A 144,179-nucleotide genomic window follows, 5' to 3' on the forward strand; every position below is an offset into this window, starting at 1 on the left:
CAATTATAAGAATATCAAACTGCTAAGTCACACTATAAAAGATTGAGAGGGTGATAGAAATAAGGACGAGAAGGGAGGTGTCCATTTTTACGGATTCATGCCGATACGATCTGCCAATCATCTTTTAAGGAATTGGTGAAGCAGTATAGGTATAGGAAAAGAGACTTACACATGGTATTCTCTGACCTAGAAAAGGCATATGACAAAGTCCCAAGAGAGATTTTATGGAGATGCTCGAAGTCTAGAGGTGTACCTGTGTAATACATTAGAGTAATTATGGGCATGTACGATAAATATAAGATCCGAGTGAGAACAGTAGGAGGAGACTCGGGACACTTCTTAGTCGAGATAGGATTGCACCTAGGATTAACTCTTAGCTCATTTTTATTTACTATGTTTATATATGAATTGACACAACATATTAAAGTGGAGGTACCATAGTGTATATTATTTACAGATGATATAATTGATTGACAAGACACGTGGCAGAGTTAACGACAAGCTGGAGGTTTGGAGACAGACCCTAAAATCGAAGGACTTCATATTGAGCACGACTAAAATGAAGTATATGGAGTGAAAGTTTAAAGACACACATGAGGTAGGTAAGAAAATAAGGATTTATACACAAGACATCCCCAAGAGAGAAAACTTCAAGTATTTTGGGTCTATAATTCAAAAAAACGAGGAGATCGACGATGATATCACATATCATATTGGAGTTGAATGGATGAAATGAAGGCTCACATCTGTTATCCTGTGTGATAAGAATGTGTTATCAAGACGTAAAGGTAAGTTCTATAGAGTAGTTGTTAGACCAACTATGTTGTATGGGACAAAATATTGGCCAATTAAGAACTTACACGTTCAAAAGATGAACATAGCAAAACTAAGGATATTTAGATAGATGTGTGGCATTTTGTTTGCCCGTAAAATGGTACAATTAAATTTATACGTGGTTTATAGATAAATGAATTAATTTGATCCAAAAATAATAAATAAATTAGACAGAAATAGAAGACTTAGCCTTAGAATTGAAATAGACAGCAATTATCTTAGTTCCGGGCGCAGAGCTACCGGGAGCGATAAGTACAATACAAATAAGCAACGAAGTAAAATGTTATTGTGCTTTTGATAGAATATAGTGTATGCTTGTCAGAAAATTCGTGTCTTTTACAATGATAGTAGAGCTCACTATTTATAGTTGTACCTAGGGAACAAGGTCCTAGGATTAAGCTCCTCTTTAATGACAATTATAAGGGCTATTGAAGGATGTGTAACGGCAGGAAGTAAATGCCATATTCTTTATAACGGATCATGTACTTAATGCTATAGAATATTCTTTATTGAATGCTACCGGATGGCGACATTAATTTGTTCGTAATGAGCATCATTCTCTCTGGTGACAAGCGAGATCATTGCCTTCGGATTTAGCTATCTTCTGCCTTCAGTTCCACGTTCCGCTTTCTCATGCGATCATTAAATATGAACATATTTTACCCTATACAAATAGTCCCCCTGCTTTCCGATGGCATAACTTTGTATGGCCGGAAAGTTGGTAGAAATACCTTTTTTTGGCGGGAAACTCTTTGACTCCCCTCCCCCCCTCCCCCGAAAAGTTTCTGACGGTTGATTAGACGCACATCTTTTCGCATTTAATGCCCCGAACACGCGTCATCCCATGATTTAGCATCGCTTTTGCCAGTTATTGAGGTAATTATAGACACGATTTTAGTCGCCTATACCTTTACTTATACGCATCAAACCTCTTTATTTATACTTTATAATTCTCTACATTTTCTCAAACTCTCTTTACTCAACTCGTACTTTGTCTTCAACCTTTCTTTAACCTTCTTCTTCAAAAAAACCTTTTCTCTTTTCTGATAAAAAATGGTCTCTTCTTCTAGAAACTCTAGTTCTTCAAAGAACAAAGGTAAAGCTGATGATGTTGCTCCTCCTACGGTGAGCTCCATCATCCCAAAGAGTCTTGCAACCACCAAAGACTTTGAAGAGAAATACCCTTCCGCTCATCCTCGTACGTGGGCCGTTAGCATATATCCTTCTTCCATTAGTCCTTCAAGTATTCTTGCTATGAAGGAAGACTGCCACTGTGAAGATTCAGAAATTATCGCTCCAAATCTGGCGGAGCACGTAACCTTACCCGGGAAGGTTTTTACGTATTTCTACATGTATCCCTTCACCTTGGGACCGTTCTCTTTGAGTGGAGAACTTGACTCTGTCATCGTGGAGTTCTACATCTGCTACCAGGTGTGCTTGGCACAAGGAAGTCCATCTGTGTGGAGGACATTCGCTTGTCTTTGGAACCTGTGCTAGGAGACGGAGAAGAGCTAACCCTAGCTCGATTAATGAGCCTCTATTCCCCCAAGATCTTTCGCGGGGGAACGATAAATTTTAGCAAGTGCGGCCACCATTCTCTACTATCCATTATAATTGATGATAATGATCGTGGGTGAATGAAATGGTTCATTTCAATTGCCACCAGGGACATCATTCCGGCTACGGTTTCACCTTTTTCAGAATTATAGAACTGCACTCGTAAGTTCACCATTTATCTTTTCTTCCATTAAAGATCATTCCATATCGTTATTAACCCTTCTTCTTTTGCTTATTTCAGCGACTCGATGGATACCATGTAGTGTTGAAGGCCTGAACCAATGGGTCTAGAAAATTTTGGACGTTACTACGCTCGAGACCCGTACGTTGAAATAATCATCCCTTAAATATGGGTGGAAGGCCAAAAATCATGGTAAGCCAAACTCATTTTGTTTTTACCTTTTTGAATAAGGAAGTTGTTTAACTTTTCTCTCCTGTTGGATTCAGGTCGACCCCAGGGCTCAGTTGTCTTCCCCGAGGAAGACATTTTGGCTAATCCAGCTGATGCGGCGAGGCTGCTGCAGGAGACTTTTACACAGAAAAGTATCTCTGGGCTTGCTTCTGGTATGAGTGCTTCTTCTCGGAGTCCCCGGCCGGGGAACAAGCAACCAAAAAGAAGACTTTCCTCCTTGACCAGGGAAAAAACTAAAAAGGCAAAGAGCGTCAGTCCCGAGTCGTCTCCGGAAGTTGTGATGATGAGCCCCTCACCCGGGTCGGCTATAGACACGTAGTGATTGACGATGATGGGGAAGCCATCGAGGAGAGGGCTTCTCTACATAGAAGACAACAAGGAGAGGGCTTCTCTACATAGTTACACCAACCGAGGATGATGCCTCAGTACTAATGGGGGAGTATGAGATGGTAGAAAATACTAACTCTCGCTTCCGGATCTCAGTCATTGTGCATGGTACAATGAGGTTGAGTACAGGGTCCCTGCCATTTTTAGTTGGTGAGCAACCAACAACCAGCGTTGTGCTTGTCGTAGTCACTTCTCATCCTTCAATGCCATCAGCTTTGTCTCCTTATTCACCAACTCTTCCTTCGCCACCAGCAACTGTCACATCATCTCCACCGGCCCGAATTGCCCAAGAAGAGGATGTCCCTCTCCCCAATCCCCTGTTCATGGGAACTTTAGGCAAAATTATGCTACCCCCTTAGAAGATCCGCAAAGGAGGAGGAGCGTTACTCTCTCGATCTCTACCGGGTGCAATCTTCTTTCCGGGTCGGTGGAGTTTGTAAACTATCTGAAGCCTTTGGCTTCAGAGAAAGATAGGGAAAAGATATAAGCTCTCTCGGTAGAGTGTTTGTTGAACAATTCTATGCACAATGCAGCAACGGTATATTCTTCGTTTCCTTCGTTGTCTATTCTATCTTTGATATATTAGGATTTTGAATTTGGCATTTTTTATTTTGCAGGCCAACTTCCTTGCTTCTGAGGGCCTCCAAAGGTTGATTCGAGATAAAAGAGGAACTTACCTCCGAGTGAGTTCAACTTTAGGCCGAGCGAGACCAAATTGTTGCTCGTCTCTCAGAGCTGGAAGCTAAAGCTGTTGAGGCCATTATGTTGGAGGCTCGGTTGCAGCAAAGCGAGCAAGAAATGGAGACCCTTAGCCAAGAAGTCGCCCCGTTGAGGGCTCAATTTGAAGAAGCTAGGGCAAAATGTGTTGAAATCTGTAATGCCATTCTTATTGCATCTGATCGTGAGGCTGCCTCCGCTGAAAGATTGAACAATTTGGAGGCAGCCTTAAACTCCAAAACTGAAGAGCTTGCTGCCGCCAGGGTGAGATATGCCTAATTGGAGGAGAAGCATAAAAAGACCATTGAGCTAATAGACTTTTTAGCTCTACTATCCGTGATCTCGACGTCAGCCTCCGGTCCGCTAGATCGGCGCGGGAAAGCCATTCTGTCGAGGTTGACCAACTTAAAGAAGAACTCAAGCGTCGAGTGGCTTCCCTCGTTGTTAAAAAAATATATGCTATGTACAACATGAGGAGAAAAACCTTGGAAAAGGCTAAAGCGGGTGTCGTTAACTTTGATGCCGAAATTGCTAAGGCCCGTGAGCTAAAGTTGGCTGATAAAAATATTCTTCCGGCCAGACCTGATGCTACCGATTCTTCTGGTTCCGGTTTTGAGTTCTCGGGAACTGAAGAGGAACCAGAAGGAGATGATGCTGAAGGAAAAAATGACTAAGGCCAGGATATCGAACCGATGGCAGATCTATCCACTTCTCCAGTGGATGTGGATGCTTCTCTTCCTATGGGTTCCGGAGATACAGAAGTTAGCCCATGATTTCCTTTTCCAAACTTTTGTATTGGAGCAGTTTGGCACATTCATTGTAAATAAAAAACACTTTTTTGTTCAAGTATCATATAAGTTTAACTTTCGGAGTACTTTCATTTAAACATTTGCGCAAGTTTGCTCTTTGCGTCTTTTTCGTTTAAGTGTTTGCGCAAGTTTTATTGTTTACGTCTGATCATGCAAGGCTTCAGGTGTATTCTCCCCCTAAAGCATTTGGATTCTGAGCATAAGATCTTCCGAAATCAACCCTTTAACATAAGGGATTTCATAAGAGAGGGCCATCTTATATTTACGGTACTCTTGAAGAGGATGTCTCGTATTCATTACGGCACTAGCATTTGAAGTACTTGTTTAACTTTCAAATGATAAAATCAATTCATCGTTCAGACAAGAAACAAGATAGAAATAAAAGGACTTTACTTTATTCCTTCTATTTTCAAAAGTACATAAGCATTCATTGTGCTAAAAAGAAATTGACATTTCTTGTGGCTAACTTGTACAACTTATTTCTATGGGGTTGGCCGTGTAGTTCCCGGTCCTGATGATACAATTATGTTTCCGAGTTTCGTATTCCGGTCGAAGAGATAGTCATTGTTACTATATCTTCATATCACTCCCCCCCCCAGTGGTCGAATGCGAAGAATGCGAATTAGAATACTAGAGTTTCACACCTTCGAGGATTCCACTAGTGAATTACTAGATAATCTTCAGTTCGGTAACAAACTTCACTTCTCCTTAGGAATTAATGCTACCGAGGCAAAGATTAACTAACAATCCCTCAGTGGCTTGCACTTGTGAACGGTCGGGTAATCTCTGTTCGCCAGCAAACTCAACTTCCTAGTAGGAACTTTACTTTCGAGCAAATCAAACTGCTTCGTAATGGTTCTTCGCTTGTCTGCCTTGTCACTTGAAGCTTTTATTGCTGTTGCTGAAACTTCCTTCATAGTATACTTTACGTTGCTTCCTCATTAAAAACCTTGCTAGAAAAAACCAATTGGGAAAAAAACTAGATGAAGGAAAAAAGAGTGCAACACATACTTTCAGTACATGTGATGTTCCAGTTGCTTGGAAACTTTTCTACATCTTGATTTTCTAACTCGTATGACCCTTTCCCGGTGACAGCTGAAACCCGCTAGGGGCCTTCCTATGTTGGACCTAGCTTTCCCTCATTGAGTTCCCGGGTGTTCTGAGTTATATTTCTTAAAACCAAGTCTCCTACTTTTAAATAGCGTAGGTTGGCCCTTCGATTATAATATCTCTATATTAGCTGCTTTTGAGATGCCATCCTTATATGCGCCAAGTCCATGCGTTCGTCGAGAAGCTCCAAATTGACTAACATTACTTCACTATTTGCTTTTTCGTTTGGCCGGAAATACCTCATGGTAGGTTCGCCTACTTTTACCGGGATCAGGGCCTCTGCCCCATACACAAGAGAAAAAGGAGTTTTCCCTGTGCTTGATTTGGTTGTTGTTTGGTACGCCCATAGTACACCTGGAAGCTGTTCGAGCCATTTTCCTTTAGCTGCTTCCAATCTCTTTTTGAGATTCTATATGATCACTTTGTTCGTTGATTCTGCTTGCCCGTTTGTGCTCAGATAATAAGGTGATGATATGGTCCTCTTGATTTAAAAGTCTTCGGGGAATTTTGTGATTTTTGCGCCTATAAATTGTGGCCCATTGTCGCATGTTATTTCTTTTGGTATCCCAAATCTGAAAATTATGTTCTCCCGCAAGAAATCTACTACTTCATATTCGCCGATCTTCTGATAAGGACATGCTTCAACTCACTTAGAAAAATAGTCAGTTAAAATCAAAAGAAATCTCACCTTAACGGGAGCCGGTGGCAATGGTCCGATGATATCCATTCCCCACTTTATGAACGACCATGGTGACAGAACTGAGTGTTGTGGCTCTGCCGGTTGATGTACCATCAATGCATAGCATTGACATTTATCGCATTTTTGAACATTAGCTTTAATGTCTTGCTGCATCCAAGGCTAATAGTATCCTGTCCTTATTAATTTTAGTACTAAGGAATCTGCTCCCGAGTGATTTTCACAGATCCCCTCATGGACTTCTCGCATAATAGAGGCTCCCAAACATCGGGCCAACGGGCCTTGGAATGATTTTCTGTATAATTGACCTCCTTTGAAACTATATCGTACGGCCTTAGTTCATAGCGCCTAAGATGCCTTAGGATCCTCGGCAGTTTTCTGCGTTCGAGATAATCAATAATTTCGTTTCTCTAGTCCTAGACCAAGTTAGTCGCGTTTGCTTCGTAATAGCTATCCGCATCCAGTACCGAGTGCATAAGCTGTACAACCTTACCGGAGTCTGTTCCTTTTATTTTCATGGAAGAGCCGAGGTTAGCTAATGCATCTGCTTCTGCATTTTCTTCCCTCGGGATATGCGTGATTTACCATTCCTGGAACCAAGCGAGCAGAGCCTGAGCCTTCATTACGTATTGTTGCATGCATTCCTCCTTGGCTTCGAAGATCCTGTTGACCTGATTTACCACCAACTGGGAGTCACATTTGATTTCTATGACCTTAGAGTCCAGTACCCTGGCAAATTCAATCCCTGCAATCAAAGATTTATACTCCGCCTCATTGTTAGTCAGCGGGACCGCTCTTATGGCCTGCCTTAGGGTTTCCCCCGAAGTCATGATTAGTACTATGCCGAGCCCGGACCCTTTTACGTTGGAAGCTCCATCCGTGAATAGGGTCCACACTCCTAATGTCGATTCTAACAATATCACAGCTTCTTTGGTTGCCAAAAGTAACAGTCCCTGACTAAAATCGGCTACAAAGTAGGCCAAAACTTGTGACTTAATCGCAGTCCTAGGTTTATATTCTATATCAAATTCACTCATTTCAATGGCCCACTTAGCCAACCTATCCAAACGTTCGAGTTTATAAAGGATATTCCGTAGGGGAAAAGTTGTCACCACACCTATCATATGACATTGGAAATAACGCCTAAGTTTTTGAGCGGCGACTACGAGAGCTAAGGCCAATTTTTTCAGATGTGGGTAGTGAATTTCTGCTCCCGTTAAAATTTTACTAACATAATAGAGAGGAGATTGTGTACATTCGTCCTCACGGACTAAAATAACATTTACTGCTACCTCCGAGACTGCTAAGTAGACCAATAGTTTTTTGCCTTATTCCAATTTCGATAGTAACGGAGGACTTGACAAATACCTTTTATAATCCCTCAAATCCTGTAGATATTCTGCGGTCCATTCGAATTTGTTCTTCTTTTTGAGCAGCGAGAAGAAATGATGGCATTTCTCTGAAAACCAGGAAATGGATCTACTTAAAGCGGCCAATCTCCTTGTTAGCCTTTGAACTTCTGTTACGCTTGATAGATGGTCTGGGATGTCTTTGATGGCCTTGATTTTATCAGGGTTAACCTTGATCCCCCTTTGTGACACAGGAACCTACCGGAGCTGACCCCAAACGCGTACTTCTCGAGGTTAAGCTTCATGTCGTGCTCCCTTAAGATGTCAAAAGTTTCTTGCAAGTGCTTGAGTTGATCACCTGCGTTCAAAGACTTAACAAGCATATCGTCTATGTAAACTTCCATGGTTTTCCCTATTTGCTTTTCAAACAACTTGTTCGGCAATGGGAATGAATCTTTTGGGCACGCCTTATTTAAGTCCTTATAGTCTACGCACATGCGAAATTTATTATTTTTCTTTGGAACTAATACTATGTTAGCTATTCAGTTGGGATACTTTACCTCTCGGATTGAACCAATATCAACCAGGCGAGTTACCTCTTCTTTGACGAATTTATTTCTGGCCTCGTCAATAGGATGTTTTTTTGTCTTACTGGAGGAATACTAGGATCCAAACTTAGCTTTTTTACAGCCACTTCCAACGGGATACCTATCATATCTGCACACGACCACGCAAAATAGTTGACATTAAATTTAAGAAATTCAATAAATCCAGACCTGAGTTCGGGGTGCAATTCTGTCCCCGAGTGGAATTTTCGATCCAAGAATTTCTCGAACAATGCGACTTGCTCAAGTTCTTATGCTTTGGACTTTGTTGCATCCGTCTCTTCTGGTACCTGGAAATACCTTGGAACCTGATAGGATTCCGACGCCCATTCCCCCTGGTTGGCTTCGCTTGGCTCGGGAACAGGTGCCAGCTCCTGTAATTGCTATGTCGCATGCTCCTTCCCTTTACTACTGGAGACTGAGATTGCATTCATCTCCCTTGCTGCCGGTTGGTCACCTCTTATTTGTTTAGCTCCCTCGGGAGTTGGAAATTTTAGCAATTGATGATTTGTTGACGGCACAACCATCATTTCATGCAGCCATGGTCTCCCGAGGATGATATTGTAACCCATGTTGCCATCCACTACCTCAAAAAGGGTCATCTTCGTCATCCCCTCAGCATTCGTTGGTAGCAAGATTTCTCCCCAGGTTGTCACACTTGCTAGATTGAACCCGGCAAGGAGTTTTATGGCCGGAATGATACTTCCGGTGAGCTTGGCTTGCTCCAACACTCTCCATTGGATGATACTGGCCGAACTTCTTGGATCTACCAAAACACGTTTAATCTTAAAATCTAAGACATTTAGAGAAATTACCAGGGCGTCGTTATGCGGTAGCAGCAGTCCATCAGCGTCTTCCTCCGCAAAACTAATATCGTCTTCAGCAACTTTCCAGAGTCTTTTGTTGTGGGTCACTGATACCTTTGTCTTTATTGCCGCCGAAAATGTAACCCCGTTAATCTCGTTCCGGCAGAAGATCATGTTGATCGTCAAGCGTGGGGGGGTCATCTCCTACTTTTGAAGGCTCTACATTATCACGATTATGACCATAGTTTTTTTTTAGCCTGGTTGCTTAAAACTTCCCTGAGATGGCCATTTTTCAACAATGTCGCCACCGCTTCGCGCAGATGCCGGCAGTCTGCAGTCCGGTGATCGTTTGTCCCTTGGTATTCACACCACAAATTAGGATCCCTTTGGCCGTGGTCAGATCTCAATGGCTTCGGGAACTGTGCTTCTTTAATGTTTCTCATAGCCGATACTAGCTTCACTACGATGACATTGAAGTTGTATTTGGAAAGTCTGAGGAATGAAGAATATGACATTTTCTTATTCTACAACGACTTGTTGTTTCGGCCGCGATCGGTTCTCCTATCGTTATCAAATCTATTCGCCGACCGGAAACCTCTGCCACATCCTTCGGCCCGTTCATAGGGCAAAAACCGACTCCTTGAAGACCGTCAATCCGTATCAAAGTCGTCTTTAGATTTCTCTTTATTCTTCTCCGATACCGACCTTTAACCAATGCCGGGAAACCAAGTTGATTATCTTCAATCTTTATTTTTGACTCGTATCGATTGGGAACATCCGCCCAAGTTGTTGCCTGGAACTCGAGCAAACTTTCTTTCAATTTTCGAGAAGTGTCAGAACTTCTCGAATTCAAACCTTTGGTGAATGCTTCGGTCGCCCATTCATCCGGAACGACTGGTAGCAACATCCTTTCCTTTTGGAACGTAGTTACAAACTCCCGCAGCAACTCAAACTCTCCTTATGCAATTCTGAATATATCGGCCTTTCGGGCTTGTACTTTTCTGGGCCCAACATGGGTCTTGATGAAAGAATCCGCGGGCATCTCAAATGAGTCTATGGAATGTTCGGGCAAAAGCGAATACCACGTTAGGGCTCCCTTCATAAGAGTCTCCCCGAATTTCTTCAGCAAAACCGACTCAATCTCGTGGGGAGCTAAATCGTTTCCCTTTACCGTCATTGTATAGGTGGTGATATGCTCCTGAGAATCCGAAGTCCCATCATACTTCGGCACATCTGGCATATTAAACCGCTTCGGGATTAGTTCTGGTGTCGCTCTTGGTTTATACGGCAATTGTGTGTACTTCTTTGAGTCCAGTCCTTTCAGCACCGGTGGTGCACCCGGAATTTGATCCATGCAGGCATTTACTTCCCTCATAAATCGCATGAGATCGATTTTAAAGAGATCACTCTCATTTTTGTGACTGGATCTATTCCCCCCAGCACCATCGGAGCCAACCTTGCCCATCGGGGTATTGTTGTCGACCCTCTGCGTCGTTTGGTTTGCGGGAGCACCGGGAAGAACTGGGCCTCGCCTATTTGCGTTGTTGGAAGCGCCCGACAATGCCTGCTTCAGTTCCATCATGACCTTATCATGTCGTGTGAGATGGCCTATAATGGCCTTCTGTTGCTCTTGCAAGACTCTGACCCCTTCGATGACGTATTCTTCTTCAGCATCATCAGGAGTTGCCTCCTGAGCATATCGCGGATATCGGTCGTCATGGACCGCTGTGGCCTCGTTCCCCTCGTTGCGGGTATCACTGATTGAATCTTCGTGTTGAGGTTGATTTTCTTGGGCCTCAACGTTGTGAGTGTTGTTGACACCATTATCTATTTTTAATGATCTAACAACAAAGAATCAAACAAGTTAGTAACATATGCAGGGATCAATTCAATTACACGACTGTTTATGTCCCACGGTGGGCGCCAAACTATTTGTCCGTGAAATGGTACAGTTGAATTTATACGTGATTTATAGACAAGTGAATTAATTTGATCCAAAATTAATAGATGGATTAGACAGAAATATAAGACTTAGCCTTAGAATTGAAATAGACGGCAGATATCTTGGTTCCGGGCGTAGAGCTACCGAAAGAGATAAGAACAATACAAATAAGCAAGAAAGTAAAATGTTATTAAGCTTTTGATAGAATATAGTGTATGCTTGTCAGAAAATTTGTGTCTTTTATAATGATAGTAGAGCTCACTATTTATAGTTGTACCTAGGGAACAAAGTCCTAGGATTAAGCTCCTCTTTAATGACAATTATGAGGGTCATTGAAGGATGTATAACGACATGCGGTGAATGCCATATTTTCTGTAACTGATCATGCACTTAATGTTGTAGAGCTACCGGACGACGGCATTAATTTTGTCATTATGTGTATCATTTTTTTCGGTGACAAGCGAGATCATTGCTTTCGGGTTTAGCTATCTTCTGCCTTCGGTTCCACGTGTCACTTTCTCATGCGATCATTAAATATGAACATATTTTACCTCATACACATATTAGGAGACAAAAAATTAGGAATGAAGATATACGGGGCAACATGTGAGTGGCCTCAATGGTGGACAAGATGCGAGGCTGAGATATTTCGGGCATGTGAAGTGGAGGAGCATAGATTCCCTAGTGAAGAGGTGTGAGAGGTTGACAATGATAGGTCTAAAGAGAGGTAGAGGTAGACCAAGGAAGAACTGGAGAGATGTGATTAGACAAAACATGACATATCTTCAACTCACTGAGGACATGAACCTAGTTAGGAGAATATGGAGGTCGAGGATTATGGTTGAAGGTTAGTAGTAAGTCGACGATTAGAATAGAAGGTTAATAAATAGTCGAGCGATTTCTCTATTTTCTATGGGAATGTGTGGTTCTAGGTTAAAACATCTTATTTGCTCCCTCTTCTCCTTATCAATATTATTATTATTATTATTATTATTATTATTATTATTATTATTATTATTATTATTATTATTATTATTATTATTATTATTATCTTATTCTTTGATTTTTAGTACTACATATTATTTTCTTTGGTTTGATTATCTTACAGTTTTATTATTATAGTTACTTTTCTGTCTACAATATTTTGATCATTGTTTTTTTGCTTTTGTATTGACAAGCCTATTTTGAATTTTTTTTTGAGTCGATGATCTATTGAAAATATCTTTCTATCCCATAAAAGTATAGGTAACATTGGTGTATACCCTACTCTTTCTAAATTTCACTTGTGAGATCACATTGAATATATTATTATTGTTGTATTAATTAAAGTTGTTGCCTCGTTCTTCTCCTTTTAACTCTTGAAGAGAACGAGGTATTTTTTTTTTAATCAGAAAAGAAGATAAAAGACGGTATAAAATTTTGTTATGGGTAATAATGGTGTTGCGTTTCCGATAGCAAAAACAAGGCTATTTCGGTTAGAAAAAAGAATATCCAAAATTTCCGGTATATATAGTGTTATTATAATATTTTATTATATTGACCCACAAGATATGCATAATCCTCACCATGCAATGTTTCTAGGTGTCGTCTCCTTCTCCTCATATCATCTTCCTTAAAGAATGTATTTTGCCAATTTTACTGTTTTAATCATCTAGGTAAGGTCTACTGTTCTAAGACTTCAAGAAAATGAGTGTATCATTATGAAGAAGTGAATTCAAATTATCGGACAATTCTAAACCTTAATTAGGTTTTTACAACACTACTAGAAATTCGCTAAAAACCGACCAAATATTTTCGATCAACGTTGGTCGGTCAAAAAAAAAAGATCAAAAACTGTCCAGCTTGGAAGAAAACTAGTGGAAAAAACAAATTTATATTTTTTTAAACTAAATACCGACCAACGTTGATCGGTAAATTGGTCAACGAATTGACCCAGCTGGTCAGACAAGAAAATTTTGGATTACCGACCAACGTTGGTCGGTAATCTGGACCCAATTTTTTAAATTTTAATAATTATTTTATTATTTAAAATATTTTATAATATTTAAGAATTTATATTTAAAATTACCGACCAACGTTGGTCGGTTAATGCAGGGGAAGCATTTACCGACCAACTTTGGTCGGTAATTATTATTTTCTGCAAAATAACCGACCAAAGTTGGTCGGTTATTACGTCAACATTGGTCAAACTTTTGAATTACTTTTATATTTACTATCTAAATAATATAAATGTTATTCGTTAACACTTTTGTAATACAAATAATGAATATACTAACATACACTATATATAACATGCTATATATATATATAGTTAAAGTATTACAATGAAGTGTATGTGTGTGTGTATGTGTATATATAGAGAGAGAGGTATAGCCATATATATATAAGAACACGAAGCGCTAGGACCACAGGGTCGGGTACTTTTAGGGATAGACTTGTGAAGATCCTAATTAGTATATATAATTTATCATCAAATATATCTATTTGTAAATTGATTCATCGACTTATAACTTACTTAGATGCATCGATGAATATTAAAAATAAAACGTTTGACCTATATCGACTAATAGTAAAAACAAAACGTCTCAACCTATATCGATTAATCTATGTCATGCATTATTAGTGATGAATGAATGAAAAATAGAAGAATTAATACTAAACATCTTTGACATATATATATATATATGGATCACAAATTAAATAAACGAAAGAAGTTATTAGTATTAAGTAAACGAGTTAAATTAATAGGTCAAACATGGTCAAACTTTAACAAGCTATATATACACACACTAACATATACTATAACAAGCTATATATATAGTTAAAGTATTACAGTGAAGTATGTTTGTGTGTGTATGTGTGTGTGTGTGTGTGTATATATATATGTGTATAGAGGTATAGCCGTATATATATAAGAACACGAAGCGCTAGGACCACAGGGTCGGGTTCTTTTAGGGATAGACTTGTGAAGATCCTAATTAGTATATATACTTTATCATCAAATATATCTATTTGTAAATTGATTCATCGACTTATAACTTACTTAGATGCATCGATGAATATTTATCGATGATTCATCAAAACGTCTCGACCTATATATCGATTAATGTATGTCATGCATTATTAGTGATGAACGAATGAAAAAAGAAGTTATTAGCATCAATTACAATATAGTGTATGTGTGTGTGTGAGAGAGAAATTACTCACATACTTAATTATAACTTAGAAAATTTACTTAGATAGATGTTATTATAATTTATTAAAAGTAAATAGTTAATATAATTATTTATAAAGATTATGCTTATAGTTTATAATTATTTATAATAATTATACAGTTAAATAAAATAAATGCTTATAGTTTATAATATTTTTTTTTATAGTTTATAATATTTTAAGAAAAAAAACACAAAAAAAAGAATTTAATTTTTTTTTAAAAAAACCGACAAACGGTCAACACTTAATTTACCGACCAAAATTACTGACAAACTTTGGTTGGTAATTCTGAAATCAGAATTGAAATAACGGGGGAACCCCCATTTCTCTTTTACCTTCCCCTCTCCTTCTCGATTTCCCTCACTCAATACCTTCCCCTCTCCTTCTCTATTTTCCTCACATAAATCCCATTCCCCACCCTGCGTTGCCACCGCCCAGCCCCCGCCATCGCCGCGCCATCGCTGTCGCCGCTGCCACTGTCACTGTCGCCCCTCTCCTTCTCCACCTCCTAAAAAATCTAGGTTTGAATTACAACTCATTTATTTATTATTTTTAGGTTTTGTTAATTATTTATGAATTAGTTTCAATTGATTAGTGTTTCAATTATTTAAACATTGCATTTTATTGAGGATTAGGGTTTAGGTCTTATTTTAATTAGTTTTATTAACTAATTAGTTTTATTAATTAGTCAATTAGTTATGAATTAGTTTTAATTGATGAGTGTTTCAATTTTGAGTTTGTATTGTCTTGAATAGTTTAGTTAGAATTGAATTATTAACTTTGTATTGTCTTGAATAGTTTAGTTAGAATCTAGGGTTTAGGATTTGTTCTTGTGAATCAAACTTTTAGGGTATGGGTTGAATTTCTTGTCACGGCCCCAAATTCCCTCCGTAGGATATCGTGATGGCACCTAGCCTCTAAGACTAGGTAAGCCTATTAATGCGGAATAATAATAAATATCTGAAATAAATAAACTACAATTCAAACAATTTCAACTCCCAAAACCCGGTAGAAATAAGTCACAAGCTTCTAAGAATTTATTCTCTATGTCTCTATATATCAGAGTTTAAAGCAAATAAGGAAGACAACATAGTAAGATAGAAGGGGACTCCGGAGTCTGCAGACGCTGGCAGATATACCTCGAAGTCTCCTCGTATAGCTAGTTTACTGATGCGTGGTCTGATAAGATGTACCTGGATCTGCACAAAAAGATGTGCAGAAGCGTAGTATGAGTACACCACAGCGGTACCCAGTAAGTGCCAAGCCTAACCTCGGTAGAGTAGTGACGAGGTCAGGTCAGGCCCTACTGGAGAATAAATAATGGCATGGTAAAATGTTTAAACAATATTATAAGATAAAATGACAATAAAAATGAATCAAGTAGTATATCACATTTAATTACATCAAATAATGGAAAATAAATACCTCGTAGAAACAAAACAGAATTCTTTTCAACTTTAAGAAAATCATAACAATAATCAAAGGCAACTACGATCATAAATCAATATCAACAAGGGCACTCCCGAGATACCGCCTTGTAGTCCCAAATCATAAACAAATTCACAATATCTCATTTCCTTATCTCACAGCGGGAGCCTTCACAATTTATTTTAAAGAAAATATTTTTTTCGAAATAGCATCTCGCATTTTAGCCATCCTTATCACACCGCATGACTTTTAGTAGTTTTCCCTACTAGCCACGCGTATCAAGCTACCCTTATCTCACTGCATGCGTTTCAATACCCAGACCTGAGTTGCTTGCAAATTTCCTTCAAGATTTTCAAGACTTCCAATTCCAAAATTGGTTTTGGACTTTCAAGATCATACCCTATGCTAGTTGGACATTTTGTCCGAAGCAGTTAGGACTTTATTTCTTTTTCAAAGATTTCTAAGATTTTCATGATTGGTTTTGGACTTTCAACATCATATCCTAAGGTAGTTAGACATTTTGTCCAAAGTAGTTAGGACTTTTTTTCCAAAGTAGTTAGGATTTTCTTTCTGTATTTTTTTGGTAGAATTAAGTGACTCCCTCTCTATATAAAGGGGTTTATTCTTTATTTTTAGGAAGATCATGATAGACAATATCAACAAAAATTGTGAGATTTGTTTTGTACTCTTGTGTATGGCTACTCTTGGATTTATTCTTCAACCATCAAGAATCAACTTAAGGCTTGCTTCTGTTTACAAGAGTCCTCTTCTGTTGAAATATACTTTATACTGAACCATGTTGGAAAGTTATGACTTGTTTCCTCCAAGCATGCATAATTACCCTTATAGGATCGTAAGGGTAGATGCCTCGCAGCCCCATTAGTACTAAGTGAGTGGTTCCTTTGGACCTGATGATGAACTCACTACTAGGAAAGCATTCAAATATCTAATGCACTTGCTCCTCTGTCAGGTTACTAAAGAAACGCGCCCAACTTACAGCATTTCCAGGCTTTGCAAACCTGTATGGGAAAAATGTCATCTTCTTTGAATGATGACTGGATATGTAGTCGTTCAGTGGCCTTCGTAGAGGCTCCTGGCGATAATCACCCCTCTGAAAGTGTTCCAGCGGCCAAACTTGAGCAAAAGATTACTACCGTCGAAGTGCTAGAATCCATTCTTGCATTGATCCAGAGCATGGTACACCTCAGCTAAAATCATTGGGATGATAGAGTACTTCCTCCCCTCGATACCCTCCATTAAGTTCCCGTTGACCATGGCTAAGCGAGTATGAATTATTCCCCCTTGCAGTGGAAAGATCAACAAACCCATGAAATAAACTATGAAAACATAAACACCATGGTGCACCTATCCCAAAGAGGTAATGGCTAGCTCCTAATGATGAATGCAATATGATTTGCTATGCCCATAACGCTCATAGAGAAATTCAAAAGGGATGTACGATTTCTTCAGACAGACCAGTTTATCATTCTTGTAAAAATCCAACATTTTCAGAAAATCGCGTGGAGTGCAATTTTCTGGAACCAATTGTCCTGGACTATCCCATGGTAACTTGGAGAAACCCCCTATTTCTTCCAGGAGAGGAGTCATTTTTATATTTCTAAATTAGAAAATGACTCTCTTCTCACCCCAGAACATGGTAGCAGCCTCGATCAGTTCCCTGTTTAGTTGAATGTTCCACAAAGATGGCAGGTTAGCCAATACCCTCCTCACATGATTGTTGTCACACGGTGCAAGGTTATTCCACCAGGCTTCATTTTTTGCAAACAAATAAAAGTTAGCGCTTTCCCCTACAGATTCGACTGTTTATGCAATAATTATCAGCATGCTGACATGTTTTCTCCAAGTAATGCACATAATATAATGGTGTCCTTTGAGATTATGGAAATCCCGTTTGACTTTGGAGTATGATATGGGAGCATGCTTTATACAAAAATAGTAACACATTGCCAAATATTTACATGATGAAAGTTCGTAAAAACAGTAAACAATATAAACTGGAGAAAAAAGAAAAATGGAAAGACGGAAGAGAAAAGTAATTTTAACTTATGAAAACATGCGAGAACATAATTAAATGAAGCAAATAGGGAGATAGGGACGGGAAAGACATGATGTACCAGTCTTAAATAAGATAAAAGCAACAAAGGGAATTATGTTTATGTCATAGCAAATAAATGGAAATAAGGGGAGAGGATATGTCATAGCAATTTAAACAAATAAGGGAAAGGATGTACATGTCATCAAATTAGCCACATAAGTCAACTTCGTTATTGTACTAGCCTAAGTATAAATCCTTAGCGGAGTCGTCATGCTGTCATGCCCCTTTTTCTCTCGAAAGAGGGTTTCGACATGTAACAACTCTTTTAAATGGGGGTACTAAAGGAGAAGAGTCGCCACCAAATGATTTTGGGTACGTTAGGACACCTATTCGCAAATAACTATGTTTAACTAGTCTACGTCACCAAAGATAGTGTAAGGGATCAAATTACCTCAAAGAGAAGGTATTAGGCACTCTTCGAGGTCCACAAATGTGGGTCCCAGCAGAAGTTTAAACTATGTGGGATTTTCGAATTACAATAGTCCTATGTGATCATATAAGTGAGGGTAAGACAAGGAATTTAAAGGTTCTATTATGAACACATGCAAAGAAAATCAGGCAATAATTAGACTATATAGATAATCAGTACAAGTTTTTAGAGGTTGCAAGATACAACTTAATTATTCTATATTTGACAACTATGTGTGAACAATAAACATATAAAGAAGGGGGTCCCAAGTTTTTAGCCTAAAGGATCACCCAGAGCAACATCAGTAATACTTCGCAACTCCCTTGAGGTAGGGGTTGCTCATATTATTCAGCGGGCATAGACTATCATCTCCTGCTATCTGATTACTAAGTTAAAGTTGTTTACTTAAAGGTGCTTTAATTCAATTCTAGGTCGTGTCCTACGCGTGCATTACTCGTCCCACGCCTATGGTCCAGGAGTCTTTGGACCTACTATCTGGGTGGTTCTAAACTCTACTTAGGATGCTAAAAAATGATAAAGTGGCGTATATTCAGAACATATTGGACTTCACATAAAGAACATGAAGGGCTCAAGTTATCCTCCACACATAAACAGCAAATGCACGTGGGCAGATTAGGCAGTAGATAATTTCAGGATTAAAAAGCATTATAGCCGTTAGGTCGTATAGGCATGGTTTCTAGTTGATTATGGTTTCCAGCATTGTGCTTGTAGCATTGTAGTTTAAGGCTAACAGATTTGCAGATTAAAAGTATTACTTACATATAGGCATGCCATCTATATTATTCGTGCAGCGAGGCAATAAGACTGTTCGAAAGCCCAAGATTAACGACGTTGATTTATAGTCATGCTTTCTAAGACGAGTAACAATATCTTATAGGCATGATTTCTAACGGTTGGCAATTGAAATTGATTTTATGATACTTTATCCCTATAGGCATGTCATCTAAGTGTATTAATACAGTGAAGAAACAAAGTAATTGCTTAGATGATTAAGGTTATAGAGTCATGATATCTAGATGAGCAGTGTGCTAAAAGCAATAGAAGCGATTGATTGTTTAATTAGTTGAAGCCCTATAAACATGGTATCTAGATGAGAGTTAGTAAAAACATATGTTGTTGTATCCTATAGGCATGATATCTAACACATAGCATTAGAGAAAATTGAGCAGATAACCAGTGATGTTTGAATCCTACAGGCATACTATCTAATACCGTATAGAAGTGCAGCATGTGAGCAAGTGAGGCACTTAGATTCGTATGGGCATGTTTTCTAACAGTGTACAAGAATAGGACATGTTGAGCAAGATATCAAATAAAACACTTAGACCCTATAGGCATGTTTTCTACCCTTTTATGCAAGAATAGAGTACACTCATTTCCCAAGTTTTACTAACTCCCCAATTGTATATTTACAAATTATTACAGGCCCAAAATAAAGAATACATGGTCAAATATTACAACTAAAACCAATACAGGCCCAATAAATAGAGTGGGCCCAAGGGAGAATAACCCAGCAACGTCGAGGCCTTCAATAAGCTCATTTTTCGCACAAATTGCAAACTCAGATCTAGGTTCACCCTAAAACATCAATGTGTATCAGTTGCATGACTCAAACTTAGACACGGACCCATACCAGGCTTGAAGGGGGGACTAACTTACCCAACAATGCGAAACTTAACCACACGAGTAACAAACTATACATAGGATTAATTAAACAACTTTTGAATTCTACCCACTAAATTCTCAAAGCCATAACTAACATCAGTTCTCTCTAAAGCATATTGACAAGTACATAGGGCATACAAAAGTCAGGTTCATGCTTGCATTTTTCAGAAGCTAAGGTGACACGATTGGCCATCATAGGATAACAAACTACTTCAAGTAAAGTTTCAAAGCAAAGCATAGTCCAGAATTAGCATAAAGAACTTCAGACATGAGAGTTCAATAGAATCATAGACATGAAACCAATAAAGTACAGTCCTCACATGAAGATGTCTAGAATGAGAACCTATTTAAAATGGGATAACCAAACAGGTTGGCGGACACGGTCTACAAACAAACATTAATTGAGAATGAAGAAACTCCAACATGCAAAATACCAGTCATAGTACAAAACCTTAAACAATACCAGAACTCATAGAAGGCAAGGATACCTCAAGAACTGGATTATCAGACCACACATGGGTGAAAAGGCTCGATATTACATTTTTTACCTTGTAAGCCATAGGTGGGACTAAACAACATAGCATTAAACTAGGTATGGAACTCACATTAAAGTTACAATTAGCAGGGTAACACATTTTGGCTAACATAGTTGAGAACTGACTTTAGTAGAGTATTAAGTTACACAGGAATTATCCAGCAGGAACTAGAACACATGAATTAGTCTATCACATGAATGCAGAATAAAGTAGGGATATCAGCTCAGGACGAGCAACAGGTACAAACATTCAAACACATAAAAATACACTAGGCTAGACATGCTTGAGGTTGTGAGAATCATTCAAGCTGAGCACATATTATATGCATACATCGAAGGTAAAAATTAGGCAAGTTCAGAGCCATGAAATAGTAGGGTAATTTAGTAGCATATTGGTTCAGAAAGTTTTAAGTGGCACAAATGTACAGATCATGAATATAAACGAAAGAGGATGAAATTTCTAGGTCCAAAGACACATACCAGTTATAGATGAACAAACAAACAAGTAAAAAGAAGCAGTCCCAATAATATTCCAATCATCAATAGCAAAGAACAGCAAAACCCCAAAATCCCAGTGCATCAGAGTTCCCAAGGGTTTCAAGTGAACCCCAAGTAGTGCTCACACCGAGAAAGGGCAAAAATCGAATTCCGATAGCCTTGGCTTTCAGCCAGCCAAGGTCTCAAAATAATGAGCAGTAGGATTGAGAGTGAGAGAGCAATAGTAGTAGTTTTACGTGGTAATCATTGCAGTAGTCGTTAGGACTTAAAGGGGAAGTGGGGAATGGGGATTATATAGTAGTTAGATCAAACGAGTAAACAAGGAAGGAAAATTAAGCAAACATAAATAAGGAAAGAAGAAAAATACACATGAAATCAGTAAAGTAACCGGAAAGGAAAGAAATCAAACTCCAAACCCTAATTAGGGTTCGGTGCTTAAGATCGGCCAACTGGTATAACGAATCAAGCCTTTCTTCATATATATGGATAAAATATTATCCAAATCTCCAAGATTAAAGTCGATTGAAGTCTGATATAGAGATGGTACTTTCCAGAATTGGGCAAGTACCTATGTAATACCATAAACGTGTGACAAGTAGCGGAGAAACATAGATGTGGTAAGAAAATAATGAAGGAATCCCATTATCAATGGAATTAGGAGAGGGATTTAAGGGGGAGGCGTCTAGGGTTCTTCAGAAGAGAGAAGATGGGGGTTTAGACGATTTGGGGGCTGTTGTCTCTGAAGAATGGGTGTTAGGGTTTGGACCGAGGGTAATTAAAATGGGGGAATAGCATTGGGTCGCTGATCATTTGAGCATTTAAGATCAACGGCCAGGATTAGAGGAGAAGCGGGGTGGGTCGTAGAACGGGTATCGACCGGGTTATAATTAAAGGGGTCGTTTGGTTTTGGGCTAGGGGGTTGGGCCAAGGTTTTTTGAGGTATGGGTTGGTATTTGGGTCCGAAAATTTGCTTAGGATAGATCTATGAAATTAAATATGCAAAAATTGTTTAAAATAATTTATAAAAATAATTAATAAATAGTAAAAATATTATTCATGCAGTAAAATACTGGGAAATAATAGCTTACTATTATGAATTTATAAAACATATATGTTGGTGTGACAGGCACAATGCGTGAGGTGCCCAATTATCCTCGTAATGGAGGAAGAAAAAGTCAAGGATACGACCAAGGTAAGAAAGGTCATACAGTTAGCCTCGAGAGTCAAGATTGTTGATTTCATGTATATGGTGCAATGTTGTATAATATATATGTTGTTTAGGATTGATTTCTAGTATTCTCTGACTGGTGGATATGCCTAGTTACAGGGGAGACTCTATCGAAATTTTTGAAATATTTTGGAGTTAGTCAAATTTGGGGGCTTGAGTTTCTGCCCTGTGTGCGCGGCCAGATGTGTGGCCACTTGCCCGGGTGCGCGGACGCGCATGTAGGAGCCTATTAAATAACCCCAAGGCCGGGTAGAGAGAGGGGTTAAGTCATGTTTGAGCTAAAACCTGATATTTTGAGAGTGAGAGAGTGCCCTAGAGTGGGAGAGTGATCTTCAATAAATTGTCCATCGATTCTTGCTCAAAGATCTTAACTCAAGAGGTAAGATTCAAACCCCTAGTCTTCAATTTCGAGTTTGGGATAAAAGATGGAAGATTGGAGTACGATTCTTGGGTGTAAGAGTATTATTTATATATGCTTGTACCAATAAGATTTGTGGGAAGATTAATGAGGTCAAATAAGTAAAGATTAGGTTGTGGAATGAAAGAAATCTTGTAGAAGAACCTTGTCACCAAATTTGCACACTTAGTGTTTGATAAAATGCTCAAATGAGCTGGAACCATGAATATCTTCTTAATTTGTGTTCAATTTTGTTATGTTTCAAAACAGATTGGGATTGCTAGAATTTCCGAAACGTTGTAGTAATTTAAGAAAAGCTCAAGGCGAGGTATGTTGGCTAAACTTCTTTCTTAGAATTGAATTTCATAATGTTGTTGTAAGTACCGAGTTATTCTTTATAAATCAACTATTCCGAATATGCTTTGTGTTGAAAGGTATATGTTCAAAATGTGTTCTGGATGCTCTTATCATAAGATGTTATCCTTCGGGAATGTGTTCAAAGCATGAGTTGGGTAAAAAATGTTATGACTCCAAGTAGTGTTTCAAGTGAAGGCTATTATGCCAAATTGTATAAGAAGTCTCAAAGTGCATAAGACTCTTAATTGCTCATATATGTACTAAAAGTCGTGATTAGGGATTCCTTGTTGTCGGTAATCTATATAGATTCTTGAAAGTGAAAGTAGTGAGTTGGGGATATAAAGTGTGAAGTAGTGAGTTGGGGATATAAAGTGTGAAGTAGATAGTTGGGGATATAAAGTGTGAACACCTGCCAAGAATGAAAGTTATATTTGTTGCCAATAGCACCAACGGAATGAAATGGTATGTGAAATATTATGAAATAAGCCTTGATTCAACTATTCCAAATTGAATCCAAAAATAGAATTACCCAAAAGCTTATGTATTCAAGTCATGTACAAATGTGGTTGTTCTAACTAATAATATGTTTGGCAGGTATTTCCAATGTGTTTTAAGCCTTTACATATTTATGAGTTGAAATTGTCTATCGCACTTTTGGGGAAAGATACTTCAAGAATATTCTCTATGTTGATGTTTATAATGATGAGCCTTGAAAGTAATGAAATGAAAGTATAGAATATGAGATACGGCCATCGTGCCATGAATGAAGAATAATATGTATGGAAAAAGGGATCCAATGAAATAATGATGTTGTAAATAGTTGAAAGTACTAATGAAGTGATTGTATGAATATGAAATGTGGTCGTTTACCTGAATGAAATTTATGAGGTGTTGTATGTCCCAATGGTTTTAACTATAGTTGTATGCTTCTGAAATAATGTATGTAAATGACTTCGATGTCAAGTCATCAAGAATCATGAACTTAGATAATGACCTCAAGATGTCAAGTGAGTGAATAACGAGATGAAAGGGAGATGTCCTATGCTAAATGATGATGAACCTTAAGAAAAGAAATTGGGCTCATGTGCCATTGAAATTGACTTATTGATTCACCATGTATGTGCTAATGTAATGAGCTATGATTCTCCATGATGAGCATGATCATTAAGTGTTCCAATAATCCGGGAACTTACGACCTTAATGTAATGTTAATCATATCGCTTTGAGTTTATAAATGTTTATGTGCATACTGATGTGTTATGAACCCTATGGACGGGCTATGAAATGTATAGGTATATAATATAATATGAATCAACATTGTGAACGGTCTATGAAACGCACATGTGTATTGTATGGTATATGTGAATCATGTGAACGGTCTATGAAACACACAGGTGTATTGTATGGTATATGTGAATCCTGTGAACAGTCTATGAAACGCATAGGTGTATTGTATAAGTAAACATTGTGAACGATCTATGAAATGCACAGGTGTATTGTGTAAGGCCACGTTAAATTTTTTTTAATGATTTAAGATTTTAAATTGCGCCAGCGGTATTTGAGGATAATGTATTCCAGTATTAAAGGATACCTATGTGATAGTACCACATCATTTTGAAATACAAATATATGTTTAAGTGTGTTGGGACATAATAAGGAGTTTTGTGAATGGTAAGAATTTGTGTGGAACAAGTTGGATATATTAAGTAGAAAGGATGTATCAATTAGCACAAGACCCAACTTCAAACGAATATAAATACCTCAAAATAAAGACATAGGTTGTGATATACCTATCCATTTAAATCCCTCTGAGTCTAGTTTCTATCTCTTCAAACCGTTCGTCATTTGGACATTCCTACAAGAAGTTATGGCCAAACTACCAAAGGCTGGTCGAGGAGTGAACTGTGGATGCGAAAGAAGGGCTGGCAGTGAAGTGCTGCCATAGCATCCGGGGCAGCATCCGAAACCCAGATTTCGTGTTTCATTTTACCCACTTCATTTGGATGAATTTTGGAGCTCTTATCCACTCTCTCAAGACCACCAACTCCCCTCTTCTTCAAGGTAAGCAATTCTTATTATTTTGGTGTGAAATTTCATCATTTCTACACTAGTATTGATGAAATCTACACATAAAATACTTATATCTTCAAGAACTCAAAGGAGAGTTTTGCAAGATTTCTTCCAAGAGGTAATCCTACACCTTTAGACTTACATGCATGGATATATTATTGGATCATGAGTATCAATTAAGTATTAGAACTTATGGTATGATGATTGGAAGCCATAAGTTCCCAATTTAAATACATAACCATTGTAGAGATTGAAAGGTGACTATTAGATGGGATTTTGTTTGTTGGGTGTGGATGGACGGTCATGTATGTGATGTTGGAAGTTATGAATTATTTAAGAATGATGGTGGGATAAATTGTTGGTAAATGGTAGTAGTTGGATGAACTAATTCTACGGTTAAGAGATGTAGAGATTCATGCCTACTAGGAGTTTGATAAAGTGCCTAAATGGCCTAAACTATGGAATTTATTACTAATGTTATTCCCATTGAATGTTGTTATTATAGATTGAAGTTTCTTAGTGTAGTGGATCACTGTATTATCATTGAGGGGCGAATTTCAGGTATGTTGGCTAAACTACTCTCTTAGAATTGAATTCCATGGTGTTCCCGTAAGTTTCAAGTATGGTTGTCTCAAGTTCCTTATTCTACATTCCGAGATGTTCCCAATAATTTTGATTGTCCCGAAAAAGCATAGTGTCGAGAATTATGTATTCAAAACGTGTTACGAACGTTCATATCACATTATGTTATCCTTTGGGAATGTGTTCAAGAATGATATGTGTATTAAAATGCTATGTCTTTGAGTCATGTTTCAAATGAAGGCTATGATGCCAAATTGTGTGAGAAAATCTCAATATGCTTAAGACTCTTAATTGCTCATATGTGTACCTAAAGTCTTGATAGGAAATGTCTTATTATTGATAATCTATAAAGATGGTTGAAAGTGAAATAAGTGAATTGGTGATATAAAGTGTGGCCAACGTGCCAAAAGTGAAAGTTATACTTGTGGCCAATGGTTCCAATGAAATAAGATGATGTGAGAAAGATTATCAAATAAGCTTTGATTCAACTGTTCCAAAATTGACTTCGAAAATAGAATTGCCTAAATGCTTATGAACTCAAGTCATGCCCATATGTGGCTATTTTAACAAATGCTATGCTTTGTGAGTATTTTCAATGTGTTTTACGTTCTTACATATTCATGAGTGGAAATTGTGTATTGCCCTTTTTGGGAAAAAATATTTCAAGAATAAATGGTGTGTCACATGTTGATGATTTTAACTTACACATCAATTGCCAATTAGTTTACTCCATTTCTCGGAAAGAAATCTATTGTGCTTAAATTTTTTATTTCTAATGAACTTAAAGTTGTGATTTTCGGAATATTATTATATATTGATATTTATGATGATGACACATACAAGGAAAGAAATGAAAGTGTGGAATATCAAATACGGCCACCGTGCCTTGTATAAAGCATCTTGTGAATGGCCAAAAGAGCCAAGGGAATATTATTGTTGTTATTGGTTGAAAATACTAGTGGAGATTCATACAATGTGAAAGATTGTGAGGTAAATACATTTATACATGTGTTACATTTGTGTGCAAAAACAATAATAATATTTTTGGGAGTATCGATAGTCACCAAGGAAGGGTAGGTTAAAATAACCTAACCTCGAAACTACACGTACCGGTGTAGGAATGGATTGTAATTATTCCCCTTATTTGGGATGATATTGATGTGATAAAATTATTTCCCTTAATTGTGTTGAGATGATTGATAGAAAAGGACGGTGTCGATCCACACGACATTGTAGTGAGATGGCTTTGTTGATCGGATCGTGATCGGACACCATGCCGCACAAATGGTGGTGATTGTGCTGAAAATTGTAATTGAAATTGAGACTGTGGTTGATGTCTCTAATGAGATGGCCTAACCGATCGGGTCGCGGTTGGACTCCGTGCTAAAAGTACAGTGGTATTGGTATTGAGAGTGATTGTGGTTGATGTCTCTAATGAGATGGCCTAGCTGATCGGGTCGTGATCGGACTCCGTGCTAAAAGTACGGTGGTATTGGTATTGTGAATATTGATATTGTGAATATTGATATTGTGACCATTGGTATTGTGAACATTGGTATTGTGAATATTTGTATTGTGAACAGTAGTATATCGATGCTAAAGATCTCCCAACCAAAAATAATATTATCATCATATTTTGGTTATCACTTCACAATATTATCTTCATATTTTGGGAATTATTATATTTTAACTTGGCATTTGAATATCATTTGTTGTTCATTGTTGTTTTCATGTTTTTCCCTTTCTTATATTGACATTCTATTTTGAAAGAGGACAATTAGTTTTACATACTATTACTATTCTATATGTACTAACGTCCATTTTGCTGGGGCGCTGCATCTTTAATGGATGCAGGTGGTTCATCAACGGGTAACTTTGGTCCTCGTTAGCAATCACTCTCTATTCAGCAGATTTTGGTGAGCCCTACTCTATTTCGGGCCTGATGTCATTTGAGTTGTACATTGTGTTTTAAGGTATAGCCAGGGCCTTTTTGCCGGCATTTCCATATTACTCTTCTGTTGTACTTAGAGGATCCGTAGACAGGTTGTTGGTGGTGTTTGATGTGTAGAATTAAACTAGAAATGTTGGTACTTGGTAAACATGTTTTTCATTATATTTATAAAGATATAATATTTTGGAAATTATAAATGGAGCTGCTAATGAAAATGAAATGAGAGTTGTTAATGAAATATTTTCAAGAAAGATTACGCAGAATATAGATATGAGAACGGACTAAAGAGTAGTTAATAGTTGATTCAGGAAAACCCTAGTTATGGCTAGACAAGAGGTTACAGATAAATCAGCAGATTGTGCAAGATAAACGTAGTGAACCCAACATAGGGAATTCAGTCTCGCAGATATGACGTTGTGATTCTTGAGAAATATTGAGATAGGAGTTGTAGTAGTTAAAGGTACCGTATAAGTGTTATGTAAATAAAAGAAAGTGTCACTGGGGTGATAGTTAAAATTTCAGTTAAGAACCGACCCTAAGAGCACATGGGCGTGAAGGTAAGTAACTGAGGATAATTATAGGTGAGTGAGAACATCAAAAATTTCTTTGGCTACACGATGTAATAAACTTGAAGCTTTACAGGAGTTAGAGGATCCGAGAAAATAAGGGAGAAGGCTTCAACCTAAGCATAGTAACTTGAAGAAGAAATAATCTTGTAACAACAGTCTCACTACAATATTCTATACACTCCATAAGAAAGTGGCACCTATCGTGACTAATGAACGGGAAGTCAAAAGTGATATTTGAGATCATATGAGTTACAGGAGATTCCAGTATATGTGAGAAATAAGATATGCCTCATACTCATTAAACAAGTGGGAGAACGGTCGGGAAAAGTAATTGCTTACATTAAAGGCAACTGAGAAGGCACGAAAGGAATTCTATGGTGCTAGCAAGTTAAAGGAAGGTTGCGAGTAGTATAAATAGATAGGTGTAAGTCACAAGGTAAAGTATCATAGAGTGACAAGGTTTTAGGTAGATAGGAGTAAGGATATGAAAATGTGAGTGAGAAGGTGACGCAAATATGTAAGTCCTCGGGATTAAACCCATCAAAACAATGGAGTTGATGGTTTCCATAAGTAACAGAAAGCTTGGTACAGCCTGAATAAACTCAGAGGAGTTTAAGCCTAGGAACAATTAGAAGATATAAGATGTTGCCCTAAAACTAAAATTTACTAAAAGTCTTGTCACGCCCCAAAACTGAGGAGCGCGGCCGGCGCTCAACCGAGTGAACCCGACCGAGCAAGCCTGTTAGATTTCATTCTACCCAAACTCATTCACAAATGGAGATAATACATATTTTCATTAATTAGACAAAATGGTGATCACATCTACAATACCAATTCATTTTCAAGAGCTTCATCGTTTTTAAAGTCTTAATGGACAAGTAATACAACCACAACATAACATATTTTGTCTTCCCCAGCACCAATACACAACCCACACTATGTCTATGAAGCCTCTATAGATAAAGAAGAGTACAATGATAATGCCGGCAACAAGGCCCCGGCTATACCTCAGCCATAATACATAAAGAACAAAAGATACATAACCCCGGGATGAAGTGGGGCTCGCCAAGTCAGCTGGGAAGAAGGTGTACTGCTATCACTAATCAATGTCTCCTGCTATGGAATCACCTGCATCCATTTAAAGATGCAGCGCCCCCGCCAAAAGGGATGTTAGTACCGTCGAATAGTACTAGTATGAAAACTAAACACCAATTTAAGAATTTAGAAATACAAGATAATTATGATGAACCAGTGCGACAATAGAATAATATAGATAACCGTCTCAACGATAGAAAGCTTATTAAAAGCTATCAACAACATTTATAGGATTTAAGATGAGATCCTCTATAACCATCTTCACACAAAGCGGCCCAGCCGCCTTACCCGATGTATGAAGGTGGAGGTGTACGTACAATACCACAACTCTAATCTAGTGGCCCTGCCGCCTCACCTCAATGTATGCGAGTGGATATATAACCATAGTACCAAGAACCTACACAAAGCGGCTATGCCGCCTCACCCCACATAGGGTCTCCACTCCCTAGTCGTTTTTCCAACATAGGGTCTTCACTCCCTAGTTGATGTTTTTAGACATAGGGTCTCCACTCCCTAGTCGCTTTTCCAACATAGGGTCTCCACTCCCTAATTGATGATTTTTAGACATAGGGTCTCCACTCCCTAGTCATTTTTCCAACATAGGGTCTTAACTCCCTAGTTGATGATTTTTAGGCATAGGGTCTCCACTCCCTAGTAACTTTTCCAACATAGGGTCTACATAGGGTCTTAACTCCCTAGTTGATGATTTTTAGGCATAGGGTCTCCACTCCCTAGTAACTTTTCCAACATAGGGTCTCCACTCCCTAGTTGATGATTTTTGGACATAGGGTCTTCACTCCCTAGTCTCTTTTCCAACATAGGGTCTCCACTCCCTAGTTGATGTTATTTTAGACATAGGGTCTCCACTCCCTAGTCTCTTTTCCAACATAGGGTCTCCACTCCCTAGTTGATGTTATTTTAGACATAGGGTCTCCACTCCCTATTAGATATAGGGTATCCACTCCCTAGTCTCCTTTCCAACATAGGGTCTTCACTCCCTAGTTGATGTTATTTTAGACATAGGGTCTCCACTCTCTAGTCGCCTTTCCAACATAAGGTCTCCATTCCCTATTTGATGTTATTTTAGACATAGGGTTTTCACTTCCTAGTCTCCTTTCCAACATAGGATCTCCACTCCCTAGTTGGTTTTTATTTTAGACATAGCATCTCCACTCCCTAATCTTTCTTTCCAACATAAGGTCTCCACTCCCTAGTTGATTTTTATTTTAGACATAACATTTTCACTCCCTAGTCTCATTTCCAACATAGGGTCTCCACTCCCTAGTTGATTTGATCTTAAATGAAGGGTACACCACTCCCTGATATATTTGCCAATATAGGGTATCCCATTCCCTCGCTACATTTTCCCAATATAAGGTACACCAATCCTTAGTTGAGATATACTTTTGACAATAAAGGAACACCATCCAAAAAAAAAAACATGACTTTTTCGGGGTACACCACTCCCGACCTTTTATTTCTTTCAATAAAGAAGTAGTTTAGAATTTTATTACAATAACTCACGAAACATTCCCAGTGCAAACTGGGGCAGAAAAATTTCGTTCGTTTGTTTGTTTTGGTGTCTGAGTAGGTTTTACCTCGAGGCACGGGATTTGAGATGATTAAAAGAAGAAGTCTCAACTCAGAATAAAAGAAAAGAAAAAATAAGTGAATCCAAAATGCAAAAGCAGTTGAAAAGATATGAAATGCTCAAGACATGACTGAAGCCACGAGCATTGGAGTCCCTTTTTACAATGAACTGGAGTCCACAGCTAGTGAGCATCAATGTTTAGATCAGAGTCTGCATGAAGAACCAGTCAAGACTCAAGATCAAGTTTCAGAAGACTTATAGATAAGAATCTTGTAACTCATAATTAATAGGCTTGTTTAGTTTCTTTTTTATTTTGATATAATAGCGGGACATCGGACTGGAGCCTCGACAAAACCTCACCCGACTCCTCAACTCATCATTCCACCATTCTCCTTGAACTACACACGACCTGATTCCCCTATAACCCGGGATATGTAGGCTGTCCAAAACCAGGACTCGGTTGCACCCTATCTTTTATTTCTTTTCCTTTTGAATAATGGTTTGGTAAAAAATTAGTCACATAGCTCACCTAGTCTTTGCCTGAAAACTCTTCATGTTTTCAAGCAAAGAGGGGCAGCTGTGAGTACCTAATTTTTGACTATATTTGAATTTTTATCACTGTCTACTACGTAAATATTTTCAGAAATTTAATATATATATTTTTAGGTTTGTTATATTTTTTTATATAGGGTAAAAATTAATAATAATTTAAAAGGTCAATTATTACTATTAGTATTAATTTTATTTTTATTTTTTTCTTTATTTTTAAATAAAATGAATTAAAAAACCGAAAATAAATAAAAATTATTTTTAAAAAAAATAAATTTCCGATGGGAATTAAAAAATAGGAAAAGTAGAAATATAAAATTTAAAAGTAAAAGTAAAAGTAGGTGGAAATTGTTTAATAAAAAAAGTAAAAGAAAGTAAAAAATTAAAAAAAAATAAAAGTAAAAGAATGTGAAAATTTTAAAAATGAAAAGTAAAAGATAGTTGAAATTAAAAAATAAAAGTAAGGGTAGCTGAATTTTTTTTAAAAAAAAAGTAAAATTAAGTGAAAATTAAAAAAAAGAAAAGTAAAATAAGTGGGAAATAAAAAAAAAGTATAAAAGTGGGAATTTAAATATAATAAAAGTAAAAAAAAATAAGAAATTAAAAAATAAAGTAAAGGAAAGTGGAGGATTATTGTTTTAAAAAAATAAGAAAAATGGAAAATAAAAATTCTTTTTAATTAAAAAATAAAAAAATAATTTGAAAATTCCGAAAATATTTCTATAAATAGAAGAAAAATGTGAGAAAAAAAAGAGAGGGAAACAAGAGAAAAAAAAAGAGGGAGGAAAGAATTGAGAGAAATTTATTTTCTTCTTCTAGGATAATGAAATTTCTATTCGTGTCATTCTTTCTTCGTCTTGCTTTCGAAAAATCCAGCAAAAATCACCCCCCCAAAAAAATACTTTAAACCCAGCAAAACACAAGCCACTAAATCATTGATTTTGCAAGGTTGATCAGGGTTGCAAGTCGCGATTTTTTGTTTGAGGTTTCGTGGCCGGTGAAAGCTCTAGTCAACACTCGGCCACAACTTCAAACAATAATAAATAAAATTAAACAAGTTGTAGATTGCGGGTGCGTTACACGTGACGCGATTTGCGATGTGTATAAACAACGAATGTACGACAACGTAACTCGTCTCATATTAATTCCATAAAAGTTTAAAATGCAGTAATGTAATAAAAGCGGTAAAAAGAATAAAAATGCACATAGGTTTAAAACATGTATTAAATCAGATAACTGGGCCAATTATTAATAGTTGAGCGACCGTGCTAAAACCACGAAACTCGGGAGTGCCTCACACCTTCTCTTGGGTTAACAGAATTCCTTACCCGGTCTTCTTTGTTCGCAGACCATAAATAAGAGTCAATTTTCCTTGATTTGGGATTCTAAAATAAATCGGTGACTTAGAACACCATAAATTATTCCAAGTGACGACTCTGAATAAATAAATAATCTCATTTCGAATAATGTCACTTAAATTGGAAAAACTTCATATCCCCTATCCCTTGGGGTAAAAAGGAGGCGTAACACTATGTGCCTCACTTGGTGCACAAAAGTAGTTCGTTCAGTATGTGAAGTAATAAGTTCACTTTATATGATAATATTATGATTTAAAGAATTTTAATTTGACCACAACATTTTTTAATATACTTTAAGTATTTTTACTATAATATTTGCTGTGTAAATTCTAATTAATTATGTAAACTTATCATTAAACAAATTAATATCTGTTTTGAGAGCGAAAATAATTTTAACCATCGTACTTTGAGTGTTCTCTCCGAAATGGAAGGTGTACTGTTTAGTGGGTCCAAATATTCATATAATTTTTAAAATTCCTTGTGCAATTAAATGGTGCCAAATTAGGATAGAGGTATTTGGCAAACTTGTAACACTATTGGTAGCCATCGTCATCATGCACTTTAAACCGAGAAAAAGAAGCAAAAGCAATAGTATAGTATTACATTATTTAACATATATAAAAAAAAGATTATTATTTTAACACCAAAGGAAAATAATGGGACACGTGTCTTGACTGTGTTTGACGATCTGATCTATAAATGGTCTTTAATAACTTCACATTTTTCTACATCTCAGTCTTTTTTTTTTCCAGCCACTCCCAAAGCTTAAAGTCCAGATGCAAGAAGCCATTGAAGAAACAAAGAAAAAGATAGATACAGAAAATCCAATTCTGTGAGAAAAAGGTATGTTCTGTCTTTATGTACAAAGTGAAAAAAGTCGCGGATAATTTAAATAATCTTTGGGTTTGCTGCTTAATTATACTTCTGATTGGTTAAGTTAATCTGATTCTTCTAATTTAATTAAATATCTTGCTTTTGAAACTGTACTATGAACATAATTAAAAGGTTTTCTTTATCAGTATCTGATATTCGTGCAGTTCTTCTTTTACTTTTGTACTATGTTTTTGTTTTCAACTGCTTGTTCTTAGTCAAGAATCAATATTGTGTGTCTTTTCTGCTTATGATTCCAAAAGCTAAAAGATTAGAACTCCTAATTCATTAGCTTATCTTGCACTTTAGCTGAATCATCAGCTTTAGAGTATATACTACTCCATATCTTTCTTTCTAGGTACACTCCGCATAATATTCTTCTTTTCTTGTTCTCCTTAATTCCTTTCTTTTTGTATCTTTTTTGCTGCCAAATCTATTTGCTTGTGGAAAATTGTGTGAAATTTTTAAAAAGTGGTTTTTTTATTTTATTTTCAGGATAAGATTTTCTTTGGCTAAAAATTGAGTCAACTTCCCAAAAAGAAAAGAAAATAAAAAACACCTATTGCTCTCATAAAGTTTAAAAATAATACAGTTACTCGAAACCATAATTTTGTTTTACACAAACTTCTTTCGTAACTTTTTGAACATTACTCGTCATTACGCCATCTTAACTATTGGATTATGTTTGGCTTGTTACTCTCTCATTTTTCTTTAGCACTAATTAAGTATAAATGGGCAGGGAAAGGGGTCCATATAACATTGATTTTATTATGGCTGATAATGGTGCTGCCCCTTCCTCCTCCTTTTCTGATGACGTAAAAATATACTTATAAAATAAAATAAAAGTATTAAAGAGATAACATCTTGTTATGGCTAATAATAGTGTTTGCTTTCCCAACAGCAAAAACAAAGTTAGAACGATCGGTTAGAACAAAGAGTATTCTAGCTAACTTTGATATTATTTGAAATAGTTTAAATATATATTCCGTTTGAGTATTCGTTCAATTACGTCCTTACACGTCAGCTTAGGAACAAAATAGTTTTATTATGCGGATCCAACTAAAATCCACCCCAAATTGTTTACTTATTACACGCCCAGTTTCTCTCGAACAACCAACTAAATACAGGGCAAATACGGGACCCACACCAACCCTCGTCATCTTCTCCATCTCTTTGAAATTCCCCACCACCATAAATATAAAGAACCTAACAAGGTCTATAATCCAAAAAATGGAGACTTTTATGGATCTAACTCATCTTAAATATTGTTTCTCTTAAGTTTAACTACCTCTATTGATTTTGTTTTCATGCGTCACAAATTAAATCTAATGGATCAGATTTATTTGTGTAGAAAATATACTTTTGGCCATATTTAACCTGTAAGACCCAACTTTATAATATGACCAAACTTCAGATTGCTTTTGTGAATTTTTTTTGAAAATAGAGGCACCCGTAATGAGTTAAATCTAGCCGAGAAAATTTTGAAGTGACGAAGAAAGCTATATCAGGGAAGCATAGAATACTCATTTCGTTAGGAAAGAAATTTGATCTGAACCGTTCGTTTCTAAAATGGTCGAAGGATGTTTTCGAGAAGTGAAGGGTTGAAAAACAAAGAATAAAGTGGGTTTGTGTCGAAAAACAAATAAAGAAGAAAAGAAAAGGGAGATGAAAATGGTTGACGCCAGGGATGGAGTAATGTGATGGCCGCACATTTGCCATGTATTTGGTTGGTTATCTATAGAAAGGATTTAGTAAGGTTTGAGGGAAATCGGGTCGTGTAATTGGTAAAGAATTTGGGATGAGTTTTGATTAGATCGGGGTAATAAAAATTAGGGGGTAGTTATTTTATTCCTAATCATTTAAATTATGGGTATATTTGTGTCAAAGTATAACGGTAGGGACGTAATTGGACAGATAATCAAAGCGTATGATATATTTAAACTATTTCAGATAGTACATGATATATTCCATTATTATAATTACTATACCACGACGACTCGTAGGTGTAGTCTTTTCCACCTCCTTCTTAAATAAAGAATTTTACTGTCTTAATTATCTAGACTAGATGGTTAGCCCTACCAGAGTTCCATTAATTTAAATTTAAAGTTTGGCGCTTGGTAAAGGATAACATATATCCGTATAGCTACGTACGGGTAATTAATGTCTATTGTTAGAAGCCCATCCCTTGGTGCTAATCCAAGTTTCAAGAAGAAACCTAGTCTAATTAACTAGGACGTTAATTCCTAACTAGTGTTTGGTTGAAATTAAATTACTTGGAAAGAGTGGCATTTTAGGACAATTTTAAGAACTAACTTGTACCTAAGGCGAAGATAGTATTCTAACGACGGATTTAATTTAATTTATAATTTTTGATGTGAAGTATAAATTTAACTGTAAAAATTTACTATAAATATAAGAATAATAAATTTGAACCATAACTTTAAAAAACATAATAAGTATAAATGGTGCCGACTCTGCCTGCCTACCTGCTGGCATTAGTAAATAAGTACTACTTCTTTAGGAGGCAACTTGTTCAAAATACCGTTCATACATTAAACGTTGTTGCCTTTGTTTATTATTATCTTGTCCTTGACTTTTAAACCATAGTTGTGATCTGTTTGATCAAATTATTTGTCAAATAGTAGTATTTTATGGTTAGGATGATGAATCCATGAAATGGGCCACCGAACTTGTCTTTGTCTTTTAGCCAAAAAAGTGTATTCTTTGCGGCTTTACTGAAGAAAAAGTTATTCCTTTGTTGGACCAAAAACTTTTAGCCAGCATGGCAGATGGTTTGTTCACGTACATCCTAGTGTCCTTTAAACGACAGACGCAGAAGAACAAGAATAATTGATTATACTCCTAGTTGGCATTGTTTAAAATTTGTGAAAAAACTCGTTTTGCAAACTTTCTTTCTTCATTAAATTTTTTTCGTTTGAAACTTACTTTACATATTTTTGACGTAAATCAACCTTACATTAGAACAACGTCGCATATGTCACTCTGTGGTGTTAGTGTTTCGGAGTTTAATGTTGTCAAAGAGTCGAACTTGTACTCTTATGTAACCATTAAATTCGTTTTAGTGCGCTATGATTGGTTCCATGCATGATCGAGAATTCGAGATAAAACTTCATATATATATATATATATATATATATATATATATATATATATATATATATATATATATATATATATATATATATATATATATATATATATATATAATGTACTGCACATAAGTTAAATCCTTTTCTAAAGGAAGTAATATGTAAATTGTTGTCATGACATTCAGTTATTACACACTTAAGTTGATGAGTTTAGCCTGTTTGAAAAATATTAGTTTATTTTGAGAATTGTTTTTTTTTAAAAGCGCTTTTTTTAAAAGTATTTTTTAGTGAAAAGCAGTTTATTTTTGGTTGATTAATTTGAAAAGCATTTCTGAGCAGCAATTTGTGTTTGACCAAGCTTTTAAAAAGTGTTACTAAGTGTATTTTTCTCAAAAGTGTTTCTGAGAAGAAGCAACTTTTTTCTGCTTCTCCAAAACAATTTTTGCTTTTACTTAAAAGCACTTTTTTTTTCTTCTAAAAGTTTGGTCAAATATTTCAAGTTTGAAAAAAAATCACTTTTTTTTCTTCTCAACTTGGAGAAGCTTGGCCAAACAGGCTATAAGTCAGTTTTATTTGTTACTGTATCACATTAGTGCCATTATATATTCAGCTACAGATTGAGCAATATAAGCTGTTACTTACGAACTGTGTAGCTGAAAAAGGACCACTTACTACACCTTTTTGGGGCTACATGGGGGGCCTTTGGACACTGAGAAGGGACATGGACTGAAGGAAGGATATAAGTACGTACTAGAAACATATCTTATCTACGTAATACTACAGGGGGAACAAAGACATTTATGAGATAACGAGTTGGGAATCGTATAGTCTTTTTTTCTGTGTCAAATGACTTTTATCTTTATATACTAGTAACGTGTAAATTTCTTTTATACTACTCCAGTAACTTAAAAAATAAATGCAAGTGTTATTCGGAAAAAGTAAAATTAGTAACTTAACAAATAAAATAAGTAATTTTTGTTTTTTTCTGTTGCGAATTAACGAAGCTGTCACACATAATTTCCGCATGTTATTATTTTAATTAGTATGTTCAGTGGCAGACCCTGAATTTTACGCAAGCAGGTTCAGTCAAAGACGAAGGGCGTTTAATAGCATAAGTGGTGACTTGGTGTCGGGTATGACAAGTAGGGTTTGATCATTTTATTATCTTTTTTTGCTCTTAATACAATATCAAAATGAAATCATTTTAAAGTTGGTACTCTTTAATTTTAACAAAACTGAAAATATTTTATGAAGGTTAAAAAAATTATTTATCTCTATTCTAAGAAATTTATCTATTTAATTTAACAAATTTTACTTCAAAAAATTTAATTTAACAAATATTTATTAACTCCAAGATATTTAAATAAATCTAGAGTTTTCCTTCTTATTAATAAAAAGCTATTTGCATAGAAAAGAGAAGAGAAATAGAAGTCAACGAAATAGTAAAATGACAAAGGAGAGAACAGGAGAGTAATAAATTTGAAGGATGATGTTTAATTTGAAACAAAGATGGTCTTGGCCTTCGGTTGCACACACCCCATTCAAGTATGGATTAAAAAACAAATTGGGAAATGTCCCAAATTGGATTTGATCCTAGCACCTCTCACACTTTGAACCCGCTCGACAACCTCCACTGAGAGCATGTTTGTGTTAAAGCGGGTTCAAACATTTTTTTATAGTAGTAATTTTCCTCCGTTAAATATAATATATCAATATACATAATATAATTTTTCGACGAAGCGGGTTCAACTGAATCTCTTCACACCATGTGGGTCCGCCCCTGAATATGTTATAGCTATTTTTTCTATCTCCAATCCTTTTTATTGAACCAAGGCATTATTCTACGTAGTTAGTTTCGATTTTAAAATTATCAGTAACCACCCTTTTCAGCGAGACAAAATAGCATAATGAGTACAAAAACATCTTTATTACTTAATTATTATTTGAGCAAATGGATAGGTGGAATCGTGACTCTTTCTTCTCTCAAAAGGAAAGAGAAAGAACACAAAGGAAAAACAAAAAAACAATGTTCTTTCCGTCCAAGTGGCACTAGTAGTCATGTGCATCCTCACGTCAAAAGGACCACTTCAATTATGAGTTTACTTAGATTTAAAGAATAATTGGAGATACCGACCTTTTTTTGACAAACTTAGTCGTATAAAAATATACTATATGTTATAAATCGTGGTATATATTTATACTTAAAAGCCATTGAACTTTTACCCTTTTTTCTTTTCCTTATGGGTATGAGAAATGGCATAACTCTTATGTATATTTGATTTATGTGTTAATTATATTTTTTACAATTAGAATATAACTCCACTAAACAAATAGACAGTAAAGTTGTTTCATTTTAGTTTGCCTATCAAAAAAAATTTTTTTGTGTGTGTGGCTAATAGGGCTTCTTCTTTTTTTTCAAGTTAAGGCGTTTGGCTAATTTTTTTTTAAAAAAAGAAGTGATTTTGAGTAAAATTAGAAGCACTTTTTGAGAAGCAGAAAAAATAATTTTTCTAAAATCACTTTTGAGAAAATACAGTATTTTTAAAATCTTGGTTAAATACTAATTGTTGTTCAAAAATAATTTTTAAATTACTTGTCAAAGATAAATTATTTTTCCCGAAAATACTTTAATTTTAAAAAGTACTTTTAAAAATTAATTGATTTTAGAAGGTTGGCAAATAAACATGTTAATCTTGCCTAAATTGTGCCGCAACATTGTTCACTTATATCGGTGGTCAGAAAGTCTATTGGTGCTTTAATTGAGACAATTCTCTTTCCTCAATACATTTTTTCTCATTACGTTGTGTTATTACCTAAATTGAATAAATATATTTTATTTTTAACAACTTTAACTTCACTCATCAATATATTAATTTGATAACTTAACTAGTGATAACTCAAATTAGATTGGACCGCTTCTTTAATGGCATATGTGGTATACTAGTACAAATTTCTACTTTACCGCTATGTCTTACGGGCGTATGATTTTAACATTTCACGCTGACATTGATGATCTTGAGTTAATTATTAATCAAATCTCATTTCGATGTCACTAACCATTTTAAGCCACAAGTATTTTTCATTAAATTAATCTCCTCGAATCTTTCTTACTTATTTTATTACCTCATTAAATTATCTTAATTGAATTAATGTCTCTTATTTTTAATCGGACAGTCAAAACCCTCCACCCAACAAAAACAATAAAAACAATTTTTTTTAAAAATAAATCACTTATTATACAGCTCAATACCGTTGCAATTTCCACGACTCCATATAGTGGTCGTTACTCGTTACTCGTTAACCCATTCCTCATTTTTCTTCTTTCTTTACTTCAATTCAAAGCTCTTTTTTCTAACTTTTTCACTAAAACTTTTCAACTAATTCTCTTCTACTAATTCTCCTCCATAGCCTTTTTCCTTTGAATCTCCCAAAATAAAAGAAAAAAATATGAAACTCGGCTCAAGGCAACAGCATCAAACTCAGGTAATTACAAATTGCTTCCTTATTTTTTTCTCCGTTTTTTTGGTTTCCTTAATTCACTGATGAAGAATTGCAGAGAAGTTGGGCTGAAATATTGTGTTTCGGTTGCACGTGCCTACAGCTTTTTTGGCCGCGAGTGGTGATGCGCAAATGGCTCAATATTAGTGCTAAGGATTCCGATTATAGTGCTGACCCTGACTCTGATTCCGGCTCCGGCTCCGATCCCGAACAAGGTTAGTTTCGTCTTTCCCTCTTAAGCATTTTTTATGTGTATTATTGTGTTGTACTGTGTTCAATTTAATCTCTTCTTTTTGTAAGAAGTTGAATTCTTAGATTTGCTAATTCTGCTCTGTGTGGTTTTGTGTTGTAGAACTCTGTGACTGGCCGAGGCAGTCGCGGTTGAACGATGCCAAAGGCAGCCAAGTTGATATCAACGGTATTAGAATTGTTTGTTGCTCAATTTAGTTCCAATTATATCCAAAATGTTCAATTTTCTGAGTTGGTAGGTTTTTCGGCAGCTTCGTATGATAGGCACTTTTTTGGTGATTTTCTAGTTGGAAGGGGAAGGGAGCTTGGCGTAATTGGTAAAGTTGATGCCATGTGACCAGGAGGTCATGGGTTCGAGACGTGAAAACAGCCTCTTGCATAAATGCAGGGTAAGGCTGCGTACGATAGACCCTTGTGGTCCGGCCCTTCCTGGACCACGCGCATAGCGGGAGCTTAGTGCACCGAGTTACCCTTTCTAGTTGGAAGGGATTGAGTCCTTATTGATTTTTCAGTGTAGACTGGGACATGGATTTCTTTTCAATGTAAAATGTACATGTACTAGTCTCACTTTTTAATAGGTTAAAAGGCACCCCGGTACATTAAGTTCCCCCTATGCACGGAGTCCGGGGAAGGCCGGACCACAAGGGTCTATTCTAATAGGTACTAATATGTAAAAAGTATATGAAATCATTTTAGTGAAAAGGAGTTTTTTTTCTTTAAAAACTTTTTATACTTAAGGGGAGGAGAAGGGGAAATGGGGAGGAAATTACAAGGTGGGGAATCAAATCTTCATCAACAAGGTGAAAGTTTAGGTAGCCAACCAACTGGACTACTAAGATTCCCGAAAAAAGAGTTATGTTTGATTTGCAGATGGTAAATGTTTCACATAGGATGGGACAAAGGGAGTACTAATTAAGATTTTATAAAGGATCTTATTGGTGCAAGTGTTCAGAATTTGATGTTTAAGGGAAATGGTAGAAGGATACCGAAAATACGATGTAATGGCTTGTTGAATATTCACATTTACATGCAAAGAATCAAGGTTTAAACTTGTTAAAATTGTTATTCATGAATCTGGATTCTTTGGTACGTCGTCTTGAATGTTACCACTATTCTCTTATCTAATTACTTCAATCCTACTTTCATTTCTATACTTGGTTATATTGTTTTTATCTTTTGTGTCTCAGATGCTCTTCCCAGGATAAGAAGACGAAAGTCAGAAACATTTAGGGCACAGTACATTAACACGAAGGAAATTAAGTATGCATCTTTTGCTTTAATTATTTGCTCCAAAAAATACAGTTTCCATATTGGCTTGTAGCATTATACTTGTTTAGCCAGTAAACTTCACCGAGTTTGTTGCTTCAAGGGTATGCGTTGGCACATGGAATGTTGCTGGAAAATTTCCTTCAGAAAATCTTGAACTTGATAGCTGGTTGGATGTTAATGAGCCTGCTGACATCTATGTGATTGGGTACATCTCTCTCTTTGTATGTGACGTCCAGAAGCGCAATTTATGCATAAAGAGTGTTGTACATTGCTCTTCACACAACATAGGTAGTGCACAATCGAGCAGAATGATTTTTACACTGGCATGTCACCAGCCACTGCTTTCTTGTTTTTCTTTCTTTGGGGGGGAGGGGAGGTAGTAACCACTCTCTGTTGATGTCGAAAGTTAAGGAGATGCTATTAAATTTTTGGTCTAAACCGCTTCACATGGTTCATCTATTTTACCAATGATATTAAAAGTTAAATCTGCTGTCCAGTTCTACAACTAATTTCCTCTCCATTAAATTTGAACTTTTACCTACCGTCAGGTTCATGATTTCATTGAGGATGCATGTCCCTTTAGATGGTAAAAATCCAATCTCATGTACACCCCATGCATCGCTCAGAGTCTCAGACATCAGAAGTTAATTTGATATTTTAGTGTTTTTTTAGGCTTCTCAGTTATATTAACAACCCCTATTTGCATAAACAGATTTCAGGAAGTTATACCATTAAATGCTGGCAATATCTTTGGTGCTGAAGATAGCCGCCCCATTTCAGTTTGGGAGGACATCATTCGCGAAAGTCTGAATAAAGTCCCACCAGTGAATAAGTTTAAATCCTTTAGTGATCCTCCTTCACCATCAAGGTTTAAGCCATCTGAAGATGCCCCTGATATAGAAGAAGAAATTGCCTTTGAATCTGACAGTGGTAGCGAGGAGGAAATTTTTCCAATAAATGAAGAGTCCAGTGACTTTGTTGAAATCAAGAATGGACGAGTCACCAGGGATGGTACCATTGTGAAAAATGATGTAGCTGTTTTGAACAAAACTTGGAGTTTGAACCCAATCAATGAGGAGTTTGAAAGGCAATTTTCTTCTCCAAGGAGGCTAGACAGGCTATATTGCTTTAGACCAGATGAGGATGAAGAAGAAGAAGCAGGAGAATCAAATGCTCAGTTTGCAAAAAAATTGACAAAAACAATTAGTGGGACAGAGAGAATTGGTCTTTGCTGGCCAGAGCGACCGTTGGATCTTTTGGGCCAGCATGTTTCAGAAAGACCTGATTCCTTTAAACCTATGAAATCATTCAAAGCTTCTAAATCTTTTAAAACTTACAGTTCTTTTAAGTTGAATGCTAATGGTCCAAATAGAACACAATCAGATGCAACTCTGCTCGCGGAACTAGACCTTGAAGCTTTGATAAATCGGAAAAGAAAACCATCTTATGTGAGGATTGTAAGCAAGCAAATGGTTGGAGTTTTTCTTAGCGTATGGGTTCGTAGGAGCCTACGAAAGCATATACAGAATTTGAATGTGGATACAGTTGGTGTTGGCGTAATGGGCTTCATAGGTAACAAGGTTTGTTCTTCAAAACTTTCAGCTTTTGGTGGATTGCTTTTGAAAGCTATTTGAAAGAAATGACATATTTCAGACTTCAATTTTAATAGTTGAAGTGCAAGAAACATCCCTATCAGTTTTTATTGCTATATGTTGCACTGCATTTCAAAGTTTTGTCAGTAAACGGAAAAGCACATCTAAATGATCAAGGGATTAGAATTTCAACAGCTGCTTAGGATAATCATAATGTCATGGATGTTATTGATGGTCGTTTCCTGTCAAACGTATCTATTAATCCTTGAAGGACATTAGCATTATATTATATTGCATAAACAACAATTGCTGCAGATTTTTGAAATTATAATGATGCCCTATACACAATCTATGTCTAGTTTCTTGCATTATTTGGTTCCTTTGCACCAAAATGATCTTAGATAGGAAATAATTTAAATGAAATCCTATAGTTGGACCATATCGTTACATTTCACGCAGTTATCAAACAGATAGATAAAAGGTCACTTGACTCCTGATTTAACAGCTGTCAATAAGTTATCTGTGTGCTGAGCGGTGATTCTATATTTTAAAATTGCAATGGACTTCCTATAACCTTGTGAGCAATATATACAGTATTTACCATTCAAATAGGATAAACTATGCAAATATAACTTTGTTTTTCCATGCATAACTCAGTTTACCTTTTAAGGATATAGGTCAAACTTTTCGGTGGACGAAATAGAAAATGTGGTCTAACTTAAAGGAGGGAAAGAGGAACATCAACTCTTTATTCAACTTGTGACAAACTACACTGGACAGAAATAATCCAGACCTTACGTGAAAATTGGTTACTTTCAATTTTGTGATGAAATTGCAGTACTTAGCAGGTTTTCCCTGCATGCTCGTCTTTAAAATAAAATTTGGATAATTTCATGTGCTTTACAAATTTGCTTCTACGCTTTTTGATGACACTATTAAACACTAATCCTAATATGGTAGATGCTATTGAAAACTCATCAGAATTTCATTTTCTTAAATGGAAAAATACATGTATTTTATTGTATTTCATTGCTAACTCTTTACTTCTTTTTTTTCTTTTTTCCTGATAAGTATAATTTTTTAAAGAAATGACCAGCAGAAAATTGTATATTACTCATCTCTTACTCTTCTCTTCAGGGATCAGTATCTGTGAGCATGTCTATATATCAGACTTTCTTTTGCTTTATCTGTTCTCACCTAACATCGGGTGAGAAGGAGGCAGATGCAGTCAAAAGAAACACTGATGTCCATGAAATTCATCGACGAACACATTTCAATGCATTCTCTAGGATCGGACTTCCTAAGAGCATCCATGATCATGAGTGAGTGTATTTGCCTATTAAGCAAGCATTTCTGTTATATCTACAAATTATAACATTTCTTTCTCTTTTATCGCCATGGATTTTGCCCCCTCCATCAAGTTTGATTTAGTAAGTGTATTTGCATTTGTTTTTCTCTGTTTGTGACTTTCATCGGGGACAGCTCTAGGGAGAGTTCTCAAGGAAAACAATATGTTAGTTGATGTTGCAATTCTCCTTCTCTTTATAAATTGAATTGGAAAGTCGGTGGCTGGAACACAATTAAACAGAATAGAAGTATGCCCGACATCCCTGTGTTACAGTAGTCCCACTCAAGCCACGTATTGAACAGCTTATTGAAAAGATAGAGAGCCACGTACTGAAGAATTTAGCTCATAATAGTGAAAAGAGGTCTCAGTGATCCTGGTTACTTGGAAAGGTTATTGTTTATTGGAGGCACGGGGAAGGAAAAGATTTTTAAATCCTGGAACAATTTATGTTTCCATCTCATCCACTGGCTGCCCCTGGTTCAGTGGCGCCCTAATGCTATATGGTGCACCTAGTCTTATCCTCATAGATCTAACTCATTGTTCAATTTGGAAAACCTTTCATGGGTAGGGACACTATTGCTGAGATAATGATTTCTATACGAAATGCTGATATGGATCGAAAAAGGGTGGTTCTAATAGCATCTACTAATGTTACCGAAAATATTGTTCAAATACTTTTACGAGAAGGTTTTATCGAAAACGTGAGAAAACAACAAATATTTTTTGGTTTTAACCCTGCAACATAGAAGGAATAGGAAAAGACCCTATAGAAATATTTTAAATTTAAAATGAATCAGTCGACCTGGTCTACGAATCTATTCTAATTATCAATACAATATGCTTCTTTTACACTTGGATGCTGCCTTACAGCTTCTACACCAGCAAACATGTACAAAAAGCTTTCACCATACCTTTGGAACATCATGTGTTTGAGAAACGTTTTACTCAATCCTTGTGTATTTTATTCAGGATCAGATCTGAATAGCTTGATATTCCTTTGCAATTCTCGTGCAATTGTATAAACTCTCTGGTGCTGATTATGTTTGTGTAGCCTATGCCTTCACACTTCTTGCAGCTTGTGACTGGAATCTGTTGATAGCACTTGAGGTTTTATTGACTTTTATTCATCTAAAACTAAATTCAAGTTTCCATGTACTGACCTTTGCTAATTATCAGAACACTACTGCTTTTCGTGTACTGTCCTTCTGATGTTCTAGACTTTAGTCTCATCTCATTCCTGAAAGATTCAGATTAATGACAGGTTTATACACTTGCAGGCGAATAATCTGGCTGGGAGATCTTAATTATCGTATTAATTTGTCGTATGAGAGAACAAGGGAGCTGATATCAAAAAAGGACTGGTGTCAGTTAATTGAGAGCGATCAGGTAAATGTGGATACTCTTAACCACAAACGCTTGCTTTTTCACTCATTGTCGATTGGATTTCTGATAAGTCAATGTTCCTGGTTGACTGATAGGCTACTCACACACTTGCAGTCTCACCCTCTTATACTCCATTTAGTGTTAGTTTGAGAAGTCGCAACCTGTTGATGTTTTTTGTGTGGATAACTGCATGATTTCTGCAGAAAATGTTTTATTCTTGATCTTTACCTTCCATGAACATTGTATATGATCTTCCAGTTCCCTATTCCACCCCAAAAAGTAACTTCTCTTGTGTTGTGCTTGTGTATCTCCAATGAGAGGTGGTGGGCAACAGACATCTACTTTAATCTCCGCAGCTAGTGACTTATGATTTGCATTTGATGAACTGTTCTTAATGATGATAAAATAGAGAGAAAGAAGAAGGCATGCATTATTACAAGTAGGTAGTTTAATTAGTTATCACTGTTAACAATCCTTTTTAGAGCATAGCTGAAATGGCAATGTCCATGAGAAAATTAAATATAAGCCGACCTTTATACGTGTTTTAATTGATTTGAAATTGAGACTAAGCAATTTTACATTGTGATGATAACATACATCTTCCTATTTTTGCAGCTCAGCAAAGAGTTCAAGAAAGGTCGTGCATTTGATGGGTGGTCTGAAGGTACTTTAAACTTTCCGCCGACTTATAAATATGAAGTAAACTCAGAGAAGTATTGCGGAGAGGATCCAAAGGCCGGGAGACGTAATCCAGCATGGTATGCATCTACTAATATTGTTAGTTCAAGAGCTTTATTGGCTGTTCACTTCGATTAGTGTTTGATTGTGTACAATTCTTAAAGTTTCGGCGTAATTGTAATCTATGATACCCTGCAGATCAATATATTTATGCTGCTATTGACAAAAGGAAGAAATAATTCACCTTATATCTATATTTACCCTGCGGCACTAACATATTCATCCAATATTGTCATCAATATATGTCTCGTGGTATGAGAATACCACATAATGGCATTTCCCACCATAACTTGTATATGTACCCTAAATGAAATTTATGGAATAGCTGCCTAGGCAACATTTAAAGGTGTTTGAAAGTCCCAACTTTTTGGAGGGAGGAAATTGGTCAACAAGTGTGAGGAAACATAAGTTAAATCCTTTTCTAAAGGAAGTAATATGTAAATTGTTGTCATGACATTCAGTTATTACACACTTAAGTTGATGAGTTTAGCCTGTTTGAAAAATATTAGTTTATTTTGAGAATTGTTTTTTTTTAAAAGCGCTTTTTTTAAAAGTATTTTTTAGTGAAAAGCAGTTTATTTTTGGTTGATTAATTTGAAAAGCATTTCTGAGCAGCAATTTGTGTTTGACCAAGCTTTTAAAAAGTGTTACTAAGTGTATTTTTCTCAAAAGTGTTTCTGAGAAGAAGCAACTTTTTTCTGCTTCTCCAAAACAATTTTTGCTTTTACTTAAAAGCACTTTTTTTTTCTTCTAAAAGTTTGGTCAAATATTTCAAGTTTGAAAAAAAATCACTTTTTTTTCTTCTCAACTTGGAGAAGCTTGGCCAAACAGGCTATAAGTCAGTTTTATTTGTTACTGTATCACATTAGTGCCATTATATATTCAGCTACAGATTGAGCAATATAAGCTGTTACTTACGAACTGTGTAGCTGAAAAAGGACCACTTACTACACCTTTTTGGGGCTACATGGGGGGCCTTTGGACACTGAGAAGGGACATGGACTGAAGGAAGGATATAAGTACGTACTAGAAACATATCTTATCTACGTAATACTACAGGGGGAACAAAGACATTTATGAGATAACGAGTTGGGAATCGTATAGTCTTTTTTTCTGTGTCAAATGACTTTTATCTTTATATACTAGTAACGTGTAAATTTCTTTTATACTACTCCAGTAACTTAAAAAATAAATGCAAGTGTTATTCGGAAAAAGTAAAATTAGTAACTTAACAAATAAAATAAGTAATTTTTGTTTTTTTCTGTTGCGAATTAACGAAGCTGTCACACATAATTTCCGCATGTTATTATTTTAATTAGTATGTTCAGTGGCAGACCCTGAATTTTACGCAAGCAGGTTCAGTCAAAGACGAAGGGCGTTTAATAGCATAAGTGGTGACTTGGTGTCGGGTATGACAAGTAGGGTTTGATCATTTTATTATCTTTTTTTGCTCTTAATACAATATCAAAATGAAATCATTTTAAAGTTGGTACTCTTTAATTTTAACAAAACTGAAAATATTTTATGAAGGTTAAAAAAATTATTTATCTCTATTCTAAGAAATTTATCTATTTAATTTAACAAATTTTACTTCAAAAAATTTAATTTAACAAATATTTATTAACTCCAAGATATTTAAATAAATCTAGAGTTTTCCTTCTTATTAATAAAAAGCTATTTGCATAGAAAAGAGAAGAGAAATAGAAGTCAACGAAATAGTAAAATGACAAAGGAGAGAACAGGAGAGTAATAAATTTGAAGGATGATGTTTAATTTGAAACAAAGATGGTCTTGGCCTTCGGTTGCACACACCCCATTCAAGTATGGATTAAAAAACAAATTGGGAAATGTCCCAAATTGGATTTGATCCTAGCACCTCTCACACTTTGAACCCGCTCGACAACCTCCACTGAGAGCATGTTTGTGTTAAAGCGGGTTCAAACATTTTTTTATAGTAGTAATTTTCCTCCGTTAAATATAATATATCAATATACATAATATAATTTTTCGACGAAGCGGGTTCAACTGAATCTCTTCACACCATGTGGGTCCGCCCCTGAATATGTTATAGCTATTTTTTCTATCTCCAATCCTTTTTATTGAACCAAGGCATTATTCTACGTAGTTAGTTTCGATTTTAAAATTATCAGTAACCACCCTTTTCAGCGAGACAAAATAGCATAATGAGTACAAAAACATCTTTATTACTTAATTATTATTTGAGCAAATGGATAGGTGGAATCGTGACTCTTTCTTCTCTCAAAAGGAAAGAGAAAGAACACAAAGGAAAAACAAAAAAACAATGTTCTTTCCGTCCAAGTGGCACTAGTAGTCATGTGCATCCTCACGTCAAAAGGACCACTTCAATTATGAGTTTACTTAGATTTAAAGAATAATTGGAGATACCGACCTTTTTTTGACAAACTTAGTCGTATAAAAATATACTATATGTTATAAATCGTGGTATATATTTATACTTAAAAGCCATTGAACTTTTACCCTTTTTTCTTTTCCTTATGGGTATGAGAAATGGCATAACTCTTATGTATATTTGATTTATGTGTTAATTATATTTTTTACAATTAGAATATAACTCCACTAAACAAATAGACAGTAAAGTTGTTTCATTTTAGTTTGCCTATCAAAAAAAATTTTTTTGTGTGTGTGGCTAATAGGGCTTCTTCTTTTTTTTCAAGTTAAGGCGTTTGGCTAATTTTTTTTTAAAAAAAGAAGTGATTTTGAGTAAAATTAGAAGCACTTTTTGAGAAGCAGAAAAAATAATTTTTCTAAAATCACTTTTGAGAAAATACAGTATTTTTAAAATCTTGGTTAAATACTAATTGTTGTTCAAAAATAATTTTTAAATTACTTGTCAAAGATAAATTATTTTTCCCGAAAATACTTTAATTTTAAAAAGTACTTTTAAAAATTAATTGATTTTAGAAGGTTGGCAAATAAACATGTTAATCTTGCCTAAATTGTGCCGCAACATTGTTCACTTATATCGGTGGTCAGAAAGTCTATTGGTGCTTTAATTGAGACAATTCTCTTTCCTCAATACATTTTTTCTCATTACGTTGTGTTATTACCTAAATTGAATAAATATATTTTATTTTTAACAACTTTAACTTCACTCATCAATATATTAATTTGATAACTTAACTAGTGATAACTCAAATTAGATTGGACCGCTTCTTTAATGGCATATGTGGTATACTAGTACAAATTTCTACTTTACCGCTATGTCTTACGGGCGTATGATTTTAACATTTCACGCTGACATTGATGATCTTGAGTTAATTATTAATCAAATCTCATTTCGATGTCACTAACCATTTTAAGCCACAAGTATTTTTCATTAAATTAATCTCCTCGAATCTTTCTTACTTATTTTATTACCTCATTAAATTATCTTAATTGAATTAATGTCTCTTATTTTTAATCGGACAGTCAAAACCCTCCACCCAACAAAAACAATAAAAACAATTTTTTTTAAAAATAAATCACTTATTATACAGCTCAATACCGTTGCAATTTCCACGACTCCATATAGTGGTCGTTACTCGTTACTCGTTAACCCATTCCTCATTTTTCTTCTTTCTTTACTTCAATTCAAAGCTCTTTTTTCTAACTTTTTCACTAAAACTTTTCAACTAATTCTCTTCTACTAATTCTCCTCCATAGCCTTTTTCCTTTGAATCTCCCAAAATAAAAGAAAAAAATATGAAACTCGGCTCAAGGCAACAGCATCAAACTCAGGTAATTACAAATTGCTTCCTTATTTTTTTCTCCGTTTTTTTGGTTTCCTTAATTCACTGATGAAGAATTGCAGAGAAGTTGGGCTGAAATATTGTGTTTCGGTTGCACGTGCCTACAGCTTTTTTGGCCGCGAGTGGTGATGCGCAAATGGCTCAATATTAGTGCTAAGGATTCCGATTATAGTGCTGACCCTGACTCTGATTCCGGCTCCGGCTCCGATCCCGAACAAGGTTAGTTTCGTCTTTCCCTCTTAAGCATTTTTTATGTGTATTATTGTGTTGTACTGTGTTCAATTTAATCTCTTCTTTTTGTAAGAAGTTGAATTCTTAGATTTGCTAATTCTGCTCTGTGTGGTTTTGTGTTGTAGAACTCTGTGACTGGCCGAGGCAGTCGCGGTTGAACGATGCCAAAGGCAGCCAAGTTGATATCAACGGTATTAGAATTGTTTGTTGCTCAATTTAGTTCCAATTATATCCAAAATGTTCAATTTTCTGAGTTGGTAGGTTTTTCGGCAGCTTCGTATGATAGGCACTTTTTTGGTGATTTTCTAGTTGGAAGGGGAAGGGAGCTTGGCGTAATTGGTAAAGTTGATGCCATGTGACCAGGAGGTCATGGGTTCGAGACGTGAAAACAGCCTCTTGCATAAATGCAGGGTAAGGCTGCGTACGATAGACCCTTGTGGTCCGGCCCTTCCTGGACCACGCGCATAGCGGGAGCTTAGTGCACCGAGTTACCCTTTCTAGTTGGAAGGGATTGAGTCCTTATTGATTTTTCAGTGTAGACTGGGACATGGATTTCTTTTCAATGTAAAATGTACATGTACTAGTCTCACTTTTTAATAGGTTAAAAGGCACCCCGGTACATTAAGTTCCCCCTATGCACGGAGTCCGGGGAAGGCCGGACCACAAGGGTCTATTCTAATAGGTACTAATATGTAAAAAGTATATGAAATCATTTTAGTGAAAAGGAGTTTTTTTTCTTTAAAAACTTTTTATACTTAAGGGGAGGAGAAGGGGAAATGGGGAGGAAATTACAAGGTGGGGAATCAAATCTTCATCAACAAGGTGAAAGTTTAGGTAGCCAACCAACTGGACTACTAAGATTCCCGAAAAAAGAGTTATGTTTGATTTGCAGATGGTAAATGTTTCACATAGGATGGGACAAAGGGAGTACTAATTAAGATTTTATAAAGGATCTTATTGGTGCAAGTGTTCAGAATTTGATGTTTAAGGGAAATGGTAGAAGGATACCGAAAATACGATGTAATGGCTTGTTGAATATTCACATTTACATGCAAAGAATCAAGGTTTAAACTTGTTAAAATTGTTATTCATGAATCTGGATTCTTTGGTACGTCGTCTTGAATGTTACCACTATTCTCTTATCTAATTACTTCAATCCTACTTTCATTTCTATACTTGGTTATATTGTTTTTATCTTTTGTGTCTCAGATGCTCTTCCCAGGATAAGAAGACGAAAGTCAGAAACATTTAGGGCACAGTACATTAACACGAAGGAAATTAAGTATGCATCTTTTGCTTTAATTATTTGCTCCAAAAAATACAGTTTCCATATTGGCTTGTAGCATTATACTTGTTTAGCCAGTAAACTTCACCGAGTTTGTTGCTTCAAGGGTATGCGTTGGCACATGGAATGTTGCTGGAAAATTTCCTTCAGAAAATCTTGAACTTGATAGCTGGTTGGATGTTAATGAGCCTGCTGACATCTATGTGATTGGGTACATCTCTCTCTTTGTATGTGACGTCCAGAAGCGCAATTTATGCATAAAGAGTGTTGTACATTGCTCTTCACACAACATAGGTAGTGCACAATCGAGCAGAATGATTTTTACACTGGCATGTCACCAGCCACTGCTTTCTTGTTTTTCTTTCTTTGGGGGGGAGGGGAGGTAGTAACCACTCTCTGTTGATGTCGAAAGTTAAGGAGATGCTATTAAATTTTTGGTCTAAACCGCTTCACATGGTTCATCTATTTTACCAATGATATTAAAAGTTAAATCTGCTGTCCAGTTCTACAACTAATTTCCTCTCCATTAAATTTGAACTTTTACCTACCGTCAGGTTCATGATTTCATTGAGGATGCATGTCCCTTTAGATGGTAAAAATCCAATCTCATGTACACCCCATGCATCGCTCAGAGTCTCAGACATCAGAAGTTAATTTGATATTTTAGTGTTTTTTTAGGCTTCTCAGTTATATTAACAACCCCTATTTGCATAAACAGATTTCAGGAAGTTATACCATTAAATGCTGGCAATATCTTTGGTGCTGAAGATAGCCGCCCCATTTCAGTTTGGGAGGACATCATTCGCGAAAGTCTGAATAAAGTCCCACCAGTGAATAAGTTTAAATCCTTTAGTGATCCTCCTTCACCATCAAGGTTTAAGCCATCTGAAGATGCCCCTGATATAGAAGAAGAAATTGCCTTTGAATCTGACAGTGGTAGCGAGGAGGAAATTTTTCCAATAAATGAAGAGTCCAGTGACTTTGTTGAAATCAAGAATGGACGAGTCACCAGGGATGGTACCATTGTGAAAAATGATGTAGCTGTTTTGAACAAAACTTGGAGTTTGAACCCAATCAATGAGGAGTTTGAAAGGCAATTTTCTTCTCCAAGGAGGCTAGACAGGCTATATTGCTTTAGACCAGATGAGGATGAAGAAGAAGAAGCAGGAGAATCAAATGCTCAGTTTGCAAAAAAATTGACAAAAACAATTAGTGGGACAGAGAGAATTGGTCTTTGCTGGCCAGAGCGACCGTTGGATCTTTTGGGCCAGCATGTTTCAGAAAGACCTGATTCCTTTAAACCTATGAAATCATTCAAAGCTTCTAAATCTTTTAAAACTTACAGTTCTTTTAAGTTGAATGCTAATGGTCCAAATAGAACACAATCAGATGCAACTCTGCTCGCGGAACTAGACCTTGAAGCTTTGATAAATCGGAAAAGAAAACCATCTTATGTGAGGATTGTAAGCAAGCAAATGGTTGGAGTTTTTCTTAGCGTATGGGTTCGTAGGAGCCTACGAAAGCATATACAGAATTTGAATGTGGATACAGTTGGTGTTGGCGTAATGGGCTTCATAGGTAACAAGGTTTGTTCTTCAAAACTTTCAGCTTTTGGTGGATTGCTTTTGAAAGCTATTTGAAAGAAATGACATATTTCAGACTTCAATTTTAATAGTTGAAGTGCAAGAAACATCCCTATCAGTTTTTATTGCTATATGTTGCACTGCATTTCAAAGTTTTGTCAGTAAACGGAAAAGCACATCTAAATGATCAAGGGATTAGAATTTCAACAGCTGCTTAGGATAATCATAATGTCATGGATGTTATTGATGGTCGTTTCCTGTCAAACGTATCTATTAATCCTTGAAGGACATTAGCATTATATTATATTGCATAAACAACAATTGCTGCAGATTTTTGAAATTATAATGATGCCCTATACACAATCTATGTCTAGTTTCTTGCATTATTTGGTTCCTTTGCACCAAAATGATCTTAGATAGGAAATAATTTAAATGAAATCCTATAGTTGGACCATATCGTTACATTTCACGCAGTTATCAAACAGATAGATAAAAGGTCACTTGACTCCTGATTTAACAGCTGTCAATAAGTTATCTGTGTGCTGAGCGGTGATTCTATATTTTAAAATTGCAATGGACTTCCTATAACCTTGTGAGCAATATATACAGTATTTACCATTCAAATAGGATAAACTATGCAAATATAACTTTGTTTTTCCATGCATAACTCAGTTTACCTTTTAAGGATATAGGTCAAACTTTTCGGTGGACGAAATAGAAAATGTGGTCTAACTTAAAGGAGGGAAAGAGGAACATCAACTCTTTATTCAACTTGTGACAAACTACACTGGACAGAAATAATCCAGACCTTACGTGAAAATTGGTTACTTTCAATTTTGTGATGAAATTGCAGTACTTAGCAGGTTTTCCCTGCATGCTCGTCTTTAAAATAAAATTTGGATAATTTCATGTGCTTTACAAATTTGCTTCTACGCTTTTTGATGACACTATTAAACACTAATCCTAATATGGTAGATGCTATTGAAAACTCATCAGAATTTCATTTTCTTAAATGGAAAAATACATGTATTTTATTGTATTTCATTGCTAACTCTTTACTTCTTTTTTTTCTTTTTTCCTGATAAGTATAATTTTTTAAAGAAATGACCAGCAGAAAATTGTATATTACTCATCTCTTACTCTTCTCTTCAGGGATCAGTATCTGTGAGCATGTCTATATATCAGACTTTCTTTTGCTTTATCTGTTCTCACCTAACATCGGGTGAGAAGGAGGCAGATGCAGTCAAAAGAAACACTGATGTCCATGAAATTCATCGACGAACACATTTCAATGCATTCTCTAGGATCGGACTTCCTAAGAGCATCCATGATCATGAGTGAGTGTATTTGCCTATTAAGCAAGCATTTCTGTTATATCTACAAATTATAACATTTCTTTCTCTTTTATCGCCATGGATTTTGCCCCCTCCATCAAGTTTGATTTAGTAAGTGTATTTGCATTTGTTTTTCTCTGTTTGTGACTTTCATCGGGGACAGCTCTAGGGAGAGTTCTCAAGGAAAACAATATGTTAGTTGATGTTGCAATTCTCCTTCTCTTTATAAATTGAATTGGAAAGTCGGTGGCTGGAACACAATTAAACAGAATAGAAGTATGCCCGACATCCCTGTGTTACAGTAGTCCCACTCAAGCCACGTATTGAACAGCTTATTGAAAAGATAGAGAGCCACGTACTGAAGAATTTAGCTCATAATAGTGAAAAGAGGTCTCAGTGATCCTGGTTACTTGGAAAGGTTATTGTTTATTGGAGGCACGGGGAAGGAAAAGATTTTTAAATCCTGGAACAATTTATGTTTCCATCTCATCCACTGGCTGCCCCTGGTTCAGTGGCGCCCTAATGCTATATGGTGCACCTAGTCTTATCCTCATAGATCTAACTCATTGTTCAATTTGGAAAACCTTTCATGGGTAGGGACACTATTGCTGAGATAATGATTTCTATACGAAATGCTGATATGGATCGAAAAAGGGTGGTTCTAATAGCATCTACTAATGTTACCGAAAATATTGTTCAAATACTTTTACGAGAAGGTTTTATCGAAAACGTGAGAAAACAACAAATATTTTTTGGTTTTAACCCTGCAACATAGAAGGAATAGGAAAAGACCCTATAGAAATATTTTAAATTTAAAATGAATCAGTCGACCTGGTCTACGAATCTATTCTAATTATCAATACAATATGCTTCTTTTACACTTGGATGCTGCCTTACAGCTTCTACACCAGCAAACATGTACAAAAAGCTTTCACCATACCTTTGGAACATCATGTGTTTGAGAAACGTTTTACTCAATCCTTGTGTATTTTATTCAGGATCAGATCTGAATAGCTTGATATTCCTTTGCAATTCTCGTGCAATTGTATAAACTCTCTGGTGCTGATTATGTTTGTGTAGCCTATGCCTTCACACTTCTTGCAGCTTGTGACTGGAATCTGTTGATAGCACTTGAGGTTTTATTGACTTTTATTCATCTAAAACTAAATTCAAGTTTCCATGTACTGACCTTTGCTAATTATCAGAACACTACTGCTTTTCGTGTACTGTCCTTCTGATGTTCTAGACTTTAGTCTCATCTCATTCCTGAAAGATTCAGATTAATGACAGGTTTATACACTTGCAGGCGAATAATCTGGCTGGGAGATCTTAATTATCGTATTAATTTGTCGTATGAGAGAACAAGGGAGCTGATATCAAAAAAGGACTGGTGTCAGTTAATTGAGAGCGATCAGGTAAATGTGGATACTCTTAACCACAAACGCTTGCTTTTTCACTCATTGTCGATTGGATTTCTGATAAGTCAATGTTCCTGGTTGACTGATAGGCTACTCACACACTTGCAGTCTCACCCTCTTATACTCCATTTAGTGTTAGTTTGAGAAGTCGCAACCTGTTGATGTTTTTTGTGTGGATAACTGCATGATTTCTGCAGAAAATGTTTTATTCTTGATCTTTACCTTCCATGAACATTGTATATGATCTTCCAGTTCCCTATTCCACCCCAAAAAGTAACTTCTCTTGTGTTGTGCTTGTGTATCTCCAATGAGAGGTGGTGGGCAACAGACATCTACTTTAATCTCCGCAGCTAGTGACTTATGATTTGCATTTGATGAACTGTTCTTAATGATGATAAAATAGAGAGAAAGAAGAAGGCATGCATTATTACAAGTAGGTAGTTTAATTAGTTATCACTGTTAACAATCCTTTTTAGAGCATAGCTGAAATGGCAATGTCCATGAGAAAATTAAATATAAGCCGACCTTTATACGTGTTTTAATTGATTTGAAATTGAGACTAAGCAATTTTACATTGTGATGATAACATACATCTTCCTATTTTTGCAGCTCAGCAAAGAGTTCAAGAAAGGTCGTGCATTTGATGGGTGGTCTGAAGGTACTTTAAACTTTCCGCCGACTTATAAATATGAAGTAAACTCAGAGAAGTATTGCGGAGAGGATCCAAAGGCCGGGAGACGTAATCCAGCATGGTATGCATCTACTAATATTGTTAGTTCAAGAGCTTTATTGGCTGTTCACTTCGATTAGTGTTTGATTGTGTACAATTCTTAAAGTTTCGGCGTAATTGTAATCTATGATACCCTGCAGATCAATATATTTATGCTGCTATTGACAAAAGGAAGAAATAATTCACCTTATATCTATATTTACCCTGCGGCACTAACATATTCATCCAATATTGTCATCAATATATGTCTCGTGGTATGAGAATACCACATAATGGCATTTCCCACCATAACTTGTATATGTACCCTAAATGAAATTTATGGAATAGCTGCCTAGGCAACATTTAAAGGTGTTTGAAAGTCCCAACTTTTTGGAGGGAGGAAATTGGTCAACAAGTGTGAGGAAAATAGTCAAATGCTAGCACCTTGGTATTTAACTGAAGTTTGACCATGCTAAATTGAAGTTTGCATAACACCAACTGCAATCCCTTGCTTATGCGTAATAAGCCTGTCATTCTAATGTCCATTTTCTGTTATCTCTCTCCAAGTGATGCCCATCCTTCGACCATCAGGTTCTCTCATCAGATTGGCAAATCATATGTTGTGGATCAGTAACTCAAGATTAAGCAAGCTATTTCGAGCTATTTTAATTTTTCTCTATTTAACATCACACTGAAAATTTCAACTTCCCAATTCTTTTACAACCAATACTATATAGTTGCAATATTTTAATATTTCTTGTTTTTCAGGTGTGATCGAATTCTATCATTCGGGAAGGGGATAAGGCTACTGAGTTACGGGAGATCTGAACTTAAGTTTTCAGATCATCGACCTGTCTCTGCCACATATATGGTAGAGGTTGAGGTATTTAGCCCAAGGAAGTTGCAACGGGCCCTCACTTTTACTGATGCTGAAATTGAAAAGGAGGAAATGGTTACAGATATGGGAAGAGAGAGTGGAATGAGTCGATTCATTTCAGAGCAGGTTAGTTTGCGACTTATATGTTTTAATTTTCAAAAGCATAAAGCCGTGTGTGCGTTTCGAACAAATCTTGTCCCTGAAGCAGATATAGGGTCAGCGGACACTATAACCAAAGAAGTCATTTCTATTAGTTATAGTCCCCTAATTTTGTACAAGTATTTAACTTTGCAGTCTTGAGGGTTTGAAATTATACGAGATGGTTATCTTGGTTAAATGAAATACTTGCCATCTCAGCTGCCCCAACTAATTTAAGATTGAAGTATAGTTGATTGGCTGATAGGAGGCAGTGTCACCATGTGATTTTAGAACTTCCGGAGTTGTCAAACTAGAAAGAGAAAATGGTATAGAGAAAATGCTACAATTATGGATGCAGTATGATGACTTTACAGAAAACTATTATCAGTCCTGGCGTTATTTGATTTTGGTGTTTAGTCACAATATTTTATTTTTGGTATCACAATATTATCTGATAAGAGTTATTTTTTTTCTTTTCTGGCATAGAGGTATACCTATGATGGTATGAGTTTTGTGATATTTTTGGAAAAATTGATTGATGCTACAAAGACAATGGATGTCCAAACTTGTAGAATCAGATATTGCATAATTGAGATATTAGTGGTAGATATGTGCGTCTTCCAAAAGTGAAATAAATCATAAGAAAAAAATCTTAGACTTTGACTTGCAAGTACAAAGAATAAGAATTTTAGCAGTAATACAGAATGTGTGATGCATCAGGAAGTAGCTTGGTGATACGAAAGGACTATATACACGGTACATTTTTATAGCAATCAAGAAAGCAAGATGTGATCCTAAGTTCTTTATTTAATCATATTTTCTTTGGAAACATCAATGTTGACAAATATATTGCTTTTGATGGTTGCCAGTGAAAGCTTATGGTGAAATTGCTAGGGATTTCTAACATTTTTTTCTTGACAATAATCTTTTTTGCTGAAATAGGACGATTCTTATTGGATGCGCTAAAAGTTGTTTCTTCGGGGACAGTTGAAGCGGCTGCAAGATAGACGATCCACGACTCGTGAATTTTCATGAGTAACGATTCTGCATATATTATTTTGATTTTTTATTCTTCACCCTTGACGCTGTATATTGTGTTTAGTTGATGCATCTTTACTGTATATTATTGTTGTTCAGACTTCTAAGTGAGTGAGCTCATTTTTGTAGTCTTCCTTCTTAGTCTGGGCTTTTCCAGCATGAATTTGTTAAGCAGTGTATAGCAAATTGTTAATGTATGCAATAATGTTGCTCTCAGGTTTTCTGACAAATAACATTCTCTACAAACCGAAGCACGGTATTCTTTTTTCTATCTATGTTTTATTAGATGTTTAAAATCTAGCAAAAAAATAGAAGGATCTTACCTATATGTTGCTGCTGTTCTGCAAATTAAGAATTGGACAAAAAGTTGGACTTTCCTACTACTGTGCACACTACTACAGAAACTTTAATTTCTTGCTTCATGATGAATTAACTGGTGCAGTGACAAATCCTGAAATCTTGTGGAGGCAATAGAATCCTAGAGGCTAGAGCACTATGCCCACTATAAATTCTGCACATGTTTTGTGCATCGAGGTAAGTCTTCTCAAGGAATTAACAGTAACCATGTTTGGCTTGAAAGACAAAAAGGAAGATTCAGAAATGCGAAAAACAAAAAGAGAAGAAGAAAGGAAAGAAAACTAGTGGCTTTCTGGCTTCTTTTCTTGGTTCACAAACTCAAAGGTACGAATATATAGTCACGGCAGGCAACACATATCACTTGACAGAGAGGTCGTACCTAATTGAGCGCCCAAGCAAAGGTGTATCCAAAATTTAAATTCGTTTAGGACTATGGTTCCAACCAATGAGCTCATAACCTTGTTTGAGTTCTGGGTTCATAGTTAAATATTTTTTCGCAATTTTGTAGGGTTTTACAGATATAAATCCAGGCTTAAGTTAAATAACTGGTTCATAGTCAAAATTGTATTGGAACATTACAACTGTCATATTATTTTAACTGAATTATTTTAGAAAATTCTGGAATCCAAAGTCTTTGAATGGCTATAAATGGCTCCTACTAGGTTGAATTGTCTCTTTGCGGATATGAAAAGAAGAGGACGTGACTCGTTTACTTTTATTTCAGTAACATTACTCTTTAGGAGCTATTATCTGTGTACGTTGAAGGATTGAGCTAGAGAGATTACGATTTCTTATTCAATTTTCATATTCGTTCTATTCTATGTTGTCTAATTGCGACCACTCTCAGCAAACTAGCGAGATTGTAATTTTGGTGGTTGCACATTAGATGTTCAAATTTCAATCTTTTTTTCTTTCCCTTTTCCAACTATGGGTCCAACTCCTCTCCAAAGATTTGAAAAGAAGAATGAAAGTGAAGAACATTTTGGTTCTTGCAAAGAAAGAAAAGAATAAATCTGTTCCTCACTTGGAATTTTGTTAGCAAATTTTAGCCAAATTCCCCCTACAAAATCGGAAACCCTTAGTTTTCGTAATATATTTTTTTTCATCCAAAACAGTCATCTATTAATGCATTAAGGACAAGATATGTCCAAAGGAGCGTACAACCTCATTTATGATTCAGCTAGTTGTAATCTGAAGTTTGCTCAATAGTGAAGTTGAAATTCTAAGAGTGTAGGTCGTGGTTTTTAATCCCGTGAGTTGGGAGTTTTCCACGTAAAACTCTATTATGTTATTTACTCACTGTTGTGTGTGTGTGTTCTGTGGGAACTAATAGAGAACCTGGTTCTCTATATACTTTGGTGGACCCTTAGTTTCTATGAGCAACATTATCAGGAGGTTCACTTTTTTAGTAAAGGCAAAATACCTTAAACCCCCCTTAAACTTGGCACGCATTATTGGTTACATCCTTGAACTATCTATGGTCTTAATTATCCCCCTATACTTGGTTATCCGATAGTTGTTACCCCCTTGGATGATCTCATCCCAGGAAAGTGGCGTGCATTCGCCTGCTAGTGAATTTTTCTGTCTATGTGGCATTTTTTGAAAAATAAAATATATTTTTACCTTTTTAAGTATATTACTTTTTTAGATAATTGTTTTCGAATAAAATTTATAATAAAACTTGGATAGAACTACATTATTTAGGCCAATATTTTTATTTGGCTAAAAATAATAAAGTTTTAGTTATTCGTTTTTTGAATTTGACCTGAAAATAAAGATTTATACAATTGAAATAAATAGTTAAGGCATCTTAAAAATTATAAAAAATACATAGTTTGAAATTTATTATTTTGGCTATAATTCTTTATATAGATCTAAATTATGGTGCTCTAAAAATATTTTTTTTTTTTTTTTACATATTTTACCTGAAAAAGTAAAAATACACAGTTGAAATAAATAGTCGTTGCATCAAAAGAAGAAATAAAAAGAGTGTACAATTGCAAGTTCAATATTTTGGCTATACTTCTTTCATTTGGTAAAAAATAATGGAGTTATGGCCAAATTTTTTTTATTAGTTTGATTCGAAAATAAAAATACACAATTAAAATAAATAGACATTATATATAAAGAAAAAAATAGGAAATATACACAACTGGTACTCCATTATTTTTGCTAAAAGTTTTTTATTTGGCTAAAATGATGGAGTTCCTATCAAACGTTTTACAAATTCGGCCAAAAAAAAACATACAGTTGGAACAAATAAACATTATATCTTAGAAGAAATTAAAAATAATAGAAGTTAGAGTAAAGTCCACATTGTATCTTAAGATGAAGCAAGAAGAAATACGTACTTGTAACAAATAAATCATTATATATGACAATATGACAATTAAAATTTATAAAATAACCTATTTGGAAGCTGATTTTTTAATTTTTCTTCACTCCCACGTGCTTAAAAGAGCCACACTCTTTGCCATATAAGTGTCCAGGGGGTAATGGCTCTCAAAAGGCCAAGTTAAGGGGGTAATTAAGACCACGAATAGTTTAGGGTTGTAATTAATAATCCGTGGCAAGTTTATGAGATTCTTTTTTAGGTATTCGGCCTTTAGTAAATTAATGGTATTTTAGTAGAACACCATAAAATTTCTCCAAAAATTAAAAGAAATATAAAAGGACGGAACATTTAAAAAATAAAAAAGTGAGGATTAGATTGGATTTTACTTGACTGTCTACGTTCTATTATGTGTGCTTGGGGTAGAAGCTTTTGATCTAAACATGAATTAGACTAACAATCAATCTGAGTTAGAGGAAGCATCAAATACATCTTCATCGTTTAGGAACTTAATTAACTTACAGTTATTACTATGTAAATTCTTCTTCCAATCAAATTGATTGAATATGTCGCTCCTTTTCTCCCCCAGATAACTAGTTACTTATTACTATGTGGGTAAAATTATTGTGTGTGAATTTACCCTTAAACAAAAAAAAGGTCTACGGCCAAAGGAAGAAAATCGCGGTAAGATAATGGTGTACGTGGAACAAGACAAGCCCAGTAGCAAGCACAACAAAGTACCACACGTTAACTCCCAGACTCAATTGTACAAAAATCGTACAAATATGAAATGAAAAGTGAAAGCAGTTGCTAAATGCTTACTTTTGAAATTCAAATTCGTATCTCCACTTCAATTCTCATCATGTTTATTGCCAAAGTAAAGAAATAAATACCTTTTTCATTTCACTTCTTTTTTCAAAACAATTTTATCTTCTTTCCTCTAATCTGTTTCTGATCACTATGTTTCCCATCTGCAGGCATTGAGAGCTACGGCATTTGGGATTTATGGCTATATGAATTTCACAAAGTCTGGTTTTGCGTAAGTCCCTTTTTTTTTTTTGGAATATAAATTGTGCTTGCTTTGAAGTGGGTAATTGTCATTTACCTTTTGCTTATGAGTTTCAACGTGGGGAGATTACTGATAATGATTTGTTACTCATTATTCTATATCTTGTTATTGGCTGTTGGTTATGAGAATCAAGCTGATAATTCCTCTTCTCTAGCATTTGGTGAATTGGAAATTGTAGTGGAAAGATGTACAACAACAACAATATACCCGGTGTAATCCCACATTGTGGGGTCCGGGAGGTTAAATTGTAGACAAACCTTACCCCTACCTTACGGAAGTAGAGAGGCCGTTTCCGAAGGACCATCGGCTAAAAAAACAGTTTTCAGCAGATTTGCACAGGAGAACAGTAATGAGTAGTGGAAATGTGTCATTTGTAAATTATTGTTTTCCTAAGAAACTTGTTCTTGGAGAATTAAAAAGGAAATATGTAGAAAAGGATTAATATTGATCACGAATCTTAAACTGATAATTTGTTTATGTGATCAAGATCCCATTTTTTCCCTTCGATTAAAACTATTTGATAAGTGGAATCTATGTCTGGGAATTTCTATGCGTCGAGGATTTCAATGGAAAAAGAATATAATTTCTGGCCCCATTTGAATTTTAGGGAACACGCGAAAAAGTTTAAGCCAGAGGATATGCAAGTTCAAATGGAAGGGAAGAATTGCATTGTCACAGGTGCAAATTCCGGCATTGGTTTTGCAACTGCTGAAGGCCTCGCTTCACGGTGCTTATCCTGCCTTCAATTCTTCATTCTTATGGAGTTGGCATTGAGAGATCGATACAAGAACAATATTTTGATCTAAGTATTACTAACAGTTTTGACTTCGAATGTTTCAAGTGGGGCGACTGTCTACATGTTATGCCGTAATAAGGAGAGGGGAGAGGCCGCTCTTACCAAAATTCACTCAATCACTGGAAACAAAAATGTTTACTTGGAGGTAGTTCTTACTTCTGTTATCTGAATTGGTGCAAGTAGAGATATTTTGTTTTGAAGTTTTGATTATGGGTTACATTTGTTTCGAAACTGGCAGGTCTGTGACATTTCATCAGTCAGTGATGTCAAATCCTTCGCTTCTAGATTTTGTTCAAAAGATGTGCCGGTCCATGTCCTGGTAGTGTACCTTTCTTCATCTGGGAACCTTTTTCCACCGACACCGTCTAATGTTCTTCGTTAAATGATTTGTATTATTTCTGACCAGTTTCATCTTTTCTTATATGACAAGGTGAATAATGCTGGCCTGCTTGAAACAAATTGTGTCATCACTCCAGAAGGGTAGGCAGGCTCGTGTTTAGTGCTTCTAAAGCTTTCAATAATACTCTCTTTGGGGATCTGTTCAAAGGTTAATTTATATCCTTTTATTATCTTAACAACAGATATGAGCTGAGTTTTGCTACCAATGTTCTTGGCACTTACACCTTGACAGAGTTGATGCTACCTCTCCTTGAGAAGGCGGCACCTGATGCTCGTGTTATCACAGTTGCCTCTGGGGGGATGTACACAGCTCCACTGACAACCGATTTACAGGTAACTTTATTCCCAATTTCTTAATACATCGATCTTGCTCGGTTGACTATGTTCTGATAAACTATATTTGCAGTTTAGTGGTAACAAGTTTGATGGGGTGGAACAGTATGCTCGGAACAAGAGAGTTCAGGTACATTAAATATTTTGTCTTGAGAACGGGTACTTCTAAGAGGTTTACTAATGACAGCTATATATATGTTACTGTCAAATGCTTCTACTAATTTTCTGATTTCATCTAATTAAAGATCCAAGAGAAATTGGTGATTTACCTCCCTTAATTTCATTCACCAAATCTATTAGTCATCTAATTTCCTCGTGTAAAAAGTTGAGCGTTTATGTGGTGTAAAGCTATTGAGTATTTTGAACAGTAAGCTCCTTCGTGATGTCTTAAAGAGCATATGGAGATGCCATTTTCCGCTTAGATGACTAAGGTCTCTGTTACTTCTAAAATTCAAAAACAAATAGTTTTCTCTCCCTCATTCCTAGACAACCATCTTTTCATTTTTATCTTACAGCAAATTGGATTTGATTTGATTTGTTGATCCCATGGAGGCCTTTACCTCAATCGCAACCTAATTGTGCAATGCCAAGCATATGGTTTCTCTATAGAAATTAGTTGATGAATGAGACTTTTTAAGTCTTGTGGAAAATTATAGAGAATTTTATCTCTCAATGTTCCCCCTTCATTTTATCATTTGGAACTAACTAAAAGTTTTGCTACTTGGTCTTGCCAAATATGCGTCTTTCCTTTTCTACTTTTTTTTTTTTTTTGTGTTGTGTTTGCATTTGTTCTAGTGTGAATACGAAGGAAGTCAAGGATATGCATATCGTGATCTTTCAATAAACATATACATCTGGGAATGTCTGTCCCTATCTTGTTTGCTTTCCACCTAAATTATCTCAATAGAGTTGCCTATCTTCATTTCAGGTTGCATTGACAGAAAAATGGGCTGAAATGTACAAGGATAAAGGTGTAGGTTTCTACTCCATGCATCCAGGGTGGGCCGAAACGCCTGGAGTATCCAAGAGTTTGCCGGATTTTTCAAAATCGTAAGTGGATAGAGCACTACTCCCTTATGAATTCCTTTTATCTTTCTAAAAGATGATACTATTGATGATGTGTTGTAGGTTTGAAGGAAAACTTAGAAGTAGTGAGGAAGGTGCAGATACAGTAATCTGGTTGGCTTTACAACCAAAAGAGAAGTTGGTTTCTGGACAATTTTATTTTGATAGAGCTGAAGCACCTAAACATCTGCCACTCACAGGCACCAACAACTCCCATTCCACTATAGACTCCATAATCGAGAAACTTAGATCTTTTGCCGACTTATGATTATACATATTTCCCCAGTGAATCCTAATTCATAATCCAGAAATTATTTATAGTTTATAGAACAGGATTGTGATCTCCTCAAACATAGAATCATTTATCTTTTCTTCTTTTGATTGTGTAGGATGAGCATTTCTTGTGATTTATATTTTAACATTTGGGAGTTTATGTTAACAATGTTGTGAGGTAAAGGTTTTTTCTTGAATGTATGATATTGAAGAATGCTAAAAACAAACCAAAAAGGAAAAGAAAAAAATTTGCACCAGCCGGGAATCGAACCCGGGTCTGTACCGTGGCAGGGTACTATTCTACCACTAGACCACTGGTGCACTTGTTGTTATCCCATTCGCTGGGCTAACTGAACGGGGCTTATGCTCTTGCAGTCATCTCTTTTTTTCTTTTTTGATTTAGCCATTTTTTTCTAATAATATGCTTATGTGGTTGGCTAAACCATTTACAAAGTGATTTTTGTTAATGTTAAAGCTATTTACATTCGGCTCATCTTTTAAAAGTACTTGCGCATCAAGTACGAAATTTGAATGTAAATATCCACTTCAGCATTAGTATTCTTATTTAGATCTATGAGAGACTTTGATTAAATTATTATAATTTCATTTGATTAATATGTAAAAGTAAAATAACAAAGTAGAGAGAGAAAGAGTGTGTGTTTACAAGACTTTGGTCTCATAGATGTGTGTAGAGTTCGAATCAAAACAACTACAACACCCGGATTACATTGTCATCGATTTCTTATCTTTAGAGGTGTCTAACCGAGTCAATAACAAGTGCAGGAGGGTAGGGCAAGAAAGCATATGTTCATGACTAACATTCATTTTATCGAAGAAAAGTGACCATTATTTTTTTAACAATGGACTATAATTCAACAATGAAAATGGATCAATTTGCTTCGATAATGATTTGAATGATATTAATCCAGAAGTGTCATTAACCGACATTTTCAATCTCATCACCAAGATCCCTAACAAAATATATCTTGACATTGCATTTATTTGCTCTTTTTGTGTTCCTTAGCATAGTCATTTACTAAGGCTTCAACATCTTTCCAGAATAGCCCCTCCACAAGAACTCCATCCTTGGTAAACCTGCAAAACGTAAATCATCATAATCAAGTCGTTCAGTTCATGAAATCCCTTTTATACTATTTTCCTCTTTGAAAAAGAAGAGGGGTGGAGAACGGGAGGGAGAAAGAGACCATTGTGTGACGCTCTTGGTAAATTCCACTTTTGGCTTTGCAGAAATTGACTTGGGATCAGCAGTCTCTACTGTAAGTGTGTACTTATCAGAGAACCTAGGCAGCTTCGAAGAGACGATTAAGCCAGTGCTGTTAAAAGATCCCTGTCACAAACAATCCTTTATGAGCAAACTACTTCATCCAACTAATAGTTGCATCAACGGAATTTGAGCAGAGAGAAGAAATTCAGTGCCAAACTGCAACAAATTCAGTACGAGATTGACCAGGCAATAGATTGTTATTTCAGCTACTGTGTCTCCAATTGACATAAGATTAATGACAGTTTTATTAGGGTAGATGAGTTTGCCAGATGATCGAAAGTAGCATAACTACTGAGCCTCCAGATGCTGTAAGACGAGGCTCAACAAAAATCTATGCAGGTGATATGATTGATTACACAGAAATCTTCGGGAGAAGCAGAAGCCTATGGTGTTCACATTTCACCAGGTTCAGCTAAAGTAAGAACACGTAAGCGTCGCAAAAGTCACAAGATCTAAAAACACTACCGCAGCAGATATGAGTTGACTATAGCTGAAGTATATTGCAAGCAACAAGACAGTTAAATATATTGGAAAGAATACTGCAGGCATTAACATACTTGAAGAGCAGTAACCTCAAAATTCACCACTAAAAGCAACATAACAAAATCTAGTAGATAGTAGAGAATAAATGACAAGCAGGCAGTCCTTCATGCTTTCTTCATAGCAGCATATAAGCCTCTAGCAACTCATTAGAGTGTACCACTTACTTGAAAGGAGCACGTAAGTTCCCATAAATAATATTTAGAAAAAAAGACAGACAAAATAAAATGAAAATCTACCAGAATTTGAAGCTTGTGCTGCCAGATGAGGAGCTATCGGAGATTTCTCACTAGAAATACTGATGAAGACTTCACACTTGGGAGGAAAAGAAAGAAATAATAATTGATGACTTCACACTAGGAAAGAAAAAAGTAGAAGACAAAAACAAGAAAAGAAAGGGGCTCCACCAGATGTGAGGTCTGAACACGGTATGCTGCCAGATGAAAGAGTTGCGAGACACGAAGATCGAGATAAAGACTAAGAAAGGAAACAAAAGATGCACACCAGATTTGAAGTCTGAAACACAATGTGCTACTAGACGAAGATTTCACCACTAGAAAATAGAGCATTTTATATTGAGTGAACTGACACTAGGAAGGAAATACAAAGGGAATTGGGGCAAAAGAATCTTGATAAAAAGATTTGAGGTGCATTAGTGACTAGTGAGACCCCACCACGATAAACCCTGGAAGCACCTAGACAAAATAGAACAAACAGCGTTGACCTCCCTTTTTGGTAGGTAAACAACAATCCTAGAGAAAGCAACATGCAATATCAGGCTCCCAGAAACGCTGATGAGGGCAAATCTGTGGTCTGTTTTTTTATCTCAAGTCCATTCCTCATCCCAACAAGCATTCAAGAAGGTAGCTCCAATATAAATAGGTGGCAGTATTTCACTGAAACTATGAACATCAAGGATGATGAAGATATACGAAGAGATTGATGTTGAATGTCTAAAACTCAGAAGGTCATTCCAGTCAGAAAAGTGGCATTAGTAGAACGTATCTATTAAGCCCGCCTCAGTACACGATCACTGATAGCACCCATCTTCTTTCCTCATTCTAACCTTTTTTGCTCCTCAAACCAGAGCCTATCACTCTGTTTAACTCGGAACTATAAGACCAAGTGGAAGCTGGAGACTACACAATGGAAGTAACAGCAAAATTCAAGAGAGAGAGAGAGAGAGAGAGAGAGAGAGAGAGAGAGGAACTCCACTTGAAGAAACACCAAGAATAAAGAATTAAGTGACATCAAAGGGAGGTACCAGAGAAACAAGATCCCATCTAGAGAAGAAAAAGATTAGGGACAGTAAGTGCTCAGCGAAGTCATCTATAACCATTGAGATGTTTCTGACGAGCAGAACACTGTTCAGATGCGCAAAACCAATCTTTCTGATATACACAACATGAAAGTAAAAGGAAAAGGAAAATATTAAAATGCATATTCTCCACTGTTCTCCACTCATTTTAATATAAAAGGGGAAAAGGGCCAAATTTACCTCTCTACTTCTCTACTTTCTGAAATAGTTTACATTTAAACTCCGATTTACTATTCGAAAAAAAATACCCTCACCGTTATACTATTCGGACAAAATACCCTCACCATTAGCAAACTTATCACGTATGCCCCTTACCCTAATGAAGGTCCAGCGTTGCACCACGTAGTCTGACATTTGGGTGAGGTGGACTCCACGTGGCATGCCACCTCACCACCTAATAGTCAGAATTTGAAATCTGTTCATTAAATTTTTAGATTTTTCACTCTCGCTTTTTTTTCCATTCACTAAAGAATGGGAGCAAAAAAGGAAATCAAAACAAAGAAACCCAGATAATAGCATCCCTAGGGGAGAGGTTTACTGTTCCCTCATCATTAAGAAGGCTCATCTTGTGAGCAAAATCAGATCAAAGCAACTTACCTTGACAGGCATCATTGTTCACATTCACACTTTCAAAATAATTTGCAGATTCTACGACTTTAATTAAGTTAGGTTTTTTCTAATTAAAACCACCCATGCTTTATTCTTTTTACAGTTTAGAAAAATTATTTTCCAGTTTCTCATTAGAAAAAAGTTCTATTTTCCAAATTTGCTACTTTCCCTACCCAGTCACTTTCCATGTTACACTCCAATCTAAAATACAAAGATCCCAAAATATCAATTAGTGGAAATCCCAAGATTTATGAAATCTTCCTCAAAAAAGTAATTTTTCATAGAAATGCTAAAATAATACCGAAGAATATCAAGAAAAACTCTTTTAAAAAAAATACCTAACGTTTTAGAGCAGATTATTTTTCCTTGTGATAGAACTTCTTTATTTAGACTCATCTTTTCAATTTTAATTCTCTTCAAGAAAAGCATAACAACTCCGTATATAGAGTTGAATCCAAGTAGGGTTCCTTGTCATTCCCAATAATTCCTAGTGACTCAATTCTTTGCATCTGCATAGATTTTATTTCTGAGAATCTATGGCAAATTTGAAATTCATGTTGTGTTTTTCTTCTCTTTGAAGAACTTAGATTTTACAGCGTGGTGGTTTTTTGTTACAGATGGGAAGGAGTAGACTATAATTTAGTGGGTTTGGTTAATTTTTTCTTTTCTTTTTCAAAGTGGGTTGGTTATTTATTCTAATAAAAGTTGGAAAATAAATACACATGGCATCGAGGTGGCATTTTAGAACATGGGTAGGGACATCCGTTAGAGTAAGGGGTATATCTGATAAGTTTGCTAATGGTAGGGATATTTTTGTTCGAATAGTATAACGGAGGCTAAATGTGGACTATTTCCGAAAGTAGAGGGACAAATCTGGACCTTTTCCCATATAAAAAATTAAGAGAGTTACTAGTTGAAGATTATTACTCATAATGAAGGTGTGCTCTGCATTGAACCTCCACTTAGGAAACAATAATTTTTACTCCAGAGTCGGTAGTGGTCTCAGACTTATAGCCTGTTTGGCCAAGCTGCAAAAATCAGAAGTGTTTTTTCTCACTTTGGTGAAAAGCAGTTTGTGTTTGGCTAATTAATTTGAAAAGCACTTCTGAGCAGCAATTAGTGTTTGGCCAAACTTTTAAAAACTGCTTCTAAGTGTTTTTCAAAAAGTGCTTTTGGAGAAAACTACTTTTTCTGCTTCTCCAAAACTGCTTCTGCTTCTCCTCAAAATAACTTTTTTTTCCTTCCAAAAGCTTGGTCAAACACTTCAACTTTCAAAAAAAGGCAAAAAAAAGTGCTTCTCGGGTTGGAGAAGTTTGGCCAAACAAGCTATTAAACTATGACTGCTTATAAGAAATGAACTATCACTGCTTACACATAATAATCAATAAGTTGACATAAGCATTATTGGCTAGCACATGACGGCCTTATGTTATCTCGATTTTCATGAGTGTTTTTTAGAATAAGCACGCTCATCGTAAGAGCATTATTGGTTAGCACAACTGTCAAAAGGTGATCCTGTAACCCAAATCATTCAGACGAGCTACAGATTTTCTTTAAGAATTCATAAACTCAACCTCCACGAGTCTTTCATTCACGCCATAAGGAAGGCATATAAAGTAAGTAGAACAGCGCATTTTAAAACGAGTCATTGTGTGATTCGTTTATCCAATTAAATCTGGTTATAGGATCTCTAATCCCATTATCTACCCACTTAATAATGCACTAAAGGTCAAATAATTATCCACCAACTCATAATCACATGTTATCACAACCAATTCACCCACTACATTCTAATTTATTCTATGAAAGAATTCATATACCTCTAAATAGGCGTCTTTCTATCTTGTAATGGTGTGTGGAAAAAAAAAGGTTGTAGTATGCTGTATGCATCAAAGGTGCAGCTAGGAATCAAAGGGCCCGAGAGTTGACAGTTCTCGTTGATTCCTCTCCTATTTTGATAAGAATTTATAATGATAATAAAGTTGGGATTTGGAGATAATGTCTTGATGATTAAAGGTTTTATTATGAACTATAAGACACATAAAAAAGAAATGTTAGTAGAATGCTTAAGATATTGACTGGGTAGCAATGTTATTGGACAAAACAAAAAGCTATTAGTCTATTAAAAAACAGAAAGTTATGCACCAGTAGTATAATTTTGAGCTTAATGTAGTAATATGTTTAACGAAGCACAAGATTGTGGGAAGGTTAAAACTGAACAAACTCATATAACCACCAAAATAACAGGACTACATAGAATGAAACATCGTAGCAGACTGCCATGGACCTCATATTGTTTCGTCTGCAGTTGTTTGCCAAGAAAAAAACAAGAAATGATTTTGATGGCAAAAAGGAATTCTCAGCAACTTAGTTTTGAAATACTTTTCCCAGAGCAATCAAAGATTAAGTGGGCGACTCAATAAAGCATAATATTTCCAGGAAAATTCATCAGCCTAACTTTTTGACGATTCAAAATAGACTGAAAATGTATTAGATTAACATCTAAACCACCTGTTTTAATCGGTAGTTAAGTTCTACTTCCAATAAGCACATTCATCAAGAAAAAATCAGTGCATTCATCAGTGGCTACTCCAGAAAAGAAATGTTAGAATTCACAACTTCAATTAACGGACGACAAAAACTTATTAACATGTTGCAATTTCACAAATATATCTAATGCTGGTAAAAAGGCATGTTGATGGACAACTTACTTCCGGAGGATAGGTGAACAAAATAGCATTCTTTTCCTTTGTGTGGATAATCAGCTGCAATATCACGTTGAACAGGATATACGTGCCATAGTCAAGGATACAACAAAGCTGGAGGAAAAGTTTCACATACTAAAAGTAAAAAATATCTCAAGCGTCATAAAACTTCCATCAATCGAACTCCCAATATGTACAAAGAATTTCAAATGCATACCTTTTCAACCATCATGCATCAAAACGTGTAGTAGCTTTCATTATCGCTTTCATTTATGAGCATTCACATAAAAAAATTCAACCCTCTTTAACCATGGCTATTAAATTGTGACTATTCATTAGAACATTAAGGAACACGGTCATCTAGATCTTGAAACTCGTTTTAATAATTTAAATATGCAATTACTAAATAATCAAGTTACAATTGTCAATTCCACTGGAGAATGGTTATCAAAAATTCCACTGGAAACATAAGTGGTTATTAGTAAAAAAATAATTTTGTCACGGCAAACCAAACAGTATTTATGATGAATGAAACAGATGTCATCCGCAAAATTGATAAAACAATGTAAAAAAGAGTCCAACTCCCAAGCAAGCAGGCCCCGAATTAAATTGTTTTCTTTTTCTTTTCGATTTTTCTACTCTTCCTCAGTGATAAGCCAGTGGTGGAGCCAACAGCCAAGGAAGGGGTTTCAATTGAATCCCCTTCACCGGAAAACAGGGCAAAACGATTTTTTTTCCGTGTATATTTCAACTTTGGAATCCCCTAGTAGTGGCAAAGGGAGCTCAAAAATTGCTTGAGGTCACAAGTCCAATATGTTTATATTCCTTTACTGATCAACGAAAACACAACAACTACGCCTCAATCACAAATTAGTCAGGGCATGTTATATAAATCCCTATATCCATTCCGCTCTATTTGGATCTGTTTCATTCCGATACTCAGTAATCATCACAGCAAACAAACAAACAATAAAAGTAGATAATTAACAGGACAATAAAATCAAAATCAAAACCAAAATTCAAAAAAGGATATAACACAATGCAGCCAATGAGGAAATCACGATTAGCAGGAAACTCTTTTTTGTAGAATTGAGCAACAAGAGCAATTGCTATGATAATTGTCCCAATCAACAACCTTACATTACTCAATCTCACATCTTCTGGATACCCTTTGCTTGTCACAATCTATTTAACACATAATTAAACAAAATCAGCATTAAAAAAAACCTTCAATTCAATTCAATTCAATTCCTTAAACATATATATGTAACATCTACAAATCTTGGGTAAAAAAACTGAGTTACCTCAGTGACTGACTCATCGAGAAGGTTCTTGATAGAGTGATGATCTAAAAGATTGGCTTTCTTAGGGTTTTTCTTTGTGGGTGTTTGATTGGTGGAAGCCATTTTCTCTGATTTTTGGTTCTGCGTTTTTCACTAGGGTTTGTCTGGAAGTTTTTCTTTTGTCTTGCTATTGTTAGTCAGAGGAGATGAGAAATGACGATAGATGAAATTACAAAATGGGTCTTAGGAATGTAATTGCATGTGACGTGTATCAAGGGTTATTTAGGTAATAGTGTTGAAAGGGGGACTTGTTTGTACTACTAAACAATTAAAGCAAATCCAGATTTAGATAGATAACTAACTTATTTGACTTGAATTGACATTAATTACTCCTTGGTTATGAATTTCTCTCGCAAGTGAAAAAAATATCAAATTGATGTTTGTCTAAATAAAACACAAAATTAGTGGAAATTCAAAGATGGTTTAGTTAAAACTATGTGTCTCGATAGTCATTAATAATACAAACTTTCAGATGCAAATCTCAGTATTGAATTATAACTTTATAAAACAATATACTTTGTAGAAGATGTGTTATAATATTAATACAACTCCTTTTTCAATTTTGAAGGTCCCAAAGACTCCATAGACATGTGCAGTGATATGTTTGATTGCGGCGATATAAAAGATGAAATAATATATAATTTTTCAGGTTAAATGTTCAAATATCTAAAATTAGACTCTAAGTAAGAAGAAGAATGACTTTCACCTATTTTAAGTGAAACCAACTAAAACCTTTTAAATAAAATAAAACAGTTTATGTAACTGAAAATAAAGACACTCTTCTTTTTCTTAACAATAAATTTGCATTTTAAGTTTGTAACACAATGTTTCGAGAAAAAGGTATGAAACAACATAATGATTGTTCTTTTTAAACAGTTTTTGAGTGGCTAATTAGTAGTTTCCTAGAAATATTTGCAACTCGGTAGATAGGTGTGCCATAATAGGATATAGTTTCCATTTTCGTTTTGAACTTGAACACAGAATAGAGAATTACAATTAGATTTCCTCTAGTTGTTTTTTCCATCTAGCACCAGTGGTCTAGTGGTAGAATAGTACCCTGCCACGGTACAGACCCGGGTTCGATTCCCGGCTGGTGCATTCCTCCTTTTTTGGTTGGTTTTCTGTCTATTATTAGTGAAAAACTATGTAATCACTTTAGACAAACTTCGTGTTAATTCATTATGTTTTTAGTACTTTGCTATAACCAACTAAAAGGTAAATCTTGTGGTGCCTTAAAAATACTGTTGTTTTCTAGTTTGAATATCACTTTGTTCATGAGGTTAACTATTTGGTTTTGACCACTACTGCTGTCTAATTTCATGTACACTAACTTCACTCATCGATTCTCAGTATAAATAATCTCATGCCTTACTAAACTATGGCTTATGTATTTAACAAATAAGAAAAAGTGGAATAAAGAAGAAAAAAAAAGAAGTGCAGCTCTTTTGTGATCGGAAAAAAAAAAGAACATGTTCTCGTGTTTATTGAACTGGACAATATAGTTGGTGAGGACACTCTCACTGGCAATACAACAGATTCTTACCTCAATAATAGCCTATCAACATATTCTATGAAACATCTAAGATTCTAAATGCTCCACTCATTATACGACATAGGCCTGTTTATAATGAAGGCTTTTACATCTACATTGTTAATGTACATGTTTTGACATCAATCAATAGTGGAGAATCTGTTTTTGCTTCAGCTGAACCGTTTACATGAGGCAAGTTGTCTGTGGCACCCAAGAGTTCGGGCTTTCTCAACCAATACTGCTCGAATCTTCCCCTTGCGTACTCCATGTAATCAAACTCGATACTGTTAACATATGCCTGGCAGAAGAAACAACAAACACGAAAAGAAAAGATTAGAGGATTGATTCTGCCCCTCAAATGCGCGGTGAAATGTGGTGATCAAGACGAAAAATGTAAAAAGCATTACCGAGATGACTCCCCACAATCCCCAGAACAAGTGATTTGCAAGGGTATACTTCTCTGCTTCATCAGCGAGCTTCTTTACTTTCTCATCACTTGGTTGATGGCCTGCACTTGTTAATGGGATTCCAAACTCAATAAGATACTAATTGGAAAAGGAAACAACCATGTTTGGTTATAGTTGAGCCAGAGTTCTTATCATAAATGCATCAGGTCCTACAAATAACAACTACTACTATGCCTCAATCCCAAGTTAGTCGGGAATCAGGTTTCTACATACACTGATCCTTCTGTTGCTCAAAGGTCAACATAAATCTCACTCACAGATGCCTATCCAAATCAAATATTAAATGTTATGTGGTCCTGAAGAGACATACAAATGCATCAGTTTGGCTGGATTTCTGCTGTACTTTTTATTGTTTGGATAAGTATTGGAACTTTTATACTTCTAACTGAACCCTCTGATCATGATCAAATTGCCTATCATCTATATAACGGGCCAATTTCTAAACCTGTTCCTTCAAATTATCAAGCTGAATCTTTTAATATCAAAACATATTTTCTCATGTGAACAAAATCAACCGTATGCTTTGAACAAAAAGGTGCAGACAACAGTAAAGGCCGTTCAAACTTCAAGCTTACCTGAAGAGCTGAGATATGCACGAATAAACCGATGTCGCTCCTCTATATCTGTAGGAAATTTAAAATTTAAAAAAGAGTTAACAATAAATTCTTAAATCTATAGATTAATCCAATTAAAGTTATAGGAAGGGAAGAGAAAGAAGAACATGGCGATTAGAGTAGCAAACAAGCATGATCTCCGTCTGTTGTTGCATCTAAGTATTTGCTTACCAGGGTACGTATTGAAGTGCATGATATGAGGGGTATCAGTATGATAATTTGCTGTCATTTCGCAGAAGTGGTTTGCAAAGTCATAAGCAATTGGATTGTAACCAGCATACTCGTAGTCCTGCAATGCATGTCAAAAGAAATCTCAGTCTGTATTCATTATAGGCATTGCTGGAGCTATCGAATTCAGTTGTAAAAAATGTGCAGTTACTGATATACGGGAAGTATGTGGTGGAGTCAAAGGCCAAAAGAATAAACAAAACAACAAAACATAGGGAATGGACAAAAGTTCAGAAAGGAAGATGGGAAGCAAAATATAGCCAATTCCTGATTAAGAAAACAGTTTAAAACTTGCTTAGATATGTTGTACCATAGTGAGAATACAACAAATTAGATGCTCTCAAAAAACACTTGTAGTTACATCTTATTATCTCAAGGAAGAAGAGAGCATTCCACATTAAGAAAAGTGAAAAGAAAACGAAAAACAGATTAAAACTCTGTCAGTTTGAGCAAACATATGCCTACAACACTTACGATGATAGTAATGGCCCTCGTTTTTTCGTCAATCATTATATTACCATACTGCATATCATTGTGGCAAAAGGCAATCTCTTGAGACTCTGTTGACACTTCCTTTTCCAATAAGTTGATTTCCTTTTCAAGATTACCTAAGGAGAACTCCTTCATATGTTCAGGGGAGCACAGTCCCTTTGCCTCATTTAGCCAGTTTCTGGAAAATTTACATAAATAATTAGTACAAAAAATTTCACTGATAAAAGATCACATTACGTTCCGGCTGGTAAATTGATACCTGAGACGATCCCAGAGAAGGACATTCTTTAAACCAGGCATGTCAAGGTTATGAAACTCCCTCAGTTTAGCAGCTACCGAAGCAGAGATCTCCGAGTCACGAAGATCATCAGCAGATAGTGTCTGAAAAGATAGACAGACAAAGTCAACCAGCAATCAATAAACACCAAAATATAACTCAGCTTTGTAATATTATTATATGCATCTGATATTTGTCTCCCTTTTCTATAGGAGGTTTATCAATCAAATTATATCAAGTCCCCAAGAGAGAAGGCCGTTTTTTCCTATTCTAGTAACTGTATATTGGTGTTTTACAGATAAAATACTGACTACACTAAACTGGACATGGTCAAAGACTCTACAACATGCGTTATTCTGTTGAAATCGAAAGGTGATTAAGAGGCAAGGAGCACCACCTGCTGCCCGGTCTTTCAATAGAAGTGCATCAAATTGATATAATCCTATTTCAAAGATCCGGAGCCTGCTCCCAAGATTAGAACCCATTCATTGTACAAAATCTGCATGTAATAGTTTTCACTTAAAACAGTTCATTATGTTACCTACGCTTAGGACTTAGGAGGGAAAGCCAGACTGACGGGGATTTCGTCTAAAAGGCACAGTACATTATAATCAGAGCATTACCATTGACCCCCTCTATATAAGATGATCTCTTTATCTATTTCCCCAGCAAACAATAACTGTAAAAATATGGTCATTTCATTACATACATGGCAAAACCTCCTAGAAATCATTAATGTTAACACCTATACTTTCAACTTTATAGAAAGATACACCTATAAAGCCACACATATCCAATATATAAAGCTTCATATATAACACTAATGCTAATTTTATGAACAAAGTAAATTTAGTCAGAAATTTCACATACCCTTGAATGAATGAACTCCTCAACTCTACCATTTGGAAACTGACCAAGAAGTTTAGGTCCTTGACCTTTCTTTGACAAGCACTCAAAAGTTCTAATCTCCTCATCCCTATTGAAGAAACGCTCTACTCCTTCACCATACATGCGAACCAAGACTTTCCTCGACACATTTTCGTTGTTATTAGTAGGCCAACTTATCCGATAAACCTCATTAGTCAGGGCACCACTCAAATGGTGAACTTTCAACGTCTTTAGATCCAATACATCCCCCCATTTTGTAGCTAAATTTAGAAGCAATTTCATCAATTCCTCTGGCAGAATACTTTCATTAGTCTTCACCGCCATCAGAAACAAAAGAAGGCTTCACCTGAATTACCAAATTCAACAACTCTTATCACCAAGTATCCAAATTCTTAACACAAATTCAAGAAAATTACAAAACATCCCAAGTCAAATACATGATCTCTTCAAGAAAATAAGATTTTGATACAATTAACAAGATCCCAGATGTAGAATACTAAAATCACATGCTATATACATAAATCTGCAAGAAGTTAATAAAAAGAACATAAATTCAAGAACCCCATCAGGGATTTGCAACAAGAATAAGAAAAACTTACAAAGAAAAATATGGGGAGCTGAGAAAAAAGGAGAAATGGAAACGTTGGTCAGCGCTATAAAAGTTGATATGAATATGAAGAGTGATTTACAGAGGGAAGAAAACTATGACATTACGCAAGCGCTGTGTTGTGTGTGTATATATAGATGATTGTCTCCGTGTATTGTGACAACCATGTAGACCAAGAATCTACTTTTTGTTTTTCTTTTCTTTTTTCTTTTTCTATACACTTATAAAGTTTTATAAAATTTGATAAAGAAATTAAAAGACTACATAATATAATACTAAAGAAAAAAGGTTTAACTTTTTTTTTTTTTCATCCTCAACTAATATCTTTTTTGTTGAAATGATTAATATTGTTACTCGGTGCGGATCCGAATTAATCGGGTTAGTATATTTCGGATATCGAATAGTTAAATCAAAAAATAAAAATCGGGCAATTTGGTTATAGATTTAGTTCGAGTTAATACTCGATTAACTCAATCAATTAACTATACCTATAATCCATGACGGATTTGACTATGTGAATATTTTATATTCCTTGGGCTCTTTTCGAATTGTTTCATTTAATACTAGTTAATATTCATTATATGAACAATTTTACAAATAAGAAGTTGTATAAAAATAATTGCTTTACTTGTCTCAAATGTGGGTAAAACTTAAATCTGTCGTATTTATTTTTTATTTTGTGAACATTTTCTCAAACGATTAATCTTGTTATAATTAGGAATTAACTTCCTTTTTCTAATTGAACAACTCAAAATTTAAGCCACTAAAAGAAATAATTTAATCAAACAAAAGTGATTTGACTAACTTTTGCCCTAAAAGAGAGAGTAGTTAGCTGTTGGAATTTTAATTTCTTTTTTAAAATATAGTAAGAGAATTGAAAGAAGAAAAAAAAGAAAAAACATTTAGACCTAGGGAATTGGTCGGCACACTATTTAAAACTCGTGGGAGAAGTCAGTCTACCAATAGAAGATTGCCACGTAGGAACCCGCTAAATTTAAAATCACCGGGAGAGAGTGTGATGAGTTCTTGTGAAAATAAACGACTAACGACTAAATTAGTACGGAACGTATCGAACCATTGAGACAATGACACGCGCTCCTTTTTAAGACGTCTCTTCATCTCAATTATTATTTGCATTGTACAATTGACAACACGATTTTATTTTTATTTTATTTTAAAAAAAGAAATTACCACATCATCAGATAAATTACCAAAATCTCGTCACTTCCAACATAATCATGTAACTAAACTAGAATAGGATAATAAAGATTAAGAATTTCTAGATATGAAATTATGTTATTAGTATTCTTTTTTTAACAGAAAAAAGTAAATGAATAAGAAGGGGCGGAGTTACTCCAATGTTTATCACTTTATGAAAACAGTCTTATCCACAACTCACAAGAACGGTGGGGTTTGGTCATTCAAATCCACTTTGACTTGGTAAAAATAATCAAGCAGGAAAGACTCCTAATTATAATTGGATATATGTATACCATTTATCAAGTACTTAAAATGATTTTCTTGTTGCCTCTTATATGGTGAAGAAATTCAGTCTCTAGTCATCTCATCTTTACTAGCTAGCATCCTAGAACTTTGACAATTTTTCTTGATTGTGTCATACTTAATATGAACAAAAATATTATATTGTTCTTTAATATATTGTGCACAATCTTGATGATATGAAGAAATTCTACTATTCCTATAGGTAATAAAATTCGATATTTTTAAAGAATCTTACAACTTGTATGAAAATCATGCCAAAGTACCACTTATTCAGAGGGATATAATTTTAGGACTCACGCCTTTAAAAGGACATGATGATCTTTTGAACAGAGTTGTTTTTTCTCTTTTTAATTGTTGTAATTATGTCTCATTATGTCAAAATCAACGGTTAACAACTTTTATCAATGGGTTGCCAAACTTACGCCAAACAATCCAAAAGGCTAGTTGTAAGCTAAATTGTCCTCTCGACTAATTTTTGCTTTCTTTCAAATGCATCAAGTTTCAGTTTTTCTTTCAATTAATTAACTAAAAAACTCTTCTTATTGCATTAGGGTAATTTGGATGGTATTTTTGAATTGGTCCCTCCTCCTAATCAGATTTTAAGGATATATATCAGGTATAAACACTGCTAAATTTTCACATGAGGCTTATAGTTTCCGGGGGTTACATTATGATACGTCGGTATGGAATATGTTTTATAGGACGAAATATGAAACAGAAAAAAAGATAAACATATCAAGGTGGACTTGTTCTATTTTAACTGTTCTTGCATCTTATGGCAAAGTCATCTTTATCCAAATTGATACGATTTTGCCTTGAAAATTACTCTATATAGCTAGTAAATATTTTTATATGTATATACAACTATATGTTGAATCCTCTTAGTTTTTTTGTGTAATCACTTTTTTATATTTTAACTTTCCCAAGTGAAAATTCTGACTTCGTCACTACTTGCATCTAATTACGTGTCATTGACTCAACCATAATATATTTTGCATCAACTTTAACAATATTTAAATTGAATAGATTTAAATTTCTCCCACGCTACTTAACGTGGCAATTAGAATTTTGAAGAAGAAAAAAATATTGAAATTGATCTTAATTTTTTATTAATACGTAATACAGACATTGACTGATATAATAGGGACCTACCTATACCAAAAGTGGGACCCACAATTACTAAAAACATAAAAAGTCTTTTTCTCCTAACAAGAGAAGAAAAAAGTTTGGAAGTCTGATTAATTCAAAAGGGTGATGGGATAAATTTGTAAAACAACTTTAGATACTGTCCTCAAATATTGAGAACGACTTTGTTCTTACGTTTAATATTGGCTTATTCCTATTCCAGTCATGTTCGGTGACAACCATTAATCGTTGTTGCCTTGAAAAGGAGATTCCAAAAAAAAAAAAGGTAAGATAAGATATTATACCAATATAATAGGAACAATTACTAGCTTCTTATAAAGGAATGGTGTGGATTTTGTCAACTTTTCTTTTTAGTCAATTTCAAGGACTTAGACTATCGATGATAACTATTCCTTTTCAAACTATTCATTTTCAAACTTGTCCTAATATTATCTAATTAATTTGGAATATGTTTTTGTGAAAAACTTTAGTTGCGTCAGGTGTTTACACTATAGTATATTAATTTACCAATTAAGTGACCGATTAAGGTAATATTATATGTTATTAATTATTATCATGATTGGTGATAATGATGTATATAGAGACCAGCATTGCCCGATCAGGGGAAACAAGTGAAATAATTTGTGTGTTGTATACGGGTAAAATCGAGCTTGGTATTTGATCTAGATTGTGAAACGGAGGGCCAAAGTCGGTACATTTGTAATTGGGTAAAAATCGAAATTTGAGGTTTGGTCTGACATCCAACATGGTCAGCTAAGGGCGGAATATAATGTTCAAGATCGGACCCAAAGCATCATCAAAACTGGCCATCGAGATTATCATATTTGCCCTCGAATCTACTGAAGGCGTAACCGGTCCTGTTTCTAACGGTCTCGAACAAAGCTCTGTCAGCTCATCCGACAGGGGCCCGTGATTCTTGCCATTAACCAATCATTATGGCAGAAATCACGGAATTAGTCAAAAAGGGAACCAACGGTCTTCAAAATCAAGGACTTATGTTTTTGATAGTACAATAAAATAATATCTTAAAGGGTAGATCTCCCTCAATATATAAAGGGGACCTCACAATTCATAAAACACATTGTAATACACATCAAAAAGCAATATACTGTTATCTCTAGCTTTGTCGTAGTTCATTTTACTCCGGCATCGATAATATTATTTTCAGCTTGAAAAAAATTAATCTCACAAGGATAGGTTTGGTCAACTTGCGTAGTTTATATTTATTTTTTGTCTTTTATTCCATAATTAATCTGATCTATTACTCTGTATCAAATTGGATCGCGTATCTTTAAAATCACGTATAAATTTAATTTTTATCTGATTTTTTAGGATAAACATGTTTATTGTATGTAACAACAATATATAATCACTGTTTATCATATTTAATTATTAAAACATTCATCGTCTTAATTTATATTTTCCTAGATAAATTAGAAACCCTTTACTTACAGAGTTAACAGAAAAAGAGAGAAGACTCCACTCTGTTAGCACTCGCCACAAGGCCGCTAGAACACAAATACTATTATTTTAAAGAGACATTGGGATTACAAATTTATTCTTTTAGGCAAAATAAACACAATAGAGTCTGCTTTACACTTGCGAAATCTAGTTTTCTAAAGTTCAAGAAAAACCTTAGATCATTTCGTTTCTCAAATGGAACAGAGCGAACAAGCAGTCGCGTGAATTATGCGTGGAATTTAAGTTATACCGACAATGTAACTTTTTTACATTATCGATGAATTTTAACATGTAATAGCAACTAATTTTTTTAATCAAGTTATTGATTATGTGAATACCTTTTTATGCCTTCAATACACAAAACTTAAACTCGTGTGTAATAGCTAATATATGAGAATCTCAATGATCGTTACCAAATAGTCTTCAAATGAAGCCGCGGTAAATAGATATGTTCGAACTTGGTACTCTCGCCAAAATAGGTAAAGAGAAATTCATTTTGATAATAAATACTTAGCTGCAGAAGTTACTTAAACAATTGTCAAATGGCATTTTTTTTTTCTTCAAATGGAACTTATCCTCAAGTGATAGAATCATGACTCTTGACCTTTTGGCTTCAATTTAAAGTCGTCCCCATTCGTTAGACTCCTTACCTTTATCGGTCTGGTCAAAACCTATACATTTTCTTTTAACTTGTTAACTCCATATATATGTGTGTGTGTTGACTGTTGAGCCCATATATATACAACATACCATATTATGCATGTTTAAAATGTCAAAGAGGAGAAGACAAAAACTAATACAAGTTTTCAGCAAGCTAATGTCATATAGCCCACCAAGTTAGACTTTTGAGTGCAGAAGGTTAAACGTGACCAAATAAAAGCAGAAGGATAGGGAAAGATTTTGACTTTACCGATCGTTTATTTTTCTAATAAGATAAATGGTACGTGGATTTCGTAATCAATCCTAATTGATTAGGAACTAAGCATAGAAAATGCGTGTCTTTCTGCAAATAATCCCAAAATAGACAAAAGGGTCATGTCTGATGACCTGGCACTGGCAGTTGTAATCAATACTGTCGGACACATTAATAGCCTTCTGATTAGTTATATATATAATTAGGAAGTTACTGATGAATATTTTGGTGAAATAGATATTTAAACAATCTTATGATAAGTGAACTTGACTGTTAAGATAATGAATACAACCACCGAGGATTGTAGTCGAAGGGTAAAAAGTTCCTCCATCTTAATAACATAACAATCTCGATAATTATTTTTAGTAAGACACACTAAAACCTAAAATAACGACGGCTTTACAACACAAATCTGGGTCAGTCAAGCCAGTGATTAGATGATTAAACCCAAAAAAAAAGAGCAATGGATACGCAAACCCGAGTTACGTATGCCAAGCTAACCTCAAATCTTTGGGGTATGCATTTTCTCTCATTCGACCGACCAAAAATCACAAAGGAAGGAAGTAATAAACGACAGGAAAAATGGTACATGTAATAATCTTTTTCACTATTAGTATCATATATTTTTCAGTCTTACAAATATCATTTCTCGAAAATGTGTGTGCTAACTTCATACTCCAAGAACAGACCTTTTTGTTTGTCTCTGTTTTGGATAGTTTAATACTACTCTCCTCTTCAATAAAAAGCAGAGGAATACTGAGACTAATACCAAAACCAAAATGAAAAAAACTTCTAACTGAGGACCTGGTAAGCTGCAACTCCATCCCCTTTGCAAAAAGCCATTTATGGGAGTGATTACTGGTTCCATAACAAAATCCACCGTCATCGCTTCTTCCCCCAACATAATTCTTGTACTCCTCGACTTGTATCCTGGCATTGTTGCTACAACTGCAAGTTGAGTTTTCAGGCACCAATTAGGATTTATCCACTCAAGAACGAAGCGTTTTGCAAGAAGATTACATGATTAAACACAAGCAACCTCCAGCTTCTAACTATTTCCACCTACTTGATTGCTAATAGCAACTTAATCGACAATCTCCATTTGAGCCCGCATTACTCCATTACCCAATAATTTATCCTTTAGGAGAAATTTGGAGTTCTCTAAACTAGGGAGTTCTCCAAATCTTAAATTTATCCCTACACTAATATACAATCTCTAAGCAAACCTAAAAAACTCTTGTCAAACATCAAGTTAGCGTAAATGAACAAACAACGACCAAGAATTTTCTTTTAATAAATTAATAATGTATTTGATGTGGTAGGAGAATTCCTTGTATACAAGTGGAGGGATGTAAAAGTGGAGAACCTACAGAAGATTATGGTCATGTCAATCTTATAAAAAAAGTTATGGTTAAGTCCAATGTGATTCTTTTGGTGAGCCAAACTACTCCAACCTATATAAAGCACTTCCAAACCTCTAGAGATATACTTTTTGACCACAAGCTTTTATAACCATTATTTTTTCATGGCATCTTTTACTTCTCCAGACATAATTTTACGAGTATAACTAAGGTGTATGTCTTGAACGTATGTATGGAGATCTCTAAAGCTCATGATTTGAGCCGAGCAACTGCTCAAAATAACATCTCCCTCTCTTTTTAATCTTATTATCTCATGTCAAAGCTTGTCGGGTGTCGTCATTTTTTTTTTAACACAACCTGATTTTAAATCTTTACCCCTTGTCTTTCTCATTCATGCTAGTTCATAGATTTCATACTCCCCTTCCGACCTGTGTAGCTTTTGGTACAAGCCATCTAGGGTTTTACCTTAGGTTTTGCCAAAAGCGGACTTAGCTTCCCTCTTAGTAAGTAACGAAAACGAGTTTTTATTTCTTTTAATCTGTGGTTACCTTCATAATTCCCCCCAGGGGCCAGCAAGCGGTGGTAATCAGCTGATGTTTCCCTTGCATGTATCTGAAGACAATGACAAGAACAGTAAGATGATTGTCCAAGCATACATCTTCAGAACTTATGCACAATGACCAAAGGATTTGCAAATGAAGAACGCACCGTGGAATTTATTCCTGTTATAGTTATTGAGGCAGGTAAAGGCCTGCCTTCATCTGATGAGAAAATCCTTCCGTGTATTCCTGTCTACGTTAGATTAGATGAGGTAAGTGTAATGTGAAATTTAAGTCTGCAAAAGAAATCAGTCAGAAAGAATGCCTATTTGACCTGCCAGCACACAGCTAAGTCACAGAAACAAATAATGTCCAATATCTCTGTTCAGTAAATTAACTTTATAAGAACCTCAAATATGTTTTGAAAAAACCTCCTCTTTCTCTAGACTCCCTGTCCTACTTCCTTCTTTAGGTTGTCCTGGAATTGTCTCCACTTTTTAATGATTTAGGATCAGATGAGAAAACTAACCCTAAAAGAAAAACTGTCTCTTCATTTTTCAATATTTACCAATGTCACTCAAAGAACCAAGGCACCCCACTTAAAAATTTTGAAAGTTAAAATTCTCAAAAATAGTGTAATTTAGACTCCAGTCGGGACCACCTCTGTTAGAACCACATTAAAAAAACTTCAACTCTTACCTTGATAACTTTGCTTGAACAAAAGAGGACATTTAATTCCAGATAGGAGTAAAAGCAAACATAAAAAACTTTCAAAGTTAAACCATCTTCTCTGCAACATTTCAGTCAGGTATCTAGCTATCTTAATATTAAAGAAAAAGTTAAGGAATAGCCAGAATTCACTTAAACAGAATTATGAACCCTCCGCCTTAGATGGGAATTGCAAGGGAAAATCATCAAGGATGATAGACCCTTGGTAAGGATAAGGTTGTAGAGATCAGATTATCCTTCTTGCGTTAGAGGATTGAGATTGTAATTGATAGCTAAGTGAACAAAAGTAAATTCAAAGAGTGTGATTTTCAGGAAAAGAAAATCATTCTCCTAAAGTCAAGAACCGCAAAATGATAGATGCTATGATGTTACCTTCACAAGGCTCGCGACAAGATTGAGCATACTCATCTTGTTATACTCAAAAAGAGTAGGAAGCTGCAAGTAAACAAATATTTGTTTGTATACAGGTGTTGCATTGTTAAAATCAATACAGAGCAGAGAGTCAAGAAGAAAGAGAATTGAGAAAGGGGTATCCACATAAAGAGGACTCCATTCAGAAACATTATATTTTTATTCACCAAACTGTCAATACAAAGATACTTAAATGAGGATAGATTCCAAACATAAATCATGTAAACTGATGCAGAAGACCCTTAAAGGGTCATGCATTGTCAGCCAACTGTAAGTTATACTGACGCAAACTGAGATCTAACCTCACGTGCGTTAGGCCATTTGTCATCACTAATCTCTAGAGTCAGTTCAAAGCAACCAGCAAGTAAGTAATTCCAGTCTTGCATTCCTCCATAGATTGGATACCTGCAGCAAAAAACAAAGGAAACTGAGCTTTGTATGAAGCAACAGCGAAAGCCGCAGAAAAAGGATAAAGCCTCAAAGGAGTTCTAAACTTGAATTTTAATACGATGAATTTCATTGGATTATCTCCATTCTTCCTTACCAATATGCACCATTTGTTATTCCTCCTGGAAACTCCTCGCTTAGAGACATGTTATGGTGGGAATGACTGTAGATGCTAGCCATGTTTCTGAATGTTTCATCATCTGGACAGCCATAATAATATTTTCTGAAAATGATACCAATATATGTTGTGAACATTATCATTAAAAATTAGTGTTGGCATGAAAATATCTGAAGACAACTAGACACTCGGGAGATCAAAAAATATGATAGAAAACTAAATAAGTGAAGCATGGTCCTCTAAACAGATTAGGCCTCTCATTCAAAAATTAAATTTAAAGGATAACAAACTATCCTCAGACACTCACCTTTTGTTCTCAGTTCCATCCCATGGATAATTTGCTACAAGTGCTCCCTGTTGAAAGAGAACTATAAGTAACTCGCCGGTCAAATTCTCCAACATTTTCATATTGATGAAGCAACGAGACAAAAAGAACAAACTCTATTATCACCAAAGAGAAAACAGTATACGCCAACTAAATATTGCAAAGGACTGGGCAAGCAGTTCCCTTATTATAGTATAAAGATTTATCATCACAGGTTTTCTTCTTTCTTTTTTCCTTTATAAACTACTATTGCAGATTTTCTTTGGATCTGAGAGTTCCTCTTGACACCTATATCATTAATCTGTTTTGACATTCTTTTGATTCCAATATAGTTATACATTATAAGTTACTACTTATTAGCAGAAGCTTCATTACTTGTACTAATCTGTTAGATCTGCCATTTGAAGCTGGCCAGGTCGAACAAGGATAACCATTTCTACTGATGCTTTTTATGAAAGTGAAAACTTCATACTGATTACTGAAAGGTCGTTTAGTAGACAAAAGGATATGAGCTTAAGTTAAACAGAAGTACCACACTACTAAAACATAAAGTTACACATGAAAATATGAAACACAAAATAATTTAGTTCGCTACAAGTGCAAAAGCCACATAACTAATACACCTACTTAACTACAACAAATAAAGGACATTCAAATGCAACGCATAAGTTAGATGAAAGAGTAACTGAATGCTTACCCCATGCAGACTAGCAGATGCTGTGAAGTGCATTTCCTCCAACCAACGCATAATGGCTTTTGTTTCAGGTTGATGTGCGCCAGGATCATCATTAATGGGAAAGAACTATGTCATTTCATGTCAGTTAATCCTTGTTATAATTAGTCTACATAGGAGAGAGGATAAGAACTTGAAAAGACAAAAACAAGAGTAGCCTTTTAATAAGAAGTGGATTTGTGACAAAACTAAGAGTGGCCTATTGAAGTGAAGTCAACATATTCCACACACGCTTTAATATCAATTCAAAGAAATTTTAAAGGACAAATGATCTATATTTAAAGTTGAATTCGATCACAAAGGCCAACATCCAACGTCTCACAATAAACATTATGGGAAAAAATATCTTTTTTTTAAACCACACTCTAGAAATCAAGTTACTAGCATGAATTTTGAGCGAATATTGAAGCAAAGACTTGACGAAAGATGAATCAACAACCCCCCCCCCCCCCCCTCATTCTTTGCATTTTCAACAAGAAACAGAAAGAGATGATTAATTATATAGTTTGTGAAAAAAAATATGTGGTACTAATTAATGATCAAAGTAAGCTTACTGATATGGTTAAATGTCAACTTAAATTATTAAAAGAGGCATTCTTCTTTCTGGGATCAGTTGTTCAAAGATAACCTACATTTTCTTTTGATGAATATAGCCTACATTAGGTTTTTTTTTTTAAAGCAACGAATGGGAGAAAAAATTGTCTCCAAACTGATTATACCAGGTTAACCACTATAAATTGTTGAAGTGTGTGACCATCTCATCTAAAAGCTTAAGTTGTTAGGTAGAGCACACTTGTATTTACTTAATTATATCTTCAACACGCCCCCTCACGTGCAGCTCTGATTCTTTTTCATGGACCAAGCATGTGGAAATTCTTTTTGATAATGGGTGGCGTGAGACCCGAATCCTTTTCATTTGTAGGGCATACCAACGGTAAGCTCATAATCTAGGGTTCAATTAGCGACTGCACCTCTGCCTGCTCTGATAACATGTTAAAGTGTGTGACCATCTCATTTAAAAGTTTAAGTTGTTAGAGAGAGCACACTTTTATTTACTTAATTTGTTTTCAACACAAATTATCCTCTACGAAGATCTCCAAGCTTTCTTTGTTTTAGAAGTTGCAATAATCCTACTCGTTTTTCCCTTTGTTAAGTTTCCAGTCTAGTTTAGAGCTAGAAGCCAACTAAAAACTCTTATACTGGTGCAATAAAAGTAACGATGACTATCGTGCTCCTGTCCCTTGCCATATGATAGGTCTAACTTACATCATCAAGCTCATATGTCTTGACAATATTTCACTTCATCAGAGAACTGATCACTCTGCAGTGACTCCAAGTTCCTTTCTTTTAATAACTTAGTTCATATTAATTTTTGAAAGTTAACTAGGTAACTCCTAATTGTTGAAGAACTCCTTTTACTAGACCTTAAAGCCTAAATTATCCACAGAATTTTTGTTCACCATATAGCTCAAATGTGGGATTGACGATCCATAAGCTGACACCAACTAATCTGGGAGTGAGGTGTTATTGATTGATTGATATGGTCCTAATGTAGTTTCCTTCACAATGTATGAGCTGGAATGGAAAGTTCAACTCCAACATTTGCCTTCAGAAAAACATTCATATCTAACTTTAAAATAACATAATATCCAGCACAGGATGTTAAGAGATACCTGGTCAGGAAAGTCTCGGTTCAAATCGACATTGTTCGCATTTCCACGCCTCCTCAATGAAAACCCATCTGGATTCATCGATGGAAGTATGTGAAGATGAACATTGTCTACAATCAGGGTAGCCTGTATAAGCCACAATAGAAAAATTGAACTTCGAGACTCTGATAAGAAAAATATGAAAATATCCTATCTGCATCATCCTAGGATAAGGAAAAGTTATTAAGAACAAAGTTAGTTCAAAAGAAGAATTATTTCACCCAATACCACAATGTTGTTTAAGACAACATGAAATTCCTGCCTGTAATTGTGGATTGTGCGGACAGAAAGAAATTCAAGATGGCTTGAGGACATCTCCGATTCTACTCAGAGATAAGAGTCGAGCTGCAAATTTTTGTCTTTTGGTGTTAAAGGGAGCCTGTGAATGAGGCCGAGTCAGTTTCAGATCGCGTAGAATACCCTCGAAGAATAGAGGAGGGATATACTTTTGGTTTTGGTTCCATCTGTACAGCTTTGTCAGCATCATCTTAGTGCTGACGTTGTGAATAATAGTTACCCTATTTCAGGGGTAAAAAAAAAAGGGGGGGGGGGGGGACACCGCAAAGTTCCTGAAGCTTTTCTGGGCCTCATAAAATAGCGAATTCGGCCATATTAGAAAAAGATGTTCATAAACTCATCCAAACATAAACAAACAACTTTTACATGGTTGAGACCAAAAGATTCTTGAAGGTTCCTGAAAAATAAAATCCAGTAGAGCCAGAAGACTTTCATTCTTTAGAAGGAATTCCAAATTCATGCCATGTAGATGCTAAATAGTAATTTGACAAATGGTGAGTGAATTGGTTGCTCGACAACCAATGCTTCAACACTGGCCAAGGAACACACTGAATAGTTTAAAACTTCCTATCTTTCCTTGTTCATTTCAACCTTGGACATTCAAATGTTTTGAAGAAGTTTTTTTAAGAACATTCATATATTTGGTAAAGATTGACTTTTTCCCCAACTTCATGTAAAAACTGTTCAGATGCTTTCTTACTGGGGCATCTTTTCACTAAAGAAATTTCCTAAGATTTTCAAGATTAAAAGCATGAGTTTTCTGCATTTTCCAGTGAATGCCCCAAAATTTTACAGTGCTTCTAGTACATATCAACAGCAAAGCGAGGAAACACAAGACTAGAATACAATAAGTAAGATGCATGAACTTCTAAAGAGGAAGATATTTAACCAGAGAAGTCAATTACCAAGGGATCCTTCATATAATTATCACAAAGCCAGTTGGCCAGAAGAATTAGAAGCTCACGACCTACAGGTTCATCCCCATGCACGTTGCCAATGTACTGCATTACGAAGCCTGCTGAGTAATTTAATCACCAAATAAAATTGCTCCTAGAACTTCAAAAGAAATACTGCAAACATTTAATTTCCACTATCTAAGAAAACGATGAAAAGAGGAGAATATGTGGAATAGTATTTGCAGCACAGGAACTGCTATAACTCATGCATAAACTAAGTTCCAACATCTAAAATCAATGCAATATTTCGCTGAGAATGCAGGCTAAGAAAGCCATAAAAGCTACAGATAGAGTGATTTCTTTCTCAATTCATTCAGTTAGCCGGAAGAATATTCAAACGAATTGCGAGAAAGATAACTTTTTCTTTTCCATTTCTACCCAACATTCGGTTTATTACTAACTGTAGGCAAAAGTAGTTTACTGCACCTTTATGACTCCATTTCTCTCAGTTTTCTTTCTTTTTTATGTTAAGTGAACCTACGCCTTTTTTTGCTATTGTTTCTTTGTTGTAGGGGAGGAGGGTATTACACCTCTGAGTTTCAGCAGTTCACCCCGAATCAAAAGGTCTTGAACTAGTAGAAAAATAAAAGCCAGAACTTGAATTGCAAGATTACCCAAGTCCAGCACATCTAAAGTTATATCCTTGTCCTGAACATTTTTTTTTATCTAATAACAAAAGGACCCTTTTTTTGTGATAAGTCATAGTGTTGTTTCTAACATAGAGCTCAAATGTCGAATTTGTAAGCTAAGGCAAGTCTCCTTTCATTTTCTTCATAACTAAATAAAAGGTCAAAAAGGAACACTGTGAGTATTAACTTTTCAAGATATCTACTACTCAGCTCTAGTATCACAGAGAAAAAGGAAGATTCGGGAATCTACACGAACCCGGACAGCTTGCCACCTTTAAGCTTGAGCAAAGAAACTATAAAGCTTTTGTACTGCAATCTTCAGTCTTCACAGAATTTTGTTAGGTTAGCACAAGGCACCTTTAGCTCAAGAAGCAGGATGAGGAGCAAAGGTTGCAAACTAAATAAAAGCTGTGATTATCATCAGTTATTTAATAAGTTAGAAGTGGATTCACAAGCTATCACCAGTTTGACCCTTCTCGGTTATGGCAAAGCTAGAACAAATTGAAAACGGATATCTTCTAACTGTATACCAGCATAAACAATATGTTACCTCAAATTATTTTGTTTTATTATGACATTTGTAACATTCAAGATCGTAACTATTGCAGATATCAGTACCTTAAAAGCAGGCTCAGCCTCTTCCTTGCCTGGCTTGTCAGAAATTTCCATCACCCACTGTTGGTAATGCTCATTCGGTTATTAATATCAAAGATATTTCTCCACTTTGGAACAAATGCGAGGTAAAAGAAGGATATCAAAATTAGATTTAAGAACCAGGAGGAAAAAGCATTACCAATGGAACTCCCAGCACACTCTTTCCAATGCTGATCATACATTCCAAAAACCCCTCAAAGAGAGAAGAAGATTGAGTTAGGTGTTAAAGCAGCATGGTTTAGAACAGACACTCCAGGTATCTACTGAACCCCCAACCACAACGCTAGCTCTGCCCCTGCTTATGAGGGAAAAGATTATCCATCAAGGGATCCACAAAGTAGCACTTCTTATCTGAGTGTAAAAAACAATTATTTTAAACTGCAATACACAAACACATGCAGCACACCAGCTCTCAGACTGCTAGAAGTATGAGACGCACCCCCAACAATCAACATTATCATTAATCACATAATCTTTTTTTTTCTTTTTCTAATGAATTAATTCCCATAATCATTTTACAGAAACATGCTCGTAAGAGCCGGGCCCAGGAGTACAATGTTTTTGTTTGCTTTTCTCTTGTTTGTGGATCACATGCAAGTTAGACACGATAAAGTAGTACTTTACTCCCACTAAAATTGAAGACGCCTAAACTGCTTTAATAAAATTTACTGCTTGATTTGCAATGCAAATCACAATACTTATGCATCATATTTGATGGAATAGGAGACTCTCCGAGTCCAAATTCACAGTTCTGAAGCAGCCTATCACCGATAACTAATGTAGAGTTTATTACAATCTTTTTTTAGGGAAAAGGTTTCTAGAAAAGCTATGCTACCTGGACTAGTCTACTATGCATTTCTCATAGGTGAAGTTTTTTGCTATTTTTTATCAGACGCACTTCGAAGAATCCACATGAGATACCAATATCCATGTCATACCGAATTGACATGGTACAGTAACTGAATATCCAGGTAATAAAGCTTAAAAGAATAACATAACCCATCCGCCCGAGCCAACTTCCCCCTTCTAGTGCTACAAATTGTTCTAATTAATAAAGACATTAATTAGCTTGGTCATCCAAGTATATAAGCACATTAACCATTATTGCAAGGATGTGCATTTTGAGAAGTAATCAAGTGAAAGTTTCTTAAGATAAAACTTCATGATAAAAGGCATCTATAAAAATCTGCAAATTATTTTTAATCAAAAAAAAAGAGAGAAAAAGAAAAAGGAATCTATAAATTCTTGATCCCCTGAAGTTACCTGTAGACTCTGGATATCGTACTGCACCTACGGTTCAATGACATGATAGCATTCTCAATATCAGTATTTGACATGTAATCTTTTGCTAATTCTTCACTGCAAGTACAAAAAGAGGATTTTTTGTCATTACACTAAATTGTAAAACAAAACGAAGAAGAAATACAAGAATAAGCATAAGAATGAACTTTTAAAATTCTTTTTGGACGAGTGAGTATAAACGTACAGTCTTTTCAAGTGCTGTTCCTCAGAGAAAGGAACATTGATATCGGCAAATAAATGTCTAGCTGAAGCTGCAGAATTACTATTGACAATACCTACAATTGGTAAAGAAAAGAAGAGCATTTAATTAAACAAGAGTCAATCTTTAAAATAAATTATCATTCCCTTTTCCTATACCTTAAAAACAAAATCAGACAACTAATTAATAACCTTCCATATTGAAAATAATAATAATCAATACCCATCATTGCTAAGCTCAAAATTAACAAAGAAAAGCCAACCAAAGTGCTTAAATTTTCCAAAAAAAAAAAGTATGCTATAAATAGATCGAGGAAGAAAAAATAGAAAGCTAAATTTAGAGAAGAGAGAGAGAGACCTGATAGATTAGTGGAGCTGCGAAAGCCGCCTCTGGCGAAAGTGAGATGAAAAAGGGAAGAAAATAGAAGAGAGAATAGAAAGAAGAAGAGATTCATCATCGTGTAAAGAGTTGAATCTGAAAGAGAGTACAGAATTTAGTGGTATGACTTTTTAACAAAGAGGAAAGGATTCACCATTTTTGTTTTGTTTACTGAGTTTTTTCTTTTGTTGCCTACTTGCGATCGTTTATTGCGGTTGCCGAAAGGGATGGGGAACAAGCACGTCACTAGCACGTGATTGTCAAATCCTCCCCTCTTCTTTTTTTTATATCTCCCTTGGAAGTTGTAACAAGAGAATATATAACTGAAACGGACTTTTTGGCCGATATTAATTTTATTTTTGTCCTTCAAATAATCTTCAACATCTTTAATCCCTTAAATATGTCAAAATAAAACATCTTTAGTCTCGGTAAAACAATCCGTCAAAAAACTAACCGCACTACCTTGTGTTACTCATGTGATACTGTAAGAACTAAGAAGAAGACCAACAGTAAAAGAAAAAGCCATTCTCATTTCCCCCGACTCATTCACCAAAAAAAGCTTCTTGAATATCCCTACTTCCTTAAAAAAAGCCATTCCTTCCACTGTTCTCCAAAATGAAAAAAAAGACTGTGTCAAACTCTCATAGCAATAATTTAAAGCTCAGCAGGATAAGTGTGATGACCCAAAAGGTCATCTTATATTTTAGAATTTGAATCTGTACTCTTAAGCCTTAAAAATCTCATTTTTATCCTCTTCGATTTGCATGCGCAGTCCGGACAGGTTTCCGGAAAGCTTTTATGTTGAAAATTAATGAAAATAAAAAAATTTATCTTAAAAGTTAATTTTAGTTGACTTCGGTCAACATTTTTGGTAAACGAGTCCGGATCTGTACTTTGACAGTCCCGGTAGGTCCGTATCAAATTATGGGACCTTGGCGTATGCCCGGAATCGAATTCGGAGGTCCCTAACTCAAGTTATGAATTTTTGATGAAAATTAAAAGTCTGAAAACTAATTATTTTTAAGAATTGATTGATGTTTGGCATTGTTAATGCCGAGTCCGTATTCTGGTTTTCGAGCCCGGTACAGGTTCATTATGATATTTAAGACTTGTCTGTGAAATTTGGTGAGAAACGGAGTTGATTTGACGTGATTCGGACGTCCAGTTGAGAAAATAGAATTTTTAAAGTGTTCATAAGAATTTCATTTGATTTGGTACTAAATTCGTAGTTCTAGGTGTTATTTTGGCGATTTGATCGCGCGAGCAAATACGTATGATATTGTTAGACTTGTGTTCATGTTTGGTTTGGAGCCCCGAGGGCTCGGGTGAGTTTCGGATAGGCCACGGAATATTTTGGACTTTGGAAATCTGGTATTTTGCTAGAGCAGGTGTTCTCGCATGTCCTTCTTCGCGTTCGCAAAGGTACTCTCGCGAACGCGAAGAGTAAATTGGGCAGCTGAAGATTTCTTCTTCGCGAACGCGAAGGCTTGGTCGCGAACGCGAAGCGATGGGGGCGTTACCCTTCGCGAACGCGACAAGCCCATCACGAACGCATAGTGTTAGGCATTGGGGAGGGGGAGTCAGTCGTTCCTTCATCGCGAACGCGAGCAATGCCTCACGAACGCGAAGGCCAGGGGGAGTAACCATCGCGAACGCGAGCTAGGTCTCGCGAACGCAACAGTGCTCTCGCGAACGCGATGAACACTGTCGCCCAGCACTTAATAGAATCCAAAAACGGGATTTTAGCCAAAAATTCATTTTCTCAAAAACCAAATAGGGTGAGGCGATTTTTCAAGAGCCATTTCTTCCCCAAATTGTTGCTAAGTGATTCTAAACCATTTTCTTTCAATTACCCATTACATTTCTTGAATTTTCAACCTAAAATCTAGAGTTTTCATGGTAGAATTAGGGGTTAGGGTAAAAACTAGGGATTTCGAAAATTTGGGGATTTAGTCCTCAATTTGAGGTCGGATTCCAAAACTAATTACATATTCGGGCTCGGGGTGAATGGGTAAAAGGATTTTGGTCCGAACCTCGCGTTTTGACAAAGCGGGCCAGGGATCGATTTTTTGACTTTTGGAGAAAAATTTGGAAAATTTAATTTATGAAAAATAATTGATTCCTTTAGCAATATTTGATATTATTGAGTCATTTTTGAATAGATACAAGTGGTTTGGAGATGAATTCCAAAGGAAAAGCGGCGATTGAGAATTAAGTGGCCTTCGGAGCGAGGTAAGTGCCGTGTCTAACTTTGGCTTGAGGGAATAGGTATTATGTGTTCATTTGCTACGTGTTTGGTTGTTAAATACGATGTATAGGTGAGGTGACGAGCATCTATGCGTCGTTGTCGAGTCATAGCATGCGAGTGAAATTCTATTCTTGTCTATTTTGTAGCCTTAAATTATATTATCCATGCTTATCGGGTTATTTGAAATGATGGGTGACTCATATCTAGTTTCAATGAGATTTGGTAACTTTCGAATATTGATTCAAGGTTGAGATTACATTGTGCTATTGCTATTGATTATAGGAAAAATACTGGTTTCTTTGTGATACTCTTATCTATCCATTGTTATTGATTTTGTGATTGGTGAGAAGGAGTGTAAAGCACGAAGGATGATGCCATGCATGCATTATTTATATTGCGAGGAAGAGTGTAAAGCACGAAGGGTGATGCCGTGCATGCATTATTTATATTATGAGGAAGAGTGTAAAGCACGAAGGGTGATATCGTGCATCCATTATTTATATTGTGAGGAAGAGTGTAAAGCACGAAGGGCGATGTCGTGCATGCATTATTTATATTGTGAGGAAGAGTAAAAGCACGAAGGGTGATGTCGTGCCGTTCTATTTATTTATTTGGTGAGGTTGAGAGTAAAAGCACGAAGGGTGATGCCGTGCAGTTTTCCTTTGTTGTTTTAATTGCTCAATTCGTTTAAGGATTTTCTGTTTAATTCTGTCTTTTCATTATTCTCACTCTTTATGTTTTATTCCCCCGTTGTATGTCCCCTTTCCCATTATTTCTGCGTTATTGCTTTATTTACTATTATTGCCACTAGCATGATTATACTGTTCAGGTTATATGTGGGTGTCTTGTCCTAACCTCGTCACTACTTCGTCGAGGTTAGGCTCGACACTTACCAGTACATGGGGTCGGTTGTACTGATGCTGCACTCTGCACTTTCTGTGCAAATTTTTATACCGGCTCAGGTTGATCGAGATTTACTACTGGTCCGCTGTCCGGAGACTCAAGGTAGATTTGTCGGCGTTCACAGACCTTGAAGTCCTCGTCTATCTTTTATGTCATACTATTTTCTTTAATTCAGACATTTGTATTTCTTTCAGACTATTACTTGTAGTAAATTCTAGAATGCTCGTGAATTGTGACTTCAGATGCGGGTGGTAGTAATTAATACAGTTTTATGATATTTCGTACTTGTTATATTTCATCTTAGTTAATTATTGTTATTTACTGAATGGAAATAAGGAATTGGTTTAACGATTTTCTAATGTTGGCTTGCCTAGCAAGTGAAATGTTAGGCGCCATCACAGTCCCGTCAGTGGAAAATTTTGGGTCGTGACGGTATCAGAGCCCTAGGTTGATTAGGTCTCACGATTCACGAGTAAGCTTAGTAGAGGCTAGAGGATTGGCACACAAACGTATGTGCTTATCTTCCAGAGGCTATGAAGTTTAGGAACAAGTTTCACTTCTATTCTTCTCTATCGTGCGATTTTGCTTTCTCAATACTGATTGAACTCTTCTACTCTCATTCTCTCGTAGATGGCGAGAACACGTACCGCTTTCTCAGCTGAGCTGAAGCCAGAGCCTCCAGTGGCAGCTCCTAAGCGGGACAGAGGTCGAGGCTGAGGCCGTGCCAGAGGCCGAGGCAGAGGCAGGTCTCAGCCTAGAGCCCGAGCAGCAGCCCCAGCAGTGGAGCCTCAAATAGAGCTTGACGAGGAGGTTCCAGCCCAGACTGTTCATGCCGGACCAGCTTAGGTTCCGGAGGGGTTCATTGCTACCCCAGTACTTCAGGACGCTTTGGTCCGTTTGGTGGGCCTTATGGAGAGTGTGGCCCAGACTGGCGCATTTCTCATGGCACCAGCAGTCTCTCAGGCTGGAGGAGGAGCCCAGACTCCTACCACCCCCCCTCCGAAGCAGATAGCTCCCCAGTATCAGGCTCCAACAGCTCAGCCAATCGGATTAGTTCAGCCGGTTATTGCGGCACAGGTCGGAGATGGGCCAACTATGTCTTCCGAGGCTTTATGGAGATTGGACAAGTTTATCAAGCTCTTTCCTGTTCACTTTAGTGGTGCTCCTTCAGAGGATCCCCAGGAGTATCTTGACAGATGTCACGAGGTTTTACGAAACATGGGTATAGTGGAGACCAATGGGGTCGATTTTGCTGCAATTCAGATGACTGGTTCCGCCAAGAAATGGTGGAGAGATTACTTGTTGACCAGACCAGTTGGGTCGCCTGCTCTTACTTGGGACCAGTTCTCTCAGCTCTTCGAAGAGAAGTTTCTGCCTATCACATTGAGATAGGAGCGTCGCCGTCAGTTTGAGCGTCTCCAGCAAGGAAGTATGACTATTACTCAGTATGAGACCCGTTTTGTGGAATTAGCCCGTCATGTTATTCTTCTGCTTCCCACCGAGAGAGAGAGAGAGGGTGAGGAGGTTTATTGATAGACTTGCTCAGCCTATCAGATTGCAGATGGCTAAGGAGGTGGGGAGTGAGATTTCTTTTCAGGCGCCTGCTAATGTAGCCAGATGAGTCGAACTGGTTCTTACGCAGGGAGGTCAGGGGTCTGACAAGAGACCTCGTCATTCCGGTGAGTTCAGCGGTGCCTCACCTAGAGGCAGGAGTACTTTTGGTAGAGGCCATCCTCTCAGGACGTTTCATTCAGTGCTCCAGGTATCCCACGATGCCTCAGGTGGACGTGGCCCTCAGATGCATTATTCCGACCAGCTAGCCTACAGTGCACCACGAGCTCCTATTAGTGCACCTCCACTCTAGAGTCATCAGGGTGGTTATTTAGGTCGACAGATTCAGTTTCAGGGTCAGCAGTCATAGCAGCCAAAGTTATGTTATACTTGTGGTGATCCGAGGCACATTGCTAGATTTTGCCCTCGGGCAACGGGCAGCTCACAGCATCAGAGTTCTCGTGCCATAGTTCCTGCACCAGTTGCTGCACCACCTGCTCAGCCAGCCAGAGGCAGGGGTCAGGCAGCCAAAGGTAGAGGCCAGACTGTTAGAGGTGGAGGTCAGGCCAGGTGGAGACCAGCCAGTTAGAGGCCGTCCCAGGGACATAGTTCAGGGTGGTGGGGCCCAGCCCCAGTGTTATGCTTTCCCATCCAAGCCTGAGGCTGAGTCATCTGACGCTGTTATCACATATACTGTTTCAGTTTGCAGTAGAGATGCTTCAGTTCTATTTGATCCGGGATCTACTTACTCTTATGTGTCATCCTATTTTGCTTCCTATTTGGTTGTGCCCCGTGATTCTTTAAGTGCTCCGGTGTATGTGTCCACACCAGCGGGAAATGTTATTGTTGTAGATCGTGTTTATCATTCGTGTGTGGTCACCCTTGGGAGTCTTGAGACTCGTGTAGATCTTCTACTTCTTGACATGGTTGATTTTGATGTCATACTGGGTATGGATTGGTTGTCACCTTATCATGCTATACTAGATTGTCACGCCAAGACGGTGACCTTAGCCTTGCGGGGGTTGCCTCAATTAGAGTAGAGAGGGAATCTTGGCCATTCTGCCAGCAGGGTTATCTCTTATGTGAAGGCTCAGCATATGGTCGAGAAGGGGTGTCTAGCTTATTTGGCTTATGTCCGTGATTCTAGTGCGGAGATTCCTTCCATAGATTCGGTACCGGTTGTTCGTGAGTTTCCAGAGGTGTTTCCTGCAGACCTGCCGGGGATGCCACCCGACAAGGATATTGATTTCTGCATTGATTTGGCTCCGAGCACTCGGCCTATTTCCATTCCGCCATATCGCATGGCCCCGCTAGAGTTGAAAGAATTGAAGGAGCAGTTGCAAGATTTGCTTGATAAGGGCTTCATTAGACCTAGTGTCTCGCCCTAGGGTGCACCTGTATTGTTTGAGAAGAAGAAAGATGGATCGATGAGGATGTGTATAGATTATTGGCAGTTGAACAAAGTCACCATCAAGAACAAGTATACATTGCCGAGGATTGATGATTTATTTGATCAGCTTCAGGGTGCCAAGGTATTTTCAAAGATTGATTTGAGATCTAGCTACCATCAGTTGAGGATTCGGGCATCCGATGTTCCTAAGACAACTTTTCGGACTTGGTATGGGCATTATGAGTTTCTAGTGATGTTATTTGGGCTGACAAATGCCCCAGCAGTATTCATGGATTTGATGAACCGAGTGTTCAAACCCTACTTGGATTCCTTTGTGGTTGTGTTTATTGATGATATCTTGATCTACTCCCACAGTTGAGAGGAGCATGAGCAGCACCTTCGGATCGTTCTTCAGACTCTGAAAGACATCCAGTTATATGCTAAGTTCTCAAAATGCTAGTTTTGGTTGAGTTCAGTTGCTTTCTTGGGTCACGTTGCATCAACAGAGGGTATTCAGGTGGATCCTAAGAAGATTGAGGCAGTCCAGAACTGGCCTATACCCACATCAGCTACAGAGATTCGTAATTTCCTGGGTTTGGCGGGCTATTACCTTCGATTTGTGAAGGGGTTTTCTTCTATAGCAGTCCCATTGACCAGATTGACCCAGAAGGGTGCCCCGTTCAGGTGGTCAGACGAGTGTGAAGCGAGCTTTCAGAAGCTCAAGACTGCTTTGACTACGGCACCGGTATTGGTGTTACCCACAGGTTCAGGATCTTATACATTATACTGTGACACATCTCGTATTGGTCTGGGTGCGGTATTGATGCAGGGTGGCAAGGTTATTGCATATGCTTCGCGACAGCTGAAGGATCACGAGAAGAATTACCCTGTTCATGATCTAGAACTGGCAGTCATTATTCACGCGCTGAAGATTTTAAGGCACTATCGTTACGGCGTGCCTTGTGAGGTATTCACTGATCATCGGAGCTTGCAGTATGTGTTCAACCAGAAGTAACTCAATTTGAGGCAGAGGTGGTGGCTGGATCTATTGAAAGACTATGATATCACCATATTGTATCATCCCGAGAAGGCCAGCATGGTGGCCGATGCTTTGAGTAGAAAGTCAGTCAGTATGGGTAGCCTTGCATATATTCCAGTTGGTGAGAGACTGCTTGCATTGGATGTTCAGGCCTTGGCCAACCAGTTCATGAGGTTAGATGTTTCTGAGTTGAGCCGTGTTCTAGCTTGTACAATCGCTCGGTCTTTTTTGTTTGAGCGCATCAGATATCGACAGGATGACGATCCGCATTTACTTGTCCTTAGAGACACAGTGCGGCACGGTGGTGCCAAGCAGGTTACTGTTGGAGATGACAGAGTTTTGAGGATGCAGGGTCGTATTTGTGTGCCTAATGTGGATGGACTTCGTGAGTTGATCCTTGAAGAGTCCCACAGTTCCCGGTGTTCTATTCATCCGGGCGCCGCCAAGATGTATCAGGACTTGAGGCAGCATTATTGGTGGAGGCGAATGAAGAAGGACATAGTTGCCTATGTAGCTCGGTGCCTAAATTTCCAGCAGGTAAAGTGTGAGCATTAGAGACCTGGTGGTTTACTTCAGAGGTTAGAAATTCCTGAGTGGAAGTGGGAGCGTATCACTATGGATTTTGTTGTTGGACTCCCACAGACTCAGAGGAAGTTCGATGCAGTTTGGGTTATTATGGACAGGCTGACTAAGTCAGCGTATTTCATTCCTTTGGCAGTTACCTATTCCTCGGAGCGGTTAGCAGAGATTTATATTCGGGAAATCATCCGTCTTCACGGTGTGCCTGTGTCTATCATTTCTGATCGAGGTACGCAGTTTACCTCGCACTTTTGGAGGGCAATACATCGTGAGTTAGGTACGCGGGTTGAGTTGAGCACAATATTCCATCCTCAGACTGACGGACAGTCCGATCGTACTATTCAGATCTTGGAGGATATGCTCCGCGCCTGTTTTATTGACTTTGGAGGTTCTTGGGATCAGTTTTTGCCGTTAGCGGAGTTTGCCTGCAATAACAGCTACCAGTCGAGCATTTTAGATGGCTCTCTATGAGGCATTATATGGTAGAAGGTGTAGGTCGCCAGTTGGGTGGTTTGAGCCGGGGGAGACTCGGTTGTTGGGCACAGACTTAGTACAGGATGCCTTGGATAAGGTCAAGATTATTCAGGATCTACTTCGCACAGCTCAGTCCAGGCAGAAGAGTTATGCTGACCGTAGAGTTTATGATGTTGCATTCATGGTCGGAGAGAGAGTGTTACTTCGGGTATCACCTATGAAGGGTGTAATGAGGTTCGAAATGAAGGGTAAGTTGAGCCCTAGGTATGTCGGACCTTTTGAGATTCTGGAGAGAGTGGGAGATGTGGCTTACAGGCTTGCGTTGCTACCTAGTTTAGCAGTTGTTCATCCGGTATTTCATGTGTCCATGCTTCGAAAGTATCACGACGATCCGTCCCATGTGTTAGATTTTAGCTCTGTCCAGTTGGACAAGGATTTGACTTACAAGGAGGAGCCGGTGGTAATTCTAGCCCGGCAAGTTCGCCAGTTGAGATCAAAGAGTTACCCTTCAGTTCGAGTGCAGTGGAGAGGTAAGCCTATTGAGGCAGCTACTTAGGAGTCCGAATCCGATATACGGAGTAGATATCCCCACCTTTTTACCAGCCCAGGTACTTTTCTATGTCCGTTCAAGGACGAACAGTTGTTTTAGAGGTGGAGAATGTGATGACCCAAAAGGTCATCTTATGTTTTAGAATTCGAATCTGCACTCTTAAGCCTTAAAAATCTCATTTTTACCCTCTTCGATTTGCGTGCGCAGTCCGGACAGGTTTCCGAAAAGCTTTTATGTTGAAAATTGATGAAAATAAGAATTTTTGTCTTAAAAGTTAATTTTAGTTGACTTTGGTCAATATTTTTGGTAAACGGGCCCGGATCCATACTTTAACGGTCCCGGTAGGTCCGTATCGAATTATGGGACCTGGGCGTATGCCCGGAATCGAATTCGGAGGTCCCTAGCTCAAGTTATGAATTTTTGATGAAAATTAAAAAGTCTGAAAACTAATTGTTTTTAAGAATTGATTGATGTTTGACATTGTTAATGCCGGGTCCATATTCTGGTTCCGAAGTCCGGTACAGGTTAATTATGATATTTAAGACTTGTCTGTGAAATTTGGTGAGAAACGGAGTTGACTTGACGTGATTCGAACGCCCAGTTGAGAAAATAAAAATTTTAAAGTGTTCTTGAGAATTTCATTTGATTTGGTGCTAAATTCGTAGTTCTAGGTGTTATTTTGGCGATTTGATCGCGTGAGAAAGTTCGTATGATATTTTTAGACTTGTGTGCATGTTTGGTTTGGAGCTCCGAGGGCTCGGGTGAGTTTCGGATAGGCCACGGGATATTTTGGACTTTGAAAATCTGGTATTTTGCTGCAGCAGGTGTTCTGGCATGTCCTTTTTCGCGTTCGCGAAGGTACTCTCGCGAACGCGAATAGTAAACTGGGCGGCTGAAGATTTTTTCTTCGCGAACGCGAAGGCTTGGTCGCGAACGCGAAGCGATGGGGGCGTAACCCTTCACGAACGCGATAAGCCCATAGGCATTGGGGAAGGGGAGTCAGTCGTTCCTTCATCGCGAACGCGAGCAATGCCTCGCGAACGCGAAGGCCGGAGGGGGGGGGGGAAGTAACCATCGCGAACGCGTAGGCTTAGCAGCCAGTACCCTTCGTGAATGCGACAGTGCTCTCGCGAACGCGATGAACATTGTCGCCGAGCACTTAACAGAATTCAAAAGCGGGATTTTAGCCAAAAATTTATTTTCTCAAAAACCAAACAGTGAGAGGCGATTTTTCCAGAGCCATTTCTCCCCCAAATTGTTGGTAAGTGATTCTAAACCATTTTCTTTCAATTACCCATTACATTTCTTGAATTTTCAACCTAAAATCTAGAGTTTTCATGGTAGAATTAGGGGTAAGGGTAGAAACTAAGAATTTCGGGAATTTGGGAATTTTGACCTCAATTTGAGGTCGGATTCCTAAACTAATTACATATTCGGACTCGGGGGTGAATGGGTAAAAGGATTTTGGTCCGAACCTCGGATTTTGACCAAGCTGACCCGGGGTCGATTTTTCGACTTTTTGGAGGAAAATTTGAGAAATTTAATTTATGAAAAATAATTGATTCCTTTAGTAATATTTGATATTATTGAGTCATTTTTGAATAGATACGAGTGGTTTGGAGGTGAATTACAAAGAAAAAGTGGCGATTGAGAATTAAGTGACCTTCAAAGCGAGGTAAGTATCGTGTCTAACTTTGGCTTGAGGGAATAGGTATTATGTGTTCATTTGCTATGTGTTTGGTTTTTAAATACGATGTATAGGTGAGGTGACGAGCATCTATGCGTCGTTGTCGAGTCATAGCATGCAAGTGAAATTCTATTCTTGTCTATTTTCAATGAGATTTGGTAACTTTCAAATATTGATTCAAGGTTGAGATTATATTGTGCTATTGATTATAGAAAAAATACTGGTTTCTTTGTGATACTCTTATCTATCCATTGTTATTGATTTTGTGATTGGTGAGAAGGAGTGTAAAGCACGAAGGGTGATGCCATGCATGCATTATTTATATTGCGAGGAAGAGTGTAAAGCACGAAGGGTGATGCCGTGCATACATTATTTATATTGTGAGGAAGAGTGTAAAGCAATACATTAATTATATTGTAAGGAAGAGTGTAAAGCACGAAGGGTGATGTCGTGCATGCATTATTTATATTGTGAGGAATAGTGTAAAGCACGAAGGGTGATGTCGTGCATGCATTATTTATATTGTGAGGAAGAGTAAAAGCACGAAGGGTGATGTCGTGCCGTTCTATTTATTTATTTGGTGAGGTTGAGAGTAAAAGCACGAAGGGTGATGCCGTGCAGTTTTTCCTTTGCTGTTTTAATTGCTCAATTCGTTTAAGAATTTTCTGTTTAATTATGTCTTTCCCATTATTTCTGCGTTAGTGCTTTACTTACTGTTGTTTCCACTAGCATGATTATACTGTTCAGGTTATATGTGGGTGTCTTGTCCTAGCCTCGTCACTACTTCGCCGAGGTTAGGCTCGACACGTACCAATCCATGAGGTCGGTTGTACTGATGCTGCACTCTGCACTTTCTATGCAAATTTTGATACCGGCTCAGGTTGATCGAGATTTACTACTGGTCCGTTGTCCGGAGACTCAAGGTAGATCTGTCGGCGTTCACATACCTTGAAGTCCCCGTTTATCTTTTATGTCCTACTGTTTTCTTTCATTCAGACATTTGTATTTCTTTCAGACTATTACTTGTAGTAAATTCTAGAATGCTCGTGAATTGTGACTCCAGATCCGGGTGGTAGTAATTAATACAGTTTTATGATATTCCACACTTATTATATTTCATCTTAGTTAATTATTATTATTTACTGAATGAAAATAAGGAATTGGTTTAACGATTTTCTAACGTTGGCTTGCCTAGCAAGTGAAATGTTAGGCGCCATCACAGTCCCGTCGGTGAAAAATTTCGGATCGTGACAACAAGAAAATATTCTCATTCTTCCCCGATTTCTGAAAAAAGAAACTGTGTTTAGTTCAACCTTTTGTATATCTTCCAAAACTCCTTAAAAATGTCTCACATAGAGAACGCAAAAATGTAAAACTACAAAATTGTAGTTTCAAACTGCAATCACAATGGTGAGCAAAAACAAATTCGGTTTTGAAATATGGAGATCAAAATCAATTTTCAAAATGTAGAAACCAAAACTAATTCCAAGATTAATTATGGGGTTGGTTTCGACACTCACCGTCTTTTTAATTTACTTATCGAAAATGTTTTATACACCAATACCCACTAATAGTACAGTGCCGGTAAATTTGAGATTTTAAAAGTTTCTAGTAGAGAGCTGATAAATTTGAGATTTTAAAGTTGAAACTTTTACTTTTAAAATTTTTGGTTGATCATTTCTAGCATATTATTGAAGCAAATGAATAAGCAGATTGGAAACTGGCGCAGAAGGAAATATTTTCAAGGTCAAAATTTTAGAAAACATTACCTAAAAATGAGGAATTAAAGTGATAATTAGCGTTACCTAATAAAAGGAGAGGAAACGTTTTGCTTCAGAAGAGAGAGTTGGGTAACACCGTTAGTTTTTAAACACATTCTGTCACTAAGACTAAAGATGCTCTACTTTAGCATACTTAAGGGGATTAAATATGCTTAGGGTTATATTTGAGAGAAAAAAATAGACATACCCTCAAAGATAAGGGACAATATTGGTAAAAAAAACTCTAACTGAATGTATAACTGAGCCGTGTTATATCAAATCAATCATTAAATAATTAAAGTAAAAATACGTATATGTTTTAATCATATGGGAAAATGCTAAATTTATGTATGAAAGATAAATATTTTGTATTTATTAAATTAATAAAAATATTAATTGCGGAGTACCATATAACTATAGAACAGTAGCCAGCCATTAAATTTTTTTTTATTTTTTTTTTTGAGAAAAGGCATAAATTGCCTATTAAACTTGTACACAAAAATTATTTACACACCTAAACTTTACGGGTGATCTAACACCCCATCATTCTACTTTGAAGTGAATTTATTTCCTCCCTAAAAGCTGACTTGGCAAAGAATGTGTTATCAAATTCTTACATGCGCGTGAAAAGAAAGAAAAAAGTTAAAAACTGACTTAACTATACACGTGTCATCTCTGTGATTGGATATTGTCAACTAATTAGACTTAATTATTTATTCTTAATATCTTTATCATTTCTTATTCTTTACTCTTTTCTTTCTTTTTCTCTTCTCCTTAATCGTCTTTCCATGTTCGTGGTCTTCACTGGCAAACCAAATCATTATTGTCCGATCAAGATTTGGCCGGCGTTGGCCGGAAAATCGTCGTCGCCTCTAAAATTTTCATCGTCCCTCACAAAAAAACTCACCTGGAATGACCTTCTTCGCGATCACTAAATCAAGGACCATATTACTAAAAATTGATTGGATTCCAACAAAATCTATGTTTTGATTCAATTTATCGAACAACGTAATATCATTATTAGGCTTATAGCAGGGATGTCTCTATGCCCGTTGAAATAAACTTAATGAAGCTTCACTAACTTCCATAACTTTCAAGGCTTGTATAATATAAGTCATATTTAGTAGAAATTGGAGCTTAATTGGATCTTCTTCCGAAAACTTTAGTACCTACAAAGAAAGTATCTTTTGCATTGAAATTAATTAACCCAAAATTGTTCTGATTTGCACCGTAAAATCAATGAAAATTCGATAAATATGGACTAAGTTTTTGGACCACCCATCTCCAAAAACAAAACCCATACGACTTATAAAATCAATTGCCAGAACAGTTTCTCCTGAATTGTTCCTACTTGCGCTTGTTATCCAAGGGAGAGAATTTCGCAGGAGAGAAGTCGTAGGTCTATGATGTTTAGTGTAGAAAGGGAGAAAGAGATGACAGAAGGAAGAAGTGAACGAAAAGGATATAGTGGATTTTTTTGTGGGGAGTGGAGGGGAGGGTGGAGGTTCTATTGAAATTTAAAAAAGAAGAAAAATGAAAAACAAATGTAAAAAGGCAACCTGCCAGCGCTTGTAAAGAACAATTTGGACTGAATCTAGTTGTAATATTTTAGGGGTAAATAAATTCACTTCAAAGTGGAATGATGGGGTGTTAGATCACCCGTAAAGTTTAGGGGTGTAAATGACTTTTCTATACAACTTTAATGGGCAATTTATGCCTTTTCTCTTCTTTTTTCGAAAAGGGCACTAAGTTTGAAATATTTGACTTGTAATCCCTTAGTTATTGTAACAAGTTTCTCCTTTTCTTTTAGTTAACTAATGAATTAAAATAAATATGATCAACGAAAGAAAAAAATAATAAATATGATTCTTTTATTTACCGAGGGTTCGAATCCCTCACGGACAGAGAAAATGATTTGATTATACATTCATGTAGTAAATATTTCACAATTAAGAAACTCAATTTATTGTTATAACCTGAAATTTTCTATAAAATCGACTTATTTCTATTGTTTAACGTTAATTTTAAGCAAAACGTATGTCAAATATAGCTACAAAAAGAAAGAAGGAAAAAGCAAATATAAATTCGAACCTAGGAGACTTGAAGAATTAGACGTGTCAACGTTTTCACTTTAGCAAAGCACGGATGACATGATTTTTTTTGGTTAAGTATAGTCAAAGCAGAAATTATTGGGACTTGATATTTGTTTTCAAAATTAGTTGGAAGTATAAAATGAAGCAATTCTAAACCGGGATAGAACGGGAGAAGAAAAGGGTTAAAAAGGTACAAACTCAATGACATTATATGGGCAAAGTTGGTAGACGAATTGACACGTGAAAGCAAAGACAAGTAAGATATGACATATGAGTTAGCAAATAGCTGGCACTGGTTACAAACATGTGGCCGACGCTGGGTAAGTTCCGAGGACAGTAAAATTGTGGACGAAGATTTGAAGGGAAGATATCGGTTGCGAAATACAATATTCAATGACTAGCCGTTACAAAGAATCTTTTCATTAATACCCAGCCATTATTCAGCCATCAAGAGGAATTTTATTCGTATTAAAAAAGGTCTTGATTTGGGGATCTTGTCTCCCTAAACAAAGCTATAAATAGGAGAATTCATATTCATTGGAGGATGAAACATTATATATACACAAAAGCCACAATTTGCTCTTATTATATACAACATCTTTCTCTCTTTTTTGTTCTACATATTGTTTTTATTATTGCCATCGGAAGAGCTGAGCCCACCGTCAGGCTTGTACTTTTTTAAAATTTATTTAATTATTTTTTTCTTCTGTTTTTAGCTATTTTATATTCTTGGATCGAAATAATTCACGTGTCTATAATCCACGTTATAAATTCAACTGTAATATTTTATCAGTAAATAGTTTGGCGCCAACCGTGGGGCATAGACTATTATGTTATTACTTTAATCTATTTATTTGTTACTAACGCAGTTTGATATTTTTCTTTAGTAAAAAAAAATATCAATTAGATGTGGAAGCTAATGATGTGAAAAATTCTTACAATGTTGGAACAAACAACGAGCGTGAGGATTCAACTAGTGAAACTCGTAACGAGGGAGATGAAACAACTCCGGTTCGCAAAGAACAAAATTCTCAACATGTGAGAAGTCCAATGACAGACGATATAGACGATGAACGTGTTGTTGAAACTGTCAAAATTTTGAGAGCGCAACAAAGGAAAATTATGAATCATCTCTCAAAACAAAATCAAGCAATAACGGAGTTGAAGTAAGAGCTTTCAGTTTCTTCCAATAACTCCAATGGAGGAGTTCTAGTTCCTCCCAGCATGCCTACAAATCAAATAGTGCAAAGAACTGGTAACATCGCTTGAAGGGAGGAGTTCCGTTTTAATGAAAATGAGGCAGGTGGTGCAGGTACTGGATCCGTAACGACAACAACGCTAATGATCCTTCTAAAACTGAGCTCATGAGATTCATGAGGGAGATGAATGAATGAATGAATGGACCAAAATGCTAAAGAATTCTATGCTCTGATATATCAAAAATCTCGGGAGCATCACCGGTGTTGAAGGGACCAGATTCAAAAAAGTATACACAATGGCCATTCAAACTAAGTATAGCTCCGGAGAAAAGATTCCAGATGCCCGATATTTCGAGGTATGATGGGACTTCGGATCCACAAGAGTATATCACAACTTACACTGTGGCTGTAAATGGAATTGACTTGGCCCCACACGAGATCAAATATGTCTTGTTGAAGAAGTTAGGCTAAAGCTAACGAAGGGTGCTTTAACACGGTATTCTTTTTTACCTGAGCATATTATTGCATCTTTTGAAATGCTTGCAGATTCTTTCATTAAAGCTCATGCTGGGCAAGAAAAGTCCAAGCTAGAAAGGCGGACATATTCAAAATCGCTCAAGGAGAGTTTGAGTTATTGCGAGAGTTCGTGATCCGATTTCAAAATAAGAGTATGCTATTGCCGGCAGTACCGAATGACCAAGACACTGAAGTGTTCACTAAAGGTCTCAATCGGAGCTTCCAGGAAATTAAAGGAAAACTTGTTGGAATTTTAGGTAACCACATAGGTAGATGTCCATAATCATTATGAATCAAAAATCAAAATTGAAGATGATCAACTGAGCTTTTCGGTGTCATCCAAGGGTCGCAATCGCGACCGGAATCAGGAAAAGTTTAAAACTGATTTTGATGTAGATCGGAGGTCTTCTAGGAGTCGTTTTCAGCCTCACGAGAGGGTTGATTGGTACGGAAGTAGAGTATTCCAGTCATCGGACAGGTTTGCTTCCGGTAGAAAGATAGATCGTGGTCGGAGTAGCAGAGCTTTACGGGAGAAGGAGCCATCGGGGTCCCGGGATTCAGCATACCCCCGGTTATCTGATTATAATTTCATTATCAACCTAGTAGAAGTGGTTTCGGATATGAGTGTCACACCTTCTTTTTCCCAAAGGATAGGGGAGTTTTTCTAATTTAAGTGACATTATTCGAAATGAGATTATTTATTTAATTCAGAGTCGCCACTTGGAATAATTATTATGGTGTCCCAAGTCACTAGTTTAATTTAAAATCAAAATCGAGGAAATTGACTTTATTTATGGTCCGCGAACACATAAGACCGCGTAAGAAATTATGTTAACCTAGGAGAAGGTGTGAGGAACTCCCGAGTTCAGTGATTTTTGCACGGTCACTTAACAATTAATACTTGGCCGAATTATCTGATTTATTACCCGTTTTAAACTTATTGTGCATTTACCTTTGACCGCTTTTAATTATGTATTTAAACCCCTTTTTAGTATTTATGGAGTTATTTTTTGAACAAGTTACGATATCGTACACTTGTCGTTTGGGTACACATTGCAAACCGCGCCACGTGAAACGCACCCGCGATTCATAACACGTATTATTATTATTATTATTATTATTATTATTATTATTATTATTATTATTATTATTATTATTATTATTATTATTATTTGAAGTTATGGTCAAGTCGCGTGAAACGCATACTTGAATTGGGGTTTACGTATAATGACTATGCCACGGGAACCGTACCCATAATCATGATGATTTATTATTAATTGCGCCTAAAACAAGCTACAATGTTTGAGAGTTATTTTCTTAGACTACTTTGGGATTATTGCAAGTTCATGAGATATGAATAATACCACGGAAGAAGTGAAGTGAATCAACTATGGAAAGGTGGGCTAATAGAATTCTTCTAGCCCAAAATCCACCCAAACCTAAACCACACTTTACATATGAATATAGTCTATTTTGCTTAAACAAATTGTGATCTTCTTCTCCCATTATTTCTTCTAACTCTAACGAAGGAGAACAACAAAAACGATTAATAACAACTGTTGATTTAACCAAAAGAACGAATTATAGCAATCAAGGAATCCATATAAACCATTTAACATGAAATAAAACAAAATGACAATTAAAGAAAAATAACCAAACATTGGCCTTTTGATCCTCTAAACTTTTTCATATAACTTAGTAATTTATATCTTTGCTTGACTAACAGTTCCTCATCAACAATCAAATACTCATATTGGACATAAACGACAAACTCATAACATTTAAACAAATTCAAACCATGCCATTCAATCGTGAAGTAAAACTAAAAATATCGAGATAAGATAAAAATGAACCTTTGTATTATATGAAGCAAGCACAGAGTAGGAATCTTTGCCAAAATACATGAACAAAGGCTGAAAAATTCTAAAGGCGACATTGCCGGAACCTCAAACCAGAGAACTCAAACATCACCTCACTTTAACGATTGTTTCAGAACTGATTTTGGACTGGTTTTGAAGTTGTTTTCTAGCTATTTCGCAGCTGGTTTTGCTGCTCCTTTTTGACTGGATTTTGCTGGGCTTTGGGGGGGATGAGTTTCAGTGGAGTTTAAGGGGTTGTTTTGAGGCGTTTCTCGGATGTTTCAGAGTCGTTTTTGGACTGAGAAGAGGGCTGGATTGGGGTGGATTTCCAGTTTGTTTTCTGGCCCCGTTTCAGCTACGTTTTCACTGTTGTTCGGGACGGTTTTTGGGGGTTAATGATGGCTCAAAAATGGTCAAGGGCTGGTGGCTTTTGGGTGGTGAAGCTGCTGGGTTTTTCAAAAGAAAGACGAAGAAAGAATGACATGAATAGAAATTTCCTTAGCATAGAAGAAGCGAAAACATTTCTCTCAAATCTCTCCCCTCTATTTTTCATCTCTTCTTCCTTTCCTCACATTTTCTCTTCTATTTATAGAAAAAAAATTAGAATTTTTCAGATTTTTTTAATTTATTTTATTATTATTTTTAATTAAAAGAAATTCGCACTTCCCATTTTTGTTCTTTTAAAAAAAAAAAAAGAATTCCCCACTTTCCTTTACTTTTACTTTTTAATTTCTCACTTTTTACTTTTATTATATTTAAATTCCCACCTTTTTTTTACTTTTCTTATTTTGTTTTTCACTTATTTTACTTTTCTTTTTTTAATTTCCACTTTCTTTTATTATTATTTTTTAAAATTTTCACCTACCTTTAATTTTATTTTTTAATTCCAACTTTCTTTTAGTTTTTATTTTTTTAAATTTTCACATTCTTTTACTTTTATTATTTTAATTTTTCACTTTCTCTTACTTTTTTATTAAACAATTTCCATCTACTTTTACTTTTACTTTTTAATTTCATACTTCTACTTTTCCTATTTTTTATTGCCATCCGAAAATTTTAAAAAAAATAATTATTTTTTTATAATTTATTTTATTTTAAAATAAAGATAAAAATAAAAATAATATTAATAGTAATAATTGACCTTTTAAATTATTTTTAATTTTTACCCTATATAAAAAAAAATTAACAAAGCTAAAAAATATTTATTAAATTTCTAAAAATATTTACACAGTAGAAGGTGATAAAAATATAAATGTAGTCAAATATTAGGTGCTCAGAGCTGCCCCTCTTTGCTTGGAAACATGAAGAATTTTCAGGTAAAGATTAGGTGAGCCATGTGACTAATTTTTGACCAAACCGTTATTCAAAATGAAAAGAAATAAAAGATAGGGTGCAACCGAGTCCTAGTTTTGGACAGCCTACATATCCCGGGTTATAGGGGAATCAGGTCGCATGTAGTTCAAGGAGAATGGTGGAATGATGAGTTGAGGAGTCGAGTGAGATTCCGTCAAGGCTCCGGTTCGTGATCCTACTATTATATCAAAATAAAAAAGAAATTATACAAGCCTATCAGCTATGAGTTACAAGATTTCTATTTACGAGTCTTCTGAAACTTGATCTTGAGTCTTGACTAGTTCTTCATGCAGACTCTGATCTAAACCTTGATGCTCGCTAGCTGTAGGTGCTAGTTCATTATTCTATAGCTTCTTCTAATCAAAACGGGACTCTAATGCTCGTGGCTTTAGTAATGTCTTGAGCATTCCACATATTTTTGCATTTTGGATTCACTTATTTTTCTTTTCTTTTCTTTTATTCTGAATTGAGACTTCTTCTTTTGGTCATCTCAAACCCTGTGCCTCGAGGTAAAACCTACTCAGACACCAAAACAATCAAACGAACAAAATTTTTCTGCCCTGATTTGCACTAGGAAAATTTCATGAGTTATTGTAACAAAAACTCTATACTACTTCATTATTGAAAGCAATAAAAGGGTCGAGAATGGTGTACCCGGAGAAAACATGATTCTTTGGGAATGGTGTACCCTGATTGTCAAAATGGTGTCCCAACTAGGGAGTGAAAACCCTATGTTGGAAAATGAGACTAGGGAGTAGAGACCCTATGTCTAAAATAAAATCAACTAGGGAGTGGAGACCATATGATGGAAAAACGACTAGGGAGTGGAGACCCTATGTCTAAAATAAAATTAACTAGGGAGTGGAGACCTTATGTTAGAAAAGCGACTAGGGAGTGGAGACCCTATGTCTAAAATAAAATCAATTAGGGAGTGGAGACCTATGTTGGAAAAGCGACTAGGGAATGGAGACCTTATGTCTAAAATATCATCAACTAGGGAGTGGAGAACCTATGTCTAAAAATAAAATCAACTAGGGAGTGAAGACCATATGTTGGAAAAGGCGACTAGGGAGTAGAGACCCTATGTCTAAAAATAAAATCAACTAGGGAGTGAAGACCCTATATTGGAAAAGAGACTAGGGAGTGGAGACCCTATGTCTAAAATAAAAATTAACTAGGGAGTGGAGACCCTATGTCTAAAATAAAATCATTAACTAGGGAGTGGAGACCTTATGTTGGAAACATCAACTAGGGAGTGAAGACCCTATGTTGGAAAAGAAACTAGGGAGTGGAGACCCTATGTCTGAAATAAAATCAACTAGGGAATGGAGACCTTATGTTAGAAAAACGACTAGGGAGTGGAGACCCTATGTCTAAAATATCATCAACTAGGGAGTGAAGACCCTATATTGGAAAAGAGACTAGGGAGTGGAGACCCTATGTCTAAAATAAAAATCAACTAGGGAGTGGAGACCCTATATCAGAAAAGAGACTAAGGAGTGGAGACCCTATGTCTAAAATAAAATCACCAACTAGGAAGTGGAGACCCTATGTTAGAAACATCAACTAGGGAGTGGAGACCCTATGTCTAAAATAAAATCATCAACTAGGGAGTGGAAACCCTATGTTGGAAACATCAACTAGGGAGTGGAGACCCTATGTTGGGAAAGAAACTAAGGAGTGGAGACCATATGTCTAAAATAAAATCAACTAGGGAGTGGAGACCCTATGTTGGAAAAGAGACCAGGGAGTGGAGACCCTATGTCTAAAATAAAATCAACTAGGGAGTGGGGACCCTATGTTGAAAAAGAGACAAGGGAGTGGAGACCCTATGTCTAAAATAAAAATCAACTAGGGAGTGGAGACCCTATGTTGGAAAAGAAACTAGGGAGTGGAGACCCTATGTCTAAAATAATTTCAACTAGGTAGTGGAGACATTATGTTAGAAAAGAGACTGGGGAGTGGAGATCTTATGTCCAAAATAATATAAACTAGGGAGTAGAGACCCTATGTTGGAAAAGAGACCAGGGAGTGGAGACCCTATGTTGGAAAAGAGACTAAGGAGTGGAGACCCTATATCTAAAATAACATCAACTAGGGAGTGGAGACCCTATGTTGTAAAGGAGACTAGGAAGTGGAGACCCTATATCTAAAATAACATCAACTAGAGTGTGAAGACCCTATGTTGGAAAAGCGACTAGGGAGTGGAGACCCTATTTCTAAAATAAAATCAACTAGGGAGTGGAGGCCCTATGTTGAAAAGACGACTAGGGAGTGGAGACCATATGTCTAAAATAAAATTAACTAGGGAGTGGAGACCCTATGTTGGAAAAAGGACTAGGGAGTGGAGATCCTATGTCTAAAATAAAATCAACTAGGGAGTGGAGATCCTATGTCTAAAATAAAATCAACTAGGGAGTGTAGACCCTATATTAGAAAACACAGCTAGGGATTGGATACCTTATACTACCATGATTTGGAACTTTTTTTCTTTTCTTTCTTTTCTTTCTTTTTCATCATTTTAATTTTTTTTTTTAAATTATTTTTTTTTAGAGAATGAGTAAATGTGGGAAAGAATTTGAAGAAGACTTCCCTTTTGGAGTTGTTGCTGCAACAAAGCTGTTTCTAGCTCCCGCACATTTTTTTCTTCTTTTTTTTTTTAGTTCTTCTTTTGGAGTTCTGCACCTGCTTCTTGCAAGGTTGCTTTTTGGATTGCACCTGTTTCATGTTTTTCAAACAAAGAACAATTGTTAATTTGAAACGGTGGTTGGTTTTGCGGCCTTGAGTGTTTCAACCACTTGATCTTGGCCCATCTTCTTTTGATGATGATTTCAACCTGCCACTAGTTGTTTCCTGAATACTACTTGCATTCATGGCCCTAGAGAGCCTTTGACTTTTCAAACATTTACAGGACGGTTGGTCGCATGAGACTTAACCTTTTCAACTTTATTTTGCCCTTGTAGGCACTAACAATTTGATTTCCTCTTTCCAAGAGCTTTTGATTTCGAAGCATCGGCTGCCAAGGCCATTCGGTGTCGACTTGATGCCCCTACCGAGGTTGGGTGCCCTTTTTTACATATTAGCTTGCATCAAACGAGAGCCATGTAAATCAGTCTTGTCATCCCTTCTTTGCCTTAGTTTTGGAACAGAGTTAGACCGAAAGGGATTCAAAGAAAAACAAATAATGGAATGAAGAATGAGTTTGAAACAAAAGGTATCCCTTTCGAGGAAAGGAAAAGAAGGACTTATCTGAAGTACATGCGGACTTCAATGAACATGATATGCCTTTTGGACTGGATGCCTCACCTATGTAAACCGTCCGACTCTCAGAAATTCACTACAACTTTTACCTCGAAACCGAGGAACCTTGCTCGGGGTTGTGTTGATGCCATTGGTTGTGAGGATCCTCCTTTCGATCAGTGGCGCCCTTTTTGATTTTCACCAGTTGACCTCTCTTATTTCTCTTCTCACCATCGCCTTATAGTTCTCTTTGCGAGTTTTCACTAACAAGACTATCTTATTTTCAATTTCTCTGCTTACAATCAATCGCCTTACGGTCCCCGTGAGGGTTTTCACCAATAAGGCTCTCTCATTTTGGTCGTCTTAGATCCAAGTAACTGTACCCTCCAATTTGAACATCTTTGCCGATTGGTCGGAAGGACTTGAAAAGGATATGGGTAAATAAAATTGGATTGAATTACAACTTCGAAACATTTCAGGCAAAACTGTCGCTGAACCATTATAATATCTGCCCCAGTTTCTACTTTTAGAGGGAATGTGGATTTTTATTTTGGTGTGACTAAACCCGAGAGTGAGGCTGCTTACGTATCCTTTCGAAATCAAGTCGAACGTAGTTCAAGGAACTTTGTTTTTTATTTTTGTTTTATTTTTCTTCTGTTTTGTTTTCTTTTACTTCTTTTATTTTTATTTTTTTGTTTTTATTTTTCTTTTTCTTTTTTTGATTTTTTTCCTTTTTCTTTTGTTTTGTTTTTCTTCTCTTTTTTCTTTCTTCCTTTTTTTAATAACATCTTTATGTTCCAAAGAAGGTAATCAAAAAAAGGTAACCGGCTCAAACGGGTTAGCAAAAGGGTTAATGATGTTTGGATAGCGAGAATGAAAGCCTTCGTCATCCCAATCAGAGAATATTAATGGTACATAGAGGGTCAAACATAGTACCTTTGATTGCATCCGCATTGACAGTTGTTTCAGAGACATTTCTTTCGATGCTTCCCATGTACAATGCTCTTTTTGGCAGTACTCTCGTTACTATTTGTCGACCTTTCCACTATGGAGCCAATTTTCCTTTAGTTGTTCTGATTCCTTGTTTTATTTCCTTAAACTCATCTTCATTGCATTGTAATTCTTGATTCATTATTTTGAAGTCTGACAGCATTTTAGGATTTAGGCATGAAGTCCGCAAGTATGTCATGTTATTGAAATCTGCATTTAACAGAACTGAAAAACGAATTAAGAAAGGTGACAAGATTAAGAAAAGAGATATTCATGGACAATGAAATATTAACTTCATTTGATTTTTTAAAAAAATTTTAAAGATAGAAGGGTTTATATGAGAAAGTAAGACAAAAATTAAAACATTCGGATTACACCCTGAAATAATCCGGACGCAGAAAAGATAGCAAGATCGGCTACCGAGCCTCCCATCAGATAGGGAAGTTTCACGTTTGGCGGCCATTTTTTGGCTTTTCTTCTGTCTCGGCAATGGTTGTAATGGCTACAATGGCCTTCAATTTGGTTTTCTTCTATCAAGCTTTCAACCACCATTTTGAGGGTCCAACAGTCTTCTGTATCATGGCCTTCTACTCCTGAATGGTAAGCACATCTGGTTCCGACCTTGTATGATGAGGACTCGGGATTCTGGCGGTTGGGAGGCACATGTTACAATAGATCCAGTTGGATTAACTTTTGAAACAGACTAGAATAAGATTCACCAATAGGGGTGAAACTAGTTCTCCTAGGGGGCTCACGAGGGCGTGGGATATTTTGGTGTGCATTTTGTGGTGGGCGCGGATTATATGGAGCTTGGTAGAGATGGTTATTTCTGGGAGATGGAGCTCGGGCTTGGTTGTAGTTCTGTTGTGGCCGTGCATAAGGTTGGGCATTCATCACTACATAGTGAGGTGGTTCCATGGCATAAACTGTATCTTGATGCAAGTAATAGTGTTGTGGGGTTCTTGGTGGCATGTAAGAGCGGTCAAATGATCGACGAGACCTTCTTGAACCTGAAGCCATAATGGATCCCTCCTCCCTCTGTTTACGATTGGCCAAATCCCCTGAACCGTTCTGGATGGCTTGAGAGGTGGCGTTCAAAGCAACTTGACTCAATATCCAGCAAGTTTTCAGACCATTCTCTACCATTTCTCCTATTTTGATTGCCTCAGCAAATGATTTGCCTATAGTGGACATCATATTCTGAAAAGAATCAACCTCTTGGGCCTGCAATAAGACTGTAACCATTTCTGCTTTGTCCATGGGCGGTTTTACTCTGGCGGCCTGCTCGCTCCATTTGATAGCATACTCACAGAAAGTTTTCGTATTTTTCTTTTTCAAGTTAGGCAGGGAGTTTCTGTCTCGAGCTATGTTGACGTTGTACTGGAATTGTCTGACAAAATCTCGAGCTAAATCATCCCATATGTACCAGTACGATATTTCTTGATCCATATACCATTCTGAGGCGATTCCTGTCAGGCTTTCTCTAAAATAGGCCACCAACAACTCTTCTTTACCACCAGCTCCTTGCAGCTGATTGCAATATCTTTTTAGATGAGCAATTATATCTCCGTGCCCATCATACTTCTCGAACTTTGATATTTTGAAGCCGGCAGGTAGATGAACATTTGGGAATATGCACAAATCTGAATAGGAAACACTTTTTTGGCCACTCAGACCTTGTATGTTTTTCAAGATTTGTTCCAATCTTCTCATCTTCCAAGCTATTTCTTCCTGCTCGGGGTTCCTAACTACTCTTTCTTGTTCAATTGGGTACTCATTTTGTGGCTGTTGAGCGTATGAGTCTGGAGTAACATGAGTTATGTCCGGCTGAAATTGCGGCCCTTGGAAGGTAAATGTTGATGTCTCAAAGCATGGCCTGGGCACGGTTGGATGTGCCATGGTGAAGACCGGTGGTGCAGGGAACAACGTCGACGGTGCACCGGAGAATGATGCCTGGGGGCGGACCACAGAAGGCATACCGATGAAGCTGGATGATGTAGAAGGGTACCCAAATGGGACAAATAGGATAGTCACGGGGATGTTGGTGGTTCCAACTATCCTTGGGACCAGCTCGGGGAACCCGAGAATTGTGCTTGGCGGTTCCCTACCGTTGGACCAGGTGTCCCACATTTCTAACATGCGGAGACATATCATCTTATCTTCTTCGGTAGTTGCCGACTCAGGTTGTGAAATAGCAAGCTCAGGGCTATCCTCACTGTTAACAAGGCGGAGATTGCATTCTGAAGCCATTGGGACTTTTCCTTTGGATCTGGTGAAGTAATAATGTGTTACCAGTTTCACCACAAACCAACCACCTTAAACTTACTTTAAAGAGGCAACAAACATGTTAGGGTTAAGCATTTAACAGATGCGGATCACACGTAAATATGCTATGCTCCTAAGATTATTACCATCTCTAACATGCTTTTGGAAGGCTTCATGTTTCATTCCGACTTATAAGGTTGCTACTTATTGACGTTCTTATTTCCCCTTTTTTTTTTGTATGGAATTTTTGGAAATTTATTTTTTGAAAGAAGTAATTCTAAAGAATGAAAACAAATATATTTGATTTTTGTTTTCGAATGAAAGACTTCGAAAAAGAAGAAAAAATATTTTTGGATTTAGTTTTTTTTTTTTAATTTTCTAATGAAAGAATTCTAAAGAGGGGTTTAAAAAAAAGGAAAATATTTTGGATTTTTTGAAAATTGGGGCTTGAACCGATGAGGTTTGCCTATGTATCTCACATCCGGTGAGAATCAGACCTGCATAGTTCGCTAAGAAAAGTATGAACTTTTTTGAAAATATTTGGCGTATTTTGAAATGACTCCTCTCTTTTTTAAAAAAAATTTCGGCAAAGTTTTGGATTTTTAAATACCTAAATTTTCATAAACCGGGTAAATTTCTCTCTCTTACCTCACTCTTAGTTTTTCTTGATTTTCTTTCCCTATTCTAGAAGACAGTCAACATGCAAGCCAAAACAAACATATGCACAAGTAGCATGTAAAAATGCATCAGGGTGGTTTTTTATATTGGGTACACCTGTCCTAGACGGACCCAACCCTTGTGTTGAGTCCCCAAAGTCAAATGCATGTGATGCAAACAAACGTTCCTACTAAGGATCCGGTATGAGTCTATATTATTTTAGGTTTAAATCCTGGGTGTGTTGTTCTAGACCTGGCTTACCCGAGCGGACAACTCGAGCCGAAGAATGGGGTGGGGGGCAGCGTACCGGGAATACAGAAGCTTCGCCGGTTTTACAACTTGTCTGATCCTCGTTCTAAAATTAGGGTATGACTATAACAAAAAAGAAGCCATGTGAAGCGCACGCTTCCTACAAGATTTAGAAGACTTAGAGAGAAGAAGGGTTTTCGTAATAGTTTATTTACAGTTCACATAATATCAAAGCAGTAAAAAGCGGTATTTAGCGCATTAGGCTCAAACACGTAAAAAAATCAGACAATCATGAAAGCCAAGCATAACAGCTATTCTAAACTCGAATTCTGAACCCTGAACCAGAGATTCTGGGTTCGATCCCCAACAGAGTCGCCAATATTGTCACAACTCCTTTTTTCGGAGGGATAGGGGAGTTTTTTCAATTAAAGCGATATTATTCAAAATGGGATTATTTATTTAATTCAGAGTTGCCACTTGGAATAATTATTATGGTATCCCAAGTCACCAGTTTAATTTAAAATTCCAAATCAAGAAAATTGACTCTATTTATGGTCCGCGAACACAGAAGACCGGATAAGAAATTCTGTTAACCTGGGAAAAGGTGTGAGGCACTCCCGAATTTCGTGGTCTTAGCACCCGAATTATCTGATTTATTACCTGTTTTAAACTTATTGTGTATTTTACCTTTGACCGCTTTTAATTATGTATTTAAACCCCTTTTTAGTATTTATGGAGTTATTTCTTGAACAAGTTACGATGTCGTACACTTGTCGTTTAGGTACACATTACAAACCGCGCCACGTGAAACGCACCCGCGATTCACAACATGTTTATTATTATTATTATTTGAAGTTATGGTCAAGTCGCATGAAACGCATACTTGAATTGGGATTTACGTATAATGACTATGCCACGAGAACCGTACCCATAGTCATGATAATTTATTATTAATCGCGTCTAAAGCAAGCTACGATGTTTGAGAGTTATTTTCTTAGACTACTTTGAGATTATTGCAAGTTCATGAGATATGGATAATACCATGGAAGAAGTGAAGTGAATCAATTATGGAAAGGTGGGCTAATAGAATTCTTCTAGCCCAAAATCCATCCAAACCTAAACCACACTTTACATATGAATATAGTCTATTTTGCTTAAACAAATTGTGATCTTCTTCTCCCATTATTTCTTCTAACTCTAACGAAGGAGAACAACAAAAACGATTAATAACAACTGTTGATTTAACCAAAAGAACGAATTATAGCAATCAAGGAATCCATATAAACCATTTAACATGAAATAAAACAAAATGACAATTAAAGAAAAATATCCAAACATTGGCCTTTTGATCCTCTAAACCTTTTCATATAACTTAGTAATTTATATCTTTGCTTGACTAACAGTTCCTCATCAACAATCAAATACTCATATTGGACAGAAACGACAAACTCACAACATTTAAATAAATTCAAACCATGTCTTTCAATCGCGAAGTAAAACTGAAAATATCGAGATAAGATAAAAATGAACCTTTGTATTATATGAAGCAAGCACAGTGTTGGAATCTTTGCCAAAATACATGAACAATGGCCGGAGAATTCTAAAGGTGACATCGTCGGAACCTCGAACCAGCAAACTCGAACATCACCACACCTTAACGATGGTTTCAGAACTGATTTTGGACTGGTTTTGAAGTTGTTTTCTAGCTATTCCGCAGCTGCTTTTGCTGCTCCTTTTTGACTGGATTTTGATGGGCTTTGGGGGGATGAGTTCCGATGGAGTTTAAGGGGTTGTTTTGAGGCGTTTCTTGGATATTTCGGGCTGTTTCGGAGTCGTTTTTGGACTGAGATAAGTGCTGGATTGGGGTGGATTTCCAGCTTGTTTTCTGGCCCCGTTTCAACTACGTTTTCACTATTGTTCGGGATGGTTTTGGGGGGTTAATGATGGCTCAAAAATGGTAAGGGTTTGTGGCTTTTGGGCGATGAAGCTGCTGGGTTTTTCGAAAGAAAGACGAAGAAAGAATGGCACGAATAGAAATTCACTTAGCGTAGAAAAAGCGAAAACATTTCTCTCAAATCCCTCCCCTCTATTTTTCCTCTCTTCTTCCTTTCCTCACATTTTCTCTTCTATTTATAGAAACAATTTCGGATTTTTTCAGATTCTTTTTAATTATTTTATTATTATTTTTAATTTTAAAAAATTCTCACTTCCCATTTTTGTTCTTTTAAAAAAAAATAAAAATTCCCCACTTTCCTTTATTTTTACTTTTTAATTTTTCACTTTTTACTTTTATTATATTTAAATTCCCACTTTGTTTTTACTGTTATTTTTTTATTTTTCACTTATTATACTTTTTTTTTAATTTCCACTTTCTTTTATTATTATTTTTTAAAGTTTTCACCTACCTTTACTTTTATTTTTTAATTCCAACTTTCTTTTAGTTTTCATTTTTTTTAATTTCCACATTCTTTTACTTTTATTGTTTTAATTTTTCACTTTCTCTTACTTTTTTATTAAACAATTTCCACCTACTTTTACTTTTACTTTTTAATTCCATACTTCTACTTTTCCTATTTTTTTATTCCCATCCGAAATTTTTTTTTTAATTTATTTTATTTTAAAATAAAGATAAAAATAAAAATAATATTAATAGTAATAATTGACCTTTTAAATTATTTTAAATTTTTACCCTATATAAAAAATACAACAAAGCTAAAAATATATATATTTAATTTCTAAAAATATTTATACAGTAGAAGCTGATAAAAATTCAAATATAGTCAAAAATTAGGTGCTCACAATGAGAAACATTAAGGAGGCTAGATTTCCAAAACTAACTCGATTGGATCCTAGTCAAAGGGATCCTAATCTATGGTGTGAGTTCCATGGAACTCATGTCCACAGAACTAGGGACAGTCAGCACCTTCATGAAGGGGTTGCAGCATTATTGAAGAATGGTAACCTTAGAGAGTTTCTAAGTGATCGGGTCAAAAGTAATTATGGAAGGAATCAAAATGCTATGGAACCAGCTAAAACGGTTGTAAGGTCACCTCGCTTGACGATAAGCCTGATCTTTGGTGGTGATGAAGTAAATGGAGTGACATTTTTAGCATGAAAGAAGACAAAAATATCGGTAACTCATGGCAAGAGGATCCAAGAAGCATAAGCAGATGATGAAATCATCTTCACCAAAGAAGATGTTGATGACCTTCTTTTACCACACAACGATGCTCTAGTAATATCTCTTAATATTTTAGATTTTTAAATTAAACATGTGTTGGTTGATAGGTAGTTTAGCCAACATCATTCAATGAAGAGTTTTGGAACAAACAAAGTTAACCGAAAGCATAGTTCCGGCAACAAAGCTTCTGGTTGGTTTCAACCTAACAAATGTAACGACCCCAAGAGAAATATTACTGCCCACACATGCTGAAAGCTTAACAAAGATCATTGTGTTCAAAGTGGTAGATGGCGACATGGAATACAACGTGATTCTTGGAAGGCCATGTATTCATGAAATGAATGTTGTGCCATCGACTTACCATAAACTACTGAAGTTTCCCAAATCGGAGGGGATCAAATAGATTAGAGGAGATCAAACAGCTGCGAGGGAAATGAATGTAGTTACCTTGTCCAATAGCAAGGCAAAAGGAACAAACCAATAATAACTACAGGGAATGGTGCCCCCTTCTATCCCGATTGAATGTAATGGGGAAGATGAGTCATCAGATTTCTATCAGGTAACGAGGTCTTTTCAGCTACCGTGGGAAATGGATGCAACAAATTCAACCGTAGAGGATCTCGGAAAAGTTACTTTGTTCACAAAGTTCTTACTAAGGAAGCTCCATTTGGGAACAGAGTTGAGCCTCGAACTAAGACTTAAAATTATTGATTTTCTTAAAACTAACATTGATTATTTTACATGGTCTTATTTTGATATGACAAATATTTCGTTGGGAGTGGTTGTCTACAAGTTGAGTTTAGACCCTAACTTCCCTCTGGTAAGGCAGAAGAAACGACCGATAGTAGAGGTCAGAAACAGGTTTGTTAAAGAAGAGGTAACTCGATTACTGAATATAGGTTCAATTCGAGAGATAAATTATCCTGATTGGTTAGCTAACATGGTGGTTGTTCCTAAAAAGAATAATAAATTCAGAATATGTGTAGATTATAAAGATTTGAATAAAGCATGTCCTAAAGATTATTTCTCGTTGCCGAACATTGACCAAATGATTGATACTACGACTGGGCATGAGTTAATGAGCTTTCTTGATGCGTATTCAGGGTTTAATCTAATTATGGTGCACCCGGAAGATCAAGAAAAACCCTAGTTCATAACAAATTTTGGCACTAATTGCTATAATGTGATGCCTTTCGGGATTAAGAATGCCAGAACTACTTATCAAAGGCTTGTTAATAAAGTGTTCGAACAACAAATTGGCTGTCACGACCCAATTTCCCCTCCGTATGACGTCGTGACGGTACCTTGTCTCTACAACTAGGTAAGCCTATCATTTTGCGGAATATTGAAACAAAAATATAAATTTAACCAATTATTCAAAAATACACAACAAATCTCAAAATTCGGAATATTGTGAATCACAAACTATAAAAGGAAAAATCTAGTGTCTTTATGCATCATAATCTAACAAGGAAAAATACAGAAGATAATGGATATGAGAAAGAGTAGAAGGGGACTGCGAGGTCTGCGGACGCAGCAAATATACCTTGAAGTCTCCCAAGCTGTCCCGGCTCACTGATAGTGCGGCTGATAAGGTGCACATGGATCTGCACACGAAAAACATGTGCAGAGAGTAGCATGAGTACACCACAATCGGTACCCAGTAAATGTCAAGCCTAGCCTCGGTCGAGAAGTGACGAGGTCAGGTCAAGGGCCTACTGATAAATATATAATAAAACAATATAGAGTATAATACCGCAATAAAATAAAGGCTAAAATTTAACAACAATGAAATCATAAAAAGTACCAGCTTAGTACACAGAAATACAACAGGGGATCTCCCGAGATACTGTCTTGTAGTCCCAAACGTAAATGTGCAGGGGGATCTCTCGAAATACCGTTCCGTGGTCCCAAAGTAAATATGCAAGACAGGGGGATCTCCAGGAATACGTAAATATGCAGTATAGGGGGATCTCCCAGAATACCGTTCCGTAATCCCAAAGTAAATATGCAGCGCGAATGATAGAAATACAACTACATCACGAAGTTCTTACAATTTAGACTAAGTACCAGTCAGGGAAGAAGCAGGAAATTTACTAAGCAGGTTGCACATAATTCACATAAAATAATTAAGACACGTAGACATGTTGTATTAGACTAAACATAATAGCTACACATATTGGAATAACTCAATTAAGAATGAAAATAGATTAGTACTCATTAAAATAGTACAACTCAAAATAACAGGAAAACATATTGCTGCTCAGTAAGAAAATCGGGTTTTACCACAACTAGCCCGTGTACGTACTCGTCACCTCACGTACACGACGCTCACATATCACAATAGTTCCAAATCTTAAGGGGATTTCCCCCACACAAAGTTAGGCAAGCCACTTACCTCGAACCAAGCTCAATCAATCGGTCACAATGCCTTTCCCATGAATATCCGGCTCTGAATGGCCCAAATCTAGCCAAAAGCAATTACATATCATAAATACAACAATAATAGACTCATCTAATTAACGAAATCAACATTTTAACGAAAAATCCGAAATTAACTCAAAAAATGCCTGTGGGGCTCACATCTCGAAATCGGATAAAAGTCATAAAATACAAGAGCCCGTTCACTCACGAGTCTAACCATATCAAATTTACTAAAATCTGACACCAAATGGTCCTCCAAATCCACAAATCAAACTTTCAAATCCCTAGCCTCCAATACCCAATTTTCACCTTAAATACATACTAACTAGGTGGGAAAATACATGGGGAAGCAATATTATTGATAAAAAATAAGCACAAGGGACTTACCTCAAGAAATGCCTCGAAAATGCTCTCAAAAATCGCCCTAAACCAAGTTTGCAAAGTCAAAAATGATAAAAATCACGAAGCCTTTCAGTTTTAACCACTGCCCAGGTATTTCTGCACCTGCGGGTGCGCTTGTGCAGAAATTATGCTCATCTACGCAATTCACTTGCCCCTTCTGCCTTCGCACATGCGATGAAAGGGCCGCATTTGCACGTGCGCGCCTACGGAATTCCCTTCCGCTTCTGCGAACCATGCGCACCTGCGAAGACCCCCCGCAGATGCGAAAAACACCTTGCACCTGCGACCCCTAACACTCCCCCATTTTCCCGCTTCTACACCAATTTGCTCGCACCTGCGGGCAACCTTGCGTAGGTGCGATTACAGCAAAACCAGCAAAAGCACCAGATTTTCCCTTAGTCCAATTTCATTCCGTTAAGCATCCGAAACACATCCGAGGGCCTCGGGACCTCAACCAAACGTACCAACCAATCCTATAACACCATACAAACTTAGTTGAGCCTTCAAACCACATCGAACAACACCAAAAATCATGAATTAAGCACGGATTCAAGCCTAAGAACTTAGAATTTTCCAATTTTTACAAACAACGCTGAACCACGTCAAATCTAGTCTGAATTATCTCAAATTTTACACACAAGTCAAAAATGACAATACGAACCTACAACCACTTTCGGAAATCCATTCCGAGTTTTATATCAAAATTTCCACTATCGGCTGAAATCGCCGAAAAATCTAACTTTCGCAAATCCAAGCCTAAATCTACTACAGACCTCCAAAACACATTCTGGACGCGTTCTTAAGCTCAAAATAACTCAACGGAGCTAACGGACTCGACGAAATTCCATTCCAGATCCGTCTTTATACAGTTCCGACTACGGTCCAATTTCTAAGGCTTAAACTCACAACTAGGGACTAAGTGTCCCAAAACTCCCCGAATTCTATAACCAATCATTTCGAAAATTCCCAAAAGTAGAAGCAAATATGGAAAAAGCAGATATTAGGGGATCGGGGCTCTAATACTCAGAACGACCGGTCAGGTCGTTACATTGGTAAAACTACAAAAGTTTATATTGATGATATGCTGGTTAAGTCTTTAAACGTAGGAGATCATTTGGCTCATCTACAAGAGACATTTGATATTCTGAGAAAATACAGCATGGAGCTCAATCTTAAAAAATACGCTTTTGGAGTTGGTTCCGGGAAGTTTCTTGGCTTTTTGGTTTCACAACGAGGAATTGAAGTGAATCCCGACAAGATTAAGACCAAAAAATATCCCTGATCAATTGACAAGTGTAAAGGAAGTTTAGAGGCTGACTAGCCGGTTGTCGGCACTTAGTAGATTCATTTCCAAGTCTTCGAAAAAGTGTCATGATTTCTTTTCACTCTTGAAAAAGAAGAATGATTTTTCGTGGACTCCGGAATGCCAACAAGCATTGAAATACCTAAATAGGTACTTGTCTAGTCCTCCGTTGTTGTCAAAACCGAAGGAAGGTTAGAAGTTGTTAATTTATATAATGACCTCGGAAGCTGCAATGAGTGCAGTTCTAATCTGAGAGGAGAAAGGTACGCAATTTTCTATTTATTATGTTAGTAAATTTTTATCGAAAGTGTAGACAAGTTATATGCACCTCGAAAAGTTCGTTTTAACTCTTGTAGTCGCCTCTCCGTAACTAAGGCCTTACTTTCAATGTCATCTCATATCCATTATGAAGATTTTTCCCTTGAGGAGCGTCCTTCATATGCCTGAATTATCGGGTCAATTGGCTAAATGGGTAGTCGAAGTTAGCGAGTTCGACATCAAATATAAACTCATGACTGCAATAAAGTCACAAGCTTTGGCTGATTTTGTGGCTAATTTTAGTCCCGGTATGATGCTTTTAGCTGCTAAGAAAGTAGCTCTAGTATCGAAAATTATTTTCAGTGTTTGGACTTTGTTTATAGATGGAGCCTCTAATGTAAAAGGTTTTGGTCTCGGGATTGTTTTAATCATTGTTTCGGGAGAAACCCTGAGTGAGGCCCATTAGAGTTGTTTCTTTGACTGACAATGAAGTCGAGTATGAGGCTTTGGTTGCAGGACATGAGTTAGCCCGGGGACTAGGATCCGAGGTAATTGAAATAAAGTGCGACTCCCAACTGGTAGTGGATCAGGTATATGGAATCTTTGATGCTAAGGAGGAGCGCATGCAACAATACTTGAATAAGGTTCAAGTATTGCTTTCCCAGTTCAGGTAGTGGTCAATCATTCACATCCAAGGGATGAGAACGTGGAGGCAGATGCATTGGTCAAACTGGGGCCATCCAAGGAAATGAAAGGAGCTGATTCTGGTGCAGTTGTTCAATTGTTGCATTCGGTATTGGACGTGGACGGATATTGCAAAGTTAACTCAACCAACCTGATTTGGGATTGAAGAAATAAGTTTATAGAGTATTTAAGGTATGAAAAATTGTTTGAAGATCCTAAAGCTTCCCGTGCACTATGAACTAAAGCTGCCCGTTATTTTCTTGTTGACAACCAATTATATCAAAAGTCATTTCAAGGTACATTAGCTCGGTGTTTAGGGACATCGGAAGCTGATTACGTGACGAGAGAAGTACACAAATGGGTCTGTGAAAATCATTCCAGTGCGAACTCGTTGGTTCTAAAGTTGATAAGAGCTGGCCCCGAATGGAACAAGACGCGAAGGCATTTGTACAAAATATGATAAATTTCAATGCCATGCGCAGTTAGTGAATCGGTGGACATAACTTTTGCATTCAGTAGTATCACCGTGGCCATTCATGAAATGGGGGATGGACGTAGTTGGACTCTTACCTCAAGGGCACATGTATGTAAAATTTCTTTTGATTTTAACTGATTGTTTCACTAAATGGGTTGAAGCAGGTTCTTACAAAAAGATTGGAGAGCGATAAGTGATTGATTTCAGATTGGATCACATTATTTGTCGGTTTGAAGTACCAAAAGAAATTACTTGTGATAATAGGCCACAATTTATAGGTTCCGAAGTCACAAAGTTTCTGGAAGGATTGAAGATTAAAAGGATCATATCTTCTCCATGTCATCCAAGTGTTAACTTACAAGCGGAGTCAACCAACAAGGTGATAATTCAAAACCTCAAAAATAAATTAGAGAATGCTAAAGGTAATTGCCCAGAAGAGCTACCGGGAGTGCTATGGACACAACGAACAACAACGAGGTCAAGCGCGGTATAAACACCATTTTCTCTTGTGTACGGTGCGAAGACTTTGATTCCGGTGGAGATTGGGGAACCGACCATAAGGTATTCCCGGGTAAACGAGGAGGCAAATAATGAAGCTCTATTTATTAAGCTAGATTTTCTTGAAGAGTATCAAAATCTAGCATATGTAACGATGGTGGAACAAAAGCACGGGATGGAAAGATATTACAACCACAGAGAAAATCTTCAATATTTCAACGTCGAAGATTTAGTTTTGATGAAAATAACTCAAAGTACCCAAAAGGTTAATCCCGGAAAGCTAGGACCAATGTGGGAAGGACCTTACCCAGTTTCAGCTATAACCGGTAAAGGTTTATATTAGTTGGAAATCAAGAAGGAGTAAAATTGCCAAGTAATTGGAATTTGACTCACTTCAAAAGGTAATACTGTTGAAGATCCTTGTTGATACTGAAAGTATGTGTTGCACTCTTTTTCCCTTCATCTAGTTAGTTTTTGTCCCAATTGGATTTTTCTGGCAAGGTTTTTAATGAGGCAATAATGTAAAGCACACTACGAAGAGCGATCATCGGCGATAGCAAGAAATAGAGTGTTAGAATTCTCATACTTAGCATCCAAACACTGGGGGAAACTATTGCATATTAGATCATTAAAATTGTCACGAAGACCGGAGACTGTTAGAACCATGAATTATATTTTATCAGGACAAGTGACTGTATGATCAACCCCGTAGAAATAAGTTTTACAAGTTAGCCATATGTATTGGTAGCTTTATTTACTTAAGTAAATGAATGTTTATGTAAATGTATTTTTAGAAATGGAAGGAATAAATCAAAGTCCTTTTATTTTTAACTTATTTCTTATCCAAATGATATGTTAAGTTCTTTTTCGTTTGAAAGTTAGTTAAACTTTAAATGCTTGTGCCAAAATGGACATGAGACGTCCACTTCAAGAGCACCGTAAATATAACTTCCCTCTCTTATGAAACTCTCATAGTCAAAGGATAGTTACTAGAAGTATAAATGCCCGGTATTAAAAGTCATAAGATGTTATAAATTCCCGAACTTTATCATATAATAAATGTTTTGCATGAAAAACTCAATAGATGTTTTGGCATTATTAAAAAAAATACCTCAATTGGTTTTGCCGGGAGAGTCCGAAGGAAGAGAGGTCTCTTCTGCATTTTTTGCAAATAAAGGTTGTTTCGTATTCAGTTCAGTACCTTCATCTTTATTTTCCTTTTCAGCCTCCTCTTCAGTTCCCGAGTACTCTGAACTTGTGCTCAAAGAGCTTGAAACAGTGGGCCGGGGAGGAATGTTGTTGAATGCACTCGTCTCCAATTTGAGAGCTTCAGCGATGCATCCATCCATATTCACAATACAATTTTTGGCTTCCTTCAAAGTCTTCCTCCTCATCTCGTAAATTTCATAAGTTTTCTAAAGGAGGAAAGAATCTTCTTAATATTTGAGTTTAACTCGAAGCTTCTCAATTTTGGATTGTAGTTGTTCGTTTTCAGCCCTCATGATGCCATACGTTCGGTTAAGGTATATATTTGTTCTCTCGTGTTCGCAGTTCTGTATCATGACTTTTTTTAACCTTTCTTCTATTATGACTCTCTTCTCCTCGACAACAGTAGCCTTCTAGGTTTTGGTACGTAAACTTGCTTCTTGGATATTGATTTGCTCCATGAAAGCAGACTCATGTTCGGCTATGGCAGTTACATCATCTTACAGTTCAATCCACTTGGCCTTCGACTCTTTAAGCTCTTCATGTAATTGAGCGGCCTCTTAGATGTGGACCATCTTCTCTTGCTCCGATTGCTCCAACCGAGCTTCGAGCTCACCTATTTGAGCAACTTTTTCTTCTAAAACTGGGAGACGCTCGACAAGTTGATTTCTTTTGACAGCAAGCTGATTTCGTTCAACATTAAGTGCTTATTTATCCAAAATCACCTTTTCTATACCCTAGGAGGTAAGGAGGTTAGCCTAAAAGACCAAAGATTAAAATTATAAATACAATGTCTAGCAAGAGAAAACAAAAAAAAAGAAGAAGATTAAATTGATACATGAGTAGAAAGGTGCATGCTATTATTGATTAGACACTCAACAGAAAGAGCATTCATTTTTCTCCAATCTTTGCTCGAAGCCAGAGGCTTCAAGTAGTTGGCGACTCCTACCGTCTTGCAAAGTAAGTATCACTCATTCAAAATCGTAATGATGACACTACGTTTACCATTGGGGTTTCGGATGGGTGCCGGGAAAGTGTTCTCTATATTCCCATGATCGGGTATCGTGGGGAGCAAACATCTTCTATTTGTTCGGTTGAAGTCAGTACGGTGGTAGTAGTTGGTGGTGCTGCGGTCGGTGTTGAAGTTGAAGGAGGAGGAATATCAGAGGTGGAACTCCTCTGACCGGAAGCAACAACGGGGGCACGAAAACGAGACTCAACATTTTCAATTGTTTCCATTTTTGTGAAGAGCACTTGAATTTCTCCCGGTTGAGTATCCGGTTGTGCTGGAGGAGATATTTTCCTTCTCTAAAGAGAAACCATCTTGTCATCATCGGTTTCTTCTTCATCAAGGACCACTGTGGTCGGTTCAGTTGAAACTTCTTTTGTTGAAGGCTTTTCCTGAGTCTCAGTCGTAGAGGTACGCTTTCTTTTTGATTTTTAATCCTTAGGATGGGAACTCAGGGAGGAAGGACCTTTACCGGAAGCAAGAGTGGCTTCACAGACCCTCTTTCGGTCAAGGATTGCTTGAATTTGCTGATGGGCCACCGTTGGGTCATGAGAAACCTCAACAACGGGATAAATAGAAGACCCCTCCGGAAGGCCTGTGTATTGCGAAGAAGAGTTAACAAATTGGTTCTAAATCATATTGAAAATCGAAAGGAAGAAAGGGAAACTTTTACTTACCATGGTTCTTGGTTTTCCAATTAAATTTGGATGCAATTTCTTTTCACCTACGGGAATCCGGTGTGGAAACGTCCAAAATTTTCTATACCTATTGGGTTAGGTTCTTAACCGATGATGGTTTCCACCAGGTAGCTGAAATAAGGAAAATAAAAGTTAGCAAAGGAGGGGATTCTCTTTAACATAATAGAAAAAAAGATATTTGGGAACTTACGAGCAAAGTTTCAAGATTCAGGAAGGGGTTGTTACGGGTATACAAACATTACTTTTTGTAAAGAATAATGGTAAACTGTTATTAAATAATTACACGCATAAATATAAAGAGATCAGAGTGCTGATAGTATTGATAATTGTCGAGGAAAAATAGAGTAAAATATATATATTTTCTTCTACAATACCTATATTTTGATATAGATCCTAAAAGATGTAGAAGATTTCATTATTAGCTTATTAGATGAGGTCATTATCCTTTTAGAAGCTTTTATTGTTTTAGGATTCTACCTTGAACTTCCTATATAAACAGGAACTTTGACAAGTAATCTCTGGGCATGTGAACTTAATGTGTTATGTACACAACTCAAGAAAATGAATACCTAATGCAAGTAGGTCACAAGTAGATGGAAAGCAAAATAAGAATATGGAGTTCAGAGTAGAGTGTCTAAATCCTAAACTAGTATCTTTACAAATTTTTAAATAATTTATTCCTATCTAGCTTTTCCAGCAACAATAACAACAACAACGATCCAGTAAAATTTTATTAGTGGGGTTTGGGGAGGGTAGTGTGTATGCATACCTTATCCCTACCCCGAGGGAGTAGAGATGCTGTTTCCGAAAGACCCTCGGCTCAAGAATACAAAGGACAAAAAGACAAAAGAGATAATATTAGTACTACCCCATAAATCATAAGAAAAGTAACAACAGCATGGGAACAAAAAGATAGATGTAAAGCAAAAACGATAGCCAGTAAATAGACCCGACACTATGAGAAACGAAAGAGTAGTAAGGCACAACATTGCCACTCACGACAAAAACCCTACCAGACTAGCCTCACAAAGGTACGAAGAAAGTAAAAACTCAACTATCTCCTAGCCTACAACTCTAATCCTTGACCTCCACAAATTCCTATCAAGGGTCATGTCCTCGGAGATCTGAAGCCTCGTCATGTCCTGCCTAATCACCTCTCCTCAATACTTCTCAGGCCGCCCTCTACCTCTTCTCATGCCCTCCACAACCAGCCGCTCACACCTCCTTACCGGAGCATCTGGGCTTCTCCTCTGTATATGACCGAACCATCTGAACCTCGCTTCCCGTATCTTGTCATCAATGGACGCAACACCCACTTTCGTCCGAATATCATCATTCCTAATCTTGTCCATCCTAGTGTGCCCGCACATCCACCTCAACATCCTCATTTCTGTTACTTCATCTTCTGGATATGCGAGTCCTTAACAGGCCAACACTCAGCCCCATACAATAAGGTCGGTATGGTTAGTAGACAAAAGTGTACCATTATAATAGCTAGTTGCAAATTTTTGCCGGATGTCCTTTTTTTGGACAGCTATTTAGTATTTTGTAAGGTTAAATAATATATGAGCAAACATTAAACCTGAATCTAATTTTGTCCGCAAGATAATCTTTCAAAGGCTATATTTGCACAATTGTTAAAAATAAGGTTAAGATCTACATGGTGGCAAGATCAACCCTTAATGGGCTATTCTTTCCAAGTTCAGACTATATTTTTGAGGAAAAAATATAATTGTGCAATATTTTAAAAACTTTTACAAAGTCATAGCAGTAGCACTTAATTAACATTTTTAGTAGTTACATATTTACATTCATAATAAAAAATCGTAACAGCTCCTACCCATGTTCCTAAATTTTAGAAAATTGCTATATATTTACAATGCTCAAGTGATTTCACGCTCTACTCATAAATGACTTTTCCTTATCTTTTATCTTTATTCAAGAATGATTATGAATGTGCTATTAGTTTTTCTCTCTTCCAACTATGCTTGGATAAAGATGTATACTTGGATAAATAGTTGGAATATTGACTTTATAACTATCACATATCGTATGTGTAAGTGGGGTATATGCATATTAAACAATTATTTTATGAAGTATATATTAAAATATTATTGGTATAAATTATAAAATTTGAATATTTTATACTAGAAATATATATGGTATATAAAGTTATATTATTAGTTTTGATTTGTGTCTTTCATATTCAAAACTCTATGAGGTGCTAATTATACCCTATGTATACATCACATATGTTTGAATTGAAATAAATATATATAGATCCAAATCACATGTTATATAAATTTTAAATACCTAATCCTGCAATGTAAAAAATACACTATATGGATCTGGGTACAATTACTTTATAACCCGTATAAAACATGTATAAATTTAAAAATCTTACACCGGTAAGACCTTCAAATTGTGAAAAATACACACAAATATTTCAATAATATATTTTGAATATAACATGTACGGTAAAAAAGTTACCAGCAAATGGTATTCAGAGACACATAAATATACCAATAATATATTGTATATATAACATATATGGTATAATTCATAATTTATATAACTGCCTTATTTTCTCTTTGCGAGAAAGCTTACTTTGTTTCTCACTTATAATTTGATTTTGGTGAACCTAACTACCGCCATGGAAAAAGGATGGTGGAGTCTAGAAGGAGTGGGGAGAGACCTGGAGAGAATTTGATAGAATATTAAAAGCAAGAGAAATGGATGAATAATAAAGAGAAAACAGAAATTCTTAGTGGTGATGGGAGGGAGAGTATAAATTGATCCCTTAATTTGTGAATGAGTGATTTTTAATTTTTTTAGTTATTTAATGTCTAAATCTTTAATGTGCTAGACTTGTAAATGAATTTGCTATTTTTATATTACATCAAAAGTGATGTTATTTAAACAAATAATTTTAAATAAGTGACTTAGTTTGTAAAAATCTCTATATTTTTCGTGTTTCGGGCTTCATCATAATGAGCTTTCTTTCCGTCATTATATTGGGAAGTTTACGCCGCATACCCCTTTAAAGAATCCTTAACACAATATACTTTAATTATGAAATTACATCTACTACCTATCAATTAATTATTCTATATATCCATTTAGTCAAAGGACAATTACTAGCTAATGAAGCAAATCCAGTCAAAATCTTATTCCCGTCCGTTTTAAACTTGGACCAAAATTAAAGACTAAAAAAAGATTATTCATTAAATATTTTTTTTTATGAGAACCTTTGTCCTCATTTTCTTCTATACGATAAAAAATTATACAATAAATTAGTCATTATATACTATTAAAGTATGTTAATATTCCAAGTAAACTAAAATATAAATAATGAATAAAAATAAAGGTAGATTTAGTTTGAATATTGTATTTCAAATTAGAATATTATGGTATGCTTGGTTTGATTACTATATACCAACTTATAAAATTATGGTATGTTTGATTCGAATATTTTATTCTTTATTAGAATATTGTGGTATTAGTTTGGAAACTGTATTCTTCACTAAAATATTATAATATGATTTGTTTGGATAATGTATTCCACATTAGAATATTGTATTATGTTTGATTTGAATATTGTATTCTATCAAGAATTATGGTACTGGTGAGATTTATCTGAACTTGGTGAAGGAATCATCAGTGACATTGATCCCAAAATTAAGTTTATCAATAAGACCCTTAAGCTTGTCAGCATCAGAATTGCCAGCGAACACAATCTTTTTATGGAGAGGTATAATCCTAATTCCTTTAAATGGGGATGATGGAGTATTTTAAAGGATTTATTAACAACATGTTTGACCAAACTTCTAAAATTTGCTTATTTTGAAAAGTATTTTTCAAAAAAGTACTTTTGGTGAGAATTGATTTGTGTTTGGCTAATTAATTTGAGAAGCATTTTTGATGAGTAATTAGTGTTTGGCCAAGCTTTTGAAAATTGCTTATAAGTGTATTTTTCTTAAAGTGCTTTCGGAGAGAAGCTACATTTTTTTGTTTCTCCTCAAAATCATTTTTTTCCTTCTAAAGCTTGGCCAAACACCTCAATTTTTGGCCAAAAGCACTTTTCGCCCAAAACAAGCTTGGCCTAACAGGCTATAGATTGAAATGAGAGATAATCTAGTCCCTTGAAAGATGGAATTTATTTAATAGCACATAATAATTTTAAAAATTGAATAAACTTTTATAAAGTAGTCATACAGGGTAAAATAAATACTTTAAATGTATACGGAGTTAAATAATATTTCTGCTAGGCATACCGCGAAGATTTCTCTTTGAAAGATTGACACGAAGAAAAGTTCTATACAGGGACATGGAAAAGGAATGCCCATAACATCTTAAAACTGAGGGGTGAAATTCAAAATTAGCCAGATTTATAAGTGGTAATTGAAAAATAACCATAATTTTAAAAGTAATCGGAATTTAATCACTTTTCATGTAAAGATAAATCTGAATGAAATTACTGTTCAAAATCCGAAAAATATTCCAACATAATATACTGGAGTTCGAAATTTTTACATGTGAACTTCTAGTATAATATACTGGAGTTCCAGCATAATATGCTGGAAGTTCATACGCAGGTGCATCAATCTCCAGTATGTTATGCTGGAATTTTCTTGTTTTGGAGTTCCAGCATAATATACTGGAAGTTCATACAAAGGTGCATCAATCTCCATTATATTATGCAGGAACTTTCTGTGTTGCAGCAAAATAGTGATTATTTTTCAATGATTTCGCAAATGCTGACTATTTTTCAATTATCAGTCCGAAAACTGACTAGCCCATGCGATTTTCACAAAACTAAGAGGTATTTTCGTTGGACTTTGATAATTATTGTTCTCTGACACGCCATCTTAGGACACCAAAGAGTCCAGTGAGTTTAGTTATAGCCCTTGGTGGTTAAAATAGAGTAGATGGCCATTTTTTAGGAGAAATTCAAAAATAGTCAAATTTTTAAGTGATAATTGAAAAATAGCTACAGTTTCAAAAGTAATCAAAATTTAACCATTTTTCATGTAAAGATAGATCTGAACGAAAACATTGTTCAAAATCCGGAAAATATTCCAGTATAATATATTGGAACTCCAGCATATTATACTGGAGATATACTGGAGTTCCAGTATAATATATCGGTCCAGCATAATATGCTGAAAGTTCATGCACAAGTGCTCCAATCTCGAGTATATTATGCTGGAACTTTTCGCGTGTTAGAGTTCCAGCATAATATGTTGGAAATTCATACACAGGTGCACCAATCCGTGTTGCATCAAAATAGTGGCTATTTTTCAATGACTTTGCAAACGCCGTCTATTTTTCAATTACCAGTCCGAAAACTTGTTAGCCCGTGCTATTTTTATCCATTTTTTTGATTGGTAATAGAAAAATAGTCAGTGTTTGCAAAATCGTTAAAATAGCTATTATTTAGAGCGAAGATAAAATTTGAATAAAAATATCCTTAGCTGAAACCCGAAAATAATTCAGCATAATATGTTAGATTATGGAACTTTTGCATATAAAACTCCAACATCATTTGTTGGAATTGTAGCGCATGTTGCAATTTCAAATGTAAAAAATTTAAATTTCAGCATATTATGCTGAAAGTTGTTCGGATTTTAAATTAAGGGTATTTTTCTCCATATTTTATTTTCGCATGAAAAGTGACTGAATTCAATTAATTTTAACTATAACTAATTTTTAATTAACAATTGTAAATCATACTACTTCTTAATAAAAGGGCCTTTTACGGAATCTCAAATACTTTTAAACCATTAGTTTTTTTAGAGGGGGTGTCACGTCCTTAGACTTAAACTAAGCGCACGTGCGGCACTTGATAAATTTACTCACGATCTTGCACAACTCACTCACGATATTGTTATGCCAAGTAATCCTTACTACACTAAAGATCGCTAAGGGAATGTTAGATAAGAAAGACAAGAGAAAATTGCCAAATAAAGCTTTTTATTGTAAAAAACTTAATTGTTTTGCTTGGTCAGTTACAAATAAATAACCCCCTTTATATACTAGTCTTCTAGGGGCTAGTGAGTAAATAATAATTATTACACAAGTCTCAGTCCTTTCTCTAGAATTTTTTACATAGCTAGAATATTCTAAGAACTTTCCTAGCAATTTCATAGGGTTCTAAGGTCTTCCATGAGAAATCTCCATATTTATCTAGAACCTTCCCACATGTTCTAGTCTATTTCATAAGTAAGCTTTCCATATGACAAAAATACATGCCAAGTGACACTTACGTGGCACGATGATGTGGCGGGCTATGGCACTCTCCCACACCCAATTTTGTGCCGCCCTCGGCACAAAGCATCGACACGTACGCGTGCAACTCGCCTTGGCGTCGCCTAATATCTTTGTCCATTAGCCATGATGCTCAATGGAGCGGTTCACTTTCCCATGTCACAAGGTACTTGTCACCTTTTTTCTTGCCCCATTTGTACTTTGGACGGCTAACAATGATGGCCTCGATCCTCTGCCCATCGAATGCCTCTCCTTGCTCTTGACCTGAATCTCCCCATGACTCAACCAAGTCTAGCAGTTTCTCAAGCATCGGGTCTATGCTTCCACTCCTTATTTGATTGCCCCCCTCGTGGTCATAGCCTTGCTAGCAAACTTTACCCCTCTGCTTGGTGCATCGTCTAAGTCTGATAGCGTGCCATCACTTTGTAACTCGCCATCCTCTTCAACTATGCCTGTCCAACTTTTCTTGCTGCCACCATGCTCCGTTTGCATGGCGCCAAGATAGGCTTTAGAATCCCCTACTTTCGGCTTAGATTCCAAGCGCATCTCCCCAATGCATGCGGTCTCTCATGTGTCACCCTTGTGTGCCTGAGCAAAGTTCCCGATCATTGCTGCAAGCTTCCCTAATTCTGGGCATTCACTTGCCCGATGTGATCCTTTACAGAATTATCACTCTCTCTTAGGCACGTACTCGCTACCATTTTATGGCCTCTTGTCGTTTCTCTTAGACCCTTGTACTATATGGGATGGTCCCTTGCCATTGCCTCTGTATACCCCGGCTATGCCTTTTTCGCTGTCCTTATCATGACCTCCCCCACCCCTCTCGGCGTTGCCTTCTTTGGACTTGGTAGGCTAGCTCCGTCTTGAAGTCAACGAGCGACTTAGCTACCGCTATGGCCTCGTCCACGTTGGCTACTTGATGTCTTCTTAACTCTTGCTTTGCCCAATTTTGTAACCCATCCATGAAAGTAGAAGAGGGAATCTTCCTCAGACAACGACAAGATTTGCATCATTAAGGTAGTGAACTCTCGCACATACTCCCGAATTGTGGTCGTTTGTCGGAGCTCCTTACCGCCTAGCCTCGTACACCACATTCATCGGGTCGAATTGCTTCTTAAACTCCTTCTTGAACTATTCCCACGTCTCAATCTTGCATAGCCCCTTCTCCATCTCAATACACTTTCGACGCCACCACAATGTGGCAATCTCTGAGAGGTACAACACATCAGTGTTGATCTTAGTCTCATCGTCCCTCGCTTTTTCGTGCTTGAAGTAATTCTCCAAGTGCCAAAGGAAGTTCTCCACTTCTTGTGCATTACGAACACCTTTGACACCGAGGGTTTGGGAGTCTCGATATTGGCCTCCCTCGTCGTAACAACATTATTGTTTGTCTCGGTCACGCCAACATCGACATGCTCCTCGAGTGACTCAATCTTTGCCTTCATAGCATCGATAGTACTCTGGGCCTCCATGAGTTTGCATTCCAAGGCAGCGATGGTTTGCCTTAGCTCCATCTCAATCTGTGTACGTCTCTCCAAGTCATTTCGGATACTTTCAATCTCCTTGAGAGTGTGTCTCTCAAGAATGCTAAGGGTGCCTTCCACCCCCCTCCCCCCCAAGCGTTGGCCAAAGATCTCGACGACGTCCATCCCCACATTCACCTTCATCACCCACTCTTTACCGAGCGAGACGTCCTCCGGCAGGACCTCCACTTCATCCTCGCTCACCTCAGTGGTAGATGGTTCTTGGGATGCAAGCCTCTCGTTTGGCACAATCTCGGGCGGCACCTCTTGGCTCTTGTTGGTGGCATTCATCTTTTTTGTTACGACTGTTCTTGCCAGCAATATCCTGGATGACGTTGGCTTGGGTGTTGGCAACGTTAATTTCTCTGTCTTTCGACATTCCCTTAGTTGCAACCATTGCTCTGATACCAATTTGTCACGTCCTTAGACTTAAACTAAGCGCACGTGCGCTTAGTTAAAGACTAAGGACATGACATGGGGCTTGATAAATCGTGGTTATTAAATAGACACATGTTGACAACATCCTATATCAGTTGGCATATTTTTGACCAAAAATTAGGTTGGCAACTCAAGCCCAAGAAAATTGACATTGTATAGCCAAATCTCCGAAAATAATCGATATTGAAGATTCTATTCCTAAATTAACGCTTAAATTATATATCCCCTCAAAACTGGTCTTCCAAATACTTAAATGCATATAAAATAAGCAGAAGCTGATTTTATGAGTGTAACTCATTTTCTAAGTAGTATTCTTCTTCAGAGTTCACAAATTTTTGAAGTCGAAATACCTTGTTTGGTTCGTCCACAAATCGAGTTTTCATTCTCCAGGAACTTTAATTAGAGAAAACTTGTGAACTTCGGTAAGTTTCTGAAAATATAATTCTTTAAAGTTTTTAGCGAGATGGGGCAACACAGATGGATTTTGCATTGCTCAATAGTCTTTTAAGCAGCAAGTTTGCATTGTTCCAATGTGACATACAAAATAAGAAAATATACACAAATAAAAAAAATAAAATTGATATATACACAAAGAAGATAAATAAATAGCTGGTCATACAAGAAGTCTACTAAAGAGGGAGCTTGAAGAGTCGACTGGCAAGGAAGTTGCAAGACCTTAATACGGGACTAAGGCGAAAATAAAAGTGAGGCCGTAATCTTTTTATTTGTTTACTCTTATAATGTATCGAAATTTAAAGAAGGTAAATCAGTTTTAATTATTGCCAATGTCTAACCAACGTGTTTAATCTCTCTTGTGTTATCATGTTGAAATTTATTGATTTAGTTTTTAAAAACTTTTTCAACCGAGGCAACTGATATAGAAATTATTAACGGTAATTGAATTAACACTTTTTACCTTATTGAATTTGCCAATTAGAGTATTCTTTTACTTATACAGTTTTTCTTAGAAATTTTAATTCTAAATATAAGTTAAAACAAATAATACTGTAGTATCTACTATGTTTTAAGAGTCATTCAATATTAAGGACATACAACAGGGTGGCCATAGTGAGATAGAGTGGTTTTAATATTTACTTATCAAAGTAGCTTGAAAAATATCTACAAAGGCACTCAAAGAATTAAGAAAAATTATGCTAATATAACATCATAAGAGATCGATTTAAGTTGGGACAAATTATAGACATGAAACAACTAGTAGCTACAATTTAAGGTGTGTAAAACTTTTAGCTATACTTATTTTAACTAATTATTTTTAAAATTCTATCAATAGTGCATACCTTAATATTATTTATAGATTTTGGGGCCTAAGTATTTTGGGGGCCTAAGGCCATTGCCTTAGTGACCTTAGGCTCCAGCAAACCCTGATTTAATACACATTATTATTGTGTTATACACCATGCTAAACAAAACAAGGCATCTATAGATATGTTATACATTGAGATATACAAAAGAGAAAATAAAGTTTTGATATATATATAGAGAGAGAGAAAGAAAATTAAGTTATGATACACATTTTTGATATACACAATATTATTATGTTATACATTGTGATATACAAACAATACAATATTATTGTGTTATAAACTTAGATATACACATTTGGGCTACCAGGTGCCAAATACCAAAATATAGGCCCTTTTATTCCAATTGTTGGATCAGGTTGTCCTGCAACACCAAATCCCTAATTAATATTTTTTCTCCATAAACTGTTGTAGCATGTCATAAAGGGTATTTTTTTCCCAATTTTTTTAAAAGGGTCACCTTAACAACGATCTTTCAAAAGAGGACAAAAAGTGAACAGTGATTCCAAAAAATGGTTCTCTGTGCAAATGTCACCCTAGTCTCTATATGAATTGCAGATTTGAGATGTTCAATCCATTTTCAGCTGTTCAAATTCTGGTATTTGCGGCTCCTTGGCGGGAAATAAAATTAATTTGACCGCCGAAAAGGCAAGCTCAAATCCAATCGGATGTGGACGGTGCGGGGCATGGAGCAACTGTTGGGCCTAGACCCATAAGAGCCGTCAGTTACTACTGTTTCGATCGAATCTGGTTTTCTCTCTCTCTAAGGGTAACCGTAAGAGCCATCCGCCGTTCAGGTTTGGAAAAGAGCAATCTTGTTGCAGTGGTGCATCTTTGTTCTGTGTTTCAATCGAAAAAGAGCAATTTTTTTGCTGTGCATCTTTCTTCTGCTTCTTTCCTTCCCATCTTTGTACTACTATATTTTAGTTTTAATTTCTTCTCAAATTATATGTATATATTAGTCTTTTGCTTTTCCAGCAGGGACCTTGATCTCCTTTTTCTATTTTCTTTTCAAAATAACTCTTTGCACAATTTTGATAAATATATGTATATATACCTCCTCTACACGAATATACAGTAATCAAGACTCCTCTTTTTTTCACCTATTTGTACTTGTAATCTTAGTTTCTGTATGATTTTTAGAGTATGTTATGGCCATGTTAGTACTGATTGACTCTGGTAGTTGGAAAAAGAAAGAAAAATACAAACTTTTATCTCATTCCGTTAATTGTTATGCTGCGGGAGACTCTCATG

At 36.3% G+C, this 144,179-nt stretch overlaps 8 protein-coding genes and 2 non-coding genes across 17 annotated transcripts in view; 5 read left to right on the forward strand and 5 right to left on the reverse strand.

Annotated features, from left to right (window-relative positions):
- Positions 1 to 8,860: 8,860 nt before the first annotated feature.
- Positions 8,861 to 9,484, reverse strand: LOC142167120 (uncharacterized). Its single transcript, XM_075227274.1, has one exon. It carries the CDS (start codon positions 9,482 to 9,484, stop codon positions 8,861 to 8,863), a length of 624 nt encoding a protein of 207 aa, XP_075083375.1.
- A 24,098-nt stretch (positions 9,485 to 33,582) lies between these two features.
- Positions 33,583 to 47,082, forward strand: LOC107765631 (type IV inositol polyphosphate 5-phosphatase 3-like). Of its 5 annotated transcripts, none has more exons than XM_075226407.1 (10): positions 33,583 to 33,700; positions 40,246 to 40,320; positions 40,394 to 40,550; positions 40,688 to 40,753; positions 41,772 to 41,844; positions 41,954 to 42,058; positions 42,566 to 43,433; positions 44,583 to 44,767; positions 46,071 to 46,179; positions 46,792 to 47,082. In XM_075226407.1, the coding sequence occupies exons 2-10, from the start codon at positions 40,285 to 40,287 to the stop codon at positions 46,990 to 46,992; spliced, it is 1,800 nt and encodes a 599-aa protein (XP_075082508.1). In that variant the 5' UTR covers positions 33,583 to 33,700; positions 40,246 to 40,284; the 3' UTR covers positions 46,993 to 47,082. The 5 variants fall into 5 exon arrangements, 4 of the variants coding, with proteins under 4 accessions (XP_075082508.1, XP_075082509.1, XP_075082506.1 ...); XM_075226408.1 differs by having other exon boundaries at positions 33,584 to 33,700; positions 40,439 to 40,550; XR_012697273.1 differs by lacking the exon at positions 33,583 to 33,700 and having other exon boundaries at positions 40,086 to 40,320; positions 46,055 to 46,179.
- Positions 47,083 to 50,438: 3,356 nt separating this feature from the next.
- On the forward strand, positions 50,439 to 59,527 carry LOC107809798 (type IV inositol polyphosphate 5-phosphatase 3-like). Of its 3 annotated transcripts, none has more exons than XM_075226402.1 (11): positions 50,439 to 50,673; positions 50,747 to 50,903; positions 51,041 to 51,106; positions 52,125 to 52,197; positions 52,307 to 52,411; positions 52,919 to 53,786; positions 54,936 to 55,120; positions 56,424 to 56,532; positions 57,145 to 57,287; positions 58,013 to 58,247; positions 59,202 to 59,527. In XM_075226402.1, exons 1-11 carry the CDS (start codon positions 50,638 to 50,640, stop codon positions 59,223 to 59,225), a joined length of 2,001 nt encoding a protein of 666 aa, XP_075082503.1. In that variant the 5' UTR covers positions 50,439 to 50,637; the 3' UTR covers positions 59,226 to 59,527. The 3 variants fall into 3 exon arrangements, with proteins under 3 accessions (XP_075082503.1, XP_075082504.1, XP_075082505.1); XM_075226403.1 differs by having other exon boundaries at positions 50,456 to 50,673; positions 50,792 to 50,903; XM_075226404.1 differs by having other exon boundaries at positions 50,652 to 50,673; positions 52,307 to 52,494.
- Positions 59,528 to 62,674: 3,147 nt separating this feature from the next.
- LOC107809794 (uncharacterized) lies at positions 62,675 to 66,087 on the forward strand. The gene is made up of 10 exons (XM_016634486.2): positions 62,675 to 62,863; positions 62,964 to 63,025; positions 63,663 to 63,782; positions 63,897 to 63,996; positions 64,090 to 64,170; positions 64,282 to 64,331; positions 64,433 to 64,583; positions 64,657 to 64,713; positions 65,512 to 65,633; positions 65,712 to 66,087. The coding sequence occupies exons 1-10, from the start codon at positions 62,801 to 62,803 to the stop codon at positions 65,914 to 65,916; spliced, it is 1,011 nt and encodes a 336-aa protein (XP_016489972.2). The 5' UTR covers positions 62,675 to 62,800; the 3' UTR covers positions 65,917 to 66,087.
- Positions 66,088 to 66,171: 84 nt separating this feature from the next.
- Positions 66,172 to 66,242, reverse strand: TRNAG-GCC (transfer RNA glycine (anticodon GCC)). Its single transcript has one exon. It is a non-coding gene; the product is annotated as a tRNA-Gly (tRNA).
- Positions 66,243 to 66,728: 486 nt separating this feature from the next.
- Positions 66,729 to 73,877, reverse strand: LOC107809796 (signal peptidase complex subunit 2-like). The gene is made up of 5 exons (XM_016634489.2): positions 73,683 to 73,877; positions 73,412 to 73,563; positions 72,385 to 72,466; positions 67,127 to 67,269; positions 66,729 to 67,016 (listed from the first exon to the last, which is right to left on the reverse strand). The coding sequence occupies exons 1-5, from the start codon at positions 73,782 to 73,784 to the stop codon at positions 66,920 to 66,922; spliced, it is 576 nt and encodes a 191-aa protein (XP_016489975.1). The 5' UTR covers positions 73,785 to 73,877; the 3' UTR covers positions 66,729 to 66,919.
- Positions 73,878 to 74,748: 871 nt separating this feature from the next.
- TRNAG-GCC (transfer RNA glycine (anticodon GCC)) lies at positions 74,749 to 74,819 on the forward strand. Its single transcript has one exon. It is a non-coding gene; the product is annotated as a tRNA-Gly (tRNA).
- A 360-nt stretch (positions 74,820 to 75,179) lies between these two features.
- Positions 75,180 to 78,953, reverse strand: LOC107809797 (putative choline kinase 1). The gene is made up of 8 exons (XM_016634490.2): positions 78,818 to 78,953; positions 78,201 to 78,564; positions 77,313 to 77,434; positions 77,036 to 77,231; positions 76,505 to 76,622; positions 76,295 to 76,342; positions 75,660 to 75,760; positions 75,180 to 75,550 (listed from the first exon to the last, which is right to left on the reverse strand). The coding sequence occupies exons 2-8, from the start codon at positions 78,540 to 78,542 to the stop codon at positions 75,365 to 75,367; spliced, it is 1,113 nt and encodes a 370-aa protein (XP_016489976.1). The 5' UTR covers positions 78,543 to 78,564; positions 78,818 to 78,953; the 3' UTR covers positions 75,180 to 75,364.
- A 5,481-nt stretch (positions 78,954 to 84,434) lies between these two features.
- Positions 84,435 to 94,899, reverse strand: LOC107809795 (carboxypeptidase SOL1). Of its 2 annotated transcripts, none has more exons than XM_016634487.2 (15): positions 94,615 to 94,899; positions 94,243 to 94,333; positions 94,020 to 94,115; positions 92,896 to 92,926; positions 92,721 to 92,777; positions 91,423 to 91,518; positions 90,185 to 90,307; positions 88,476 to 88,580; positions 87,761 to 87,807; positions 87,433 to 87,558; positions 87,191 to 87,293; positions 86,850 to 86,912; positions 85,918 to 86,001; positions 85,758 to 85,821; positions 84,435 to 84,796 (listed from the first exon to the last, which is right to left on the reverse strand). In XM_016634487.2, the coding sequence occupies exons 1-15, from the start codon at positions 94,712 to 94,714 to the stop codon at positions 84,519 to 84,521; spliced, it is 1,464 nt and encodes a 487-aa protein (XP_016489973.2). In that variant the 5' UTR covers positions 94,715 to 94,899; the 3' UTR covers positions 84,435 to 84,518. The 2 variants fall into 2 exon arrangements, with proteins under 2 accessions (XP_016489973.2, XP_075082511.1); XM_075226410.1 differs by having other exon boundaries at positions 92,896 to 92,949; positions 94,615 to 94,897.
- Positions 94,900 to 143,378: 48,479 nt separating this feature from the next.
- Positions 143,379 to 144,179, forward strand: part of LOC107803962 (F-box/LRR-repeat protein At3g26922) — a 4,716-nt gene continuing 3,915 nt past the window's right edge. The window contains exon 1 of the mRNA XM_016627764.2: positions 143,379 to 144,179. This exon is cut by the window's right edge and continues 42 nt beyond it. Coding sequence (XP_016483250.1) covers positions 144,159 to 144,179 — 21 coding nt within the window. The 5' untranslated portion in view covers positions 143,379 to 144,158.

This window comes from Nicotiana tabacum, chromosome 12, assembly GCF_000715075.1.
Source record: "Nicotiana tabacum cultivar K326 chromosome 12, ASM71507v2, whole genome shotgun sequence".
NCBI classification, from domain to species: domain Eukaryota; kingdom Viridiplantae; phylum Streptophyta; class Magnoliopsida; order Solanales; family Solanaceae; genus Nicotiana; species Nicotiana tabacum.

Coding starts and splice junctions, on each gene's coding strand:
- LOC142167120 (XM_075227274.1), bottom strand. CDS start 9,484: ATGACCCCCCCACGCTTGACGATCAACATGATCTTCTGCCGGAACGAG.
- LOC107809794 (XM_016634486.2), top strand. CDS start 62,801: ATGCTTACTTTTGAAATTCAAATTCGTATCTCCACTTCAATTCTCATC. Junction 63,997..64,089: donor ACAAAAATGTTTACTTGGAG/GTAGTTCTTACT, acceptor CGAAACTGGCAG/GTCTGTGACATTTCATCAGT. Junction 64,171..64,281: donor ATGTGCCGGTCCATGTCCTG/GTAGTGTACCTT, acceptor TTATATGACAAG/GTGAATAATGCTGGCCTGCT.
- LOC107809798 (XM_075226402.1), top strand. CDS start 50,638: ATGAAACTCGGCTCAAGGCAACAGCATCAAACTCAG. Junction 55,121..56,423: donor AAGAGCATCCATGATCATGA/GTGAGTGTATTT, acceptor ATACACTTGCAG/GCGAATAATCTGGCTGGGAG. Junction 56,533..57,144: donor AGTTAATTGAGAGCGATCAG/GTAAATGTGGAT, acceptor CTATTTTTGCAG/CTCAGCAAAGAGTTCAAGAA.
- LOC107765631 (XM_075226407.1), top strand. CDS start 40,285: ATGAAACTCGGCTCAAGGCAACAGCATCAAACTCAG. Junction 40,551..40,687: donor CGGCTCCGATCCCGAACAAG/GTTAGTTTCGTC, acceptor TTTGTGTTGTAG/AACTCTGTGACTGGCCGAGG. Junction 40,754..41,771: donor CAGCCAAGTTGATATCAACG/GTATTAGAATTG, acceptor TTTGTGTCTCAG/ATGCTCTTCCCAGGATAAGA.
- LOC107809797 (XM_016634490.2), bottom strand. CDS start 78,542: ATGGCGGTGAAGACTAATGAAAGTATTCTGCCAGAGGAATTGATGAAA. Junction 77,435..78,200: donor AGGAGTTCATTCATTCAAGG/GTATGTGAAATT, acceptor CTATCTTTTCAG/ACACTATCTGCTGATGATCT. Junction 77,232..77,312: donor CTTCTCTGGGATCGTCTCAG/GTATCAATTTAC, acceptor TAAATTTTCCAG/AAACTGGCTAAATGAGGCAA.
- LOC107809796 (XM_016634489.2), bottom strand. CDS start 73,784: ATGGCTTCCACCAATCAAACACCCACAAAGAAAAACCCTAAGAAAGCC. Junction 72,467..73,411: donor CTCATTGGCTGCATTGTGTT/ATATCCTTTTTT, acceptor TGACTATGGCAC/GTATATCCTGTTCAACGTGA. Junction 67,270..72,384: donor TGTTCACCTATCCTCCGGAA/GTAAGTTGTCCA, acceptor TGTTTGTGACAG/GGATCTTTTAACAGCACTGG.
- LOC107809795 (XM_016634487.2), bottom strand. CDS start 94,714: ATGATGAATCTCTTCTTCTTTCTATTCTCTCTTCTATTTTCTTCCCTT. Junction 86,913..87,190: donor AATGGCCTAACGCACGTGAG/GTTAGATCTCAG, acceptor GTTTACTTGCAG/CTTCCTACTCTTTTTGAGTA. Junction 85,822..85,917: donor TAACAGGAATAAATTCCACG/GTGCGTTCTTCA, acceptor CATTGTCTTCAG/ATACATGCAAGGGAAACATC.